Genomic DNA, 107,239 nt, shown 5'->3' on the forward strand with positions numbered 1-107,239 from the left:
TCTTTTATTGCAGTACACTTTGGAGACCACAGGTGACCCAATCACGCACACCTGGCCTAGTCAGTGAGGGCCTTCTTAAGCTGCCATCTAGCTTGTACTCGTTGCCAGATTATTTCCAACCTCTTGCCAACTACCTGCTTTCTCCAGCATCTAGTACCTTGTGTTGTTCTGGTCAGTACTACCTTTTGCCCGACCATTCCCTGCAGTGGAAGCTCCCTGCAGCAGTAAGTGTTATTTGTATTTTCCTGCTTGATTACTCAGCAGTGATTTTTCATTGTATTTTCCTGCTTATGTTTTTGTGCAGCGTTTTCTGTTCTTGCCTTTTTCCCCGTGCTGTATCAGGTCACTTTCTGTTGATACTTTACCTTTTTGCCTTTGTTGGACCTTTTTACATTTTTCCCACATTGTGGTCACCATCTGTTATAATAAATTATTATTTAAAAGGACTTGCTCGACTCTGCATAGTGATTCCAATACCCGGCTTAGCCGAAACGTAACACAATTCATTTTTGGAAAACTGTGATATAGCGAGGGAGCGATCATCGAACTGCGAACTTGCCAGGGACGACTGTGTAATGATTTTTTCTAGTTATTGCAATATTTTATTGATATTCACTAAATTACTTGTATTATAATTATTCTGTTCCGATTTGTCTGGAGCTGTGGAATGCTTGAGCCCCGGTATGCAGAGACAGAGGCTATGTGCAAATAAAAGCCTTTTAATAAACACGAGCAGGTGCAAAAAGTAAACAAAAAGCGACAGAGAAAAAAAGGCTCTGTAAAATCACAAACAAGTGCGGGTGCTGCTGAGTGGTTCGCCTCACCCCAAAGCAGTCACAAGGGGTCAGTACGCTGTCAGCTCCCGCGGCAAACTTGAGAGTATCGTGGAGCTCTACGCATCCATGAATCACGCAACCATGATTGATCTTTCAAGGCACACAGAATATTGTGTTGTATGGCTATATAAACATGGAGCCTACCAAAAGAAAGATTAGTCCCCCGTCTTTCATCAGAAACAAAGGTTTGTGTCTACCTTTCTCATTCTTTTGTAATCAGCAGTAGAACATAGGTAAGTTTCAGGAAAATATCAGTTCATGACTAAAAAAGGGAGAAAAGCAGCTTTTTGTGAAAAGATACAATTCAAGTTGTTACGTTCTGGTTGGTACTGGAGCTGTAGGAAGCTTGGCCCCCGGTATGCAGAAACGAGGCGTTTGGCGCGCAAACAAAAAAAAGTCTTTAATTGTACAGGTGCAGGGATAAACAAAAGGCAACAGAGGAGAAGCTCTGTGACAAAAGGTGCAGATAGTTCACGTGACAGCACTAACTAGGAGACGAGAAGCATGAGTCGCAATGGCAACGAACCAGCGCCGCACGTACGACGGCTCTGGCCTTTTAACCGCCGCAAATGACAATCGGCCGCAGCTGTCCGGCCACCAGGCGTGAAGCGGCTGTCTCCGCCACCACGCAGGAAGTACAGCTCTTCAAAATAAAAGGAAACCTAACACAACTTTTACTTTGACACAAATATTTTGCTTTTGTGACATCTCAAATATCTAAACAACTATACCACAACATAAACAACATCAAAAAGGGTTGTTTTATAGCAAAATAACTATTTACAAATATAACACCATCAACTATTTACAATTTTTGCATTTGGAACTGAATTGTGTGTGTGCGTGTGCATGCGTGAGAATTTCCCTACAATGCGTAACCTTCTGCACGCTACACTCCTCCCGTTCTTCCACTTCCTCCTTGCTTTCATGTATGTTTTTTCCATTCAAATTAACTGGACAACGAATGTCTTTTTACTCACTTATCATAACAGAAAGGAGAAACAGGATCAGCCCCTCAAAGCCCCCCTGCGGCACTTGTTTTTTTTGCATGCCAATCTTCAGTAAAGACACAACTGTTACCTGGATGCTGCCTTTTCTTTTTGTTTTGCCCGTTTTAATTTGTTTTATTGTGTGGTGCTTTGTTGATGTTGTGGTGTTTGATTGTAAAGTTAGAAATTTGCATGCAGAGATTTGACCTTGTCTGTTAAGATGGGTCTTTGTTTTTGTATTTTACAATATATTATATTTTTTGGAGCTGTTCATTGAGGAATTAAATAAATCCATTTAATTGGCAAGCATTTAATATAATCGAGGAAAAGGCTTCTTGAGACGTCATCTGTACTTCTGTGTAGAAGGTGTCGGACGTTTCGCTCCTCATCCGAAGAGCTTCGTCAGCAAACAGTTTGCAGTCAGTTTGCTGACGAAGCTCTTCGGATGAGGAGCGAAACGTCCGACACCTTCTACACAGAAGTACAGATGACGTCTCAAGAAGCCTTTTCCTCGATGGACAACTCCTGTACGACTGAGAGCCTACACAGACGCATTTAATATAATGTATTTTTTTACATTAGTAATTCATTTTACACGATACACATATTTTGGTAATAAATTAAGAAAAAAAATCTCAGAAGCCACTTGGGAGCCAAAAGAGCCGGCTCTTTTTAGTGAGCCGAGCCAAAAGAACCGCCTCTCTAAAAAGAGCCGAAACATCCATCAGCGAAACCAGGACAATGAACTAGCAAAGTTGAAACGACTCCATTGAGTTTATAAATCAAATCCCACTGATAACAAATTACAGGTGCACACACAGTTCTGCTGGGGTAAAGCGGCTGCACGTTACACCCGTCAGGAAGTACATAATACTAAATAAAAGACGTTTCGTCTCTCATCCGAGCAGGCTTGATTAGTTCATGCTCGAAGACTGCTCGGCTGAAAAGCGAAACGTCCGGTTGCGATCGATTGAAAGTCCTGAGAATACAATGACCTGGATGAATGAGAATATTCACAGACAATACAAAATAAAAGCGCAGAACAGGAAGTAACACTTCCTGTCCTGCGGAGCATGACAGATTCAAATAATCATGATACTGATGTATCATTAAAAGGAGGAGAAGTCATCGTAATAATGTTAATCAATAATTATTATATTATTTCTGTATACATACATTATTAGAGTTATTGGATGGGTGTGACTTGACACTATGGGTATGTTCCACTATAAAACGAAGTTATATTCAAAAGTAATATCATGAATTCATTACATACTTCATTAAGTTTAAAAGCCTTGTAATGCCCTACTATTATAATTGTAAAATAATTTGAAAAAATGCATACACATATAAATTGCAAAATCCTGTTATATGCTGCTATTAAACAATATTTGATTATTAAAAACAATCAATTCTACTGATATATTGTACTATTAGAATAATGAATTCTATTATATATCAGGAGGAGGAGGAGTCATAATAACGTGAATAAATGACAGACATGCGCTGTTGGCTCACTACTGGTGACATCTGCTGCCATGGCAACACCATTGTGTTTCCTACATCTCCCCCTCCCCCCAAGGCCACCTCCCAGCTCGCTTTCTCACCCCCCCCCCCCCCCCCCCCCGCCCCCCAACCGAGCCACCATACACGCCCCACCAGCACCTTTGTCCGCCTGCCTCTTATTATTATTATTTTTATTATTGTTATTCGTGGACCGAGGAGGGCGCGTCTTGACAATATGTTCCACTGAACGGGGAGGGCAGGGGAGCCGTGGGGGGTGACTCAAGTGATATAAAGACAACAGAAGAGGGATTTTTTGTGTTTGTTTGATTTCTGCATTTTCCACAGCAATGAATGAGGACTACCAGTACAGAATGGACCCCAGCGATCGTCTTAACAGTCTGGGACAGAGGAGGAAGAGACCCAAGAAGGTAAATGACTGGAACATTTTGTATTTTTATGTGATAATTATTATTATCACTACACATATATTGTGATATTTACCCCTCAGTGGTGAGTAATAGTAGTAGTAGTAGTAGAAGGAGGAGGAGGAGGAGGGGACCTCTCACATGACAGGGTGGGTCCCACCTCAGCTCCCCTCTTTGTGTTAATTTCATCAGCTTACAAAAACATCATCATCATCATCCTGGAGGTCCCCACCACCCCCCCACCCGTTATTTTTTTAATATGATACACAGTATAATAGCTAAACAAAAGACGGGGGGTTATATTTACATGTTCTTTAGAGATATAGAGAGATATAAAGAGATATTATAAACCACAACATGTACACGTACTGTATAGTAAAGTAAATATCTGAAGTGATTATAATAAAGTATGATGTAAAAATAAATGAAAACCAATATCTGTTGAATAATGTATTAATAATTTCATATATTAAATAATGTGATCATAATTCAACATACTGGAATTAAAATAATTTAATTTAAAATCATTTCAATATTTTAAAATAAAAATTATGTTTACCAGTCTTCCATATATAGAATTTATGTCATTCGTTGTTCTTTAGGATTTTACATTGTACACATAGTGCCTCTTAGTGTTTTTAAAGGTGTATTCCAAGCTCCTCCGCTCTCCTTTATCCCTTTATTGCATCACGTTGTTTCTAGGTCAGTAGAAAAGACTTAATCCTCTCCTCTAAGAATACACACTTACAGTAGTGTTGTCCACGCCCATGTGTGTTAATACCTCTAACATACTAATCCACACAGTCAGCAAGACTTGTGTCCCACGTTTAAGCTTCTTCTTCTCTTCTCTTTTTTTTTTTTGACATCTCGGACATCACGTTATGCACTATACACTTGGAGTATCATTCCAAGATAACGACATCTTTGATTTTGTTCTTCCGGAGCAGCCGTGATCATAAAGATGGTGGTCGGGGAATCGGGACAGGTAAGATGTTTTGTCCTTTGGAGGTACTGAGCTGAAGAAGCAAGAGTAGAAAGTCAGTTATTAACGATGAAGGCAAATAAAACTAAGATCCAAACGTCCAACAGACTCAACTATATGGATGGCGTTTGGAGCTCTTTAACGCTGGTTTAGGCGCTTGTAAAAATGCAACATTTTGGCGATGGAGGCAAGGAAAAACACATTTAGCAACATGGACTGCAAATATAGTTATTTCAACCTGGTTTACATGCTAGTAGAAACTTTTTGGCGGCACAGTAAAGGAAAAACTATTTAAAACTCCTCAACATTACGCAACATGGATGGCGATTGTTGCCTTTTAACCCTAACAGAAACTTTTTGGTGACAAAGACAAAGAAAAACTCCATCAAAGGCCATTTTCTGGCATCGGAGGAAACTGACAAATAGATCTCCGGCAGACTCTGTTAGCAACATGGGTGGTGATTGAGTGTAAATGTTTAAACCTAGTTTGGGGGTCTTGAGGTAAATAAACTACTGTAGAAAAGCAACTTTTTGATGATGGACACAACTAGGGTCGCAGGTATGCCGGAGCCGATCAAGTGAGAGGCGGGGTAAACCCTGGACTGGTCGCCAGCCAATCGCAGGGCACATATAGACAACCATTCACACCTATGGACAATTAAGAGTCTCCAATTAACCTTACCTAACCAAACTTAATATTTAATTAATTACATTGTATTGTTTTACACATTTTATTAGTATTTTAGGGAAACATTTTGTTGTTTGGATTTAATGTATCTCCCAGTGAACAGGAAGAGATAGCTAAATGAAAAGCTCTTCTCCCACTACGAAAGTTTTGGATCATTTCAGAGATTTTAAGGCTACAATTCTTGGTCACAAGAACAGTAGGCTATAGCTTGCTGACAGCAACAGCCTGAACCTTGTCAGGTGCATGGCACAAATTGGTTGCATTAAGCAAGTTACGATCACCGCTAGGAAGACAAGCTAACCGTCACTAATTGGTAATCATAAAAGCAGTTGCCCAGCAGAATGTGACCCGACAACAACTTCTCTGAGCCCATCCGGCTCAGAGGAAACGTCTGAGGAGGCACCAGAAACAGTGGAATATAACAGAGGAAGAGAGGGAAGACACTATTGATGTTTTACATGCAGCTTTATTGCTTGCAGAGAGAAGGAACACAGCTCATGACTGGCAAATTACTGATCTGTAACAGACACAACAATCTCTCAGAGCACTGATGGAGGAGAATTGACAACTAAAACAACATATGAGGCTTCTTAAACAAAGCACTACGACGAGCTTTCAAGCAAGCAAATAATCGGCTTATAAAGCGATTGAGATTGAAGATGGATGACATGGAACAGGATACACGCATGAATGATGTGATTGTGCCTGGTCTCTGCATCAAACCCAGGTCCGATCCCATGGCTGTTGAGAACAGAAGAGAAGAACCACAAGAAATGGATGTTGCTTCAATAGAGCAACAGGTGGTTACATTTCTACACTCCAAAGGAAATATTAGGAAAAATAAAAGCCCCAGCCCTGAGCCCAGTCCCAAAGCCCGACCGGAGGTGCCTGCATATGCCACACTGGCTCGCCTCGCCCAGTGAGCAACAAGCGTTACGTAAAGTGCACCACCAACAAAATCTTTGAGCTGCAGTGATGCAGATCATTAAGGCTGATTGTTGTAACGCATCGACCAGCTCCAGTCACAACAAAATTCCCCTTCTCCTATCAATCGCCATCACTTTGAACCCTGAAGATGAGCCACAAAAAGAGGGGTGCCTAAAGTGCGAGCAAGGCGCCGTCTGCGGCCTGTGGCTCATGTGTCAAATGCCCAAGGCACACAGCAGAAACCAAATAAAAAAAGGTATCTATTGACTGAATAAGTAATGCAATAGGACACGCCCGGGCAATACTTTTACTAACATGAAAAACGGGGTGTGTTCAGACAAATGATGCTATCTTCTAAGTGGTGCATGCGATCCAGACGTAAATATCTGGAAATAAAAGCTGAAATGTTGCTCTCTTTTCTCATATTCATCATTTGATCAGTCTAGAGCAAAATTAAAGAAATTCACCTCACTGTTGCAATACTTGTGGAGGGCACTGTTCATCCGTCAACATCAACACCACAATACAAAGGATTGCTGGACAAGAAGATCTGGAATTGGAAGGTTTTCAGATTATATTGGACATAAGTATGACATAAATCTGGACACTATTTATTTACAAATGGCAGCAACAACTGCTTTTACGACACAGATGATTGATATAAGAGCATTAAACCTGACAATAAATTGTCAATCATACATTTTAGCATACAAGAACAAAACCTGAATATTTTACAGATGTAAATACTAAAAAGGACAAAAATGATGAAGCAGTTAGAGACTTCAACAACAACAAGTGCAACAAGTTTGGCGGAGAATGCCAAACTGACAAAGAAGAAATAAAACAATGCACTGTATGTTCAGCACAGCAAGCGAAAAATGAATACGTCATCTTGATGACACAGTCATGCGGGAGGCGTCTCGCTTTTGCTGCCTGACCTCCTGCACGTCAGCATCTCTCATTTTACACTTTCCGTAAACGATTTGCCTTTTATGCGGTGGGCTTTCTGGGATTGAGTTGGCGGTCGTGGAAAAAAATGGACAGTCACAATCTGAATTGGACATTGATTGGCTGTCATTGTGTTGTTTAGTATAAGCTAATGCAGGCTTCCATTGTAGTTGGGAGGGCAAGGTGAGGAGCAACTATGGTTTGGTTTGATTCGATACTTTAGTGTCACAGTTCTATATATTTTTGATACAAAAAAGACATTTTGGAGAAGATGGAAAAGACCCTACTTGCACCTTCTTTCCATCTCCAGCTAAACTTAAGCACATTTTGGTTGGCTGCAAGACAAGCCTGGCACGAGGCCGATACACCTGGCACAACTGGGGACTAAAGGGCCTTGCAGCTATGATGGAGAATAGATGGGAGTTTGTCAATGCCCTACCTTCGCTGTCATATCATCCTACTGTACTTCCTCAGGACAGTTTGTTCGTGAAGGGCCTACACATCACATCAGAGGCCAGGCAGCTGGGTGCAGCACAAAACTGGGATCTCCTCGCTGACCTTGAACAGAGACTCTGCTTCCCAACGGAAATTTCCACCACCAACCTTGTGCTCCGGTCCCCTCTAACACAAAGTGTGCACATCATAGAGCCTCACAGTGCCCTGAGAGGATGAAGCGGGTGAAGCCTATGAGCACAAAAGATTTCTGTACGTCGGGGTTAGACAGCCAATGTATACCCAATTGAAGTTGACTGCAGGGGATTTGTGGGTCAGGCAACCACAAGGCTTCTCAGGATCAAGGGAATTCGAGGACAGGCCCATCATCAAGCCATCAAAGCTCTGCCTGCAGCTGCCGAAAGGGCCAGTCAGTGGCTGTGGATTAGGAGGAGTGGCAACACCTGGGGTCCAAAATACTGCAATATGATGGTAGTGACGAAGTGGGAGGAGGAAGGGGCTAAAATGATGCTGTTCAGCCCTGTGGAGGTGTCGTGGGCCTCCTCAACGAAACACCAAAGAAGAGGGGTGCCCACCTGGTGACCCCTGAAATGCCTTCTTGAATTGTATGCAACCAGATACAAGTTTGTCTCAGGGGGGACAACAGAGTCCCCTGCGCGCTGGACTCCTGGATAACATCATATCCTGTGTTTTACAAAACTATCTGGTACAGCTGTACCTGCCTCATTTTCTGCAGTGCATATGTAAGTCAGAACCATATAACACAAAGACAGCACCTTGTAAAAATAATCTCCAAGTAGCTACTCCCGTCGTAGTGCTGCTCAAATTATTCTTTCTCCCACGTCCATGTTTCTCAATAAATGGTCTCCGAATGAGTTACACAGTGAAACAGTGGCACGGATTTTAAGCTGAAAGTTTGGACATAACCTGGTAGGGAGCCTAAGTTAATGTGATGATAGAACTGCTTTAAAAGAGAGCCGCCTTCGTTGAACAGGCAAGCCCAGCTTTAAACTCAACAACCCACTAAACCCACTAACCCACTAAACTCACTTGGTCATAACACAGAGGCCATAACATAATTAATGAACTAAATTAGTTACCACTGTTAACACGCTATTTTTGACAGTCACGACACACTCAACTCACGAGATGAGACGATACACAATATTGGGTCCGAGAGAACAAGATGATATGTTAACATTACTTTTAAGAAAACTACATTGACAAAATATAGTAGTGGACAAACAGACTTTTTTATTTAACTGAGTGACAAAACAATGCAGGTACATTTTTAAATGTTTTATAACTTTGCATGCATGACCTAAGCACGATGCTCAGCGTGATGCTTTAAACTGTCAAACATTTTTCCACAAATTGAAACGCAAACTAAAAATTATGAGTTAAAATAATGACGGCAGTTGTAGCTACTACTACTAATTATTTATTTATTATTCTAATCATGTAGTTGTGTAAAGACACATGCAAAATAGACAGATTATGGTCACGCTGAAAGAACTACAGTTCCCATGATGCTTAGAGTGTCGAACCAGGAAGTGAATAAGTCTGAAGCATAGTCTGAATTAGACACTAGTATGACATGTTTTGCTAGTAGTCGTCTACAGCGATCGTGTTTTGATCTGCATATGACTTAACGTTTGATTAACTTTACGTACGTTTGCTCAAATATTGTAATTACTACAACTTCTGCTTAGGTGTTACACCACCACAGCTGTCAATGTTTATTAAGGCTCGAGCAAAGCCTCGGCAAAGGCCTTATTGTATCTGCTGTGTTTGTTATTACTATTCTTCTCCGTCTTTTCCCACATTTTGGGGGGCTGCAACATGCATGGAAACTGACCAAAATTTGCACACATGTCAAGCCCAGCAAAAATGTTTATAGTTCTGTGGTCCCGAACACGGACTCCCAAAACTCACTGGCCCATAATCCCTTCTTGCTACATTTGCCACCAGTTTCACAGATCGTCATGAAATTTGGTGGAGATGGACTGTCATGACAGGACAGTCATAAAAGTCAGCAGAACCTATGTTACTACACTTAATGGGCCATTTTGGTCTTTTCAAGGTAAGACCAGGGGTCATATTTTTACAAACTCCTCCTAGGGACTTTGACCAAATGGGCCCTCATCCGAACCACGGATACTAGACAGATGGCTGACGATAGTTTTCGAACAGATTGAGACTGCGCCGTACTACGTGGGATCCACCTTTGATGGCTCAATAAGCGGGCCTGCTGGCGCAGGCTTCAATATTAATTGATGAAGATGATGATACTCTGGTATGATGATACGATGTGTATTATGGTGACACCCTAATGACAACTGCTTTTTTATCGCTTTGAAATAATAAAATAATAAAATAAAATAAAATAATAAAATAAAAACACCAAAATAATGATGTCATCTACAATGTACAAATTAATTCTGTACATTTCAAATGTTGTATCCTCACCTTTATACACACAGGGGCTGATCTGCTAAGATCCCAAATAACGAGCGCTAAATTGCGTGCGCAAATTAAAAAATTGCACGTACTACGAGTGGACATGTTGCAAGTGATCGAGGAAGACTGTTTGCTCAATTTTTAACAGGTGTATAAGTAGTGCGGACAGCCCTATTTAAATGATGATTTTGCGTGTGGTACCAATTGTCTGGGAGAGTAGAGTGGCTGTAAAGAAAAAAATGATGTTTGAAGACATGGAGTTGGAGGTTTTGGTGGAGGATGCAAATAAACACACTAGTAAACTTCAGCAAAGATATGGCATCATCATAATAATGATATGTCAGTTTATTTTGTCATTTAATATAGAGTAATCCCTCATTTATCGCAGTTAATTGGCTCCGTAATATGTGAATTTCTGCCAAGTAGGATTCCTTCTTTTTTAATGGAATATTTTCGGAGTAATGGCATAGAAAACCTGTTTACAATCTTCTAAATATGTTTTTCAATATTAAAAGAGCCCTCTACTCCTCCATGGATCACCACCTTATCGTGTTGGAAGGGTTTGAGTGCCCGAGTGATCCTAGGAGCTTTATATATGCCCCTGGTAGTGTCTCCCAAGGCAAGCAGGCAAGCAGACGGGCCAGACCAAGATTGATTCAGAAGACCCCATGAATAAAAGCAAGAGGAGGGACCGCACCTCGCACTGACGTGGGATACCGGGGCCTCACGCTGGAGCCAGGCCCTGGGCAAAGGCTCGCCTGCGAGCACCTGGTGGTCAGGCCTTCACCCGTGGGGTCCGGCAGGGCCCACCCAGAAGAAGCCACACGGGATCTCCCCCCCGTAGACCCACCACCTGCGGGGCAAGCATAAGGGTCCGGTGTAATGTGTTTTGGGTGGCGGTCGAGGACAGGCGCTGGGGTGACCTGGCCCTTGGCGGCCAAATCTGGTTCTTGGAACATGAAATGTCACTTCTCTGGTGGGGAAGGAGCCCGAACTTCTGCGAGAGGTTGAGGCATTCCGACTAAACAAAGTTGGACTCAACTTGACCCACAGGTTCTGGAACCAAAGTCCTCGAAAGGGGCTGGACCTTGTTCTACTCTGGAGTTGCTGCAAGGTGCAGGTGGTGAGCTGGTGTGGGATTATTAATAGCCCCGCGGCTCGGTGCCTCTGTGTTGGAGTCATCCCCGGTGAACGAGAGGGTCGTTTCCCTATGCCTTCGGGTTGGGGAAAGGGTCCTGACTGTCGTTTGTGCGTACACGCGAAACGGCAGTTCAGAGTACCCAGTCTTCCAGGAGTCCATCAGAGGGGTGCTGGAGAGCACCCCAACTAGTGACTCCATCGTTCTACTGGAAGACTTCAACGCCAAGTGGCCAATGACAGTGTGACCTGGAGGGGCGTGATTGGGAGGAACGGCCTCCCTGTTCTGAAACTGTGAGGTGTGATGTTCACGAACCACAGTTTGTCCATATCAAACACCATGTTTGAACATAAGGATGTCCACAAGTGCACTTGGCACAGGACACCCTAGGCCGCAGGTCTATAATCGACTTTGTAGTCGTATCATCAGACTGGGTTTGCATGTTCTGGACAAACGGGTGAAGAGAGGGGCTGAGCTGTCAACTCATCACCACCTGGTGATGGATTAGATGGCGGGGGAGGATGCTGGACAGACTTGGGAGACCCAAACGTGTAGTGAGGGTGTGCTGGGAACGTCTGGCAGAATCTCCTTTTCCTCGAGTCTTCAACTCTCACCTCCAGCAGAGCTTTGCCTGCATCTCGGGGGACGACGAGGATATCGAGTCTGAATGGGCCGTATTCCATGCCTCCGTTGTTGAGGCAGCCGATCGGAGCTGCAGCCGCAAGGTGGTCGGTGCCAGTCGTAGCGGCAAGCCCCAAACCCGATGGTGGACACCAGAGGTCAGGGCTGCCATCAAGCTGAAGAAGGAATCCTATTGAGCATGGATAAGAGGCCTCAAGACATGAAATAACACCCATATAGTCATCTTTACATTCGTATCACTTGAGAGAGTAGATATTTTCAGACAGAGGCGGCCGGTGCATTCAGTCAACTGTAACGAGCATAAATAAAACTGCTCGGTTCAAACAACTCTAAAACATCAACACAACAACAGCATCTGAAGCATTTCACAATCAATATTTATCTAATAACATGGCAAAAATATAAAACCTTTTGAGTAAAATATATCTACTTACCAGAGACGTCAATTATCTTCTCCTCAGTCAGCCATTGTTGGCAAAACTTATCGAGATGAACAGTTTTGCTCTGATCAACCAATCAGGACTGGGGGCCTGCCTCTTTGCTCTGATCAACCAACCAGAACTGGGGGCTTGCAAGATGGCCCTGAAAGGCGAATCAAAAGTCTTAATAGATTAAAAAAAACAGGACCATTGCTAATTGTGTGTATGTGACAGGAGCCAACACTCTTGATTCTGAAGGCCTGGGCAGATTACATTGATATGGCAACACATAGAAGCTGAAATCTGATTGGACAAAAACATCTCACCTACACACACACTACTGGAAGCACTGCAGCCAAGAAACAATATATGAAATGAAGATAATAGATTGTTGGGAATAAATTAATATAATTTAATGTAACAAATACTACAATTTAAGTTAGAAATGTAGGTTAGTACTTCTGGTCATGGATAGGCCAGCAGAGAAGGCCTTGCTGGCCCTGACCGCATAGTACTGTAATCAGTCAAAATAAGCCATTTAAGACATACATAAAACTCATGTCCTCATGTGTGTTGCAATAAATGTGTTCCGTTGGGAGGACAAGAAGTGACGTCGGGCGTTCAGAGCTGAGTTTTAGCTTGCCGTGTGTTACGGCCGCAACAGTAGTTATTATTATTATTATTATTATTATGTTATTCTTATTATTGTGCCTGTTGTGAGATAATTTAAACCTAAAATGCTAAAATAAAAGCCTGTTGTTCCAGCGATCAAGCCTCGTGCTTGTATCACCGAACAATTACTGACAACTAATGATCAATGTAGAATACTCCATTAAACAATTTGAATGCATCTTCTTAATGGCTTATATTTGTATTTTGGTTCATTTATCCATTTTTATGCTTGAAAATGCTTCATTTATTTTATAAAAATACGTACAATTTGCTTTAATATGCATATTTTTTTACTACTAACAGGACGTATACAACCACAACCTCTTTCTGTTTATTTAGACCACACATACAAGCATAATAAAGACTTTATTGTGATGTTCGGCGTGTCCGTTAAAGCACCTTGCGGTCGTCTATTGACAGTGAGGAAGTGTTTCTCTCGGATGACGAGCAGACAAGAGAGATGTTTGTGAGTTGGAGGTACATGTATGGTGTTGGAATTAGCAGCATGTGTCTGTGGATGCTATTGTGCCTCTGTCTACCGTCACAACAGAGGGGTGTGCCTTGACATGATGCGTATGTGTTAATAATGCAAAAAAATTTAACGTAATGAAAGAAAAAAAAAATGGTTACCTCATACTGTATATATGACATAGCAAGCAAAATTTAAAGATATGTTCGAACCAATTTGAATAAAGTATGACTTGAATATATATGGATATATCATCTGTTTAAATCACTATAAATGCTTTAAAACTTGCCTTAAATTGTCACAAACATCCGACAAAATGGCAACGTATCTTGAGTGTAACACAGAGCCAGTGGATGGACATTGTTTCCGTGCGAGACTCAACACTGTGTTCTTCAAAGCATTGTTAGTTAGCACAAGACACAAGCTCTTTTTCACTCAGGGCCCTGTAGGTTTGGATTTTTTTTCTCCCTTAATAATAATAACTTTCATTTAAAAACTGTATTTTGTGTTCAGTTGGGTTGTCATTTACTGGTATTTTATTTTTTGGATGATCTGAAACATTGAAGTGTGACAAACATGCAACGCTTATTTTGTTTTGTAATTGCATTACCAAGTACTTTTAAAATTTAATTTTTTAAAACAGTGTATCTTTTTAAAGGTAGATTTTTGAATGGATCAAATCTTTAATATGCAGTTTACTGAAATAGTATAAGATTTTTTTTTATTGTGAAAATATTATATATTTTTTTACTTTCTATATTGCATCTAATTAATCTTCATATTGAAAGTATATTTTATTAAAATGTGCATTTTTACACTTCATTTTTTTATTATGTTTTATCTATTGTAGATAATTTTATACATTTTAAAAATAATTTTCCCACTCTTTTCACTGAAGCAAACCACACCTTGCCCGGCCATCACTGTGTCCACCCCTCTGGTTTGTGCAAAAGTGGTATCTCCCGTGTGTGCCTGTCTTTTTAAAGGACCACTGCAGATGTCCCCCTCCTGTCTCTTGCATGTTTGTTCCGGCACATTCGCCACGCCCTCCCTCCCTCTCTCCTCCTATAACTCCACCATCCTCTGGCTCACGCATGAGCACGTCGCTCGCTTTAAAAGGAACGCCTCCTACCTCTCCTCTGCACTCCATCCGGGCAACTGAGATGATGCTACACTGAGGTGTTAGCGTTATTTAAATTCTCTTTATATTTGGAGTGGAGAGTTAGCGCTTAGTTTTAGCCGCAACCATGGCGCACGCTGCTGCCCACATAAAGAAGGCCAGGTCTGAAATGGATCAACCTGCTGATCTGAAGGCTCTGGAAAAAGCCAAAGAGAGACGGCGGCGTTCCCGGGAACAGGCAAAGCGCAAGGTAGTTAGGAGAGATAGCATCCACCAACCATCGCTCACCACCGCCCACCGCCCGTCTTTTTTGTGTTTGGTGACTTCATCCCACGTCCTGTCATCATCACCATCATCATCACTGTGCATCACAACTATTGTTTATCCACCAAATTACCTTTTATTGCAATGACGGTGACAACATACGACACCTTGCTAGCAAGCTCGGTGCTATCTTTACTGTGCATCTAAACAGCAATAAAAACAGATGGGACTAAAAAGATATTTAAAAAGGTCCTTCACCCACAAGAAACTGTCTGACAGTCCTGTCAAGCCAAAGAGACTACCATAGAATCTTACCATAGAAAATTAAGTATAAAACATACTATAATAAAACCAGCAACAGCGCAAAAGTACTAGGAGATAAGCTCGCAGCTCTCGCAGGAAGCTACGAAAGCTGTGTAGTCCAAAAAGCTAAAAGGAATGGGAAAAACAGGAAGTGGAAAACGTAGCATAATAAAACCAGTAACAGCGTTAAATTGATAGGAAGTCAGCTACCTGCGAGAGCTGGAAGCTATGTAAGTCTTTTCTGCACAAAAAGCTTCCTTGTTATTGAGCCAAAAAGAATGGGATCCTAAATAATAAGAAATAGAAAACTTGCCATAGTACAACAAGCAACAGTGCTAAATTGATAGGTGGCGAGCAAGTAGCTAGCACAGGAAACTACAAAAGTCCTTTGTCCATAATAACAAGTGTTGTGCAAAATAATACAAACATTAAACACATCACACAGCAACTTAACACTCAAATGTTATACCTCCGAAATATACCCTGTAGAAACATGTACCAATATGAGTTTAATATGAACATTTTAAAGGTTTCCCATACTTTTTTTTGTTTGATAAAACCATTTCATTGGAGGAGCATTGAAAGCATAGAAAATGGTGGATGCCGCTGAGGACGCTAGAGGACGCGGAGCCCAATCCCCAGGGGGAAGCTGACGTCACTGCAGCGCCCAGATGAATGCATTGCTCAGACGCAATCCCTTATGGGAAAACTTTCTTTTTTTTCATTTTAAACTCAGATTGGGACATGTTTTTATATTTGTTTGGTACATGGTTTAAGTGTTAACTTGCTGTGTGATTTAGTGTTAGTAAAGTGTACTTTGAAAGATGACACCGTGTTATATTGTTATACTCTTACATATAATGACCTCCTGCGTTTTCTAATGAGTTGACAAGCTTGTTGTGAGTGTACTGATAGCTCGTGATTGGCTCCTGCCAAAGAAAGAGCTCCCGTTTCTCACTGACTCGCGAGCGGCACAATATTTAAACAATTGGTAGTAGTTCTGAAGTAAAGGAGATGTCACCAGATTAGAATTTCGCCATAAATTAGTCGCACCACTGTATAAACCACAGGGTTCAAAGTTTAAGAAGAAAGTAGCGGCTTATATATCGGAATTTACGGTAATTACAACATGCAGCGCCACACACATCAAACCACATTGTCGTACCAATGGTGAGTCAGTATTCATTTTGTGCTTTTAATTCGATGTGCTTTTCTTTATATGTTTTTTCCATCTGTAAATTACGACAGCATGAGATTACTATAAGTGACCCCCCCTTCTGATCTGTCAGGGGTTTGACAGAACACGAGCTGGTGGGCTGATGGACTCAGAAAGGTTGGGGACCACTGACTATATGCTCTGCTGTTTTAAAGACCTCCTGCAAAAACGCTACACAAAGGTCAAAGTCAAAGATCTTCTCTGTGACAGGAGCAATCTGGAGTGGAATATTTGCGCTATTTCTTCCCTTGAGAGAGTTTTTTTTTCCTGCAGAGCCCCCTTGGGCACATAGGGGAAAACAATTTTGATCTGTAAAAAAAAATACTGGTGATACTTTGATCAGGAATTAGAATAGATATTATCACATTTAGGAGGTACAAAGTCCAGACTGTGATTACAATTCTCCTGCCTCGTCAGCTAATAGGGGATGTTTGCATCGAATCTTCAAATTAAGAGCAGCACATATGTTGAGTTTCTGACATGACAATGCTCACTTATAGGACAAGCAGTACACACAAGTTAAAGAATGCTAATCAGTGTATTTCCTTTCGAGTATCAGTACTCAAAGAGATGTGTTTCCAGCAACACTAGCTAGACCGGAGTTTGCATTTTATTTTCAAAAGCTGAACAACCATCACGGATCACTGAAAACTTGTTCCTATAGTTACAATATCACTTTATACCTCTACAATTGTGCAGTAATGGCACAAATACTGAAATGAAGCATTCCCAACCAATTTTTACCATGTGGAGGCAAACTATTGCCGGAAGTGTGTCGTGTAGCTTCACAAGAGTCATACAATCATCACAATACATTGCTAGAAATGGCCTAATCTTGTTTTAAAGCTAAGATATTTTACAAGCAATGCTAAGTACTGAATGAGAGGGATAATGCGAGCTAATTTTTGTGGAAAATTATTATTTTTTTTTTATCCCTCAAAACGATTTTCCCCATATTCCCTCCATATTTTTCCTTACACATGTTAGGAGGTTATGTTGGTTGTTGTTTTTTTTTTTTTTTACTTTGCTCCTTGAGGGAACTTTTGTTTTGTTTTGCCGCTAAAAGCTGTGACGAGATCCTCATCCTCGCTCTCTAACCCCCTCCCCCCATTTACGCCCCAGATTTACTTTTCCACGCGCTTATCTGTTTTTTCCTTCTAATCTCCTAGCTAGCCAACTGCTAGCTTCTTATACGATGCAATTTAAGGAAAATATTTGTTCCGGTGGGGGTAGTTTAGCGTTCGGTGTGGTTTAATGTGGCTGGTGCGTCAACCTATCCAGTAATTATTATGTAAAATGATGGAGATTTAATCTAAATGAATGTAGATATATATTTTCTGGTTTTGGTGCTGTATGACGGTTGTCCGGGATTGACAAAATCCTGGATTAGAGCGTTTGTAATCCGGATGTTGTGGCACTAGTCCTACGTTCCTCCAGCTCAGAGGGGATTCCACTATTGCCATGGCAACTAAAAAGGATGGGAGTATTTCTTTCTGTAAACTGCAAATTAAAAATTATCAAATAAAATTAAAAATCAGTCAAAATATGCATCTGATAGCAAAACACACACCAAAAAGTATGCATGTAGTTGAAAGTAATATTTTTTCCCTTGTGGATTGTTTTATTCTACATGCAAGTTTATATTAATCTCTATGCTATTGTGATTTTTGTCAAATGAATTATTTTACGATTGTTTCTGAAAAATAACAGCTTTTATCATGAATCATTGTAATTATTGCATGTAATATGACAAATTTAAATATATGTAATATTTATATATAATACATATATAATATATACAAAACGTAAATGTTACGTTTTACCTGTAAATTACAGTTTTTTTTCACAAAATAGCAACTTCTTTGCAATAAAAGTATGATTGTATTCTTGATGTAATATTAACCTTTATTTTCTCAGTAGAACAACAGTACGTGCTAGTATATGTTAATCCATGTAATAACGGAACTTCTGTAAAATCACAAATTTGCTTATCGATTGTTGTACACTCCGGATGTTAATGTGTGTAATATTACAACCCAAATAAAATGACAACTTTTTTATTTTTCCTTTCTTTTTTCCTCTGCTAAATATTACTGCTCTATTCTTGGTTGTAATACTATGACAATAAATGTACTTTTTGAAATTAAATTACATTTGAAAAAAAAAATATATATATATATACATAATATTACAAGAAAAGTGTTGTAATTTTACTAAAGTCGTAATATTACAGGCATTAATGTATACTAGTTATTTGTAAATAGTTATGATGCTGATGATGCAGCCATTTTTTGACATGAGTGCCGTATTTATGGGCTTTCTAATTTTAGCTCAAGCTTGGAACTCAAACCTCACTTTCCAGTCTGAGCAGGGCTAAGCTAAAAATAAATATCACAAGCAGCACGACATGACAACGGGTAACAAAAAATTCTAAAATGTGTTTTGTGTGTTTTCTCTCTGTTGCAGTCCGACAGTAACACCAGTTTCCTGCGAGCGGCGAGAGCAGGAAACATCGACAAGGTTCTGGAATATCTAAAAGGGGGCGTCGACATCAACACTTGCAATCAGGTAGAAATGACCATGACATGCACTACCTCTGCTATCTTCACTACTGTCCTGTATAGATTTTTACAAAAGGTGCAACACAGTAAAACTGCACTGCATTTTTGAATGGCCTTTTATTGTGGCCAACCTGAGGCACACCAGTACAATAATCGTGCTCTCTAATCGGAATCATGATATGCCACACCTGTGAGGTGGATGGAAAAAGTTTTACATCTTTGAGTTCAGCTCGTGAAAAATGGGAGCAAAAACTCCATTGCTTTTATATTTTAGATGTTTGTTATTCAAGCGCTGCACGGTGGTCTAGTGGTTAGCACGTTGACCAACACAGTAACAGCTTGGAGATCGGGAAGACTTGGGTTCGATTCTCCCTTGGGCATTTCTGTGTGGAGTTTGCATGTTCTCCCCCGTGGCTTCCTCCCACATTCCAAAAACATGCATGTTAGGTTAATTGGAGACTCTAAATTGTCCATAGGTATGAATGTGAGTGTGAATGGTTGTTTGTCTATATGTGCCCTGTGATTGGCTGGCAACCAGTCCAGGGAGTACCCCGCCTGTCGCCCGAAGTCAGCTGGGATAGGCTCCAGCATGCCCCAGCGACCCTAATGAGGAAGAAGCGGGATAGAAAATGGATGGATGTTATTCAAGCGAAAAAACATGACTTTATGACTTTATTCTCAGAAGATTACGACTTCAAACATTACTGTCGGATTATTGCCTGTGTTTTCTTGAAAGTATTTTAACAAGAACAAAATTGAAATTTTACAAAACAGACATTTAGAAATTAAAAAACTAAAAAGTTGAAATTTTATGAAAACAAGTCATAAAGCTGTAATATTATGGGCCTAAACATTTACAAGCGTTAAATCGTGGACACAGTCGCAATTCAGCAGAAACAACCTTTCAAATTTGCAGATTATTTTGTATTTGTATTTTTCTTCCCCGAACCTTTTTCTGCAGAAAACACATCTCATTCATCAATCACTATAGGGGGAGTTACATCCCGCCGTACATGCTCCTATGTGCTAGCTACTAGGAGTGTGACAATATCTCGATATAGCGATATATCGCGATATTTCATCTCCCGATCGATATGCGCCCGCCAAGTATTGATAATTTTGATTTACTTACGTTCGCTATAAACTGCCTCACTCATTATTAGTTCCTTTTGCCTAATTCCTTGGCGGTCCACTAGGGGACCGCCTCGCGGGAACGGCGGAAAAGTCGGCGGAAGTCGACAAGCGAAGTAAACACACAACAAGAGTGAAAATGGCGTACACGAGCGGAAAACGGTTGAAAGATGCACCGGCAGCCTACAAGTCAAAAGTGTGGATGCATTTGGGGTTTGACAGTACTGATGGTGGAACAAAGCTGGAGAAGGACTTTGCTACATGCAAGAACTGTTTCACAAAAGTCACGTATACTGGGAACACAACGAATGTGCGCAGCCACTTGCAGCACCATCACCCAGAGCTAGTAAGCCAAAAAGCCGTGGCCAGACCACCGTGGGGGCTCTACTTCAAGCAAAACTTTCAACCCCCCCAGGTCAAAGTCAGTCACTCACGGCATATCTGTGTATATTTGCAAGGATCTGCGGCCGTACAGTGATGTCGAGAATGATGGGTTTTGCTTTTTGATGCGCACTTTGGAACCACGCTACGAAATATCAAGTCGAAAACATCTCACCAAAAGCTTGTTTATCAAATTTTGTTGGTTCCCTCAAAATGTGCAGGTAGATGCCTTGCAGTAAATGTGCACTTTACAGCAGTGTTACACAGAAATGGGAATGGTATACACTGTACTGTATATGGTATATACAGTGGGAGTGGTAAACACTGTATATGGTATATACAGTGGGAGTGGTATACACTGTACTGTATATGGTATATACAGTGGGAGTGGTAAACACTGTATATGGTATATACAATGGGAGTGGTATACACTGTACTGTATATGGTATATACAGTGGGAGTGGTATACACTGTATATGGTATATACAGTGGGAGTGGTAAACATAGTATATGATATATACGGTGGGAGTGGTATACACTGTACTGTATATGGTATATACAGTGGGAGTGGTATACACTGTATACCACTATATACAGTGGGAGTGGTAAACACTGTATATGGTATATACAGTGGGAGTGGTAAACACTGTACTGTATATAGTATATACAGTGGGAGTGGTAAACACTGTATATGGTATATACAGTGGGAGTGGTATACACTGTACTGTATATGGTATATACAGTGGGAGTGGTAAACACTGTATATGGTATATACAATGGGAGTGGTATACACTGTACTGTATATGGTATATACAGTGGGAGTGGTATACACTGTATACCACTATATACAGTGGGAGTGGTATACACTGTATATGGTATATACAGTGGGAGTGGTAAACATAGTATATGATATATACGGTGGGAGTGGTATACACTGTACTGTATATGGTATATACAGTGGGAGTGGTATACACTGTATACCACTATATACAGTGGGATTGGTAAACACTGTATATGGTATATACAGTGGGAGTGGTAAACACTGTACTGTATATAGTATATACAGTGGGAGTGGTAAACACTGTATATGGTATATACAGTGGGAATGGTATACACTGTACTGTATATGGTATATACAGTGGGAGTGGTAAACACTGTATATGGTATATACAGTGGGAGTGGTATACACTGTACTGTATATGGTATATACAGTGGGAGTGGTAAACACTGTATATGGTATATACAGTGGGAATGGAATACACTGTACTGTATATGGTATATACAGTGGGAGTGGTAAACACTGTATATGGTATATACAGTGGGAGTGGTATACACTGTACTGTATATGGTATATATAGGTGGGAGTGGTAAACACTGTATATGGTATATACAGTGGGAGTGGTATACACTGTACTGTATATGGTATATACAGTTGGAGTGGTATACACTGTACTGTATATGGTATATACAGTGGGAGTGGTAAACACTGTATATGGTATATACGGTGTTTACCATATCTGTCTAGTGACCCTCCAGGGTGCGTATTTACACTAAACTTTATTGTGAAGCAGGAGGCCAAAAATATGGCCCTGTGTGCTGCAAATGGCCCGCGGGCCGCAGGTTTTTGGACCTTGCTTTATCCCATATTTATTTTCACATAACATGGTTCTCTTTAATGTATGTGGAGCGTGGTTGTAGACCTGATCCATGCTTTAAGTAAATAAACTTGACTTGACTCTAACCATGCAATGGACATAAGAAATAATGTCCATTCAATCAATCTGTTTCAGAAAGCCAAAGATGTTAACGTTTTTATAGTTTTACAATTGTAGTTTTACGCGCAGGAAACAATTTGAAATGCATAGAAAAACATATAATTGATGAATGAAAGGGATAAATGAACATTCAAGGTTACTTTTACCTTCACTGAAGACATGATTCTTGACGTGACTGAAAAACAGGAAACATCGTGCTTTGGGAACAGTTACGTCTTCAATGAAGGTAAAAGTAACCTTAAAGGGTCCCTGACATGACTTAGCAACTTTGCTTAAATATGTTAGATATTGTTTGGAATTATTACATTGTTCAATTTATAGTTCGCTGTTCAGCTGTGTACGAGACGGAGGTTGTTTACAGTGATTATAGCGAAGATTTGAGTGATGTGTCACTACTTTTTGAGGAGAACAGAAGGGAGAAACATTTGGGGATGACATAGAGAACTTGCAGAACATGAACTTAAGCCTTAAGACATGGATATGAAAAATGGTCGCCTTCAAAACACAGAAACTTAAGTGTAAATTACTCTGGAGTTGCTTATCCTTCAATTATTGTTTTAAATCGGCTTCTTAATGAGCGTAAAGGGGTCTTTATAGCCTTTTTAAAAATATTTTGCCGCCGTCGCCTCCCACCGTCAGCATATCGCTGTGAAAAGATGAAAAGAACTCGAGGTGGGCTTCCATCTGTCTCGTTCTCTGCACTTGCTTTGTCCATTTTTGTCTTAAACCTTCCCCTTTTGGAAAAGAAAACACTCTTATGGTATCACTCGGGTACTATGAACATCCAGCAGCAAGACAAGACATTTTGGCATGACTATTATTTTGATGAAAAATATACTGAACAAGTCGACAAGCTACCTCGAGAAGCGTTTCTTTACTCTGCTTTAGCTGAGAGGTGTCATCTCGATGACGTCACTTCCGGAATGAGGCTGAAGTGCAAGAGCTATTGCATCATGAGTGGCACCATGAAATATCAATGTATTTTTTACGAATTTACCGTTCGCTTTCAAAACTCTTAACAATGTAGAACATAATTAAAAAACAATATATAACATATTTAAGCAAAGTTAATCAAGTCAGGGACTCTTTCGAATGTACATTTTTGCATTTCATTCCTCAATTATATGTATTTAGAATTGCTTTATTCATGTAAAACTATAACTGTAACTATAAAAATGTGTTTTGTGTGGTGAGGATAAATGTACATTTGCAGGACAAGTGCACTTTTTTGGAATTTTGCCCATCATTCTCTAATCCTTATGTAAGACGTGAACACATTCAGTTTCTTAAAAAGCTGGCATTTAACCAAATGTCGCAAGTGTAAATAGAACGGCTTGGAGATTAAACGTTCCGAAAACTCCAAACACGTATACTACTGCGCTATCTGAAGTTCATAATCAATATTTATCTAAAAATAAAAATAACAAAAATCTAAAATACTCACCAGAGAATACTCACCAATTGCTCCTGCCCCAAACCCATTGCTAATCATGTGTATGTGACAGGGGCCAGCACTCCTGATTCTGAAGGCCCTGGGCAGATTACATTGATGTGCCAACACATAGAAGCTGAAATTTGATTGGACAAAAAAAATCTAACATACACATACGCTATTGAAAGCAGTGGAGCCAAGAAACAGGCTACAAAATGAAGATAAAAGGCTGTTGCAAATAAATTAATATCATTTAATGGAACAAATACTACAATTTAATAGGGCTGTCAAAGTTAACGCATTAATAATGAGTTTGCAAGAATTTCCTTTAACACCACAATCTTTTTTTGACGCACGATTAACGCACGTCCTCTTTGACCATCGGCCCACACTGTAGTTTGAGGAAACGCACCATTCAAAATGGTAAGTTTAGCTTCAAAACCCTGGCAGATGGCTCTCTCAACAAGACCAAAGGTGTTTGTATCTACTGTCGCTGTGAGTTGAATTGTCACGGAGTATGGCGAGTAGTCTCTGTAAATGCCAGAGAAAAAGGGACTGGAGCACTGCAGGTATTGTTCTATTGTCGTTTATACAGTGGTACCTTGTCATAGGAGTGTCCCAACTAATGTTTTTCACTTATGAAAGCCGTGGCTGATTGTTTGCTTTGAACAGCGAGCTAAAATTTGCATGTTTGATGTGTCTCTTCTCCTGTCTGTCCTCCTCTTCAGTGATGATGTTGGTTGATTTGTCGAGTGTTCTGACAACTGATCGTTTGTGTGCTGTGGGGTGTTCAGAAGTCCAGAGAAAATATTAGTCAGTGTTGTTGGTTTTCTGTGTACTATAATCTATTGGCTGTTGTCGTCTTTGCGGTAGAGTTTCATGCCCGGAAACGCTATGGTCCCATCTTTTGCTTATTCATGTGTGAGTTTCCGGTTTTGTCTATGCTGTTTAGGTGGTCTGTAAGTTCCTGTGTATGCCCTTTTTACATGTTTTTGAAGATTTCATTCACGTAATTGGCAACTTTAACATTGTCCATAGGTCTCAATGTGGGTTTGAATGGTTGTCTATATGTACCCTGTGTTTAACTGGCGACCAGTCCAGGGTGTACCCCGCCTCCTGCCCGAAGTCAGCTGGGATAGGCTCCAGCATACCCGCAACCCAAGTGAGGATAAGTAGCATAGAAGATGGATGGATGGATGTCGTCCACATAGCGTGGGTCTGCAGTGGATGGGGGCTGTGTTTATGGCTTTAATTTCCAAATTCTCCTTGAAAAAGCTGCTAATTATGTCTGTGTATGATACCTTTGTACCAGTGGCATGCGGTCAGGGGAGCCTCACCTGTCATAATGATAAAACAAATAATAACAAAATAAATGTGTGCCCACTGAACTGTATTATAAATGTATTTTCTGCATGATTCCAATCTCATTTTACGTTTTCTTAGGTGAAAATTGCTGAATGTGTTTCCTGATCAAATACAGCAGGGGTGCTCACACTTTCTTAGCCTGCGAGCTACTTGTAAAATGACCAAGTCCCAAAGATCAACCTCCTACTATAAACATAGAGAATATATATTTAGTATAAAATTGACTACCATAAATTCGGGTGTATGAGCTGCACCTACTAAATTTAGGGGAGTAAACAGATTTGTACATATATAAGCCTCACCGGTATATAAAAGGTACATGTCCACGTCATAGAATGGCATATCACACTCAAAACAAGCCTGTCAACACACACGAGTACAGGAGGTCAGTGTATATAACAGTATAACAATATAACAGTCTGACTTACGTGTGATCCAATGAAGAACATCAAACTAATCACACAGCAACTTAACACCGCAAAAGTGTACCTCAGAAATGCACCAACATCTACCAGTGTGAGTTTAAAATGAAAAAAGAACATTTTAAAATTTTGCCATAATACATTTCGTCTGAGCAAACATTTAATTGTAGGATAAGCGGCATAGAAAATATATGGCTGGATAGCTCTGTAATGCTGCCTGTGTCCGCCAGAGGGAGCCCAGAGGGAGGCTGACTTGCTCTGAGGCAATACATTGTGGGAGAGCTTTAAAAGATTAGTTTTATGTGCGCCTTTTGAGTGTTAAGTTGTTAAGTTGTGTGTGTAGATAGTGTTCTTCTTTCGATGACACCGTCAGACTGTTATATTGTTATGCTGTTAGATATGCTGACCTCCTGCAGTGCCCTATGGGTTGTCAGGCTTGTTAGGAGTGCACTGATATTTCATGATTGGTGTGCTTAATCTGTTGTATAAGACATGTTTTCTGAAACTACCTTTGAACCCTTTTACAGCAGTGCAGCTAATTTATGGCAAACTTCTAATCTCGTGACAGCTACTTTACTTCAGAACTACTACAAATTGTTTAAATACTGTGCCGCTCACGAGTCAGTGAGGACAGGGTAGCTCTTTCTTTGGCAGGGGCCAATCACGAGCTGTCGGTGCACCCACAACGAGCTTGTCAACCTACTGGAAATCGCAGGTCATTAAATATAACAGTATAACAATATAACAGTCTGTGCTATGAGAAAACTCACGACAAGCTTGCCAACCCATTGGAAATTGCAGGAGATTGTTACTTAATATAACTCGCGTTGTCATTTTACAAAGAACACTAAACTCATCACACAGCAACTTAATATTCAAAAGTTATAGCTGAAAAATATACAAACATGTACCAATACGAATTTAAATTGAAAAAAGTTTTGCCATAATGCATTGTGTCTGAGCAACGCAATCATTGTGGCGCTGCAATGACGTTAGTCTCCCTCTGGGCTCTGGGTCCCTCCTCCTCCCTCTGGTGAACAGATGCAGCATTGCAGCACCGTCCATCCTTTTTCTATGCTCCTCCAATTAAATTCTTTGCTCAGACGACATGCATCATGGTCATTTTCATTTTAAACTTGCATCGGTATACCTTTTGAGCGTTAATTTGCTGTGTGATGAGTTTGTGTTCTTTGTAAGATGACACAGTAAGTCAGACTGTTGCATTGAGTAATGTTCTGCAATTTCCAGTGGTTTCACAAGCTTGCTTTGTCATAGCTCATGATTGGCTCCTGTCAAAGAGCTGTCTTGTCATCACATACACGTGCGCACCACAATATACCATTTTATGACGTGGACATGTGCGGCTTATAGTCCAGTGCGGCTTATATATGTACAATTCTGTTTTTTTTTCTAAATTTGGTGGGTGCGGCTTATACACCGGAATTTACGGTATTCTCTTTCTTTTGTATTTCAGAATGGTCTCAATGCCTTGCACCTCGCAGCCAAGGAGGGTCATGTAGATTTGGTTCAGGAGCTGCTGGAAAGGGGAGTCGAATTGAATTCTGCCACAAAGGTAAGGAAAACCCCATTCTTTCTGCAATTGGAGACTGAAGTTGGGAATCTCGTAGATCAGGGTTGGGCAGCTTCTATGATGACGGGGACCAATCGAATGTCACTAATCCTGGGGTGTCCAAAGTTTTTCCACCGAGGGCCACATACTGAAAAATCAAAGGATGTGGGGGCCACTTTAACATTGTCTAATCCTAACCCAGGAATCAGCAATCTTTACCATTCAAAGAGTCATTTTGCTTTCTCTTTCAGTAAAAAAAAAAAAAAAAGTCATGAGCTGCAAAACATTACAGATAGCTTAAAATGAACACCCTTTTAAAACTTTACCTGTTACAACAACAATATTCAACGAAGAGAAGTGCAGCGAGCATGTGTAGCCCTACACTGAAATCATTTAAACACTAAAGTCATATTTGTTCCCATACTGTATTTGTGTAAAATTAAAACAAAAACATAGCCAACTTTAACATAAAAAAGATCAGATTTCACATTTCTGCATATCAGTGTTGTTTGCTCAATAGCGTGAATTGTCACCAATGACCATTCTATTGGTCTTGTCCTTGACTGTTTTTCCAGAGAGCCATTCTTTGATTTTCTGAATCATTTCCTGTTGTTTTTTTTTTTAATTCGGAGAATAGATGCTCTGATATTGTTACCGCCGCCAAGCGCAGCGCAAAGCGCAAGCACAGCGCGGGGTTTATGTTTTTGCCGGTGTTTATCTGTTTCTTTGGGTTCAAAATAACTTGAAAAATTTCGACTGTCCAGTCATCACGTGACCACTCTGAGGAAGACTGCAAGTGGGCAGTTGAAAGTACGAAAAAATCTGCAAACTCTGGTTTGTAAAAAGAACTGTTTATGTATGAATCAACCTCATTGGACTACAACAAGTAGACATTAGTAAGGTAAACTGTCCATCACTCAGATAATCTCATAAAGTCTAATTGTGACTAACACTACAAATAAAAGTTTGCAAAAACACCCATCAACCAAGTGAAATTAATATTGTGTCAATATTTATTTTTCTAACACCCTGTTTTCTTACAAAAAATAGAGAGCTCAAGAACAGTCAGCAGTTTACAGAACTAGGACTGCGCTCATATACTGTAGTGCAGTCAGGCTAGGGGTATTTCAACTTAAACTTCACTCTTTTACAGAGACATACACACACACGAACACTCTTTTACATGTCTTTCAACATACAACTCGTTATTAATGCGTTAACTTTGACAGGCCTAATTACGACATCATTATAGGGCATAAGTTAAGGCAAAAAAATGATATATATATATAGATATATATATATACACATATATACATATGGTTTACCTTAGTGAACATAACATTACCTCCTGTCATTCGTGTGATACAGTGGTGTGAGAAAGTGTTTGCCCCCTTCCTGATTTTTAATTTTGCATGTTTGTCACACTCAAATGCTTTAGACCATCGAACAAATTTAAATATTAGACAACAGAACAATGAGAACACAACTGAACACAAAATGCAGTTTTTAAATGAAACGTTTGGTTTGGTTTAGTTTATTTGAACATGAAGGTTACAATGGAATACATCTCATAAATCATTCTTTCACAGTTCCACATGTCCAAAAGGAGTAGGAAGAAGAAAAATTTCCTCTGTGATTTCGATCAGTGCCATAGAAGTTGAAATGTTAGCTCTGTATCCGTATTGACTACCTGCTAGTAATTTGTTGTTATTAATAAATTTGTCCAACCTGTTGTTAAATAGCTTCTCCATAATTTCAGAAAACTGAGGTAATAAGGAAACTGGTCGGTAGATTGTAAATTGAAGTTTGTCTCCATTTTTGAAAATTGGAACCACTTTAGCTATTTTCATTTTGTTAGGAAATTTTCCAGTCGGAAACGTAAGTTACTAATACTATATGTTAACGGCTCTACGATCTCATTGATGACCCTTTTAATTGATTCCATTTCCATTTCATTACAATCAGTTGATGTTTTTGCCATAAATTTTTTGACAATGTCAGTGATTTCCTTTTTGGTTACAACAGTGAGAAACATGGAATTGAGATTCCTATCAATGATATCATTCCATTCATCCATTGTCTGGAGTTTTGGAATTTCTTCTTCCAGTTTTGGTCTAATATTTACAAAATAATTGTTAAACATTTCAACTACCTCATTCATGTCATTCCTGTTAGTGTTTCCATTCCATTTTCCTCCGCTTATCTTATCTGGGTCCGGGTCACGGGGCCAGCAGTCTTAGTAAGGAAGCCCAGACTTCCCGGTCCCCGACTACCTCCTCCAGCTCCACCGGGAGGACACCAAGGCATTCCCAGGCCAGCTGTGAGACATAATCCCTCCAGCGTGTCCTAGGTCTTCCCCGGGGCCTTCTCCCGGCTGGGCATGCCCGAAACACCTCACCAGGGAGGCGTCCGGGAGGCATCCGGACGAGATGCCCGAGCCACCTCAGCTGGCTCCTCTCGATGTGAAGGAGCAGCGGCTCTACTCTGAGCTCCTCCCGGATGACCGAGCTCCTCACCCTGTCTCTTAGGGTGAGTCCCGCCACCCTACAAAGAAAACTCATTTCAGCCGCTTGTATCCTCGATCTCGTTCTTTCGGTCATGACCCAAAGCTCATGACCATAGGTGAGGGTGGAAACATAGATAGAACGGTAAATTGAGAGCTTTGCCTTCCGGCTCAGCTCTCTCTTCACCACGACGGTCCGGTACAGCGACCGCATTACTGCAGACGCTGCGCCCATCCTCCAATCGACCTCACGCGCCAACCTTCCCTCAATCGAGAACAAGACCCCGAGATACTTGAACTCCTCCACCTGGTGCAAGACCTCATTCCCAACTTGGAGGGAGCAATCCACCCTTTTCCGACTGAGAACCATGGCCTCAGATTTGGAGGTGCTGAGTCTCATCCCAGAAGCTTCACACTCAGATGCAAACCGCCCCAGTAAACGCTGCAGGTCACAGCCCGATGAGGCCATCAGGACCACGTCGTCCGCAAATAGCAGAGACGAGATCCTAGGGCCCCCGAACTGGACTCCCTCGACCCCTTGGCTGCGCCTAGAAATTCTGTCCATGAAAATTATGAACAGAATCGGTGACAAAGGGCAGCCTTGGCAGAGGCCAACGTTCACCGGAAACAGGCTTGACTTACTGCTGGCAATGCGAACCAGGCTCCTGCTCCGATTATACAAGGACCGAATGGCACGTAGTAGCGCGCCAACAATCCCATACTCCTGGAGCACCCCCCACAGGACACCGCGAGGGACACGGTCGAATGCCTTTTCCAGGTCCACAAAGCACATGTAGACCGGTTGGGCAAACTCCCAAGTACCCTCCAGTACCCTTGCAAGGGTGTAGAGCTGGTCCAGTGTTCCGCGACCAGGACGAAAACCACATTGCACCTCCTGTAGCCGAGGTTCGACTGTCCCCTTCTCTCCAGCACCCTGGAATAGACTTTCCCAGGGAGGCTGAGGAGTGTGATCCCCCTGTAGTTGGAACACATCCTCCGGTCACCCTTCTTGAAAAGGGGGACCACTACCCCAGTCTGCCAATCCAGAGGTACTGTTCCCAACTTCCACGCAATGTTGAAGAGACGTGTCAGCCAAGACAGTCCCTCAACATCCAGAGCCTTGAGGAATTCAGGGCGAAACTCGTCCACCCCTGGAGCTTTGCCACTGGGGAGCGTTTTGACTACCTCAGATACCTCAGCCACGGTGATGGAACTCTCCACGTTTGTGTCCTCAGCCTCTGCTTCCTCTATGGAAGGTATGTCAGTGGGATTGAGAAGGGCCTCAAAGTATTCCTTCCACCGCCCAACTATATCCTCAGTCGAGGTCAGCAGGCCCCCGTCCCCACTGTAAACAGTGTGGACTGGGCAGGTTTGCCAGAACCTCTTCGAGGCCAACTGAAAGTCGTGTTCCATAGCCTCACCGAACTCCTCCCAAACCAGGGTTTTTGCCTCGCCGAAGCCGCGTGCCGCTTGGCCTGACGGTACCTGTCAGCTTCTTCAGGAGTCCCACAAGCCATCCATGCTTGATAAGTTAGTGTTTCCAACCATGAAATAGTGAGGGTAGTCTGCTTTTTTAGTGCTGTTTCTTATGATGCTATTTAAGATACCCCAAGTTGCTCTCATGTTATTTTTTATTCTTATCTATCTATCTTGCACACTCTCAAGATAGGAGTCATCTTATTTTTATAAGTCTTTTGTTCTGCTTCTGTAGTTTGTTGAATGATGAATGTCCTGTATAATGTATTTTTCTTCTTACAGGCGTTTTTTAGTCCTTTTGTCATCCATGGCTGATTGTTTTTCTTTTGCTTCTTGGACTTTTCTTGCCAGGGACAGTTCTTATCGTAGAGCTCCATATCAGTGCCTAGACAGTTGTCATATGCTTCATCCACATCTTTTGCACTGTAGACCCTCTCCCAACTTTGTTCTTCTAGATCTTTCCTAAAAGTGCTGACATGATCCTCGGTGCACAGTCTTTTTATTATAATGTTCATTGTAAATTATGAACACTAGAAGATGATCACTGATGTTACTAATTAACAGGCCACTGATAGTATTGTTATCAAAGTCATTGGTGAATATATTATCGATAAGGGTGGCACAGTAGTCTGTTATTCTACTTGGTGGAATTATTTTAGCATATAAACTCAAACTATACATTGCGTCTGTGAAGTCATCTATTTCCTTGTACTTATGTGGATTCAAAAGATCAATATTGAAGTCTCCACATATAAAAATAGTTTTTTGACCTATGTCTGTAAACGTTATCTTAATCCAATCCTCAAGCATTCCAGTCCTTGACTTTGGAGTTCTATACACACATCTTATTAGCACATTTTTGCTTTTTTCTTTACAGATTTCAATTGTTATACATTCTAAAATGTTATCAATAACAATTGACATATTCTTCACCATTTTGTAGTTCAGATGTTTGTCCATGTATACAGCCACACCTCCTCTGTTTGAATTGTTCCGGTTTATACACATCATTTCATATACTTCCAGCTCAAAGTCCATTCCTTTGTTGGCATTAATCCAAGTTTCTGAGATTGCAATTACTTCAAAAGGATCCTTGAATTGGTTCAAATATTGTTTGATGTTAGTAAAGTTTGCATACATGCTTCTGCTGTTTATGTGGATGATGGACAACTTATTGCCGATATTAAAATTATTGTTGTATTGCTCATCCGTATAATAACAACAGTCATTTGTAATGTGAAAAAACAAAATTGAGTCCGGATCTAGTCTTTTTCCATATCCAATTGTTTGTGATCTGTGAAACAACAAGTGTCCAATTGTAGATGTTCTTGTGGCATATTAAAGCTCAGTATTTATCTAGATCCTTGATGTCTTTGACAACTCTGGCCTCTGGTCCTCCATTTAATTTGATGAAGATTTTGCAATTTGCACTCCACGTTCCTTGGATCTTTCCTTGCTTCCTGAGATCACGTGCTTTCTTAGCGATTTCAGCATTGCGCTTTGTCAGGTGGTCATGCATGTAGATGTTCCTTTTAGCTTCTTTCCTTGTTTCAGCAGTACAGTCTTGAATTTCCTGTTAGTGAAGTTGACAATGATGACGGGTGTAGTGCTGTTCCTGCCATACAGTGGGATGCAGGTGTCAATAGTTTAGATGTCTACGTCCACCTCCTTCCATACTTTTAACCAAATCCGGAGTGCTTCGACCTGAACTGCTCGAGCCACCACTAGATCCGCTTCTTATCTCTTTTATCTTTGGCATTATTGCGGTTGCTTAGCAACAGTGTCTCGAGTGTTGTCAATTAGCTGTTAGATTGTTTTACTTTGCCTACGGTGTTTAATATTCGTTGTAACAGCGAGTTTGTGTCTCTCACCAGTCCTTGCTAGCTGGAGATATCTCCTCAAGAAGACTCCAAGATGTTTTAAGAGTCCGCAGGTAGCTTGATAGCTTGCCTAAAACGGCTGTCGGCTCTAATTATACGTTTGTTTTGGTGAGTTTACTCCACTCGCTGGTCCGAATTAAGGCAGAAATCTCAGCACTCACTTGCGGAGTTGTAATCGCAAGTTATGGTCAAGAATAGTCACAAAAAGTTTAAAACTCTGGTATTAACAAACGGAGCTGTTCCGTGAGCGTTGTTTCCGCACAACAGGAAGTGATGTTTTGAAAAAAAATTTATTAAGGGAGGAAAAAAAAATTTGTGATATCTTGCAATGAGTCTCTTAAAGCGCTGTGGAGGAATTTTGGCCCACTCATCTTTGCAGAATTGTTGTAATTCGGCTACATTGGAGAGTTTTCCAGCATGAAGTACCTTTTTAAGGATTCAGGTCAGGACTTTGACTAGGCCACTCCAAAGTCTTGATTTTGTTTTTCTTCTGCCATTCAGAGGTGGGCTTGCTGGTGTGTTTGGATCATTGTCCTGCTGCAGAACCCAAGTTGGTTTCAGCTTGAGGTCACAAACTGATGGCCGGACATTCTCCTTCACAGCTACACAGCAGAACTCATGGTTTTATATATCACAGCAAGTCTTTCAGATCCTGAAGCAACAAAGCAGCCGCAGATCATCAGATTACCACCACCATATTTTACTGTTGGTATGATGTTCTTTTTCTGAGGGACACACACCTTCCAAAAAGTTAAACTTTTGTCTCGTCAGACCACAGAGTGTTTTCCCAAAGGTCTTGGGGATCATCAAGATGTTTTCTGGCAAAATTGAGATTAGCCTTAATGTTCTTTTTGTTCAGCAGTGTTTTTTGTCTTGGAACTCTGCCATGCAGGCCATTTTTGCCCAGTGTCTTTCTTATGGTGGAGTCATGAACACTGACCTTAACTGAGGTAAGTGAGGCCTGCGGGTCTTTGGATGTTCTTGTGGTCCTTTGTGACCTCTTGGATGAGTCGTTGCTACGCTCTTGGGGTAATTTTGGTTGGCCGACACTCCTGGGAAGGTTCACCACCGCTACATGTTTTCGCCATTTGTGTATATTGGCTCTCACTGTGGTTTGCTGGAGTCCCAAAGCTTTGGAGAAATGGCTGTATAACCTTTTCCTGACTGACAGATCTCAATTAATCTCAGTTAAGTTATGTTTTAACAGGGGTGGAAATCACTTTTTCACACAGGGCCATGTCGGTTGTTTTTTTTCCCTTAATAATAAAAAGTTTAATTTAAAAACTGCATTTTGTGTTCAGTTGTGTTGTCATAGACTAATATTTAAATTAGTTTGATGATCTGAAACATTCAAGTGTGACAAACGTGCAAAAAAAATAAGAACTCAGGAAGGGGGCAAACACTTTTTCACCACTGTATATACAAATATCAGGTTGTTTTTTTTTGAGCAGGGATGCCTTTTTCGTCTTCATGTTCATCCATCTCCACCTCTGGTCTGTCTTGTGCTTTCGGTTTGATTGAACCACGTTACATGTGTGTTCCCAGTGAAGTTCACAGATACGGGAGGCTCAGCTGCACGCTTAAGCAGAGAGAAGAGAATGCATTTTGCCAAATTCCAGTCTTTTTTAAATTATCATTTTTCAAACAATGTAATTGACCGTTGTGGAGTTTTCTCTCTTTAAAGAAAGGTACCAACAATTTTATCCACGTCTGTACATTCAGAGGGACAGAAATGGCCCAAATGACCTTATTACTACCACATTAAATCAAAATGGCTGACTTCCTGTGCATTATTTAGCATTGGTTTTTGAGACTTTTTTCTGCGTCTGCTTGTGATAGACACACCTACCAAATTTCATGTTTCTAAATGAAACAGTCTTTGGTGGATACATTTTTAAACGTGTGCAATTTTTAGAAAGAAATCGCCCACACTGTAAGTAAAACGTCAATTTCAAACCAAAATGGCAGACCTCCAGTGCATTTTCAAGCATGGGTTCTCATGATAGGGTTCTTGAGAGCTTTGAGTCTTTTCCACAAGTAAACTATTTACTGACGAAATTTTGTTTTGGTAAGTAAAAATTCATCTTCCGGGACTGGATGTTTCTAAAGTTCCAGAAGCACAATTGTCAGTGAGAGATTGCCAAAATGACTTAAAAAATATCCCCTTCAAGCCAAAATGGCTGAATTCTAGCCAAGCCAATTCTTAGAAATGGCCAAAATGACAGACTTCCTGTGCACTTGAGCATGGAGCTATTGAGACTCTTTTGTGCATCTACTCAAGATAGCCAGACCTACAAAATGTCGTGTTGCTAAGTGAAACTGGCTCAGAGTGCAGAATTTTTTTTAACGTTCCAGCAGAACAATTTTTGGAAAGGAATTACCAAAATGAGCCTAAAATGTCAACTTCAAATCAAAATAAAAGACTTGGCATGGGTCCTTGAGACCTTTTTGTGCGGCTACTTGTGATGAATATGCCCACCAAATTTTGTATTGCTCAGTAAGACTCAGTAAGGCTTCAGGGAGAGAAAGAGAGAAATGGTGAAAATGACTTGAATTCAAGCCAAAATGGCTGACTTCTACCCAAAAATTGAAGAAAGTATGTTTTTGCTGTGGGATTCTATTTGCATTTTAATCTAAGCAATACTGCATGTCCTTTGCTGTTTTTACATGTCTATAGAAAGGAAATACAGCACTACACATCTCCTCGCTAGCGGGTCAGGCTGAGGTGGTGAAGATTCTGATCAAGCAAGGCGCCGACATCAACACACAATCTCAGGTGGAGTCAACTTGGACCCGGTTCTTCAGTTCTTCAGATCTAGGGTTTTTCGCTAACGTATATTGTTTGTTTGTGTGTGCAGAATGGATTCACTCCACTTTACATGGCCGCCCAGGAGAATCACCTGGATGTTGTGCGATACCTTCTGGAAAACGGGGGCAACCAGAGCACCGCGACAGAGGTGAGGAGTCCTTTATTATTTTGGGTTTGGTGCGGTAGCTTGTTGTGAGTCTTAAGGAAATTCTTGGATGTTCTAAAAGCAGTGCAGACATCATTTCTACACGCAGCCCCCAATGTTTAAGAGCGTGTCTCCTGATGGCCTAATCGCAGGCCAGTGTCCTCAGGGTTGTGTCCTTGGGATTTGGAGTCCTGTCTTAGGCGGAGACGAGTGGGGGCCTTGTTCAGTTTGAGGAAAGTATGAATCTTAAAATTCACAAGTGGACAATCCATCTATGGTCACAAGTTTTCAAGATAGAAACCAAAAGGACAGGATTGCAGCCAAAATGAGCTTCTTACACAGGATATCTGGGTGCACCCTTGCGGGACGGTGTAAGGAACTTGGTCGTTGATGTGGAGGTGGCTCGGCATCTACTTCAAACTGGAACTGAAACGTTGCACGCCCTGGAGAGATTCATAAGTCTAAACCTTCGTGTCGCCCTACAGCAGTGGTTCCCACACTTTTCACAGTCGCATACCCCTTCGGACATCTGGCTGGGAGTCATGTAACCTCTGTGCACTTATGCACAACATTAACTTTTTTGAACAAGGACGAGGTGAAAGGAAGACGAGAAAGTAGTCAGTCTGTGCAGCATCTGAGAAACTCCTACACATAAGTCTCAATCTGCATCACACATGGTGTGTTCAAGAACCGCCGAACAACGCCCGAAGAAGACACATTATTTGTGAAAGCATAAAATTACTTACATGTGCAAAATTGGGGGCTTTCTAACATATTCAGTGCATCCTTTCAGGCTCATACAACTCAGAAAACACACAAATTAGTCACAACGCCACATAAGAAGACCTGCTCTCATTCAGCACACAATATATATGATCTTGACAAATCTTCAAGATTAAACACTTTTAAGAGCACAACGTCATCATCAAACTTACTTACTGTATTTGTTCATCTAAAGCACACACAACAATGAACAACTTCATGCTGTCATCTTTCTTCTGCAAAGTACTACCGGCTGTGGCTGTTCACATGAGGCCTTTCTCTGTGTTCGGCGCGAATGTAAAACCATTTTATTTAGTGGTTTTCCATGTCTCCTGGAAGGAAACCTCATGGCGGAGCTTGGACATCCTGGAGTGACTCAGTATTCCGAGCCTCAGTGTCCTGCTGGAGGAACTAGTGGAAGTAGGTCTGTTACCAGAAAGACATAGACGTTTTTCCTGCTCTGTGACTCAGACCAAGACAAGTGGAGGACATTGGAGAGCTCCATTGAAGACTCAGGACACACTGCAGGGATTGTATGCACAGCTGGCCAGGAAATGTCACAGTGTCCTCTCTGGTGGAAGTGGAGAAGGTGACCAGAGACAGAAGTCTGGGCATCTCTTAATGTTGACCTGTTAGCGGTTAGCCATTTCTCCTGGAAGGAGACCTTATTGCAGACCTTGGACACCCTGGAGACACACAAGTCCTAGCCTCAGTGCCTCCCTGGAGGAACTGGTGGAAGCAGAGGGCCACCTATTGCTTCCGTGACCCAGACCACGACAGTGGTGGCCTCGGTGTGCACCAAGACCACTCTGCAGGGACCATGTGCCACGGTTGGCCAGGAAACATCTTGTTATCCCCTGGACCTGGAGAAGGTGGCCATTGAGAGGGAATTCAATGGCTAAAATGTCCACCGCTTAAACATTAGCTGAGCACCATGATGTATAAGTAAGCTTGCGTTTAAACTTGTCCCAAAGTTTTTAAGCCTCTTTGTCCTCTGTCACACAGGATGGCTTCACCCCTCTGGCCATCGCCCTTCAGCAGGGTCACAACCAGGTGGTTTCCATCTTATTGGAGAACGATACAAAAGGGAAGGTTCGTTTGCCCGCCTTGCACATTGCCGCCCGCAAAGATGACACCAAATCGGCAGCCCTCCTCCTCCAGAATGACCATAACGCTGATGTCCAGTCGAAGGTAAGACGTTCCTTTTACACCTTTGTGACAGTTTTGTGTTTTATGATGATACCCCTCACTTTGGCACCATGCTCCGCCGACACGCAATGATGAAAAGTTTGTTTTTCGTAATTTAGCATATGCACTATTGTTTATTGTTTGTTATTGTTTTTAAATAATTTGAATTTGAAGAAGAGTTTTATTTTGCGAAACATTTGTACATAGTTATCTTATCCAAAACTGTATTATTTTGCATGAGGAGCCGACAGGCAGAGAGTGTGACTGAGGATTGGTTTGCTAAAAACACATTCAACTGCAGAATAAAGACTACAGTCTATCCAAGACCAAGTAGATTTATCTGTGATTTTTTTTCCACAGTGTTATTGAGTCAATAATTTTAGCTCCAAGTGTGCAGCATTTGATTAAATTCGAGAGGCTTTCGGAATACGTCAGTGGTTTCAATCAGGGCAGTGGGTGGAACTTGTGCATGTATGAGATTCTGTGCATGTGCTTGGTGAAGAGTGACTCGATTGAATCGAGTACCCGATTTACTTCAAGTGAATGACTTAAGCTTGCTTTATGCTTTCCGCATATGCGAGGTCCGTGCGGCTCCGTGCGGACAAATGACGTCATTTTCGCACGCACGCCCCCTCGAGCGGCCCTTTTCATGCGGAAAATTTCCAAATTTTTCTAACTATTCGGACGGAGATATGTGGAAAAAAATGGCAGACGAGCAGGAGATCCTCGCACCTGAAGTACAGAAATACCGGCAGTTATATGAGGAAGCAAACCCTGACGCACAGCAGTTTAAGCATAAAGAACCACTGAAACAAGCTGTGTTTTAAGTCAAGTTGTTTGTTTTTTATTCTCTTTTGCCGTGTTGTTGCATGCCCTTTGTAAGCACATTCGCCTGCCAGGGTACACCAGGCGTGGATTGAGAGGGGGGTGTGGGGGGTGAAACCCACGTGGCTCTTTTCCCCACGGCTCGTTCGAGCGGAAAGTATAACCCAGCCTTTATGAGACTTTTATAAGAACTCGAGTCAGTAAAAGGAACTGAGTATATCATCACTAATACACATGCATACCAAAGTGAAATGAGTGGCTTCGGGGGGCTGGATTTTTTTTTTCTAAATCAAGTTTATATGTCCTGATATTTTCCTCCATGGTTTCTCCTGCTTCAGATGATGGTCAATAGAACTACAGAGGTATATGACGACTCTCTTATTGTAAAGCCTTTGTTAAATATTTTTGCCACTGCATTTCATAGCTCTGTATTACATATAAATCATCACATCTAGGCCCCCATTGCATGGCTGATAGGAATGGCCAAGGCTCTGTACTGTATGACTTATGTTCTCATAGTCTTTATTTTTTCAATTGTCACAGTTGATTGTTGACAAGAAAAACACCTAGCCTTACTAAATATCACCTTTAAATTAATTTTGAACATACGTTGCATGCTTTATTTATTTGTAGTAGATTTATCACAATGGTACTTATATTACATGTAGGTGTGTGGAAGCCCTCAGTCTTCGATACCACAGTTTCCTGATCAACTGTGCATGCTGTTGAAAATACTGTCTGTTACTGTTACTCAGTGGCGGAGCTACGTGGTGGCCAATGGTGCCAGTGGCCACCACTGGTCACTCTCCGGCCACCCCACTGGCCATCTAGACATTTCAGGTATCAACTTATTGCCACTCCTATGTGAATAATGGTCTCACCTTGGCCACCCCAATGAAAAATTTCTGGCTCCGCCACTGCTGTTACTGTTACATACAGTGGCGTGCGGTGAGGTTCCTGGCTGGTGAGGCACTGACTCTTTTGGAGTTTTTTTCAGGTTAATTAACAACCTGTATTAATTTATTCATTCATTCATTCAGCAGAGCATAAAAATATCTTGCATTTGACATGCCACTCTCAAGCTGGTGCTGGACAAAAAACTAAAAATATGGCTTTTCCTCTCTGTGGAAGGACGGCAGTGACAAGCACCTTCCAGTTCACGCACGCCCACACCCCCTCAGGATGAAGCAAGTACTGCAAGTGCCTCCTGTGTGACATTTGTCTGTAGTTGTTTGTGGGATTACAAACATAAGAATGTCACAGTTACATTCAAGACATTACACAGGCTGTTGAAAGTCATGTGGTATAATAAATGTTTCTACAACATTATATTCTTGACGACATGCTGGCAAACAAACTGGCAGGTGCCATGATGCAACCCAGTCTCAGGCGGTAGAGCAGGGCTTGCGTACTAAGCCGAGGAGAGACGCTTTCGGCAGCCTCGTCTTAGGTTTTTGCGTTTTTAGAAAATGTTAAAAATGATTGGACTCATACAGAAAATACATGTATAATACAGTTCAGCGTACAAATATTAGTACCGGTATGTATTTTATGTTATTATTATTTGTTTTTAAAGTTTTCATCACTCTGCCTCACCTGCCTCCCCTGACCGCACGTCACTGGTTACATATGAATACTTAATCAAATTGCATGGGCTTAAAAACAACGTGGCAAGCATGGACATTCGTTTAAAGTCACACCACTCTGTTTTTTGACTGTGCAAAGATTTTGTAAACACTTTTTTCACGTTAAATCGGACCAATACTTACAGAATGGCAAGGTAAGACAGAAACTTCACAACTACTTCAAAGCTAACTTTTTTCATACCTACCTAACTGTCATTGTTACTAATGCTGAATTCTTAATGATGTTTCTTTTGGTTTGTATTAAAAAGTAAAAAAAAGAATAACACTGCTTGTACTCTTATTGTGTATATGCTGAGACAATACAATCATTCAAGTCAGTTTTTCAGGTGATTGAGCCATCATATGAAGGGATTTTGACTAAATAAAAAGCATATCCTTAAAGCCTTCACCAAGACCTTTAATGTTGATGTAAACAAGTAATCCCCATAAAATCAAGCTTGATTGACACTACAACTACTACTGCTACTACAGCTTTGTACTTCCAAAATGTCATCCAAATTTGAAGACCTGATGAAAATGATGCAGGGTTTTATGTTATTTACTTCAACCTTGACACGTTTTTTGTAGGGATGCTCCGATCGATTGGCCACCGATCAGTATTGGCCGATTTCCGTGAAAATTCACGTGATTGGCATATGCCGATAAATGCCTTTCAACGCTGATCACAAAAGCCGATCACCTGTGGCTAGTACTATTGCAGTCCACAGCGATCCCTTCGTGCAGCGTAGTCTTGCCCTAACTAACGTCTGGGGCAGCGTCGTGCTCCCACCTGTCTTCACACTGCAGGCGTGCCAAAACAAAAACAATCGTGTCTGTCGTGTGAACTTAACTGCTAACACACTGCTGTCTTGCAAGGGTAGTACGTTAAAAAGCTTTAATACGGCATTTGAAGACCAAATACTTGACGGAGTACAGTAAGGTGAGTTTTCAAGGCTTACGGTGTGATCATCAGTCAAACGGCAGCCAACGCAGCCATTTGGACAACACTCTTCCGTATGTGCGTGACAGTCAGAAGGCTAAGCTAACAACCCGAAAAATAATTGAATTCATTGGACGAGATGACCAGCCTTTCTCAGCCGTGGAAAACACCGGGTTTGCCGAGGGCTCTCTCACTTAACTGGAAGTCCTGCCAGCGCTCCATAAATGTACTCTCACGTCCAAAGTCTCCTGAAAGAAGGCATCTCATCCTCTGGAAGTTTCACAAGTAATATATGTTCTGTTCAAAAAGTAAGTCAAATATGATTTTGACTAAATTAAGGTGATTTTATGGTTCCTTTTTTCATATCATATAGCCAGTAGCAGCGGTGCAGCCAGGAATTCCAGTAATTACCTATTTTTGGGCCACCTGGCAGTCAAGGAACCTTGGAATTGTTCTGACTTTTCCCCTTCATACGGCACCCCGGGCCAACAGCACTCATCATAAATACATTTAAAAATGGATAATTCCTCTGTGCAATCGGTATCGATATTGGTATCGTCCAATTTCAGACCTGGATGACTGGTATTGGAACTGGCAGCATAAAACCTTGATCGGGTTTTTGGTCATTGTGGCATCGTAGAACACCATGTTGGCAAAATACTCCAAAACCCTATGGTATCTTTTAAACTAATAAAAAAGTATAAACAATTTTAAGTAAATGCCAATGCATTTAATCAATAATAATTAACCTGAAATCAAACTAAGATAATCAATAAAATAATAATTTCAAGAAATAATACAATTGAAATTAATTAGAAATGGAAAAAAAAAAATCATTTAATCAACATCAAAAACGAATATATCATTTTATATGAATACATATTTTTAAATGAAATACAGATCTATTTGCTGTATTGCCAACAAGTTTGGAGAATAATGTAATAGCTTTATTTCTTTGTCTGCCATGTTTTGCTTGTATTTCTCAGCATTCACACAATTTCCTGGAGGGATTGTAATTGTATTATTAATTCATATTAAGTGATTTGTTTGCTATTGTAAGACTTGCTTGCCCATGTTCATGCCCATCACAATGGCAAATCTGTTTTTTCCCTGCATTGTGTTTTTCCATCTCTAATGTGAAGCCTGACAACCTGCATGAAAGTCACCACGTTGCTGTTGCACTTTATGTATTTCTTACCTTACTTTGATTTCAGTGGTTTTTAGTTCACCTCTGCATGCTGTGAGCAAATTAGATCAAAAACACAAGTAGAAGTAAGTAAAGGAAGTAAAAGCAATCTGTATTTTATATTATACTTTTTTGTCTTTCATGCTGCAGAGTGGATTCACACCGCTACATATCGCCGCCCACTACGGGAACGTCAATGTGGCCACGCTTCTGCTGAACCGAGGGGCCGCTGTGGACTTCCTTGCGAGGGTAAAATTAAAATTCTAGTATGGCTTTTATTTTAATATAATAACATGAACTCGTGGTATATACTGTGTGTGTGTGTGTGTGTGTGTGTGTGTGTGTATACAGTGGTGTGAAAAAGTGTTTGCCCCCTTCCTTATTTCTTATTTGTTTGTTCCACTTAAGTGTTTCACATCATCAAACAAATTTAGATTTAGTCAGTGACAACGCAACTGAACACAAAATGCATTTTTTAAATCTAATTTTTTATTATTAAGGGACAATAAAATCCAAACATACAGTACATGGCCCTGTGTGAAAAAGTGATGACCCCCCATTAAAACATAACTGAGATTAATTGAGATCTATCAGTCTGGAAAAGCTTATAAAGCCATCTCTAAAGCTTTGGGACGCCAGCGAACCAAAGTGAGAGCCATTATCCACAAATGGCGAAAATATAGAACAGTGGGTAGGGTACGTTTGAGGTAGACAAGTTCGTTTTGTTGCCTTTAATGTTGCTACCACTTTTGAATAAATTTGGCATACTGGCTTGTTTGTGTTGATGAGCTCACCTTTCTACTGTGTTACCTTGCATTGCTCCTCACGAAGTTCCACTCTTTTGCTGTGTGTATGCTAGGGCCCCACCTTTCCCCACAGAGACAAAGGGGCTGTATGACTGACAAGAGGTTTTTCCACATGGAACACCAATGTTATATAAAGCCTCTAGGTCAGGGGTCGGCAACCTGTAGCATCCAAAGAGCCATTTTGCCTTTTCTTCCAATAAAAACTATATTGTCTGGAGTCGCAAAACATTACACTCTACGATAATTACGATAATAGCTAATTTTGTCCTTGACCAAAAAGCACCACATACGCTCTACTGTTCACCGATATTACCATATCTAACTTATTGTGCGGAGTTATGGGGTAATAACTACAAAAGTGCACTAACTGTGCTACAAAAAAGGTCACTTAGGATAATCCATAATGCTGCTTACACAAAACACACAAACTAAAATTTGCCGCTCTAGTAAACTTTCAGACGGCTAAAATTATGCATAAAGCAAACAATAACCTTCTACCCAAAAATGTAAAACAATTCTTATCAACAAGAGAGGAGAAATATGATCTTAGGGGAAAATTTAACCTAAAACACCTACAAGTATATGCACGGACAACACTGAAAACTTTCAGCATTTCTGTATGTGGAGTCAAGTTGTGGAATGGAATGGGTAAGGAACTCAAACAATGCACAACAATGAGCAATTTTAAGAAAAAGTACAAGCAGTTGATGTTCACAAAATACAAAGAAGAAGAGACCTGAACTACTGTTAATATAAAATACAACATCTAACCACTACTATACTGACTATTAACTCTTCATTGTGGTGAGTACATGGTCTGTACTCATTCATTATCAATCAAACACTCTTTCAATCATTCTATCAGTTATTATTAAGCCTCTAGCTTCCTTTTAGTAAGTGAAAACCTTGGCTATGATTGCACTACATTGTCATGTAGACCTACAAAGTATACTTGGAAGAACAAGAGATGAATAAATGTATTGCAACTGATGTGAAACTGATGAGGGGTAGGATTAAATACTGTAAGCTTTGCTTCTTCCTACTCCTTTTTGGACATGCAAAATTGTGTATTGTACTATGTGATGTGCTACTGTTTGACTAATATGCATGTCCATGATGAATTAAAACCATGAACCATAATTAATCACAATTACAATTAATCACAATATTTTAATAACAAAATTAAAAAGGTACGGAATCAGAGGATTAGTTTTGAATTGGGGATAAAAGTTACCTAGCAAACAGGAAGCAATTTGTAAAGTTAGGAGAATACACATCTGCGAGTTTTTCTGGAGTACCCCAGGGGTCAATATTGGGACCAAAACTGTTCAATTTGTAGATCAACGACATTTGTAAAGTGACAAAGGACTTAAAGTTGGCATTATTTGCGGGTGATACCACTGCCTTTTGTTCTGGGTAAAGCTCACAAAAACTAATTAAAAAAGTCACGGATGAAATGGTCATTTTAAACACATGGTTTGATAAAAACAGATTATCCTTGAACTTAAGTACAACTAAAATAATGCTATTTGGAAATAGCAGAAAGGATACGTACGATCAAATACAACTAGACGGAGTGGATATTGAAAGAGTGAAAGAAAATACATTTCTGGGGATCATAATGGATGAAAAAATGAGTTGGAAATCTCATATTAAATATATACAACAAAAGGTGGCGAGAAATACTTCTATAATGAATCAAGCAAAATTTGTTCTTGATCAAAAATCACTTCACACTCTTTCCTGCTCCTTGGTATTAGCATATCTAACGTATTGTGTGGAGATATGGGGTAATAACTATAAAAGCAATCTTCACTCACTCAATGTACTGCAAAAAAGATGGGTGAGGATAATTAATATAGTATCGTATAAAGAACTTAGACACTCCTTTACTTTTAAAATCACAGATATTAAAATTTGCCTATTTTGTACATTTTCTAACTGCTAAAATAATGCATAAAGTTAACAATAACTTGTTACCCAAAAATGTCATACAGCATTTCTCTATAAGAGAGGAGAAATATGATCTTCGAGGAAAATTCAACTTCAAACACTTGCATATGCGAGACCAACGCTGAAAACCCACAGCATTTCTGTATGCGGAATTAAATTATGGAACGGACTGAGCAAGGAACTCAAAGAATGTACAGAGATGAGCGAATTAAAAAACAATACAAGTAGTTGATGTTGGCTAAATACAAGGCAGAAGAGTCTTGATTATTATAATGATTGTTCTGTCATGCCTGTTTTTTACTTGTATTATTTATTTATTATTAACGGAATGCAGGAAGTGAATAATATGTACTTCACAAGATGTGGAATGGATGGGGGGTAGGATTAAATATGCTTTGCTTCTTCCTACTCCTTTTGGACATGTGGAATTGTGAAAGGATGATTCATGAGATGTATTCCATTGTAACCTTCATGCATGTTCAAATAAAATTAAGCCAAACCAAAATGCAGCGAGAATGTGTACGCCTACTCTGAAGTAATTTAAACACTGAATTCTGTAAGCCTTTGGGAATAGTTCCCATATTTGTTTAAAATGAAAAGAAAATGTAGGCAACTTTAACATAAAAAAGCCAGTTCACATTTCTGCAAGTGAGTGTTCTTTGCTCAATAGCGTTTATGCCTGCGTTGAATTGTCATCAATAACCATGCTATTGGTCCTATCCTTCATTTTCTGAATCGTTTCTTGTTTATGTTTTAATTGGGAGAATAGATATTTTCATGAAGGATTCTTTAATGTATTCTCCATCTGTGAACGGCTTCCCTCGCCTTTCCTATCTTATGTGCATGCCAGTGTTGACAACTTGGCCATTTTCTCAATAAATCTGCCTACTTTCCAAACTCTCTTGGTGACTTACTTTCCTGAACGCGACTTGCGAAAAATGTAGGGACTGATATTTGGAGGTGTAAAATTGAAAAGGCACTGCCTCGGCTCACAACAGTCACAAGTGGTCAATGCACAGTCAGCTCCCGCTTTTTTGCATGTTTGTCACACTAAAATGTTTCAGCTCATCAAACAAGTTTAAATATTAGTTAATGACAACATAACTGAACACAAAATGCAGTTTTGAAATTAAACTTCTAATTGTTAAGGGAGAAAAATCACCCAAACCTACATGGTCCTGTGTGAAAAAGTGATTGCCCCCTAAAGCTACTAAGTGGTTGGGCCCCCCTTAGCAGCAACAACTGCAATCAAGCGTTTGTGATAACTTGCAATGAGTCTCTTACAGCGCTGGGGAGGAATTTTGGCCCACTCATCTTTGCAGAATTGTTGTCATTCAGCCACATTGGAGGGTTTTCCAGCATGAAGCGCCTTTTTAAGGTCATGCCACAGCATCTCAATAGGATTCAGGTCAGGACTTTGACTAGGACACTCCAAAGTCTTCATTTTTTCTTTCTTCAGCCATTTAGAGGTGGACTTGCTGGTGTGTTTTGGATCATTGTCCTGCTGCAGAACCCAAGTTGGTCTCAGCTTGAGGTCACGAGCAGATGGCCAGACATTGTCCTTCAAGATTTTTGGTAGACTGCAGAATTCATGGTTCCATTTATGACAGCAAGTCTTCCAGGTCCTGAAGCAGCAAAACAGCCCCAGACCATCACACTACCACCACCATATTTTACTGTTGGTATGGTGTTCTTTTTCTGAAATGTGGTGTTACTTTTACTCCAGATGTAATGGAACACACACCTTCCAAAAAGTTCAATTTTTGTCTCGTCAGACCGCAGAATAGTTTCCCAAAGGTCTGTTTTTGTCATGTTTGCCCAGTGTCTTTCTTATAGTGGAGTCGTGAACACTGACCTTAACTGAGGTAAGTGAGGCCTGCAGTTCTTTGGATGTTGTTGTGGGGTCTTTTGTGTCTTCTTGGATGTGTTGCTGCGCTCTTGGGGTAATTTTGGTTAGTCGGCCACTCCTGCGAAGGTTCAACACTGTTCTATATTTTTATAATGGCTCTCACTGCGGTTCGCTTGAGTCCCAAAGCTTTAGAAATGTCTTTATAACCTTTTCCTGACTGATAGATCTCAATTAATCTCGGTTATGTTTTAACGGGAGGGGGCAATCACTTTTTCACACAGGGCCATGTAGGTTTGGATTTTTTTCTCCCTTATATAGATCCCCCAGGACACCATCCGTAGTCTCATTAGGAGCATGCCCCGACGTTGTCAGGCATGCGTACAAGCACGTGGGGGCTACACAAACTACTGAGAATCATTTTGAGTTGCTACAATGACATTTTAGCAAAATGGACCAGTCTGCTGCATCATTTTTTCACTTTCATTTTTGGGGTGTCTTTGATTTCCCCCCTCTATAGGGTGATCATTTTCATTTCTATCAAATTACGTGGCCTCATTTTGTTACTAATACATCACCCACTTATTATCAGGGAAGATATTCAAGATCATTTTTCCCCCAGTTTAGATCTGATGTGTTTTCGAAGTGTTCCTCAAATTTTTTTGAGCAGTATTTATACACTGCTCAACAAAAAAAAGGGAACACTCAGTCACACTCAGTCCAAAGTTCTGTGCCATTATTCAAACTGTCCACTTAGGAAGCAACACAGATTGACAATCTGTTTGAGCAAATGGAATAGACAACAGGTGGTGTGTTTTTCCACTTTCATTTTGAGTGTGACTCCAAATCCAGACCTCCATGGGTTAGTAAATTTGATTTCCATTGATTATTTTTGGGTGATTTTGTTGCCAGCACAATGTATGTAATGTATGTAAAGACAAAAGTATTTCATAAGAATATTTCATTAATTCAGATCTAGGATGTGTTATGTTCCCTTTATTTTTTTGAGCAATATACATGTATACACATAGATAGATAGATATTATATACTACTATATATAATGGTATATATTATATGAAATTATTTCATTCTTGCAGAATGGCATCACCCCTCTTCATGTGGCATCCAAGCGAGGCAACACTAATATGGTCTGCTTACTGTTGGATCGCGGCTGTCAGATCGATGCTAAAACAAGGGTGAGGACTATAAGAATAACATTATTTATTAACATTTAATATAAATAAATGTACGTATTTCTTATGTGTGTTTTGTAGGATGGCCTTACTCCTCTCCACTGTGCAGCTCGCAGTGGACACGACGTTACCGTGGAATTGCTACTGGAGAGAGGAGCGCCTCTGCTGGCCAGAACCAAGGTAGCGATTTAATATCAGCAGAAAAAAAATTGTAATTTGACTGCAATTAGGTGGTAAAATAATGCAAATAAAGATGTAGCTTTAAAAGAAAAATCCAAATACTTTGACATTATTGGTATAAAGTTCTTACTTTACCCAATTAAAGTAAAAATATTGTAATTCATAAGATTATGGAGTCAAAAAGTTATAATTATTACGACAATTAAGTCATAAGATTATGCCAAAAAAAGGTGATAACACAAAAATTTGTTGTAAAGTTGTAAAATACCAGAAAAAAATGACAATAATTAGACAGTGAGATTATACTGTCTAAGAGAATAAAGTCCAAATATTTTACATGAACTCATTCAATACCAAACACGTATTTTTACGTTTTTATAAACCCGAACACCCGATGCCAACAACGTATTTATACGACCTTTACGTTTGTAGGCTAAAGGAGGTGATGTGTTCATCACCCTTGCGAGGGTGTAGAGCTGGTCCAGTTTTCCACGACCAGCACGAAAACCACAATGAAGAAATAAACATGTTTTTGTCCAAACATTTTGTAATTTTCCTTTTTTATTATTTATTGTCAGAACGGCCTGTCTCCTCTCCACATGGCGGCGCAAGGTGACCACGCTGAATGCGTCAAACACCTTCTGGAACACAAAGCGCCCATTGGTGACGTGACCTTAGACTACCTGACAGCCCTTCACGTAGCGGCGCACTGTGGACACTACAGAGTCACCAAGCTTCTTCTGGACAAGAGGGCCAACCCCAACGCTCGAGCTTTGGTACTTTGAGAATTCATGTAATACTTTAGTTTGCATGTGACGTCTTCTTTTGTTTTTGTCCACAGAATGGTTTTACACCGCTTCACATCGCCTGTAAGAAGAACAGAGTCAAAGTTATGGAGTTACTGGTCAGATATGGAGCCTCCATCCAGGCCATTACAGAGGTAATTTATTTAGAAAATACGGGAATAAATGCCGGAATTTCACACAAATAAAGTCGAAATATGATGAGAATGTAATGACAATCGTTCAACCAAAAAGCATGAAGGCAAGAAGTAGAAAGAAAAATGGTGAGTCAGGATCGAAAAGTGACGCTAGTGGAGATATGAAGTACAGTCGTTCCTCGCTACGTCACAGTTTGAATTGTGCCCATACTCAAAAATCAATTAATAAATTATCACTGTTTCGTGGTTGAATACGGCCTGTTATTAGTGAAAACATGTGCACATATAAGCAAATTGTACGTATTCTTGGCCCAAATTAACATTTTCAATCGTAAAAATGGCTAAATGAACAAAAATACAAATATAAGGCATTTAGAAGATGTTATGTGTAGTGTAATATCTGTGACGTTGTGTGCTCCTTTAAGAGGGGTAGCCTGGGAAGTGACGTGTTTGACTTCAGCTAGCTACTGCAGAGTCGCTGATAGTGATGTGCGATACCACTGATTTGTTTTCCGATTCGATACTGGGTAAAATTCAGACTGGTATCGGTGATACCACCGCTGTGTCCGGACTTCTGTGTCATTGTGCGTTGAGCTCGCACGCTGTGGCGGAGCTATGTGGTGGCCGTGGCCACCCCTGGTCACTCCCTGGCCACCCAACTGGCCATCTAGACTATTCAGGTATGAACTTATTGCCCCCCCTATGTGAGTAATGGTGTCACCTTGACCACCCCAACGAAAATGTTCTGTCTCCGCAGCTGCTCGCACCCGAAGTGCTATTCTAACCGCCTGGTTGTTTACACAAGGGACAGTCAATAAATTACTATTGCACTGAAGAGAGTTTGTTAAAAATGTCATACATTCTAAATCACACCAGAAATGAATCTATAACCATGTTATATGTTATATATTATATATATAACCATAACCCTAAAAGTATTTTGCATGCCGATTTTTTCCAATTGTATTCTTTATTGGACGTGTCTTTTATTTCATTAGGGACCTGACTCACAGGGGCTTGTTACAAAAGCCAAACAATATTGTTGGTAATGCTGTGTAACAAAAAAGTAAATTCAGCAATACATTGGTTGCATTATTTTTAATGCTTTGAAGGGCTATTTTTATAACCATATTCACTTCCACAAATTCATGTTTGTGACAAAAGGTTGTTATTAAAAAAAAAAAAAAAAAAAGGATCTGTACCAGATCGGATCGACAGGACTATAAAAAAATTTGGAAGCCAAAAAATGTGGATCAGGATATCCCTATTTTATTCCTTTTGGTATATAATGTCAGTAGTCCTAACAGGCTGGTGTTAACTCTAATTTTAAGTTTCTTTCATACTGAATGTCATGTGTACAGGACATTTTTCACTTTAAGTCTGGAGATTTATTTTCCACAGTGGTTATATACCGGGGTACCCAAAATGCAGCCCAGGGGCCATTTGTTTTTTATCAGCCCTCAACACATTTTAAAAATGTCATTTAACAAGAAAACTAACAAACACCAAAAGAAAAATGTAATTTATTGTTAATTTTAGTTAATTTTTTTTTTATTTTTAATTTTTAGAAAATTAGCTGGGAAAAACTGGTGCTATTATAAGAATAAAGTCAAATATTATGGGAATAATGTTGCAGTGTTATGGAAAAAAATGACAAAAGATAGATTACATATTTGTAAAATTGAAAAACAACTACAGCAAAAATGGGAAAACAAGCAGTGGAGAATACCACAAAGCTGAGTTACAGGCTGTTTTTTTTTTTGAAATATATATAACTTAGCTGCATGGGTTGGTTAACAAAGTGTAATATATCAAAGTGGCCCCCATATACTTTGATAGATTTGATACCGTATGCGATATGTGTAATAAAGTAAAACCATTTGTTCCTAAGTAATTTGTTTCTTTTGCTGCAATTTACTATAATAGGTTGTGACAATGAGTTAAAATCAAGCTGTGGACTGTGCATAGCAGATCATGGAAGCAATTATTGTTTGGTGAGGCGACTAATCAAACAAATAATCGCTGACTATTTGTCAGACTATTCACCAACTATTAAAATAATCATTATTTTCAGCCCTAATTACACTGATCCACTTATTTTTGAAAAACGTCTGCTTCAGACATAAAAAGTGCTAAATCGTGAACTAGAAACCACATGAAAAAACTTTAGGTTTGCTAAGAATTTCAAGATATTGAGTGCTAACCTTCCTGTTTATCATAAAATCACAACCTAACACCAACAAGAAAGTTCCAACTTCAATCTACAGCTTTTTAGCCAAGCGCTTCTTTGAAGAAGTTTCAAATGACTGTTTTACTGCGCCCAATCTCAGCAGCAATGGCGTGCTGCCAGACGCCTGCTAATGCTGCTCAACAATCCCACCACGTTTAAAGGAAAACTGCACATTTTTTTGCCCATCATCCGCAATCCTTATGTGAGACATGAACACACAGCTCATGACTGCACATAATGGGATGCACCTATGCCGCCTACAAAGCCCGCTATTAAAGTACCTCCAAAACCCCATATACTGTACATGTGACCAACAGGTACATGCATGATAACATGTAATACTTACTGTATTTTGACATATTTTGGTCTTTTTAAGCATTACCAGAACTTCCTTCTTTGACGCATTGATTTCACACAGCATCATACTGTAGGAACCAACACAAAACCTGGCGTTAAGTCTTCCAAACTCAAAAATGAAAACACAGCAGCAGCTGCTGCAGGTATATTATGTAGCCTTACCTTTTTGGTAGTTGTTTGAGGCATTGTGAGTGCAGAGTGTGTGGTGAAGCCAGTCGTGTGGCTAAGTGCCAATGCGCCAGTAACGTAGTTGGATCGGCGTAACAGTGTTAATAAGAAAAATAACAATGTCGCTGTAGCTTGGTTAATATGCATGTTACATTATATGTAAATGGAGCGTTGTTGGCCTTTTTTGGAGTCTTTTTCAGAAGGCTTTATAGGCAGAATAAGTATTTCCCATTACATGCAGTAAAGAGCTGTCTCTTTTTTCTGTTTTTATATCTTTAGAATGCACAGATAAAAGAAAAACGTGTGTTCATGTCACATAAGGATTACAGTCATGGAAAAAATGATTAGACCACCCTTGTTTCTTGTTCATTTTAATGCCTGATACAACCAAAGGTACCTTTGTTTGGACAAATATAACAATGACAACAAAAATTCCTCATAAGAGTTCAATTTTTTGGCAGTACAATGCTATAGCTATTCATGTAAGAACTTGATTTTGGTTATTATCAAGAAAAGCATGGAAGTTGCTAGATGTCAGCTCTTAAATTCAACTCTTATGAGCTATATTTGTTATCATTATTATATTTCTCCCAACAAATGTACCTTTAGTTGTACCAGGCATTAAAATGGACCAATAAAACGAAGAAACAAGGGTGGTCTAATCATTTTTTCCATGACTAGATGGTGTGCAAAATTCCAAAAATAAGTGCAAAATGTCAATTTTACAACTGGTCTTAAAATTTTGATCATGAGTGTATTAGAAGAATTTTTCATTCGTATTTTACAAGTTCGGCAGTTTTATTGTTCACTGTTCTTGTGTACAGTCTGGATTGACGCCCATCCACGTGGCCGCCTTCATGGGTCACCTTAACATCGTCTTGCTCCTGCTGCAAAACGGAGCCTCTCCAGATAGGAGTAACATTGTAAGCCTTATATTGTCATTTTTCTTTTTTATGATTATATATCACATAGGGCTTTTTGTGTGTGCATTTTTGCATAGCGCGGAGAAACATCGCTACACATGGCCGCCAGGGCAGGCCAGGTGGAGGTGGTTCGCTGCCTGCTCAGGAATGGAGCCATGGTAGATGCCAGGGCGAGGGTGAGTCTTCTACGAAGTTGGCTGTTATTGGACAGTAACATGCAAGTATAAAGTGGAAATATTCTAATATAATATAATTAGGGTTGCTCTGATCAGGGTTTTGTTTTGTCAATACTGATCATCCATGAGTGAGATCGGCCGATGCCGATACTGATCACATGGCTTAACTGTACAGTTTTCAATTTATTTATGATGAGTAATATTGGTCAGGGGTGCTGTTAGACAATTTCAAGGACCCTTGGTAAATAGGTAAATATTAAAAAATAAAAAAAAATTGCCTTTATTTGTGTGGAATGATTTATGAACTATTTAACACAAACCTGAATTTAATTTGATAGTTAACTGTTCAATAATTATTATTTTTTAGTTCAAGATAACACAATTAACAGATTAAATAATACAAATAAATATCTTTAGTAAATAGAAATCTGTCCTGCTTAACTTAAAAGGGAATAAATTGAGTGTCCAGGTTGCAGGGTTGCCCAACTTTCATCACTATTAGAGCTATTATTTATTCAAGATTCAAGAGAGTTTTATTGTCATGTGCATAGTACAACAGCAGTTATACCATGCAATGAAAATCTTATTCTGTTCATTCTCCCAAGAAAAGAAAAAAAAACACAAGAAAGAATAAGAACATAAGAAACGTAAACACATAAACATATATACCAATAAATTAAGCAACAACAACAGAAGAGACATTAATACAAGTAAATAATACAAATAAATAAATAAATAAATAAATAAAGTGCTATGAGTGTGTGCGTGTGTTGCGTGCGGCGTGTGCGAGTGCTTCGTTGAGGAGCCTGATGGCCTGTGGGTAAAAGCTGTTTGCCAGCCTTGTGGTCCTGGACTTCAAACTCCTGTAGCGTCTGCCTGACGGTAGGAGTGTGAATAATGAGTGTTGTGGATGTGTGCTGTCCTTGATGAGGTTGTGTGTTCTGCGTAGGACTCTAGATTTATAAATGTCTTGCAGTGAGGGGAGGGCTGCCCCAACAATGTTCTGTGAGGTCTTGATCACCCGCTGGAGTGCCTTCCTATCACGTGTTGTACAGTTACCGTACCAAACAGTGATGGAGGCGGTAAGGACACTTTCGATAGTGCATCTGTAGAAGCAACTCAGGATTGTGGTGGACATGCCAAATTTCCTCAGTCTTCTCAGGAAGTACAGTCTCCTTTGGGACTTCTTCAGAATTTGTTGGGTGTTGTGAGACCAGGTGAGGTCCTCGCTGATGTGTGTGCCAAGGAACTTGAAGGTTTTCACCCTCTCCACCTCAGTCTCATCAATAAACAGGGGTTTATGCGGCTCCTTTTCCCTTGTTCTTGGGTCGATGATCATCTCTTTAGTCTTATCTGTATTGAGAAGGAGGATTGTTAGCACGACACCAAGCTATGAGGTCCTCCACCTCTCTTCTGTATGATGTTTCAACACCACCAGTGATCAGTCCGATGACTGTAGTGTCATCCGCAAATTTAATGATGCTGGTGTTGTTCTGGGAGGCCACGCAATCGTAGGTGAAGAGCGTGTAGAGGAGTGGACTCAGCACACACCCCTGTGGGGTCCCAGTGCTCACAATTCTTGAGCTGGATGTGTGATTGTGGACTTTGACTGACTGGGGTCTGCCTGTGAGAAAGTTAAACACCCAGTTACAGAGGGAGGGTGACAGGCCAAGTGTGAGGAGCTTATTTGTGAGTTTGTGGGGGCTGACTGTATTAAAAGCAGAGCTATAGTCTATAAATAGCATTCTGACGTATGTGTCCTGGCCCTGTAGGTGAGAAAGGGCTGTGTGGATGGCAGTGTTGACTGCATCATCCGTGGACCGGTTCTGGCGATATGCAAACTGTAGAGGGTCCACAGTTGCCGCCGGGATGCTTTTTTTGATGTGGGTCATGACTATTCTTTCAAAGCACTTCATAACAATAGGAGTGAGTGCTATAGGGCGATAGTCATTCAAGCAGGTCACGTTGCTCTTCTTGGGTACGGGCACTATGGTGGTGGACTTAAAGCAGGTCGGTACAGATGCTTGTGCAAGCGACAGGTTAAATATGTCAGCAAGCACATCAGCTAGCTCTGATGAGCAAACCCGAAGTGCACGTCCTGAGATGTTGTCTGGCCCTGCTGCTTTTCGTGGGTTTGTTTTGTTTAGAACCCTGCGCACATCAGCTGATGTCACCATGAGAGGTGAGTCCTGTGTGCTCCCCAGGTTCAGCCACCCTCTCTGCTCATCAGGAGTTTGGGTGTCAAAGCGGGCATAAAACTCGTTCAGCTCATCTGGAAGTGTGGTTTGGCTGGACGTGGCTACGCTACTCTGCTGTCGATAGTCTGTGATGTGCTGGAGCCCCGCCCACATGCGCCGAGGGTCTGAGGTGGACTGGCAACATTTAAATTGTACACTACTTTATTTACCAAGCACATCTCCACTCTGCTCATTTGTAAAGGTTTAAAGTCTGCAGTCAACAGTTATAATAAAAAAACTAATAAGAGTTGAAGCAAATATTCTTTGACCCTTTGTCAGCTGCTCAACATCAGCTGGCGAGATAGGAGACCCCTGCGATAGTATCACCGTCATAAGGCTGGACACACTATGTGTTTATGTTCATGAAACAACCACACACAAATAGTGTTTTGAGGACAAGACATAATTAGCATTGTGACAAAAAGAAAGCAAAGTTGTTCACTGACACGAAAAAGTTAGTACGTACCCCACAAACGTGATATCCACTTCCCCGTGGAACAGAAACGAGCTCCGAACTAGCCGCATTGTTTTATAAACAAAATGTCACTGTGGTAAAAAGTCACATTTGGAGTCCAAAGACCAGTAGCTAGGCGGATAACTCTAGCTAGCAAGCTATCTGCCGCCAATGCAATGCACAGCCAGTGACAGCTAGGCAGAGCGTGTAAACAAAGATGCAAGAATAGTCGAACTGCAACAGGTTTGCTAAGGGAGTGCTCAAACACAATGACATGGATTGTCTTAGCCTGTGGCGAGCTCAATACAAGACACGTCATTTTGTTGGCAACCCTACGTGACACAACAGACATGTAGCATTGCCACCGCACGCCAATCGTTTTTTGTGATCGGCTTTGAAAGGCATTTATTGGCATACGCGTTATTTACGGTAATCGTCCGATATTGATTGGAGCATCCCTAAATATAACATATTAAAGTTGTCGTTTCACCAAAATAGGATATTTGAGAATAAAGTTATAATACAAGATAACTAGCCATGATATGTTGAGAAAATGTGTCGGACTGTTTACTCTTAACAAGAGTAAAGATGAAATTTAGTAGAACAGTTTATGAGAGAAAAAATTCAGAATTATACTGCAATATTATCTGAACAATGTAGTCCTTTTACAACAATAACGTTGTAATATAAGATTATTACGTCTATTTTGAAAAAATGTGTCGTAATTTTACAAGGAAAAAGTCGGACAAAAAGGTTGTACTTCTCTTTCAGCTACTACCTAAGGGGGAGTTTGCGTGTCCCGATGATCCTCGGAGCAATGTTGTCAGGGGTTTTTATGCCCCTGGTAGGGTCACCCATCACAAACAGGTCCTAGTTTAAAGTTTAGTTTAGTTTAGTTTAGTTTACACAGCTTCCTCACTGGAAGATTTGTCGGTGGGATTGAGTGAGAGGACCCAGATGAGGTGGCCTGGACATCTGGTCAGGATGCCTCCCAGGGCACGTGCCACCAGAAGGAGGCCTCGGGGAAGAACCAGGACACGGTGGAGAGACTTTGTCTCTCAACTGGCCTGGGAACACCTTGGGATCCGCTGATGAGCTGGACGAAGTAGCTGGGAAGAGGGAAGTCTGGGCTTCCCTTCCTAGGCTGCTGCCCCCGCGACCCGACCTCTGATAAATGGGAGAAGATGGGTGGATGGAAAAAGTTTGCATTTTTCCTACAAAAACGTTGTAGCATAACATTCCTAGTATTAGTTAAAAAGTTCATAATTTCACATAAAAAGTCTATTTTTTTTTTAATTTTACGAGGAAAAAAAGAAGCAATACAAGAGAAAAGCATCCCACGGTTATGACAAAATCTCTTGTCACTTTACATGAAACAAAATGAAGTATGAATGTAATTTTGGGAGAAATTACAACATAATATGACAAGAAGTTGGACATATCATGACAAGACAGTTGGAATTTTATGAGAATAAAACTGTAATATTACAAGTAAAAAGTAGTCATTTTACCAGAATAAAAATAAATCTAATACAAGTAATTTAATGACAAATCTGATGTAATTTTATGAGAAAAAGTTATAACTTTTTGTGAAAAGTGGAGAAAAACCGTGTTAAAGTTACGACCTGATATGTCATAATTTTCCGACAAAAAATTGTACAATTTTTTTTTGTTAGGAGGAGCAAACTCCCCTACACATCGCCGCCCGTCTGGGCAAAACCGAGATCGTCCAGCTGCTTCTGCAACACATGGCTCACCCTGATGCCGCCACAGCTAACGGCTACACCCCACTTCACATCGCCGCCAAGGAGGGGCAAATGGAGACGGCGTCCATTCTGCTGGAGGCGGGGGCTTCGCACTCGCTAGCCACAAAGGTGGGACGATGGACGCTTTTAGCCAAAATTCACCATAAAACCGCCACGTATATTTGTTCTTCCTTTTTCTTTCTGCAGAAAGGATTTACCCCACTGCACGTTGCCTCAAAGTACGGAAGCCTGGATGTAGCCAAACTTCTGCTTCAGCGTCGTGCACCACCTGATGCCGCAGGGAAGGTTTGCATTGAAATGTCAAGATCTTATTTTACTTTTTTTTAAATTTTACGTACATTTAAGGTTAACTTTAATTTAATTGACATTTATTTTTATGAGAGAAAAAAAAGTCTCCAGTTTTATGAGACTAAAGATTTAACATTCCAAGACAAATGTTGTAATTTTACAAGAATAACATGAAACCTTTTTTTCCCGTAACTACGTTTTTTTTTTTTTCTCGATTATTACGACATTGATGTCGTTGCTTTACGACGACTTTTTACTGTAAGATTGCACCGTTGTTTTCATAAAATTACATAATAATATTATGCCTTTGTTCTCCTAAATTTAGGAATTTTTTCTCATAATTATGCCACTTTGTTTGCTTAACTATGTCTACTTGTTTATGACTTTTTTTTTCATAAAATGTACAGCTTTTTCTGGTAATACTATTTTGATCTTCTCGGCATTATAGCATTGCTTGTAGCATTTTTTTCTCATAAGTCTATTACAAGTAAAGTTTTTGTCACAGCTGGTAACTTTATTCTCTTAAGTGTACGACTTTTTTCTCGTATTGTCATTACATAACACTTGTACATGCTAAATAGCACTGTTGTGTGCGCATGTGTGTGTGTTTATATATATTTAGGGGTGAAACGTTACAGAAAATTCACAGCTCGGTTTGATACTTTATTGTTACAGTTTTTTTATATACAAAAAAAAGAGAGCCTTTTTCAACGTGGATTTTATTGAAATGACTAACATTTGTTTTCAACTCAAAAATACCTGTTTTAAATGAAATGTATCTGGTGGTGCTACAGTTTATCTGATTGATTTTCTGCTGAACATACTTAGAAGTTAGAACCATATAGAGCAAAAACAGCACCTTGTAAAAGCAATAATAAATGAATAATTCACAATTTAATTCAACATGGCCATTAAGATAGTTACACATAATGCATCAATAGTTCTGTTCATAGACTCAGTAGTATTTCAATCAAACTGCGTACTTTTATTGTATGTATATGAGTGTTTTAAACCGTAATTTGGATAATAAAGACAAAAAAATGCAGTTTTGCCTACCGCATCAGATGTCTGCCGCCAGCCACAGCAAAACATAAGCTGCTGATTGTGTCTGCATGTATGCGTGTGTGTGTGTGTGTGTGTTTGTGTGTGTGTATGTATATGTACAAATAACTAATTTATGTAATTTATTACGGTAAAAAATGTTTGCGCATCATGTCAAGCCACCCCCTCTGTGTTGTCTGACAGACAACACTGCAAAAACAAGCATATTTCACACATAGTTGCAAATAGTGATTCATCGTGATTAATTCATTAGAAAACTCAATGACAACACAACTGAACACAAAATGCAGTTTTTAAATTAATTTTATTATTAAGGGAGAAAAAAATCCAAACCTACATGGTCCTGTGTGAAAAAGTGATTGCCCCCTAAAGCTAATAACTGGTTGGGCCACCCTTAGCAGCAACAACTCTTACAACGCTGGGGAAGAATGTTGGCCCACTCATCTTTGCAGAATTGTTGTCATTCAGCCACATTGGAGGGTTTTCCAGCATGAAGCGCCTTTGTAAGGTCATGCCACAGCATCTCAATAGGATTCAGGTCAGGACTTGGACTAGGCCACTCCAAAGTCTTCATTTTGTTTTTCTTCAGTCATTCAGAGGTGGACTTGCTGGTGTGTTTTGGATCATTGTCCTGCTGCAGAACCCAAGTTGGTTTCAGCTTGAGGTCACCAACAGATGGATTTTTTAGGATTTTTTGCTTTTTTTCAGAATTCATAATTCCCGTTTGTCACAGCAAGTCTTCCAGGTTCTGAAGAAGCACACTACCACCACGATATTTTACTGTTGGAATGATGTTGTTTTTCTGAAATGCGGCATTGCTTTTACACCAAATGTAATGGGACACACACCTGACAAAAAGTTAAACCTTTGTCTCATCAGACCAGACCAGAGTATTTTCCCAAAGGTCTTGGGGATTATCAAGATGTTTTCTGGCAAAATTGAGACGAGCCTTAATGTTCTTTTTCTTCAGCAGTGGTTTTGCTCTTGGAAGTCTGCCATGCAGGCCGTTTTTGCCCAGTGTCTTTCTTCTAGTGGAGTCATGAACACTGACCTTAACTGAGGCAAGTGAGGCCTGCAGTTCTTTGGATGTTGTTGTGGGGTCTTTTGTGACCTCTTGGATGAGTCGTCGCTGTGCTCTTGGGGTCATTTTGGTTGTCCGGCCACTCCTAGGAAGGTTCACCACTGTTCCATGTTTTTGCCATTTGTGAATAATGGCTCTCACTGTGGTTTGCTAGAGTCCCAAAGCTTTGGAAATTGCTTTATAACCTGTTCCAGACTGATAGATCTCAATTAGCCCCAGTTAAGTTATGTTTTAACGGGGGAGGGAAGCAATCACATTTTCACACAGGGCCCTGTAGGTTTGAATTTTTTTCTCCCTTAGTAATAAAACGTTTTATTTAAAAACTGCATTTTGTGTTCAGTTGTGTTGTCATTGACTAATATTTACATTTGTTTGATGATCTAAAACATTTAACATTTTGTGACAAACATGAAAAAACACAGTGTGTATATACACACACACTGTATATATTACTTAACAGTTTATTTATGTTTTTATATTACAGAATGGCCTGACACCGCTTCATGTCGCAGCGCATTACGATAACCAAAAAGTAGCGCTGCTTCTTCTGGAAAAAGGAGCGGATCCCCATGCTGTTGCCAAGGTCAGAGGTCATAGTATAAATGTTAATACACAATAATTTCAATTGTCTTCATAACCCTAACGCTACAGCTAACACACGTCCAGCCTGCTACTGTATTCTGAGATTATTTCATACCGCGGAGCAAGCTGAGAAAAAAAATTGTAAATCAGAAAGGCAAATCATTTGTAATACTCTAACGTCCTGTAATGTAGTCATAATTTTACAAGAATAAAGTCGCAGTAAAACTAATAATATGTTATACTATACTATACTATTATGAGAATATGTTTAAAATATTATGAGACTATAGCCTTTATTTTTCTTTTTAACGCAGTTCGGCGGCCTCATCTATAAATCTCACATACGCACAAAATGGGGCCAAAAATTTGTGTGCACCGTTTTCCACGCAAAGTATGTGATCTATAAAAACCCAACCAGACGTGACAATGTGCACACCAGTACGGTTTGTAGCTGGCGTACACACTTTTTGGAGACATGGCAAAAAGGCGACGCACATTTTAAGTGGTGAAGTGAAATCCATCCATTTTCTATACCGCTTCTCCTCATTAGGGTCGCGGGGCATGCTGGAGCCTATCCCAGCTGACTTTGGGCAACAGGCGGGGTACACCCTGGACTGGTCGCCAGCCAATGGCAGGGCACATATAGACAAACAACCATTCACACTCACATTCATACCTATGGACAATTTAGAGTCTCCAATTAACCTAACATGCATGTTTTTGGAATGTGGGCGAAGCCGGAGTACCCGCAGAAAACCCACGCATGCACGGGGAGAACATGCAAACTCCACACAGAGATTCAAACATAGGTCTTCCCGATCTACTGATTGTGTGGCTGACATGCTAACCACTTATCCACCGTGCGGCCCACACGACATTAGTTCATCATAAAATAATTATAGTATAGCCTACTTATCATTTTGATGGTGTTAATGTCTCATTGCGTTAAATATTCTTAAAATATCCGTTTGGAATTACAGCAATTAGTTTTCGACATGACTTCATCGTCGTTGTGAGTCTTTGCGTCGACCTTTATATTAAACAGACTTGCAAAGCTTATATTCATCTAGAACGTGGTATCAATTAGGAAAAATGTAGAAACAGGCTCACTAAAAACGGAAATGTGTGCTTTGATATCAGACCACTTTTTTTTCAGTTTTAGCTCCATTCACAGCGATGATAGCAGACATGCTGTCACTCCATCGTTGTTTTATTTGTTATGCCACTGCGGTGTCTTCCAAATGTGACACATTTTCCATAAACCACAAATTGCGTGAATGTGTGCATACACCGCTTTTTATAGGTCTGAATATTTTTGTTGGTTCGCACATTTTGACTTTCTGGCGTACGCTGACTTTTTGTCAGATTTCCACGCACAGATGAGGCCCCTGAACATTTCATCGGGAATTCTCCTAAAAATAATATGTAAAAATGAATCCATAATTCCACTTCTATTTTCATCATTATGATTATTTCTACTGATTGTTTTGTTGTCTTTGATGTGTCAGAACGGCTACACTCCTCTCCACATTGCATCCAAGAAGAACCAAATGGACGTGGCCTCAGCGCTGCTGAAGCGCGGCGCTGACACCAACGTGGTGACGAAACAGGAAGTCACTCCTCTCCACTTGGCCTCAGAGGATGGCCAGGCCGACATGACCGCCTTGTTGCTTAGCAATGGAGCTCATGTCAACACCCCCACTAAGGTACCGCTACTGCATAGTACATTGTCAATACATTCATTGTAAGACAATATAGTAAAAGGGTTTTATCATAACTACAGTAGTTCTGTCAAGAGATACAAATGTAATATCTACTTCATCTCTTTTTAATCTCACCTAAAACTGCTGAGAAAAACCCTGCCTTTGAGGTATTTTCATTTAAATTCATTTCATTATTGTGACAGATCCCAAAATTGATATATAAACACATAAATGGCTTCATAAAGTCATTTATTGTTTTTAACAGAATTACAGAATTACAGAATTAGCCAATTACATTCTGCTGTATTTGAGACTAGTCCCAAGTGCTGCCGGCAACCTTTAGTTTTGAACTCCGGGGGGGATACTGTTGTGTTCTTGGGTCAATCTCCAAATAATTAGGAAATATAAATTAAATAAAACATCAGGTCCATATAAGGTGTGGAAGTTAACATAAAAAAACAGCAACAACACATTTCTGAGCAATTATACACTCCTGATCAAAATCTTAAGACCAGTTGCTATAATTTGCATTTTGCACATTTGGATCTTAATGAGTTTTTAAGTAGAGCTACAATATGCAAAAGCAAGAAGGGGGAGTGAGACAAAAAATAATTGTAATTTAAACAAAAAAAAAATGAAAAGGTTGTTTATCACGACAGGCTATAAAAGCCAAAATCTGCTTCATTTTCTGTCAGGCATTCCCACTGTCATGCCTTCCTGATGGCTAAAGCTAAGAAGCTTTCTCTTTTTGAAGGCCTCTCGCAGCGTGCCATTGCTGCTGAGGTCGGGCGCAGTCAGACAGTCATTCTACAGTTTTTGAAAGATCCTGAGCATTATTGAACAAAAAAGTCAAGTGGAAGACCCAAAAAAATAACACCTGTGCTGAACCGGAGGATCCGATTGGCTGTCCATCAAGACACAGGGCGGTCTTCCACCCACATTAAGACCCTTACTGGTGCCGACTGCAGCATAATAACCATCAGACGGCATCTGCCGGAAAAGGGTTTAAAAAACAAAAAACAAATTCAAAGACCTCATCTACTTCAATGCCACAAAACTGCCCGTTTAGACTTTGCCAGGGAGCATCAAACATGGGACATTGAAAGGTGGAAAAAAGTTCTAGTCTGTGATGAGAAAAAATTTTACTTTGACGGTCCAGATGGCTTCCAACATTACTGGCATGACAAGGAGATCCCACCTGAGATGTTTTCTACCTGGCACAGTGGAGGGGGGTCCATCATGATCTGGGGTGCTTTTTCATTCAGTGGAACACCGGAGCTTCAGGTGGTGCAGGGTCGTCAAGCGGCGGATGCTTACGTGCAGACGTTGCAGCGGGCATCCCTCATGACTGAGGGCCCTCGTCTGTGTGGTAACAGCTGGGTTTTTCAGCAGGACAACGCTGCAGTTCACAATGCTAGCTTGACCAAGGACTTCTTCAGGGAGAATAACATCACTCTTTTGGACCATCCTGCATGTTCCCCCTATAAATCTCATAGAGAACATTTGGGGATGGATGGCAAGGGACTTGACGACAGTTGATGCCCTCCGTGAAGCCATCTTCACCACTTGGAGCAATGTTCCCACTAGCCTCCTGGAAACACTCGCATCAAGCAAAAAGCAATTTTTGAAGTGATTAACAAGAACAGTGGAGCTACTCATTACTGAGTCCTACTGTGAACATGTTTTTGTTATTTTTTGAGCGATGGTCTTAAACTTTTGATCAGCTGATAAACAGCCTATTTCAATTTAATTGTTGTTTCCAATAAACAATAAATAGTATGAGAATATAGTTGTAGTTTTACAAGAAAAAACTTGTAATATTAGAGTTAATATTAAGTTAAGTTCACAACAAAAAAAATTTTAATTTCATGAAAAAAAAGTCTAACTCTTGACCAGAAAATGTCCAAAATAACAAGATTGCATGGAAATAGTTTTACGAGAAGATAGTAAATAATCAAATTTGCCAGAATAGCACAAGAAATAAATCAATGGCTACCTAGTGTCATATTAAAAAATATCCCACATTTTCCACAACAACAGTCTCATTGAAAATATCTCATATTTGCCAACCAATTAAAACTATTCCAACATCAAATTCAAGTCATTCAATCAGGTTGTCTATTTTCCCACATCCAAAAAAGTCCCACTTTTCAAGAAATTCCCCTTTTTTTTTTAATAACACAGTTCCTTTGATCGTAAGAGTTCTTACGACTTCCACATTACTCAACCAATTCCAAACATTTTAACATACTATCAGCTAACTCGGGACATCCAGACCAACACTTTTCAGCATCCCCAAAATTCCCATTTTTCGTGAAATTCCACATTTTCCATAACACAAATTCCTTCTGATCGTCACAATCCTTATTACTTCCACATTTCTCAACTGATTCAAACATCAAATGTTCAGCTCATTCAGGATCTGTTGACCTATCCCCAAAAATCTCCACATTTTAAGGAATTCCACATTGTCCGTAACAACATTGTTAATGAAAATTAATGGACAATTTCATTCATTCAAACCCTTCTACCATGAAAGGAGTCCGCTCATTCACAACATTCAAGCTATTTTCCACACTGCAAAAAGTCAGAATTTCACATTTTCTATCCCAAAAAGTCCCATTACAATTAAGGTCATTTTTGTCACGAGGGGTTGGATCCCAACACAGACGACACAGCCCAAGTAGAACAAAAGATGTTTAATACAAAAAGGATCCTCACAAGAAGTGAAAACACATACAACAAAAACAGGAGGTAACAGAGTCCAAAATTAAGAATAGGCTAAGCGGCACAAAAAATAGAAAAAACACAAGGCGCTGCCAGGAAAAAGGCCTGGCAGCAAAAAATACTGATACTGGCAGAACTAAGGACGCTGCTGAAAAGCAGGGGATATGAGTGCCGAGGTACAGAGGAATACGCCCCTGCTGGAAACAATTGCTCACAGTCCAGGTATAGCAGGTGACCAGAACACTGCGTCACAAAACACAACAGGGGTGCGCAGAGAGCAGGTGAAGTCGGACGGCCGATCTGGCACCAAATGAGTGCTGCAGCCAAGCTTAAGTAGGCCAAATGAGTGATTGCTTACAGGTGTGTACCAGCAGCTCCACCTCTGCTGGAAGGCAGTGCGCTGCAGCACTTGGCAGACAGGTGGCAGCAGAACACAGAACATGACAAATGTCCCACTTTTGCCAACCCATTCAAACAATGTCAAAACATTCAGGCTAAGAATTTTCCAGGTGGAAAAATTCCTACTTTTCCTGTAGTTCCGCATTTTCCTTACAGCATTTAATAATATAAAATGGATTGGATTTTTATATCGCGCCTTTTTATAAGGTATCCAAAGCATTTCACTGAGAAGCCTAGCTACATCTCTAGCCACAGCTGCCCTGGGGGAGACTGACGGAAACATGGCTGCCAATTTGCGCCGAGGGCCTCACACAAGGTGGATGAAGTGGACAAGGACACAAAAGTGACTTGATGGAGGAAGTGGGGTACAAACCACCAACCTTCCGGTTGTTTGATGACCTGCTCGACCTCCCCACTGCCACTCCATTTCAGTTCAGCTTCATCTCCTCAGCATGCAATTTCTACAGAAATGTCCTTCTCTAGTTGTTATGATTATCATTCATATTAATATTATCATCATCATTATTATTATTATTGTGTGTTCTGCTTTTAGTGTGGCCTTACTGCCCTGCATCTGGCAGCACAGGACGACAAAGTATCGGTTGCGGAAATCCTTGCCAGAAACGGAGCAAACCTCAACCAGCAGACAAAAGTAGGAAAAACAAAAAGAAAAAATGAATTTGACAGTTGTGTTTTTCATTGTGTGGAATTTGTCATTCTGTGTCCAGCTGGGCTACACGCCGTTAATTGTTGCCTGTCATTACGGCAACACTAAGATGGTCAACTTTCTGCTTCAAAATGGTGCTAGTGTGACGGTGAAGACCAAGGTAAGTTATGCTTTTCAAGTAGTCATGCTATTTCCTTTGTGTTGAATAAAAAGATTGTTATGATTTTGGTCTCTTATGTAACTGTCGCATCGTTGTACTGAGGGCCCAGGTACAAAGTGCACCGCCCGCCACTGCAGTATGGTAACTTGGTTAGGATGAGACTCATGCTATGGGCTGTGCCAAGATGAAACAATCATGTGACTCTTCTGCCTCCAGCTCAAGAGGAAGGTACCAGAACTCTCTTAGAGTTCGGCTGTCTGTGCTTGAAATCTTCGGGAAGCACTCCAGTTTTTTAAGCAAAGATTGCGCAATGATTTCACATGCTCCATATGAAGACTCTAGCCTCTGCAACACCATTTCGACCCCGGCTGCTGCAGTATGGATGTTTGTTGCTCTGACGCTCTTGCTCTGCTGACTGAGGTCCAAGCCTTTTTTCCAGGAAATCCAATTATTCAGTTGCTGTAAGATACAGTATAAGCCTCTTTTGAAGCAAATAAACAATGCCTTCCAGGCCCAGTAAGGTTGTGGTTGGTCATCAAAGTTAAGCAGACTACAGTTAACCATCTCCCTACGTATGAGATATTTAGCCAGGTGTGATGCAGCATCAAGGTTAAAGGAAGCGGCTCCCAGCGTGGAGAAGTAATGAAGCTGGGGATGGTGGAATGATTTTCCGATATGCTGAGGCTATTCTTTGAGTTGCATCTCTTCTTGTGTATGTGTCCCTTGATGGACGTAGAGCATGACTATTGTAAGTCGCCATGTCTCCCTAGTAAGGTTGTCTGTTGTGCTGCATAGTGATAAAGTTATTGGGTGCACGGTGGTTTACATAATCCATCTCTCGTTTATTCGCTGTGTGTGTTCCACTGGGTTTAGCATCGGCATATTAAAATCAGCTTGGCTTATTTGGATATGTTCACTTCCTTCTTGAGCACATATTTATAATATCTGTGCTTTCTGCTAAAGCATTTTCTGATTTAGCATGTGCTTTGGCAGCAGCAAAGGCTGACTGACGTCATCCGACCTGACTTGACTGTGACCATCTTGAACCTCTTTCATGTTTGCTTATATCATCTTTTAAATGCTCCATGATGTGCTGATTCACCACTGGCAGCTGAAGAAAATGCTGGGTTTTGTCTTTCTGAGAAGCAGGTGAAGTCGGAGGGACAATCTGGCACCGAGTGAGTGCTGCAGCCAAAAGTATTACGACTTTTTGTAAAATGATGACTTTTTAAAGAAAACCTTACAACTTTATTCTGGGAAAAATAGCACAGTTTTTCTTGTAAACTTACCTTTTTAATCTGTTATATTATGACTTTTTTGTGTAATGTTTCTATATACGTTATACTTCTAATACTAATACTACTTTACCGTCTTACATTATGACTTTTTTCCATGAAAATTCATACAATTTTCAATGTTTCAATATTTTTTATTTTCATATTTTTTTCTGTGTAATGTTACATCTTCATTCTCTTACATAATGATTTTTGAACTTTTTTGTCCTCATCTTATGACCTGTAAAATTAGTCAGATTTTTTGGGGGTCTTCATTCTTGTTTTTTTGTCTTCATTCTTTTACATCCTGAATGTAGCCGCAAAAGGACACAAGCCAGTGTCTTATTGTGCCGGTCCCAAGCCCGGATAAATACAGAGGGTTGTGTCAGGGCATCCGACGTAAAACTTTTGCCAAATCAAGCATGCGAATCAAAACTATGACTTCCATACCGGATCGGTCGAGGCCCAGGTTAACAACGACCGCCATCGGTGCTGTTGACCTATAGGGTGCCGGTGGAAATTGGACTACTGTTGGTCAAAGAAGGAGAGGAGGAAAGTGTGTCCGTAGGAAGAGAGAGAAGAGTATTGGACTGAGAGTAGGGATGTTGAATGTTGGAACTATGACAGGAAAAGGTAGAGAGTTGGTCGACATGATGCAGAGAAGGAAAGTAGACATACTGTGTGTCCAGGAGACCAGGTGGAAAGGTAGCAAGGCAAGACGTGTAGGAGCAGGGTTCAAGTTGTTCTATCATGGTGTAGATAGGAAGAGAAACGGAGTAGGAGTTATCTTGAAGGAGGAGTTTGTTAGGAATGTCCTGGAGGTAACAAGAGTTTTAGATAGAGTGATGAGTCTGAAGCTGGAAATGGAAGGTGTGATGGTCAATGTTGTTAGTGGGTATGCTCCACAGGTAGGTTGTGAGCTGGAGGAGAAGGAGAAATTCTGGTTGGGCCTGGATGAAGTGATGCAGAGCATACCTAGAAGAGAGAGAGTTGTCATTGGTGCAGACTTCAATGTTGGTGCAGGAAACAGAGGTGATGAGGAGGCGATGGGCAGGTTTGGTATCCAGGAGAGGAAAGCAGAAGGACAGATGGTGGTTGACTTTGCAAAAAGGATGGAAATGGCTATAGTGAATACTTTCTTCCAGAAGAGGCAGGAACATAGAATGACCTATAAGAGTGGAGGTAGGAGCACACAGGTAGACTACATCTTGTGTAGACGGTGTCATCTGAAGGAGATCAGTGACTGTAAAGTAGTGGTAGGCGATAGTGTAGCCAAACAGTATAGGATGGTGGTGTGGCGGATGACTCTGGTGGTGAGGAAGATGAAGAGGACAAAGACAGAGCAGAGGACAAAATGGTGGGAGCTGAAAAAGGAAGCGTGTTGCATGACTTTTAGGAAAGAGTTAAGACAGGCTCTGAGTGGTCAAGAGGTGCTTCCAGATGACTGGACAACTACAGCTAATGTGATCAGGGAGACAGGCAGGAGAGTACTTGGTGTGGCATCTGGAAGGAAAGTGGAGGTGGGACTGCATCAGGGATCAGTCCCTTCTTGTTCGCTATGGTGATGGACAGACTGACAGACGAGGTTAGACAGGAATCTCCATGGACTATGATGTTTGCAGATGACATTGTGATCTGCAGTGAGAGCAGGGAACAGGTGGAGGAGAAGCTAGAGAGGTGGAGGCTTGCCCTGGAAAGGAGAGGAATGAAGGTTAGCCGCAGTAAGACAGAGTACATGTGTGTGAATGAGAGGGACCCAAGTGGAAGAGTGAGGTTCCAGGGGGAAGAGATCAAGAAGGTGGAGGATTTTAAGTACTTAGGGTCAACAGTCCAGAGCAATGGAGACTGTGGAAAAGAGGTGAAGAAGCGTGTACAGGCAGGATGGCACGGGTGGAGAAAAGTGTCAGGTGTGATGTGTGATAGAAGAGTTTCAGCTAAAATGAAAGGAAAGGTGTACAAAACTGTGGTTAGACCAGCGATGTTGTTTGGTCTAGAGACAGTGTCAATGAGGAAAAGACAGGAGAAAGAGCTGGAGGTAGCAGAGATGAAGATGCTGAGGTTCTCTCTGGGAGTGACCAGGAAGGATAGGATCAGGAATGAGTACATCAGAGGGACAGCACATGTTAGAGGTTTTGGAGATAAAGTCAGAGGAGGTTTATGGATGTAGTGAAAGAGGACATGAAGGTAGTTGGTGTGAGAGAAGAGGATGCAGAAGACAGGATTAGATGGAGGCAATCGATTCGCTGTGGCGACCCCTGAAGGGAAAAGCCATCCTACATCCTGACTTTATGAAGACTTTTATAATGTAATATTTTCAAATTTGTTCTGAAAAAAATTTGCACAGTTGCACATTCTTTTGTCTCATAAAATTTGCGCTATTTTCTATATTTTTGCACTGTAATAATGTGACACATTATTATCATTCAGCGTCTTTGCAGTAGAAAAGCGCTACATAAAACCTGATAGCAATTACACCAGGCAGCAGATGGCAGCAGCCAAACCACATTTGTGATTCTTCTACAATCGAGGAGCGTGTCACCTCGTAAAATAACAGCAATTGTGACACCCAAATGACCCAAAATTAAAAGCAGGACACTACAGTATTAATAAATTTATTTTTTTTGTATTGTTTTTTTAACAGAATGGATACACCCCACTTCACCAGGCGGCCCAGCAGGGGAACACGCACATCATCAACATCCTGTTGCAATACGGCGCCAAGCCCAACGCTATCACCGTGGTATGCTCCCACACGGACATGTTCCATAACAATATTTCAGATATAATCCACAACAGTAACTAGGTTTTTGTCTTTCTTCTTCTTGCCATTCTATCAGAATGGTAACACCGCCCTGGGTATTGCTCAAAGGCTAGGATACATCTCTGTTGTGGACACGTTGCGGGTTGTCACAGAGGAGATCGTCACCATGACAACGGTACGCCATGAAATTTAATGTGATGACATTCATGTTTTAGTTTGTTTTTTTTTTGTTCTCCATATCAGACCGTGACAGAAAAACACAAACTGAATGTTCCAGAAACAATGACTGAAGTACTGGATGTCTCCGATGAAGAAGGTAAGTTTCTCAGGCACTTGTCAATATCCGCAATGGGTCCTGGTGTTTGGCACTCCATTTAGACCCAAACACAAGTTCCAGGTCTTGCTTTTGTAGCTGCAAGACTGGCCCAATATCTGAGACGGTATTAATTTAGTAAGAAGTCCCTTTGGAAAATTCTCCAGTACCGATGGGTCCGTCTGGGTCAGACAGGGGAAACTAATTGAGTCCCTGAATGAGAGCGTTCATCCAAAGACAAATGTCCAAGTCTCTTGAGTTCTGGTGTTCCCAGTCTTGCTTTATGGCTGCAAGATGTGGACTGATCACCTGACACTGGACTGCATTTGTAAGAAGTGCTCCCTGGGGTACCGATGGGTCTGATTTGAGGGATGAAGTTTACAAGACACAGTGCTAATATGTCCTTAGTGCTCAGTTTCTCGCTTTTCCTTGGACAATATATCAAGTATGTCATCAATAGCAACATTTATTTACCGTGCACAGCCTTTATTTGTGTGGATAATGTCAGGGCCGTGTGGGTAAACTTTCTCTTTCATTTTCCATAAATGATGGGCTTTTATTTTGTTGTGCTTTGAAATAACACACAAGATTAGTTCGTCATAAAGTCATTCCTAATATTTTGATTTTGCTAAGCTTATGTTCATCTCAAATGTGGTGTCAGTTAGGAAAAATGTAGAAACTGGAATGGAAGTGTGTGCCTTGATATCCGACCACTTTTTTAAGTTCCGCGCCGTTTTCCACTGACGCTGTACTTGCACTTGCTCGTCTTCCTCTTGTTCATGATGCCACTGCTGTGTCCTCCAAATATTGTGTTTTTACAAGCCTCCAGCTCTCCAACTAAGGTTTCCACCTCAGTTTTGCTTTCGGCTTCTTAGCAGCCATGATTCAGAAGAACCGAGCGAAATGCAATCAAGAGTCATTCAATATGGAAGCCGTATTCATGAGACACTTTGCATTGGCCATTTATGGTTAATTGAAGGCGTGGAGAGCCTGTGACGTCGGGCGGAGTTGTGTACGCAAATTTGGACAGCGGTTGAAGCACAAATTGCGTGAATGTGTGCGTACGCATATTTTGGGTGTCTGGCGTGCGCAGAATTTTAGTCAGATTTCTACGCACTGTTTTATTGATCAGGCCCCTGGACGTTTTCCAGGGGCCTTAGATGTAGACTGGACTCCTCTTCCTGAGGGAAATCCTTGGGTACCAATTGGTCGGATCTTTGTATCCAAGGACTCAGGTCCTAGTTTTTGCTTCTTGTCTTCTTGTATCATCTTAAACGTTTTTGGTCACGAGTCCCTGAGGAAAATCCAACTTTGTTTGAATTACAATTGTGACTTTTTTCATGTAAAAAAAAAAAAAAATCTACTTTTTTGTGCAATCCAACATAATCTTACTTTCCATCCATCTTCTATGTGGATGGGGGTATGCTGGAGCCTATCCCAGCTGACTTCGGGCGAGAGGCGGGGTACACCCTGGACTGGTCACCATCCAATTGCAGGGCACATACGTATAGACAAATAACCATTCACACTAACATTCATACCTATGAATAATTTTAATTAGTTACGGTATGCATGTTTTTGGAATGTGAGGGGAAACCCGAGTACCCGCAGAAAACCCGCGCACGCACGGGGAGAACAAACTCCACACAGAAATGCACAAGGGAGATTCGAACCCAGATCTTCCCGATCTCCTGACTGGGCCAACATGCTAACCACTAGGCCACCGTGCGGCCATAATCTTACTTTATTTTCTAAAAATGTATTTAGGAGATGACACCATGACGGGGGATGGAGGGGAGTATTTACGAGCCGAGGACCTCAGAGAGCTTGGAGATGATTCCCTCCCGGGACAATATTTGGATAGCATGAACTACCTCTGCTTCAGCCAAGAGGCGGCGCACACCGTCGGGTAAAGCAAACTGTAGTGAGACTCAAATTTCTGAGGATTTGGACTGGATTTGTTGACTTGTGGATTCTTTGTTGGTGTTACAGTTCGGAGAGGTCATTCACTCCCACTCGCAAGAACTACTACCATAAACACGAAAACACGATGGAGGAGATGCTCAGCTGTCAGGTACAGTATGACTCATGGAAGATTGTGGGGTTTTTTTGTATTGAACTTTTTGTCTTGTAAAATTAGTTTTGTAATGCTTTGACTTTATTCTGAAAAAGGCCATCTTTTCGTGTGAAGTGAAGACTATTGAAATTTTGAGTTTATTCTGCTAATGTATTTTTTTCACCATAAATTATGAGTTTTTTCCTCCTAATCTTACGATTTTATTCTCACCTTCATTTCATGAAAAATAGCTTATAACCTTTTCTCTTGTCATGTTACGTCATTCTTGTAAAACGTTGTCTTTTCTTGTAAAATGTCAACTACTGATGTACAGTGGGACCTCGGTTAGCGTCTTTTTCAGTTAATATAAAAAAGTGTCCAAAATGCCTCAGTTTGTGTACATTTTCTGGTTAGCGCACATCCTGTCATGTTATTAATACACTGTGTGAGTCCAACTGTGTTCTTAATGTATTTTTATCACAAAACGTCCTGTTAGCATATCCTTAGCTTGCTAACAAAATGACAACTGAAACGGGGAGTCAGCAACGTCGCTAATCTATGATGTGTGGTGATTAGTGGTTGGCTCTCAAAAATATTAACACAAAACAAGTTTTAATAGTTTTTCATAAATAAAACAATTCTAAATGCATCATACATTCATATAAATTACAGGGGAAAATGAGCATTTAGCTTTAGCCTTATTTCACCTTAATTGAAAACTGTTCCCAAAGACACCATGTGGCAGCGGCACACCACACGGACACCACCTTCCTGTTTTGCCATGAGTTATTACTTGAATTCAATAGTGTTTCTCACCTCAATAACCCATAATGGAGCCAAAGAAAGTTGCAAGTGCCAGCATTTTGATATAGAAGGTGAGAAACACTATTAAATTCAATAAATAACTCACAACAAAACAGGAAGGTGGTGTCTGTGTGGTGTGTCGCTGCCACATTGTGTCTTTGGCAACAGTCGCATTAACAATCACGTCTTCAATTACGGCAAAAGGAATCTTAAATATTCATTTGTCCCTCTCATTTATCACTTATATGCATTTTGAATTGTTTTATGCATGCAAAGCTAAAATTGTAAAACTATAAAAAGGTGTTTTGTGCGAACATTTTTGGTTTTCTGCAACAGCTTAATGGATTTACATTTTTTGTTATGGGAAAAATTGAGTGAGGCTTTCTGACCTGGATTAATAAGGGCCGTATGAAATCCTAAATTCAGTTTTTTCCATTAAAATTCAGTTGTTTTTTTTGTCTTTTTATACTTTTTTTATCACCGTAGATGTGTGTTTTGTTGTGTCAGTGAATAAAATGACTGTTAAATAAATGCAAAACTCCTTACCTTTATTTCTAATAATTTTGCCCAGTGTTTTTCTAAATTTTCATTGCTACAAAACCCTCAATAAACGATCACATCAGTGCTTGTGGTTAAAGAAGACATAGTTGCAGATGCTGTTGCAGTCGGTTTATTAATCTAAGCTATTTTTTTCAGACACCCTTACTTTATTACCACTGTTAGACAGGATGTGCGCCGCTCATGTGTCCGTCATGTCTGTCGTCCTTATTTCATGCACAAAACATCTGATGTCCTTCACATGTTCATTACTTGCCTGTTGGACTACAGCAACTTTTTGTATTGTGGCCTGGACCAGTCCTCTATACATCGTCTCAACAGGCGGGCAACTTCTCAAAAACGCAGCTGCCCACCTGGTGCTAAGAGACGGGAACATTTATTGAAACGCACACGAGCATGTGTCTTATTTATGCCTTAAATGGCTTATTTTCTTTGACTATGTCTACTATATTGGGTAATGAGTGTAAAGGTGATTATAGGGGTGTTGTTTCATGTCTAGAGGGCTCTAATCATTGTAAATAATTGTATTTAGAAAGTCATAATCAGGTTTTCCCCCAGGGATTATCCACATTCACAAATATCATAATGTTTTGACTTTATACCGGTAATATCACGACTATTTTTTGCCCTAAAATAATGACTTCATTCATGTAAAATGTGTGCTACATTCTTAGATTATGTGTAATTGTCTGTTATTATTACTTTTTCCCATAAAGATGTCTGCGTTTTCAAGGGACCGTGAGACAGATTCATACCGACTGAGCTGGGGCACAGAGAACCTGGACAATGTAGCGTTAACTTCAAGCCCCGCCCACTCCAGGTTTGTGCAGTCATGTGACTGTGCTGTATGCGAACATTTCACTGAATCCAAATATTCTCTCCGCTGTTTTCTTTTTCTTCAGTCATTCCTCTCCATGCCGTGACCACGCCGATCATAGCAGGTGATTTTTCCCGCCACCTCCATTCAATTCTCGTTTTATCATTTTTAAAATGCTGAGTCTCTCCTTTTCCAATTCATCTCAGTTTCCTGGTCAGTTTCATGGTGGATGCGAGGGGCGGATCCATGTGCGGTTTCCGCCACAACGGCCTACGTATCGTCATCCCTCCACGGAAGTGCGGCGCTCCCACGCGAGTCACCTGCAGGCTGGTGAAGCGGCACCGGCTAGCCAGCATGTCCCCCATCGTCGAGGCGGAGGGTCTGGCTGGCAGGTTTATTGAAGTGGCGCCTTCTGGCGGCCAGCTTCTCGGGTAAGGATACGTATTTCCTTCCTCCGGTCCTTCAAACTAAAAAAACGACTCCCTCTTTTGAGTCTACTCGCGCTAGACATGCCGAACAAATTTATTGTAGTTCATTTAAACTAACTTCAGGGTATGCATTGTTCTGAGAGCAGTTGAGCGCAAATTTTTGAAAGAAATGACCAAAATGAAGCTAAAACGGCCACTTCCAACCAAAATACCAAAATATCTCTGTTGTTTTTACAGCGTTTTTTTGGGCGGGAGTGGCTCATGAGGTAGAGCGGGTTTGGTGTTCAATCAGTTTAATTCAGTTGAGCTCAAAAATGTTTATTTCTTTTCGGGCAATTCAAGGCGCGTAGAAACAATCGGCACAAAGCTCAGTCAGTGAGTGATTGCACATCAAATTTGGTTAATGGTTAAAATGCTGAATGGCTATATCAAGAAAAATAAACAAGGAAGAAAACACACAAACAGCTAAAATACAAAAAAATGTGAGTACTGGGACCAGCATAAAAGGTGTAAATTAGTCAATGACAACACAACTGAACATAAAATGCAGTTTTTAAATGAAATGTTTTATTATTAAGAGAGAAAAAAATCTATACCTACGTGGCCCGGTGTGAAAAAGTGAAAAGTCCCCAAACCTAATTGGTTGGGCCCCCCTTAGCAGCAACAACTGCAATCAAGCGTTTGTGATAACTTGCAATGAGTCTCTTACAGCGCTGGGGAGGAATTTTGTCCCACTCATCTTTGCAGAATTGTTGTCATTCAGCCACATTGGAGGGTTTTCCAGCATGAAGCGCCTTTTTAAGGTCATGCCACAGCATCTCAATAGGATTCAGGTCAGGACTTTGACTAGGCCACTCCAAAGTCTTCATTTTGTTTTTCTTCAGCCATTCAGAGGTGGACTTGCTGGTGTGTTTTGGATCATTGTCCTGCTGCAGAACACAAGTTGGTTTCAGCTTGAGGTCACCAACAGATGGCCGGACATTCTCCTTCAGGATGTTTTGGTAGACAGCAGAATTCATGGTTCCATTTATCACAGCAAGTCTTCCAGGTCCAGCATAACAGCCCAGACCATCACACTACCACCACCATATTTCACTGTTGGTATGATGTTCTTTATCTGAAATGGGTTTTTACCGTTACGCCAGATGTAATGGGACACATGCCTTCCAAAAAGTTCAACTTTTCTCTCATCAGACCACATTTTTCACACAGGGCCATGTCGCTTTGGATTTTTTCTCTCCCTTAACAATAAAAAAGTTTCATTTAAAAACTGCATTTTGTGTTCAGTGGTGTTGTCATTGACTAACATTTAAATTTGTTTGATGATCTGAAACATTTAAGTGTCACAAACATGCAAAAAAATAAGAAATCAGGAAGCGGGCAAACACTTTTTCTGAGGAACAGAACGCCCTGAGGAAGTTCTGGCTTACTCCGAAGGAGCTTAGCTTCCTTCGGCCGTGTGGTCTCTGGTGTCTTTGGTTTTGCTGACGTTCAGCTCCAGACATGAGTTGTCACAACAGTCCACAAACTCATGTAGGTTGCTGGGCTCCATTGATTTGCATGTCGTTAAGGTCATTGGGTCGGGATGGTGCGGCCGCTGCTGGTGTTTTGGCAGGTGGCAGCGATGTTAACAGCAGCCATGTTTTTCAGGCCCTGCTAAGCTGAGATCTCCCGATGTGAAGTTTTGCTCCACCTTGTTCTTACATTGCAGCTTTGTACCTTTCATTAAATAACAAAGCTTCTTTATTACTGGAAAAACAAGATGGCCGAAATGGGTTTCCTCCTCCGCAGTGTGGTGAGAAGCTCTGGCATCCGGGAGGACCTCGGAGTGGAGCCACGGCAAATTGCGGGACAATGCGGCGGCAAAACGCGTGCAAGTGTAAAGTCTGCTAATGTTGGCTATGGTGCCTGTCTCTTTCTCTTGTCGTTCACACAGGAAGCTCCACCTCCCCAGTGCCCCCCCGCCTCTCAATGAGGGTGAAAGTTTAGTCAGCAGAATCCTTCAACTCGGTCCGCCGGGGACAAATTTCCTCGGGTAGGTGGCATTGTACGTTTTCTGTTTTGTTTGCGACATTTAGTTGATTAAAAAAAATTTAAAAAGCATATTTAAAGTATTTCCACGAAAAAAAGTGCATTTTGCAAGACAAAAGTCCGTCTGCAAAAAGTCCGATTATTTTTTTTCCACAGAAAAAGTCAGAAAAAAAGGTTGTTCACGTTTATTTTAGAGTACAGGTAAAATTCACAAAAAAAAAGTCCAAATTTTGCAGAAAAAAGTGGTATATTATGAAAGGGGAAGAAAGTACCGAAAATAACCGCCTTTATTATCAAGAATACACAACATCTACAACATTTTCCACCGCTGGGGATACATTGTAGTCCTGCAGAGCATTTTTCATTTGGGATTTATATTTCGGACTTTGTGCCAGATGGGATGGCTAACGGGACAAACATATCATCTTCATATTTGGTAACGAATAAGTGTCTCCTGCTATTCCAGTCCCGTAATCGTGGAGGTGCCGCACTTTGCTTCCCTGCGAGGGGGCGAACGAGAACTTGTCGTCTTGAGGAGCGAGACGGGGGACAGCTGGAAGGAGCACCACTGTGAGCACACCCAGGAAGAACTCAACCAGATCCTGAACAGCATGGATGAAGGTCAGTCCAAATCTGTCTTTCCTCAACGTCGGAGACCATGTGGTCCTGAAACCGGTGTCCCCGCAGAGCTGGACTCTCAGGAGGAGCTCCAGAAGAAGCGTATTTGCCGCATCATCACCAGAGATCTCCCGCAGTACTTCGCCGTGGTGTCGCGCGTCCGGCAAGACAGCATTCTCATCGGCCCAGAAGGAGGCGTCCTCGGCAGTACCGTGGTGCCCCAAGTGCAAGCGGTTTTTCCTGAGGGAGCCCTAACCAAAAGGATCCGGGTCGGCCTCCAGGTAAGGGTTTTTTTTGTATTTGGTGAGGAAAAAGAATCCATGCCGAATATTTTTTTCCCCCCAAATAATGTATGTTGTTTAGAAAAAAGTCATGTATTTTGTGAGGAACAAAAGTCTGAAACTTTTTGGGAAAAATTCATTAAAAAAATGTTCATATATTTTGTGTGTTATATGATATTTTCTCTATAAAAGAAAAAGTGATATTTTAGACATTTTTTCTTCCAAGACTTTTATATTTTATTTTTCATTATATTTGTTTTTGTATTTTCTGTACAGTCTGATATTCCAGAGAAAAAAGATTCTGTTTTGCGCTAAAATGCCTGTTTTCAAGTAGAAAGAAAAAAAAAAGTGATATTTGATAGTAATGTTATGTTTTTGTGTGCAAAAAGGCCCAGCCTGTCAGCGTGGACATCGTCCAGAGGACTCTCGGGCACAAGTCCAGCTTCAGCCCCATTGTCACTCTGGAACCTCGCCGGCGGAAGTTCCACAAACCCATTACGGTGACTATGCCGGTCCCCAAAGGATACGCCGACCCGGCAGGTCTCCAGCACAGTTTGGGACGAGACGTGCCAACCTTACGACTGTTATGTAGCATCACAGGTATTAGTACAGCTACAGCTAGCTAACAGTACAGCTAGCTACTGATAGCTAACACTACAGATGGCTAATAGTAATATTAGCTAATGCTGCATTCCATTTGCCTCGGAAGTCGGAGCTGGGAATGACATCACAGCCGACGTAGCGGCGTTCCAGTTACAAAGTGGGAAAACACAATGGCCACGTCCACAAAATCTATTCTTGGACTTAAATAAAGAGGTCACAATCAGGTTCAATCAGGCTAGCCTTTGTTAGCACGGCCTGCGTTGTAGTTAGCATATACCACATGAAAAAGGTCATCTACAATACAGAGACATTACCATAACTATACGTCCAACGATACTATGAATACGGCTGGTTTAGTGCCACAAAGTCACAAGTGCAATGTACAGATTGTTACAAGAACTTCTACGTCTTTGAAAGCCAATTTAGGGGTAGGATTTGCCGACTTTCGGAGTTGGAAATCTGACTTCGGGGGGCATTCCAGTTGAAACTTCTGACTAGGAACTCAGAAATTCTGATTTCCGAGTACAAATGGAATGCAGCATATCAGTACAGCTGGCTACCGATAGCTAACAGTACAATTAGCTACATATAGCTAATTGTGAAGCTAGCTATATACGGCTAACAAAACAGCTAGCTACTGGTAGCTAATACTATTGTTAGCTAAATGTATAGCTTGCTACAGATAGCTAACAGTACAGCTGGCTACTGATAGCAAACAGTTCCGCTAGCTGTACAGATAGCAACTCCATGCAGTTTTATGCTATTGGATCTTTTTCTTTTAGGCGGAACAACGCCAGCCCAGTGGGAAGATATCACTGGAACCACCCCGCTAACGTTTGTCAACGACCGCGTGTCCTTCACCACCAATGTCTCTGCCAGGTAACATGACTCCTCAATCAGGTATTTTAAGACACACCTGACATCGCTCATCCCACAGGTTCTGGCTCATTGATTGTCGACAAGCGCAGGAGTCGGTAAGTTTCTCGTCGCAAGTGTACCGCGAGATCATCTGCGTGCCTTACATGGCCAAGTTCCTGGTCTTCGCCAAAATGCACGACCCCATCGAAGCTCGCCTGCGCTGCTTCTGCATGACGGACGACAAAGTGGACAAGACGCTGGAGCAGCAGAACTTCACCCAGGTGGCCCGCAGTCGCGATGTCGAGGTGAGGAGAAAAATGTTTATATTTTCGAGGAAAAAAGTCTTTTTTTTTCCCCGTAAGGGAACTGTCCAATTCTAAAGTTGATTTTTTTTTATTTTAAAAATAGTTGTATTTATTTTAGGCCAAAAACTTTAATATTTTTGAGAACAAAGTGTTACATTTTAGAGGGGAATAAGGATGTCATGAGAAAAAAGTATATAAAGTTGTATATTTTGGAGAAAAACAGTCAGAGGGACGTTTTTTAAGTCATATTTTCAATAAAAATGTATATATTCCAGAAAACACCAGCTTTTTCCAAGAAATAAGTCAGATTTGTTCGAGAAATGCCCGACTGTGATTAGCGAATTTTGGCTAAATAGGTTCAGCAGAAAACAGAAAACTTGTTTCCGACCTTCTAAATACAGCTTTTAACATTATTAGAGCTCTCTAGATGTGAACTAACACCCCTTCACACTCCTATTACCAATGTCGTAGACATAACAAGAGTAAATAAGACATTTCAGACATATATAAGATTTGCACTCGGGTGTGTTGCTAGAAATGTGTTCCCTAGGGCAGCGGAGTGGCGGGCAGACAGGAAGTCAGGCGTCCAGAGTTGAGTTTTTGCTTGGCGTGGGTTACGGCCGCAAAAGTAGCCGTTTATTTTTATTAGGGATTTTTATGAAGGATTAGTGCCTTTGAATGCGTCTTCTGAATGCCTTCTATTCGTGTTTTACTTCATTTAGCCATTTTTATGCTTGTCAATGCTTAATTTAAGCAAAAAATACGTACAATTTGCTTCAATAGTCGTATTTTTTAACCAATAAGAGGCCGTATTCAAGCACAAGGCAGCATGATTTATTACTTCATATCAGTGAAGGCTTCATGGCAGAAAATTGTCTGAAAAAATCATTTTATATACAACTAAAAAGTTGTATATTTTTGAGAATAAAGTTATATTTATTATATTTTGGTGGAAAAAATGTTTTTACTGTGGACATATCCTGTTTTTCAAGCTAAAAAGTTGTATATTTTTGAGAATAAAGTTATATTTATTATATTTTGGTGGAAAAAATGTTTTTACTAGGGACATATCCTGTTTTTCAAGCTAAAAAGTTGTATATTTTTGAGAATAAAGTTATATTTATTATATTTTAGTGGAAAAACATGTTTTTACTGTGGACATATCCTGTTTTTCAAGCTAAAAAGTTTTATATTTTTGAGAATAAAGTTATATTTATTATATTTTGGTGGAAAAAATGTTTTTACTGTGGACATATCCTGTTTTTCAAGCTAAAAAGTTGTATATTTCTGAGAATAAAGTTATATTTATTATATTTTGGCGGAAAAAAATGTTTTTACTGTGGACATATCCTGTTTTTCAAGCTAAAAAGTTGTATATTTTTGAGAATAAAGTTATATTTATTATAGTTTGGTGGAAAAAATGTTTTTACTGTGGACATATCCTGTTTTTCAAGCTAAAAAGTTGTATATTTTTGAGAATAAAGTTATATTTATTATAGTTTGGTGGAAAAAATGCTTTTACTGTGGACATATCCTGTTTTTCAAGCTAAAAAGTTGTATATTTTTGAGAATAAAGTTATATTTATTATAGTTTGGTGGAAAAAATGTTTTTACTAGGGACATATCCTGTTTTTCAAACTAAAAAGTTGTATATTTTTGAGAATAAAGTCATATTTATTATATTTCAGAAAAAAGCTCAATTATTTTTTTTCTATGCTTTCCAAGCTAAAATCAAGCATATTTTTGAGGGAAAAAAACGTGTGTACTTCTGAGGGAAAAAAGCAAGTTTTCTGAGTCGGATATATTCAACCAAAAAATTATATATATATTTTTTTTAAATTGTGTATATTTTTTGGCCAAAATTTTAATATTTTGAGGAAAAGCAGTATATTTTAGAGGGAAAACAGGACATCATAAAAATATTTTATATAAGTGTGTTTTGTGAGAAAAAAAAACATTCAAGGGATATTTTAATTCAAGCTAAAAAGTAGTATATTTTTGAGAATAAGCTTGCATTTATTATATTATATTTTGGTTAAAAAGTTGTGTTTCTGGGGAAATCTCCTATTTTTCAAGCTAAAAGGTTGTATGTTTGGAACAATTAAGTTATATTTATTACATCTTGGAAAAAAGGTCAGTATTTCTCCATGTGAACGGGCCCATTCTTTTCAAACTAAAAGCATGTGTATTTTTGAGACGAAAGCTGTGTACTTTTGAGACACAAGTCAGATATTTTCAAGAAAAAAACAATTGAGAGAATAAATCAGATTCGTCAGGGTAAAAGTGAAACAAATGAGTTAACATGAATCTTTACAGCAACTTTACGGTCTACAACTGTGTGAGTTTTTGTCTCGAAAATATCCAACTTTTTTTTGTTGATGTATTTTTTCTCGATTCTAACATATCTTCTTCTGTATTGTTTTGTCTACAGGTTCTAGAAGGAAAGCCCATTTATGCAGACTGCTATGGAAACCTGGTTCCTCTCATCAAAAGCGGCCATCATCACGTCTTTAGATTTTTTGCCTTTAAGGAGAACCAACTAACGCTGTTCATCAAAGTAAGCTAAGTCTTCACTTGATGCTAACGCGGATGTAAACCGCTAATGCATCGTTAGCTGGCGACATTGCTGATGGTTTTTGCGTTTTGCTTTTGCAGATCCGAGACAACACTCAGGAGCTTTGTGGACGCTTGTGTTTTATGAAGGAACCTCGCACTTATTGGTCACACGGACAAAACGGCGTATGCAACCTCAACATTACGCTGCCATCGTATTGCAAGGTGAGGAACCGGCAAAGAAATGTCCACTTTTCTACTCTTGCTTATTTTCTCTTATTAAGAAATTAGTAAAAAATAAAAAAAAAATTTAAAAAAAAGCCATGAAATAAGTACAAAATGCTATTCAATAAATAAAATTGCCATGAGGTAAATGGAACATAAAATTAATAAAAGCCGTTGCTCGAAATAAAAATAAAAAATGCTGCTCAATCAATAAAAATGTCATGAAAATAAATGATATTCAATAAATAAAACTGCCAGTAAATCATATAAAATACTATAAAATACATTTTAGAAAATGCTATGAAGTAAATAAAAATGCCATGAAATAAATAAATACAAAGAAAAAAACCCTCCAAAACGAATGCCATGAGGTCAAATAAAAGTGACATTTTGTTGACATTTTGTGGCCTTATTGATGTCTCGTAATTTTGATATTTAATTTCAGGATTTGCTGAAAAAAATGCACTTTTTGTCTTTGCTCTTCTTCCTGCTTCTTGCTATGAAAAAAGGAGTCGGATTCTGATCAAGACGACGAGGTAAAGATACACACTCAACACCATAACTTTCTGGAGTCGAAATCTAAAATGTTACTTACTGATCCTTTTCCTGTTTTTTTTTCCAGGCCAACACAACGCTACAGAAATGTAAGCCATTATTATTATTTTCAATATTATTTTTATTTTATGAACATTCTTTTACAAGCCCATCTGCATGAGTTTTCTTTTCTTCCTGTCTTCACGTTGTTTATTTTGGAGAATAAAACGTCTTAATTTATCAAGGAAAAAGTTCTGTTTCATCCTGGAGAAAGAAAGGTTTGATATTTTATTGATTTTATTTTGAAAAAGCGTATTTTTCAGAGAATGTCTTTTTTTCATATTTTCAGGGGGAAAAAAAAGTCTTGTTTTTCACAGTACTTTTTTAAATGAAAATGTATTTGAACAAGAAAATCATATTTTTGGAGAAAATAATTGTATATTTGCGAAGCTAAATTTACAATGAAAAGCATTTTTGTCACAAAAGAAAGTCAGACTTTTAGGAGAATAAAGTTGTATTTTTCCAAGACACTGGGAAGTGGAAATGAAGTTACTGAAAATATATATTTCGGTGAAAAAACAGAGGAGAAACAACATTTTAGAAAGTACACTTTTTTAAAGGAAACATCTGTAAATCTAACGGGATTAAAATCATAATTCAAGATACGGTAATATTAAAGTAATGTTTTGTACACATTGAATTTCAATGTGGAAAAAGTCATTGTTAATAAGTCTTATGTCTTCTTGTAAAGTATATTTTTGTGAAAGTTATATTTGAATAAAGTTGGATATTTTGTTTATTTTCAAAAGTTTTAGTAGTACTCATAAGAAAAATACATTTTTCTTATGTGTATAAAGTCATAGTTAATTGAGATATTACAATATTAAAGTAGTATTTTTTTTTTAAACTTTGAGGCAAAATCTCACAAGAGACCTAAGAAAAAAAAGAAAGTTGTTGAGTGGTGTGAAAAAGTGTTTGCCCCCTTTCTGATTTGTTTTTTGTTTTTTTCTGCATGTTTGTCACACTTAAATGTTTCAGATCATCAAACAAATGTAAATATTAGTCAATGACAACACGACTGAACACAAAATGCAGTTTTGAAATTAAACTTCTAATTGTTAAGGGAGAAAAATCACCCAAACCTACATGTCCCTGTGTGAAAAAGTGATTGCCCCCTAAAGCTAATAACTGGTTGGGCCACCCTTAGCAGCAACAACTGCAATCAAGCGTTTGTGATAACTTGCAATGAGTCTCTTAAAGCACTGTGGAGGAATTTTGTCCCACTCATCTTTGCAGAATTGTTGTCATTCAACCACATTGGAGGGTTTTCCAGCATGAAGCGCCTTTTTAAGGTCATGCCACAGCATCTCAATAGGATTCAGGTCAGGACTTTGACTAGGCCACTCCAAAGTCTTCATTTTGTTTTTCTTCAGCCATTCAGAGGTGGACTTGCTGGTGTGTTTTGGATCATTGTCCTGCTGCAGAACCCAAGTTGGTTTCAGCTTGAGGTCACCAACAGATGGCCAAACATTCTCCTTCAGGATGTTTTGGTAGACAGCAGAATTCATGGTTCCATTTATCACAGCAGGTCTTCCAGGTCCTGAAGCAGCAAAACAGCCCCAGACCATCACACTACCACCACCATATTTTACTGTTGGTATGGTGTTCTTTTTCTGAAATGCGGTGTTACTTTTACAGCAGATGTAATGGGACACACACCTTACAGAAAGTTCAACTTTTGTCTCGTCAAACCACAGAGTATTTTCCCAAAGGTCCTGGGGATCATCAGAATGTTTTCTGGCAAAATTTTAAAAAGCCTTAATGTTGTTTTTGTTCAGCAGTGGTTTTGGTCTTGGAACTCTTCAATGCAGGTCGTTTTTGCCCAGTGTCTTTCCTATGGTGGAGTCATGAACACTGACCTTAACTGAGGCAAGTGAGGCCTGCCGTTCTTTGGATGCTGCTGTGTGGTCTTTTGTGACCTCTTGGATGAGTCATTACTGCGTTCTTGGGGTCATTTTGGTTGCCTGGACACGCCTGGGAAGGTTCACCACTGTTCCATGTTTTCGCCATTTGTGGATATTGGCTCTCACTGTCGTTTGCTGGAGTCCCAAAGCTTTAGAAATGGCTGTATAATCTTTTCCAAACTGATAGATCTCAATTGATCTCAGTTAGGTTATATTTTAACAGGACGGCAGTCACCTTTTCACACAGGGCCATGTGGGTTTGGATTTTTTTTCTCCGTTAATAATAAAAAGTTTCATTTAAAAACTGCATTTTTTTGTTCAGTTGTGTTGTCATTTACTTATATTTAAATGTTGGATGATCTGAAACATTTAAGTGTGACAAACATGCAGGGGGCGGCAAACACTTTTTCATTGTATATTTTAAGGATAAAGTTATATATTTTTAATACATTACAAGAAATCAGGTTTTAAAAATGTTTGTGTTCTCGAAAAATTTTCAGGGCTACCTTTGACTAAGGACTTTCACATTTTTTAACAGCAGAACTACAAAATCACAAAAAATAAATAGACCTCTTTGCAACTTTTTCCACCTCAAAGAAAAAGGCTAAAACACTCAGATTAACCAATAAACACGGTAGTTGTTGTACTTGAATTTATTCAGTCGCTGTCAGCACACATCAGAAAAGTTCACATAGAAAATGGCTTGAAAAGCAACAATTTTTCAAAACTCTCAGTTAGCAGACTCATTTCTTGCATTAAAATTCACTGTTGGGGTATAAAATGAAGTTGGCGGAATAGTCTTACCTATTTTAAATGATGATGTCATGATGATGTAATGATGCTGGTGGTTGTCGCCTGAGCTGCTGACACAAGTTGCACTTCACTTTCTGGAGTCATCCTTAAACCTTTTTAAAATACACTTTGGATGATTTTTTTAGTAGTCTTTTTGAGCCAATAAGTCCGTCTTCCTAGTGTTCAAAGCTAGTGCTCACCTCAGCTCCTTTGGATTGTGCCACTGACGCGGGTGATTTTATTCATGTGTGGTAAATATAGGTCTTCTGATAAACACACGTCATTTTCAATTCTTTGTTAACACAAACTAAGCTGTTTTGGTATTAAACAGGCAATTTATAACATAAACAAAGACATTCTTTATAAAAAAAAAAAATGTATGCTGAGAAGCAGCCATGGCCATGTACTACATGGCCCCCATGTAGTCAGAATGGTACAATCTTGATCACATGACATTTTCATGAGTCGACGGCAGGGTTGAAAATCAATCAGAGGGAATTCTAGAATTGAATACTCAACATGCATATAACCGAAACTAAGCTAAAATAAAACGAAATAACTCAAATAAACTTAACACTTTTATTTTTGCTGCCATTTTGTTGAACTCATAAAGATCTTTTTCTTTGTATAAAAAAATATTTTTCTATGACTACATTCGGTTTTATGGCCTGAACCGGTTTCACGTGTATAGCCAAGAACAAGATCGTCTAGGATCTGGAGCAAAATGGGGCACAACGATACTCCATATGCGCTTGAAACGAATCTTAGGTACTCCAAGCCTCTAATGTGGAATTCAATATTAAGCTGTCTTACGGCATCAGTGTCAATAGATTTTTTTAACTGGCGTGAATTTAAGCAATTTCGACATGTGCACACTCACAATCATGTCTTCTTTTCCATATCTTTCCATAAGCATGTCTATGGCAGTATCATAGTTGTTTTCTGTTATTTTCAAGCCTGTTATACTTGTAGTGCTTGCTGCTTCATGCCACATGGATATTTGCCACTGTCATATTTGTAACTTTACTGATGGTCTGTTCATCAATCTGCTTGAATGTGTGCTCACGTCACTCAGCTACTGTGAGCTCTGCTCACCTGCCGCCTCTCACTCTCGCGAGCATTCCAGAGGTTCAGGTTGTTTTATAATCCACAGTTTTGATCACGTCCGCCTCCAGCTCATCAATCGGCATAGCCACTTCAATGTCCTTTTCCGATTCAGCGAGATTCATTTTGTTTTCCGCCAACATGTAGAGAAGCGCTCTCGGCCGTTCACAACCTACATCACCGTTGTGTGTCTCCTCCTCAATGGCACAGAACAACTTTGTTGTGGAGGCTTGTAAAACTCTGTGGCTTCTGTTTCCGCGTCTGTCGATGCTCTGCCATTGTTGCGGTCCTTCATTGCTTGTTACAGCTGTCGGCAAGTCCACTTTTGGTCGTTTTTAAAGATATACCCTTTTCCTTCCCTCCCGGGTTTCGGCACCAAAAAGATGTGGGAACTTTTTTTGATGATGAAATAAAAAGCCACTCCAAAAAGACATTTTGAAGTGGCCATTTACTGTGCATGAGCACACCTATGCAATAATCATGCTGTCTAATCAGCATCTTGATAACCTGAGAAGGGGATAAATTAGTGCTCACTAATCGAGATTTAGACAGATTTGGTGAAAATGTTTGAGTGAGATCGGCCTTTTGTGTACATAAAAAAAGGTTTAGGTCTTTGAGTTCATCTCATGAAAAATGGAACAAAAACAAAAGTGTTTTTTGTTGAGAGTACTGTAGTATATCCTAACAAAAAAAATCTTACTCATATATTTTCTAGACCTAACTGAATGTTTTTGTTGTCATTACAAGATTAAAGTACAAGAAAAAAGTTGTGTTTTTCCAACAAAAATAGGATAATTTTTTTTTTTAGACTTTAAAAGTTTTTAGAAAGTCATGTTTTGTTTTTGCAAATAAAAAAAAACATTTGCCTCACCTTTTACTTTCTTTTATTTTTTTTCATTTTTTAATGATTATTTGTTTTTTTGTTTTTTTTTTTAATCACAATTATCACAATTGCCCTGACCACAATCTCAAATATCTCTCCTTTTTATTTGAATTTTCTATATTATTTTTACTCCTTACTTGTTCTCCCGGGAAGACCAAACTGTGGCGGAGACATCGGATATCCGGCGATCCACGCCGAATCGAGAACCAGACCTCTTATCCGATGTGTCGGAGATGAAACGGGACTTGATGAAAATGACGGCCATTTTGACATCGTCCGAGAAATCCTTGGATGAAGGGTCCGGTCCCGAGAAGGAGGGGACGGGTGACGTTCTGAGGGGGGAACCGTTAGAAATAACAGAGAAGGATTTGGAGAACGTCAAAGAGGACCTCGAGAAAGTTAGTCAAATACTCCGGAGTGGAACGTGTGACGAGGTGGATCCTAGTGATCTTAAAGAGCACCTCCTCAACACGCCAAAAAAACAGAGCAACATCCAGGATGGATCCACTAAATTAACCACTCCAACCGAAGTTCAAAAGCCTCTACGGGGACCAGTCAAGTCTCCACTGATTGAAGAGACCCCCATTGGGTCCATAAAGGACAAAGTCAAAGCCTTGCAGAAAAAAGTTGAGGCGGAGCAAAAAGGAAAAAGTGTCGGCAGCAGAGTTAAACCTTTGCCATCTTCTCCAAAAGTCAAAGAAACGCCCAAGTTTAGAACAGGTCCTCCAAAAACACCTGATGCTGCAGAGGAGACCGTCTCAGTTAAAGAGCTGATGCAAGTCTTTCAGAAAGCCCATGGAACCCCGAAGACTGAGTTGGACAAGCCCAAAACAAAAACGGAGGAAAACAGAAACAGAAAACATGAAAACCAAGACTCTCAAGAACTATCTCTGGATTCAAAACCCAAAACTAGAGACTTTGGGAAAAGTGGTGATGATGATGACAATTCAGACAAGGTTGCTGACTCGCAGAGTTCCGGAACGCCTCACCTAAGTTTTGAGGACAGCTGCAAACACGAAGGTCTGGCCACTCCTGGCACAAGTCCTGAAAGTCTGTGTCTTTCTCCCAAAACTGAGCAAACCTCAAACCAAGAAAAAACAGCATTACCCAGTGACCAACTGTCTCCTGAATCAACCCTCCTCGGTGAGTCCGCATCCAGGACTAAAAAGACCATTTCCGGCATCGTAGAGCAACTAAATATTCCCCTAGCGTTGCCATTAGCTTCGTCTGAAGCTTCTAGATCCTTGGAGTTACCTTTAAGACAAGACTCAGATCCTCTCAGTCCATTAGCTGATGACTCTTTGACCATAAGCCACAGGGATTCCCTTGACGGTAGTCCCATTATGGACTCCTCCTCCCGTAAGTCCCCAGATTCCATTGAACCAAGCCCGACCGAGGGATCCCCTCCTCAGGACTCTTTAGAGACTAGCCCTGTTGATCCGTCCTTCGTGAGTAAATCCCTAATCCAGCCTATGCAAATGAAAGATACCTTGCATGATAGGCTTTTCCAAGACCTCGAGGCTGATGAGGACAGTGGCGAGCAAAGTTCCGGTAAGAGTCCGCTCTCCCCCGATACCCCTAGTTCCGAGGAGGTAAGTTACGAGCTACATTCCAAACCTCCTGACCGTTCATGCCTGACTTTTCAATTCAAACCAGCAGCCATCATCCATGAAGAAGACTCAGAAGAAGACGATACATTAGACGTAGACCTAGAATGTAAATTAGGGCCGAAAAGACTCACAGAAGGGTTAAGTCCTCCTCTTTCTGACATACTTATTAAAGCTCCCTCTTCTTTTTCAGCAGGTGCGCAAGAGAAATCCCAAGCAGACCTAAACCAGTCCAAATCCCGTCTGAAAACCGCACCGGAACCAAGAATAGATAGTCCACAAAACAGAACAGACAAGCAAAAGGAGGACAGCTTACGAAAGTCAAGAGAAAACCAAGGAGACAATCTTATTCAAAGTAATGTGACAGATGACGTCAAGGGAGGCGTGGTTAGTCAAGCTAGGGACCTATTCAAACCTGAGTTCTCTATCTATGATGATACAGAAGAGGCAGAACATCCCAGAACCGAATCCAAAGGTGTCACCGCAAGGGTAGACACAGCAGCCTCATGGTCGAAGGATGAAGACGCCGCTTTTGATGCTTGTCTTAAAGTAGAAGAACAAAAAATACTCAATCTGGTGGTGGGGGGAGAAAGTAGTCATTCCCAGCAAGTAAGTCCTGCCTCAACGCCAGGTAAAACGCAAACAGAGGAGAGCACGCCAACTAGCGAGCCCAACCCATTTCTCTTCCAGGAGGGGAAGCTTTTTGAGATGACCCGAAGTGGCGCTATTGATATGACCAAAAGAAGCTTAGAGGATGAAGATGGCAGCGGAGGTTTTGCCTTTTTCCAGATCGGTGAGCGAGCGGTAGAAAACAACGAAGCTTCTGCCAAGTCAGAAGTTGGCCTCAATCTAAAATTGGAGGTCAATATAGGGGAGAATGCTGACAAATGTGAAGAAGCTCTTCCGCTTTTATGTGAGGTGGATCAGATGGTGTCTTGTAAGTCGAAAATTCCTCAAATGGCAGTCACCGCTTCGAGCAAACCCACTACGTCTCTGGAGAATCCAACATCCTCCAATTTAGATTCCACTGATGAAATGATAATGAATGTAGAGTTAGCAGACACCACCGTTACAAGATCGGTATACTCCGAGCAGGGTCAGGAATCATCGGATTCCTCCCCGGAAGAATCTAAATCTGTGATCGAGACCCCCAAATCCAATGAAGCAAGTTGTCTTCCTGTCAAAGCTAAAACCAAGACTGCATCCTCTCCTGCTTCAAAATCCCGAATCCCCATCAAGGCCAAGTCTTTCAAAGGGGTTGAGCAAGACAAAAATCTCAAGCGACCACCAGACCGGACCACGCGAAGAAAGTCAGAAACAGGACAAAATACAGGAGGACCAAAGACCAAGAACCTCTCTGAGGGGGTCTCCGCCAGACCGACTAGTAAAGGAGAGCCCAAACCCTTCCAATCCAGATTGCCAGTCAAAGGTAAAAGTGGCCAGACTTCCTCCTCCAAGCCACGCCAGAAGAGGTCCGTCGAGTTGTTCGACGAGATAACCGACGAGGCGGCAAAGCTCGTGGAAAGGCTAGCTGAGGCCAAGAAAGAACAGGAGGCCACTGCCGATGATGACAATTCAGAGGAAGAGAGCAGTCTCGTTGATTTTTCCATTAAAATGCATCAAGAGGACCCCGTTCAAAGTCAAGGTATTGTGACCTTTTGACGTCTTTTTTCTTCATTAGCTTCTGTGCTTTGATTAATTTTTTTAAATGGTGCACTCGCTCAAGGCATTTTGTACCATGCTTAGGTAAAATACAATGATATATTGAGCCACCAATACTGTTTTTGTGACAAATTATAGTGCTTTTGAGCTAACTGTAGTGTTTCTGAGCCACCTATTGTTTTCAATCAAATTTCACACAAAAAAAAATTACAACACAAATCCCAGAACAGATTGCTAAAGAAAGTAAAATAAAACCACCTTTAAAATACAGTATAAACAGTGAACATTTGGGGGTGGGGGGGCCAGCTTACGTTGTCTGTCATTTCCATTCTTTAAAATACAGTATAATCAATTCTGAAATATATACTGTGGGTTGCAGAGTAGCAAATAATCATATGTAATCAGTAGTTACGATTGTAGCTCCGATTGTGGACCTCTTTCCACTCACATCTCCACTTTGTTTGGCCTTCCGCTGCGCACATGTTTCTCCACGGTGAATGTAGCGAGTTCGTTGCTCACCTCCCGTTTGAAGTCATCCAAGACCTTTTTCATGCCTTTCAGTGTTCCGTCAAAATTGTTTGTCTTCTTTTATCTGTTTTTGAGAGTATTTCTTTTCCAATGTTACAAGCCCTGAACATATTTTGGCCCCACAGTTTAATTAATTTGCATTATCTTCTGTGTTGTTACGCCTTTGCCCACTTGTCCTCCATTTTCCTTCCAATTTAGTCGATATATTTTGACCGTTATTATTATCTTTTCTTTCTCCCACTCCTTTCTGTGCATCTTTCCTCTTGTTTTTATTTTACAGTTCAATGGGGGATTTTTGTAACATGCGCTAGCAGTGAGCAACCTACTCTGCCACAGCAAAGCAAAACCTGTTTTTTTTCCGCAACTATCTTATTTTTTTAGCAAAATATAGTGTTTTTCAACCTTGTATCGTAGCCTTATATCATGAAGTAATGGTACCGGCACCAACGGTTACAATAAAAGCGGCCTAGCGTGAGTGCGCCTATTCTGACTGTTAGCAAATGCTAACTAGCTTATGTAATGTTTCCAACAGATGCAGCAGAGAGTCCAAAGCAAACATTATTGTTGATAGCGGACCACCTGGGCTTCAGCTGGACAGGTACATAAAACCATTATATCTTGTAGCATACGGCGACATCCATTACTTCCATTTGGTTTGATGTGTTCCTGAAATAGAGCTAGCGAGAGAACTGGGATTCAGCCAGGAGAAAATCGACTCAATAAGGAGCGAAAATCCCAACTCCTTGCAAGACCAAAGCTATGCTCTTTTGAGTCATTGGATGGAGGAAGAAGGAGCCACAGGTATGATGACACCTATTATGAGACAAACGTCTTGAAATATGACTAACTAAATTATTTAATCTCACAAAAATAAAGTTGTAATTTTGTAGGTCATATTTTATGAGCGCAAAGTTGTAAAATTACAACACTTTACGAGAAATGAAGTTGTGATTGGGCAGGGGGAACATAAGTCAGAATTTGATGAGAATAAAGTCAAATTAACATTACAAACAAAGTAACACTTTCGTGAAGAAAGCATTTCACAAGAATAAAATGAAAATAAAGTTGGAATATTATAGGAAAAAAATATAAATGTTATAGTTGTAAAGTCATAGTTGTGTGAGAAAAAAAAACGTCATTTTAAGCCAAGCGACCAGTTCAGGGTGTACTCCGCCTGTCGCCCGGAGTCAGCTGGGATAGGCTCCAGCATACCCCCATGACACTAATGAGGAGAAGGGGCATAGAAAATGGATGGTTGTTGTGATGGAGCAGGAAAAAAAAATGTTACAACAAAAGTTGAGTTAAGAATAATATTACAATAAACAGAGTTTTACGACAATAACGTAATTTTTTCAAATCAAAATAATGTTGGAATATTGCAAAAAAAAAAAAGTTTGAACCTTACATGAATAAAGTTGTAATTCTATGGCAATAATGTCATATTTTTTTAATTTGAACTTGTTCTAGAAACAGCACTTATCAAGAGACTGACTGAGATCAACAGGACGGACATCGTTCAACGGATCCAAATCACTACATTGTAGGTGCAGTTCCGCTGCCGACACCAGTTGTGACGCAATCCTGGATTTGAGACCAAGTCTGTTCAGTCCAGTACCTCACTCTATGCCACTTCTCGCTTTCTTTACGCAGCTCTGAACGAAGCGAAGCGTCCAAGGAATTCACATACTCGGAACAGGAAAGCGTTGGTCAACAAGTGAGTCACAAGAAGGACAAGTATAATTTTACAAAATTTTAAGTCAAACTATGAGGAAAAAGTTACGTGTTATAAAAGGAAAGTTATAATATTACAAGTAATAGATAACAATTTAAATCATAAGAAAAACGACAGATTTGTACAGGAATCGGAAAAGATCAAAGATGGCGCCCTCCGTGGCAGATGTCTCTGTGACACTCTCCCGTGTTTTTCTATTTTTTGCTATTTTATTGTTCATTTTGGACATTCAACACACTCACGCAGTACATTACAACAGAGAGACACTTTTGAACATCGGCAGGGTTCACCATGAACTTTCATTTAGCCTCTCAGACTTTGCCTTTGTTCTGCGCCGGGAGAACGCAGCAGCCTGCGTCCTGGTGAGCTGAATACCCGGCGAGCAAAGCATCCGAGGCGTAAACGAGGCAAGCGGGCCGGCCTGCATGCTAGGCTAAAAGCTAGAGCGACGAGGCCACCACTACCAAGCCTGCTGCTAGCCAACGTCCGCTGTCTTGAAAACAAGATGGACGAACTACGAGCAAGGATTACAGCTCAACGTGAGATCAGGGAATGCTGTGTCCTCACCTTCATAGAAACCTGGCTGACGGAGGATATACCGGACTCGGCGATCCAGTTGGAATCATTTGCTGCTTACCGGGGAGATCGGACTTTAGCGTCTGGTAAACACAGAGGTGGCGGCGTCTGTGTTTACGTAAACAAACGGTGGTGCACAGACGTACAGACGATGGAAAAGCACTGCTCGCAGGACATTGAGCTGCTGATGGTGAAATGCAGACCTTTTTATTTGCCTCGTGAGTTTAGCGCTGTGTATTTAACTGCTGTTTACATCCCACCACGAGCTAACACCGCTAACGCACTAGGCCTCCTGCATGACATCATTGATAAACACGAGACCAAACACCCAGACGCTGTATTCATCATATCTGGCAATTTCAACCACTGCAACCTCAGGACTGTCCTCCCCAAATATTACCAGCATGTGAGCTTTCCCACAAGGGAAAATAACATCCTGGACCAAGTCTACTGCAACATGAAAGGTGCTTTGAAGGCTGTTCCAAGACCCCACTTTGGAAAGGCTGACCACATCTCTATATTCCTTTATCCAACATACAGACAACTTCTCAAACAAGCTCCCCCTGTAAGTACAGCAGTTAAAGTGTGGAATGAAGAAACTGATCAAGTACTTCAGGACTGCTTTGGCTGCACAAACTGGGATGTGTTTAAAACTGCAGCGGGGAGGGAAGATTGTACTGTTGATTTGGATGAATATGCTTCTGCTGTTACTGGCTACATTAGCACATGCATAGAGACTGTTACCACCACCAAGTATTACAGAAAATACCCTTACCAAAAACAGGGGATGAACTGTGATGTAAAGGCTAAGCTACGTGCTCGTTCGACTGCATTTGTCATGGGAACCGCTGATGACTACAAAAAGGCCAGATATGACCTGAGGAGGTCCATACGAGAGGCCAAAAGACAGTACAGACAGAAGCTGGAGGGCTACTATTCCACCTCAGACCCTCGGCGCATGCGGGCGGGGCTCCAGCACATCACAGACTATCGACAGCGGAGTAGCGTAGCCACGTCCAGCCAAACCACACTTCCAGATGAGCTGAATGAGTTCTATGCCCGCTTTGACACCCAAACTCCTGATGAGCAGAGAGGGTGGCTGGACTTGGGGAGCACACAGGACTCACCTTTCATGGTGACATCAGCTGATGTGCGCAGGGTTCTAAACAAATCAAACCCACGAAAAGCAGCAGGCCCAGACAACATCTCAGGACGTGCACTTCGGGTTTGCTCATCAGAGCTAGCTGATGTGCTTGCTGACATATTTAACCTGTCGCTTGCACAAGCATCTGTACCGACCTGCTTTAAGTCCACCACCATAGTGCCCGTACCCAAGAAGAGCAACGTGACCTGCTTGAATGATATTGCCCTATAGCACTCACTCCTATTGTTATGAAGTGCTTTGAAAGAATAGTCATGACCCACATCAAAAAGAGCATCCCGGCAACTGTGGACCCTCTACAGTTTGCATATCGCCAGAACCGGTCCACGGATGATGCAGTCAACACTGCCATCCACACAGCCCTTTCTCACCTACAGGGCCAGGACACATACGTCAGAATGCTATTTATAGACTATAGCTCTGCTTTTAATACAGTCAGCCCCCACAAACTCACAAATAAGCTCCTCACACTTGGCCTGTCTCCCTCCCTCTGTAACTGGGTGTTTAACTTTCTCACAGGCAGACCCCAGTCAGTCAGAGTCCACAATGGACATCCAGCTCAAGAATTGTGAGCAGTGGGACCCCACAGGGGTGTGTGCTGAGTCCTCTCCTCTACACGCTCTTCACCTACGATTGCGTGGCCTCCCAGAACAACACCAGCATCATTAAATTTGCGGATGACACTACAGTCATCGGACTGATCACTGGTGGTGTTGAAACATCATACAGAAGAGAGGTGGCGGACCTCATAGCTTGGTGTCGCGATAACAATCTCCTCCTCAATAAAGAAAAGACTAAAGAGATGATCATCGACCCAAGAACAAGGGAAAAGGAGCCGCATAAACCCCTGTTTATTGATGAGACTGAGGTGGAGAGGGTGAAAACCTTCAAGTTCCTTGGCACACACATCAGCGAGGACCTCACCTGGTCTCACAACACCCAACAAATTATGAAGAAGTCTCAAAGGAGACTGTACTTCCTGAGAAGACTGAGGAAATTTGGCATGTCCACCACAATCCTGAGTTGCTTCTACAGATGCACTATCGAAAGTGTCCTTACCGCCTCCATCACTGTTTGGTACGGTAACTGTACAACACGTGATAGGAAGGCACTCCAGCGGGTGATCAAGACCTCACAGAACATTGTTGGGGCAGCCCTCCCCTCACTGAAAGACATTTATAAATCTAGAGTCCTACGAAGAACACACAACCTCATCAAGGACAGCACACATCCACAACACTCATTATTCACACTCCTACCGTCAGGCAGACGCTACAGGAGTTTGAAGTCCAGGACCACAAGGCTGGCAAACAGCTTTTACCCACAGGCCATCAGGCTTCTCAACGAAGCACTCACACACGCCGCACACAACACACGCACACACTCATAGCACTTTATTTATTTATTTGTATTATTTATTTGTATTAATGTCTCTTCTGTTTTTGTTGCTTAATTTATTGGTATATATGTTTATGTGTTTATGTTTCTTATGTTCTTATTCTTTCTTGTGTTTTCTTTCTTTTCTTGGGAGAATGAACAGAATAAGATTTTCATTGCATGGTATAACTGCTGTTTTACCATGCACATGACAATAAAACTCTCTTGAATCTTGAATCTTGAATAACATAATATTGTAGAAGACAAAACCATCATTTTGCGCAAATAAAGTGTGTGAGAAAACAGTAAATTTAACACAAAGTCCTAATTTTGTGCAAATAAAGTAATAAGTGTGTGAGAAAAAAGCAACTTTCACACAAAGTCATAATTTGATTCGGTCCCAAGCACAAACGCAAAAGCCTTTTGTCAAGTTGTTGTATCTACTGGCTGTATTTGATGTCACTCTCACATGTCAGACATTACAAAGGCTGTAGAAAGTCATGGTGTGTAATAAAAGTTTCTGCAACGGTATATTTTTGGTGACATGCTGACAAACTCAGTGTGCACTCTGACGGTAGGCGGGGCTTGCACACTAATCCGAGAAGCTACGCTCATGGCAGCCTCACCTTAGATTTCTTCCCTGTATTTGATCAGTAAATCTGCAAATTCAGCGATTTTTACTTAAGAAAAATGTTTAAATGATTGGAATTATACAGAAAATACATTTATAATACAGTACAGTTCAATAGAGAAATATTAATATTGAAGATGGAGCTGTCCCTCACCTGTCTCCCTTCACCGCATGTCATGGTCCTATCTTCTACACCAGTGGTCGGCAACCCGCGGCTCCAACTTGTTGCCAAAGTCTGACCGCAGTGCCTTCAGTTCACTTAGGATGGCTGCTGCGTTAGCCACGTTGCTAACATCACATCTCTGCGAACTTGGCAAAGTTGTTTTGGAGGTCTTCTTGCGAGTCTGAGTGAAAACGTCACAATGTTTGCTTGCTTGAGGGTTAGACGTACCCTTATCAATGGGGATGCTTCGATCGATCGGCCGTCAATCAACATTACAACATTCATAGGTCAGAAAAGAGGAAAAGCATAATAGGTCACCTTTAAGAAAAATACACTAAGAATTACGGCATATAAATAAAAACATGTATAATTAATCCATTTGATCGGAATCAGCCGATTTCGGTCGTGGGTGATCGGTATCGGGATCGGCAGCATAAAACGCTTATCGGAGCATCCCTACTTATCAGTGCTGAATTTCAAACGTTAATTCAATTTAATGTTACATTTGATTTGTTAAATTTGTGCAAAGTTAGGCGGAGAACCCTCGCTAAGCTGCCATCCTGGCCGTGGTCACGTGATCCCTGCTTTAAGTATTTTTATTATAACCTAACGATGTGATGGTCCTGATTGGTCATTTTGCTCGATAATTATATCGACAGGCTGCGACATTATCAACGTCGGGATTCGAGATGGAGCCTGCGAAGGATCGAAAGGTCAGCAAGGTGGTCAAGACGACAGTGGTGACGCGTCAGAGGACGGAAGACATCAGAAGAAACGCAGACAAGGTACGTGTTTTCCCTTTTGTAGCTGAAGCTGTTGGGGAAACATGAATAGAAAACATATTTTGTGTGTTCTGTATTTTTTTAGAAGCCAGATGGTCCGCCAGATACAAAATGCAGCACACCTACGAACTGAATGGGAAAAATGTAAAATTCTAAACCGACGCCGCAATATATCCTGATGGTCAAACGTTGACTTTTTTTTCTTTTTGTTTTTTTAATTCATGTCATTTTTTGTGTTTTTTAAAATTGCTTATTTTTGAGCTTTTTTGTGGCCAAAGACTGCATCATTATTGTCTGTGTTTATCGTGCAAATGTAGTAGTGGGTTTTTATGACATTCTTTTAGAAATGATTCACCCTCACTGATGTTTTATTTATTTTTTTTCTTCGGAAGAAATGACGGATTCATGAATTGTTGGCACTTGTGTTCGTGAATAAACTTTCTAGAAAAGCTGTGGCACATTGTGCTCATTTATTATGAGGAAACACCTCATATAAGGACACGACACTGGTTGCCCGAGGAAGGAGGTGAGATAAACGTGACATCAACAGAAAAGAAAAGTCTTAATACTTTGACAACAATGTTGCAATGTTATGAGAGTCAAGCCGTAATACAGTGAAATTCAATCCTTCCAGAAGGTATGACTCACCAAAATGTACTCTAACTGAATCCATTTTTCCCATAAGAAATGATGTAAATCCAATGAATCTGTTCTAGAAAGCCAAAAATGTTCATACAAAACACATTTTTTATAGTTTTACAATTACAGTTTGACATGTAGAAAACAATTCAAAATGGATGCCAATACATTTACATGAGGAATGAAAGGGATAAATGAACAGTTAAGGTTACATTTACCTTCACTGAAGACGTGATTCAGGAAGGTAGTAGTGGTTGATCTCGCTGCCATATTGTGTCTTTGGGAAGAGTCACGTCTTCAACGAAGGTAAAAGTAACCTGTTGTTCATTTATCCCTTTCGTTCCTCATTTACAGTCGTCCCTCATTTATGGAGGTGAATTGGTTCCAGACCCAAGCCATAGGATTCAATGTTAATAAATTAATATTTTCATAGCTAGAGCATAGAAAAGCCTTTCCTAAATACATTTTTCAACATGATTAGAGCCCTGTAGACATGAAATAACCTGCCTATAGCCACCTTTACACTCCTATTATTGTTATTGTTTACAACACACTCTTATGCTGCAGGGACTTGACACGGCCGCTAGCTAGCAAACTAGCAAGCTAACAAGTTAGCCTGAAATTTTTTTTCTTCTAAATTTAAAGGGAAACTGCCCTCTTTTTTATTTTGCCCATCATCCACAATCCTTATGTGAGACATGAACACACCTCTTTCTCTTTTCTGTGCGTTTAAAGATATAAAAAGAGACAGCTCGTAATGGGACACACCTACAAAGGCTGCTATTAAAACACCTCCAAAAGGGTTTTATGGTTTTATATCCATGCTGTAACCATGTAGTAAGAGGCACTTTCACGATTACATGTAATACTTACAGTATTTTGTCATATTTTGGTCCTAACATTTGGCATTACCGGAACTTCCTTCCTGGGTGCATTGATTTCATGCCTACATCTTGCGTTTTCCAAACTCAAAAATAAAAACACAGCAGCAGTAGCAGCAGCTCCAATATGTAGTGTTACCTTTCGGTAATGGCCTGACGCATTGTGAGAGCAGCGCTGACTCGCTATGAGCGAGTGTGTGGTGAAGCTAGTCGCTAGCTGGCTAGTACCTAGCCGTTGTGGTGTGGCAAGGTGTCAATAATTCGTAACAATGTTAATTGTCACAATGTGCTAGTGACTACCATTTGTTGTGGTTGTCACTGCGTGGTACCTGCCTTCTTCTGGCTTGTTTCTCCTTTATTGTTGCAGTTACACCTTAAGCGGGCTGGAGGCGGGGACGCTGGGCACACCTGTTGCTAATTACCCGATACTCATTTAAGCTGACTACCCACAGCTGGCAGCCGCTGGTTTATTGTTTCGCCTCTGCTGGCAACACACCCGAGTGCTTCTGCTACCAATCGTTGTTCCATGCCCATTTGGACCTGCCGCCTCCCTGCCGTCCAGCTAACTCCAGAGTTTGTACTTTTCTTCATGGTGTAACTTTCATTTGCCTTTTGTCTCTGTTTTTTGCCACAACACCATCGCTTTCTGTTTTTGGAACTACTCTCTCTTGCACTTTTTGTCATTAAAAGTCCTGAATTACCACACGAACTCTAAGCCTCTGCATCTGGGGTCCTAAACACACCGAGAACCTGACAGTTAATAACAATAATAAAAATGTCGCTGTAGCTTGGTTAATATGCACGTCACATTTTAATGTGGCGCATTGGCGCTTTTGGAGTTTTTTCCAGAAGGCTTTTTAGGCAGAATAAGTGTTTCCCTTTATGTGTCTTTGTTGGTGTTTTGTCATGTTTGTGTGTTGTCGCTCTGCTGCCGCCTGTCTGTTTTGCCTTGCAGTGCACGCGGCAGCACTGATGAGCTGATGAGGGACACCTGTTGCCAATCACCTGAGCCTTTTTATGCTGCTGCCCGACTACCATTCCTTGCCAGTTATTCCCTTGCCAACCCTGCTTCCCGTACCTCCTTACCTTGGCTCCCAACTGGTCCACTTTTTCCCGTGTTGCTACTTAGCTTATGTGCTTTCGCTACTTACCTGGTTACCTGCTCTGCAGCTCTTTTCGTTACCGTAAGTCCCTTTTTTCCTGCCTAGCAGTGATTTTCTTTTGTGTGTTTTTTGGCTCCTGCCCTGAGTTCCTTAGTTGTCTTTTTTTGTATATTTTTGTGTTGCATTTTTCTTGTATTTTATGACCTTTGGTAATAAATAGCTTTTTGTACACGCGCCGTGTCTGGTCTGCATTACGGGTTCCAACTATTGGCTGAAGCCGCCTTGCGACATGTTTTTATATTTTTAGAACGCACATAAAATAGACATGTTCACATCTCACATAATTCCCAAAAATTTGCAGTTTTCCTTTAAGAAGCCAAAAACGTACGACTTCCACACAGAATGGGAGGACAACTTTTTTTCACTGAATCATGTCGGACATGCCACGGCTGACTTCATGACTTCATGCAGTGTTAAGGTAATGCAATGTAAGCTAATGTCCTGGCCCGGTCCACACGGGAATGCGGGAACAATTTTTTTTTTTGCCGGTTTGAAAAAAACTTGCGTCCACACTGTGCCGGATTACTAAATAGCTGCATCCAGGTGGGAGCGGATCACTGAGTGAAAACCATGGAATACACAAGGCACACGTACACTACATGTGGCGGTGAGAACCGACACGCAGACGGAACCACGTGACACAACAAACCATAGAAGAAGAAAGAACGCACGCGGATATGTCCGCAGTCTTCCGCATCCAAGGCTCACCCAGACTTATCAGAAGTGGAAGGACGTTTTGTGATGAAAATACTTTAAGAACATAGTTGGACTCACGCAGTGTATTACCAACCCGCCATGTTGCACGCTAATTGGAGAATGCACGCAGACAGAGGCAAAATTGTAGCATAGATTTTCCATGTTAAGTGAAAAACACTCTAACGGAGGTTCCACTGCATGAGGACAAATATATATTTTGACTTTCATAAAAGTGAAATACATTGAGAAAGAAAACTATACTTTCACAAACCTAACATCACAATATTACAAGAAGTTTGCCCAAAAAAACCCGTCATTTTACAAAAATAAATTGCAAAAATAAATAAAAAATAATGCATTACTGTGAAAAAAGTCCTAATTATGCAGGTAATATTGGACAATATTAATATTGCAATAACGAATGCCAGAAAGGTTGCCATTTAAAAAAAACAAAAACAAACGTGGTGATTATGAGAAAAAATTATTTCAAAAGAAGACATTTGCAATTATACCAGACTCAATATGGAATGCTGCAAGAAAAGTTTTAATTTTACGAAAATAGTCACAATGTTGCAAGAAAAGTTGACGTCACCATAATTGTAAGGAAAGTTACAATTGTTTCTTATGTTCTTATTCTTTTTCTTGTGTTTTCTTTCTTTTCTTGGGAGAATGAACAGAATGAGGATTTCATTGCATACATAACTGCCTGTTTTACGATGCACATGACAATAAAACTCTTCAATCTTGGAGAAAAGGACTAAATCTGTCCCTGCGAGGACACTGATCGATGGAAGTGAACATTGCGCCACTTTCCGTCACGGTGATGCCAGACGCGAGTCTCCTCGAACTTGGTGGTGCGAGTCACCGCACTATTGACGTCGAAGTACTGCACCAGGCGGACATAAGACACGCAGGCGGCATCCTCGCCCAGCAGGTGAACGTGGGGGTTAAGAAGAATAGTGTGACCAGACAGTGTGAACTTTGGCATGCCTGCGGGAAAGGAGGGAAAAAAACATAACGGTACATTTGGAAATGTCAGAAGAAGAAGAGGGAGTGAGACAAAACAAATTGAGTAAGGAATTTATTGCAAACAAGCGTTAAAGTGAAATACGCTGTTCATCAGCTGATCAAAGGTTTAAGACCACAACCTTTAAAAGCCAAAATCTTGGCAAAAATGTGGATTCAATGTCATTTGCTGTCAGGTGTTCACACTGTCATGATCTCTTGATGGAAAAGGAAAAAAAACTTTCTCCTTTTGAACGCGGTGGGATTGTTGAGCTGCATAAAGGCCCGGTCACACCGCCCGAACTTTGCTGGAGCAGTGAAAAAATTCATCACCGCTCGTAACCGCACACAAAATGGGAAAAAAAAATAGAAAACACGGGCGTTGTCCTAGCGGTGCACCGCTGAAGCCGCCGTTGCTTTAGCGTTTAACGGTTTAACGGTAGCGAACGTTGGTTTAGGGGTGACGCGAGCATTGATAGAGCGGCGTTCTGCGCATGCGGATCAGTTATCCATGTATTGTACATATAACACATAACGCTGCAAAGTTTGTGCAACGTTTAATCACCGCCCGGGCAAAGCTGGCGAAGCAGCAGTGGTTCAAGATTTGCAGAGCGTGCAGAGTGCAGTCCGATAAACATTAGAAGGCATCTGCGGGGGAAGGCTTTTAAGAAGAAAAAAGGTTTTAAAGGCCTCGTCTCCTTCAACACCACAAAATGCCTGTTTTTGAATTTGAAACATGGGACATTGAAAGGTGGAACTAAGTTTTATTCTCTTATGAGAAAAAATGGAACCTTCCAGCGTTCCTGGCATGACAAGGAGATCCCACCTGAGATGTTTCCCACACGGCACAGTGGAGGGGGCGCCATCATGAATCCTTCAATGGAACAATGGAGCTTCAGGTTGTGCAGGGGCGTCGAACGGCAGATGCTATGTGGAGATGTTGCAGGGGGCATCCCTCATGAGTGAAGGCCCTCGTCTGTGTGGTGATGACTGGCTTTTTCAACAGGACAACGCTGCACTTGGCAAAGGACTTCTTCCAGAGGAATAAGCTCACTCTTTTGGACCATCCTGCATGTTCCCCTGATCTAAATCCAATTGGGAACATTTTGGGATGGATGGCAAAGGAAGTTTACAAAAATGGCCATCAGTTCCAGACAGTGGATGCCCTCCATGAAGCCATCTTCACCACTTGGAGCAACTTTCCCACTAGCCTCCTGGAAACACTGGCATCAAGCATGCCCAAACCCATTTTTGATTTGATTATCAAAAATTCTGTGTGACCTTTTTGGAACATTTCATTTCTATTTCAGGGTGGTGTCTGTTTTTTTTTTACGGTCTTACACTTTTGATCAGCTGATGAACAACCTATTTCACTTTAATGCTTCTTCTTCTTGTTGCATTTCGAAGCTCTACTTAGAAGCTCCCTAAGATCCAACAAGGCAAAATGTAAATTCTTGCCATTTTTAACTGGTCTTAAGATTTTGATCAGGAGTGTACAGTATATACAGTATACACATACACATAGGCCTTCACATACACAGTGTACATATACACATACTGTACATACACACATACTTCAAGAACAAATACTTTATATGAACCCTTAAAAGGTCATAAAATGACTGAAGTAAAGTCATAAAGTTATGAGGAAGAACAACGTGATCAATAAGGAAGAACGTTTTTTTTTAAATCCTATTGTTGAACAAAAAAATATTCTATCGGAAAAGTTGTAATAAAATAAAAATAAAATAAAGTCATGTTATTGCGAGAAAAACGTGTCATCTTTCGAGAAAAAAGTTATGATAATAGTCACGATCTTATCAGGGAAAAAAGTGAATTTAACAAAAAGTCCTCCTAATAAAAAAATTATACTATTTAAAGTAATAATTTTATCAGAACATTTTTCATGATTTGTGTAATTCACATTATTTATGTGTATATTATTTGTGTGTAAGTATAATAATGCTAATAATGCTACCGTTTTCGAAGAAAAAGCGATGGAAGTCCATGCCCTCCACCAAGTGGCCTAAAGATTCTGGTTCAAAGGACGTCAGGCCTGGATCAGTCATATTCCTAAAAAGATGGTGAGTTATTTCACACTTTTACATGAAAACAAATATAAACATTCAAGCGTCAGTCAGACTGACTGGTAGAGTTGGTAGTCTGCTTCGTTAATGGCCGCCAACAGCTGCTGGGTAGCCTGAATGACCTCCTGCTTACGACCTGGAAGAAACAAACTCTTACAGCAACAAAAAAGTTGTCATTTTAACAATATAAAGTCATTTCATCAAAGGTTGTTGTGATTTCGTAATAATAATTGGAAAATAATTGGAAAAATAATTGCAATATTGTGATGAAAGTTATAATTGGACAAAAATCGTCATAATTGGCGAGAAAAGTCCTAATTTTCCAGACTAAAGTTGTAATATTGTGAGGAAATTGGTGGTTGTCAGAATTATTTAAGAAAAGTAAAATATTTGTGCAAGAAAAACTGGAATTGTAGTGCAATTTTCTAAATATTACAAGAAAATTCGGAATATTTCTAGTCTTAATATTATAATGACGCGAGAAAGCTTGTAATTTCATGAAAGTTTTCGGAAAATTGCAAGAAAAGTCCAAATTCTTTTAAATATTTGTATTCATTCCAGAAATGTCATTATTTTGCAAAAATAAAATCGTAATATTGCAAGAAAAGTCTGAATTTGATTAAAATACTCTTAAATCGCAAGAAAAAAGTCGTAATTTTAAAAAGTATTATTGCAAGAAAAGTTTTAGTTTTCACAAAGTTGTATTTTTACAAGACTAAAGTTGTAATACTGTGAGAAAATGTATGATTTTATGAAAATAGTCGTAATATTGCGATAAAAGTCGTAAAGTTTTTTTAATAAAATAGTAATATTGCAAGAAAAGTCATAATTTTATGAGACTACAGTCATCTTAGTGCACAAAAAGCTGGAATTTGAGTCAGAATATTGCAAGAAAAGTCTGAATTTGATTAAAATACTCTTAAATCGCGAGAAAAAAGTCGTAATTTTTAAAAAGTATTATTGGAAGAAAAGTTTTAGTTTTCAGAAAGTTGTATTTTTACAAGACTAAAGTTGTAATACTGTGAGAAAATGTATGATTTTATGAAAATAGTCGTAATATTGCGATAAAAGTCGTAAAGTTTTTTTAATAAAATAGTAATGTTGCAAGGCAAGTCATCATTTTTTGAAAGTAGTCATAATATTGCAAGAAAAGTCATCATTTTATGAGACTACAGTCATCTTAGTGCACAAAAAGCTGGAATTTGAGTCAGAATATTGCAAGAAAAGTCAGTGTAATATTGTGAGAAAAGTTGTAATATAAATAAATATGGAAATATTTGCAATATTGCCAGAAAAGTCATGATTTTACGACACTTAAGTCTTAATATTGCAAGAAAAGTTGTAAGTTTAGAAAACTAGTGTTAATATTGTGAGAAAAGTCCGAATTTCCAAGACTGAAGTTTTAAAATTAGAGAAAAGTTGTAAAATACTTTTATTTTTATATTATATTTTATATTGTTAAAAAAAAATTCTGATATATTTTAGGTTTTTATGGATGTTGACAAAGTCACAGTTTGAAGAAAATAGAGAAAACGCGTAATTTAGTGAGAGTATAGCATTGATACAGTATTACAAGAGTACAAATTTTACCAAAACAAAGCTGTGGTATTGCAACAAAACTGTAATATTTCAGCATGAATTCCATGAGAATAAAGCTGTTATCTTGTAAGAATAGCCACAATTTTACTAAAATAATGTCCTCACACTTTGGAAAAAGGTTTGAATAAATAATAAATAAGCAAGAAAAGTCCTATTTTGTGAAAATAGGTATGTTCTAACTCCGATACCTTCAAGTGGTTTCCCAGCCAGCTGAAGACTAATATTGCCGCTCATTCCCTCCATTGACAGCAAAAGCAACAACAGACGAATAAACATCTTTACCATCATGTCTTCTTTCATTAAAATGGAACTTTATGGCTAGCAGACTTGTTTAGCTTGAAAGTAAAACAGCAGACACGGCTTCAAAAAAAAATGTTTGTCAGCCGTTTGGACTCACGATGGACTTTACTTTGCAAACACACAACTGATGTGTGCAACACGTTCTCCTAATATGACGAGGGGTTGCCACAGTCAGTCATTCACATGAGCGCTTTTTCGGTTCAGATGCCCGTAATTCCCCCTAATTTTAGGCAAATAGTAAAATGCAATGATAAAGTGAAAACGATTTTTCATGAGAGATATTGCCTGAAAAAAGTTATATATATATATATATATATATATACACAGTATATAAACACTATATATATGCAGTGTATGTATTAGGGCTGTAAAAAGGTTAAACATTTTAATCAAATTAATCACAGTTTTCAAATGAATGAATCATGATTAACTCATTCAATCCAAGCCATTTTCCAAAAGACAACCCCTTCAGTAGCGGCCATTTTAGACGATTTTGACTGATCTTTCAAGGCACACAGAATATTGTGTTCTATGGCTATATAAACATGGAAAAGA

General features: G+C 40.2%; 2 protein-coding genes across 11 annotated transcripts; one reads left to right on the plus strand and one right to left on the minus strand.

Moving 5' to 3' along the window:
• Nucleotides 1-3,464: 3,464 nt before the first annotated feature.
• Nucleotides 3,465-101,166, plus strand: ank2b (ankyrin 2b, neuronal). Of its 10 annotated transcripts, none has more exons than XM_054753918.1 (46): nt 14,638-14,924; nt 18,924-19,025; nt 26,999-27,097; nt 35,631-35,729; nt 35,812-35,910; nt 37,675-37,860; nt 39,021-39,044; nt 42,584-42,682; nt 48,137-48,235; nt 48,314-48,412; nt 48,991-49,188; nt 49,254-49,352; nt 52,932-53,030; nt 53,108-53,206; nt 57,574-57,771; nt 57,850-57,948; nt 60,579-60,677; nt 62,185-62,382; nt 66,059-66,157; nt 66,234-66,332; nt 70,248-70,346; nt 70,444-70,542; nt 70,611-70,683; nt 72,448-72,589; nt 72,673-72,754; nt 74,815-74,918; nt 75,001-75,039; nt 75,122-75,346; nt 77,280-77,378; nt 77,841-77,995; nt 78,062-78,273; nt 78,663-78,873; nt 79,659-79,755; nt 79,814-80,039; nt 82,471-82,596; nt 82,695-82,817; nt 83,327-83,353; nt 83,440-83,461; nt 88,248-89,645; nt 89,895-91,346; nt 92,424-92,489; nt 92,567-92,692; nt 93,359-93,431; nt 93,542-93,605; nt 98,192-98,317; nt 98,400-101,166. In XM_054753918.1, exons 1-46 carry the CDS (start codon nt 14,802-14,804, stop codon nt 98,445-98,447), a joined length of 7,830 nt encoding a protein of 2,609 aa, XP_054609893.1. In that variant the 5' UTR covers nt 14,638-14,801; the 3' UTR covers nt 98,448-101,166. The 10 variants fall into 10 exon arrangements, with proteins under 10 accessions (XP_054609891.1, XP_054609892.1, XP_054609893.1 ...); XM_054753919.1 differs by having other exon boundaries at nt 89,898-91,346; XM_054753920.1 differs by having other exon boundaries at nt 14,640-14,924; nt 88,248-89,237.
• Nucleotides 101,167-102,211: 1,045 nt separating this feature from the next.
• Nucleotides 102,212-106,805, minus strand: LOC129168040 (calcium/calmodulin-dependent protein kinase type II delta chain-like). The gene is made up of 4 exons (XM_054752839.1): nt 106,573-106,805; nt 104,846-104,921; nt 104,677-104,771; nt 102,212-102,683 (listed from the first exon to the last, which is right to left on the minus strand). The coding sequence occupies exons 1-4, from the start codon at nt 106,682-106,684 to the stop codon at nt 102,451-102,453; spliced, it is 516 nt and encodes a 171-aa protein (XP_054608814.1). The 5' UTR covers nt 106,685-106,805; the 3' UTR covers nt 102,212-102,450.
• Between the last annotated feature and the right edge of the window lie 434 nt (nt 106,806-107,239).

This window comes from Dunckerocampus dactyliophorus, chromosome 15 (genome assembly GCF_027744805.1).
Source record: "Dunckerocampus dactyliophorus isolate RoL2022-P2 chromosome 15, RoL_Ddac_1.1, whole genome shotgun sequence".
Lineage (NCBI taxonomy): Eukaryota > Metazoa > Chordata > Actinopteri > Syngnathiformes > Syngnathidae > Dunckerocampus > Dunckerocampus dactyliophorus.

What these genes read in the sequence shown, in the direction of transcription:
- LOC129168040 (XM_054752839.1), bottom strand. Translation starts at nt 106,684, where the DNA reads ATGAAAGAAGACATGATGGTAAAGATGTTTATTCGTCTGTTGTTGCTT. An exon ending in GGCTGGGAAACCACTTGAAG is followed by an intron (nt 104,922 to 106,572) that starts GTATCGGAGTTA and finishes TGTTTCTTCCAG; the next exon opens with GTCGTAAGCAGGAGGTCATT. An exon ending in GCAGACTACCAACTCTACCA is followed by an intron (nt 104,772 to 104,845) that starts GTCAGTCTGACT and finishes CCATCTTTTTAG; the next exon opens with GAATATGACTGATCCAGGCC.
- ank2b (XM_054753913.1), top strand. Translation starts at nt 14,802, where the DNA reads ATGGCGCACGCTGCTGCCCACATAAAGAAGGCCAGGTCTGAAATGGAT. An exon ending in ACCACCAATGTCTCTGCCAG is followed by an intron (nt 79,756 to 79,813) that starts GTAACATGACTC and finishes CTCATCCCACAG; the next exon opens with GTTCTGGCTCATTGATTGTC. An exon ending in CCCGCAGTCGCGATGTCGAG is followed by an intron (nt 80,040 to 82,470) that starts GTGAGGAGAAAA and finishes TTTTGTCTACAG; the next exon opens with GTTCTAGAAGGAAAGCCCAT.